The following is a 140,900-nucleotide window of genomic DNA, read 5'->3' on the forward strand; positions in this document are numbered from 1 at the left end:
GGGCTGCATCAGGACGAAGTCAAAACTCAGGAAAATTGTCCTGGAACACCTTCCATAAGGATGCTAGAATGGAATTGAAGAAGCAGGCGAGCGGCCACCACGGTCCACTAGCAGTCCTTAGGGTGCGCGCAGAAGCCCGGTGTTCTGCGGCTTCGTTCTTCGCCCTCGTACAAGCTACCGCTCTGTCCGGCTCCCGGAGCAGGAGAAGCGGCTGCTTCGCGCACACAACAGCGGAGCGGCAGCCGTACGCTCCGAAGCGCTGCTTCAGCCGAAAGATGCCGGCCACCGGCGCTTGGCTTCGGCAGCAGCCGAGAGCCGTAGTGTGCGTCTGCACTAAACTGCATCCTAGCGAAAAGCTTTGGCAGTGTGTGTCGCAGGGAGATAGCTTAGGAGCGCAGCGCACTTATGCCTCCGTTGTCCAGAAACACGATTTTACTGCACACTCCAAAACAGTGCTCTGTTTAGGGCAATATATAAGCTGCTTTCTGACAGCCGTGATCTTTCGATTACTCTTGCCCAGCTCGTTGTTTTAACGTGCACATGCCGTCCTGGCATTGAGTGCACAGTGAAAGCAATCGCAAAAGTCCAGCAGCTGCTGACTCCCAAACACAAGGCGCTGGCTATGTTCTTGCTTCTTGACACCTCAACGCAGTCCTTCATTTCTGCAGTTGCCATCGAATTCTCTGCACTCGGTGCCTCAGAGGACGAGCACGAGTTTCCCAGGAAGGGCTGCATCAGGACGAATTCAAAACTCAGGAAAATTGTTCTGAAACACCTTCCATAAGGATGCTAGAATGGAATTGAAGAAGCAGGCGAGCGGCCACCACGGTCCACTAGCAGTCCTTAGGGTGCGCGCAGAAGCCGGGTGTTCTGCGGCTTCGTTCTTCGCCCTCGTACAAGCTACCGCTCTGTCCGGCTCCCGGAACAGGAGAAGCGGCTGCTTCGCGCACACAACAGCGGAGCGGCAGCCGTACGCTCCGAAGCGCAGCTTCTGCCGAAAGTCGCCGGCCACCGGCGCTTGGCTTCGGACAGTAGCCGAGAGCCGTAGTGTGCGTCTGCACTAAACTGCATCATAGCGAAAAGCTTTAGCAGTGTGTCTCGCAGGGAGATAGCTTAGGAGCGCAGCGCACTTATGCCTCCCTTGTCCAGAAACACGATTTTACTGCACACTCCAAAACAGTGCTCTGTTTAGGGCAATATATAAGCTGCTTTCTGACAGCCGTGATCTTTCGATTACTCTTGCCCAGCTCGTTGTTTTAACGTGCACATGCCGTCCTGGCATTCAGTGCACAGTGAAAGCAATCGCAAAAGTCCAGCAGCTGCTGACTCCCAGACACAAGGCGCTGGCTATGTTCTTGCTTCTTGACACCTCAACGCAGTCCTTCATTTCTGCAGTTGCCATCGAGTTCTCTGCATCTCGAGCCTTCGGGGACGAGCACGAAATTCCCAGGAGTGGCTGCATCAGAACGAAGTCAAAAACCAGGAAAGTTTCTCGGAACACTTTCAATAAAGCATGCCAGCAGTGCATTGAAAAGGCAGGGAGCTTTAGTCACCGTCCTCTAGCATTGCCAAGGCTGTGCACACAATGTCGTCTCCCTGCGGCTTCGTTCTTCGCCCTCATACAAGCTACCGCTCTGTCCGGCTCCCGGAGCAGGAGAAGCGGCTGCTTCGCGCACACAACAGCGGAGCGGCAGCCGTACGCTACGAAGCGCTGCTTCAGCCGAAAGACGCCGGCCACCGGCGCTTGGCTTCGGACAGCTCCGGAGAGCCCTAGTGTGCGTCTGCACTAGACTGCATCATAGCGAAAAGCTTTGGCAGTGTGTCTCGCAGGGAGATAGCTTAGGAGCGCAGCGCACTTATGCCTCCCTTGTCCAGAAACACGATTTTACTGCACACTCCAAAACAGTGCTCTTTTTAGGGCAATATATAAGCTGCTTTCTGACAGCCGTGATCTTTCGATTACTCTTGCCCAGCTCGTTGTTTTAACGTGCACATGCCGTCCTGGCATTGAGTGCACAGTGAAAGCAATCGCAAAAGTCCAGCAGCTGCTGACTCCCAAACACAAGGCGCTGGCTATGTTCTTCCTTCTTGACACCTCAACGCAGTCCTTCATTTCTGCAGTTGCCATCGAATTCTCTGCACTCGGTGCCTCAGAGGACGAGCACGAGTTTCCCAGGAAGGGCTGCATCAGGACGAATTCAAAACTCAGGAAAATTGTTCTGAAACACCTTCCATAAGGATGCTAGAATGGAATTGAAGAAGCAGGCGAGCGGCCACCACGGTCCACTAGCAGTCCTTAGGGTGCGCGCAGAAGCCGGGTGTTCTGCGGCTTCGTTCTTCGCCCTCGTACAAGCTACCGCTCTCTCCGGCTCCCGGAGCAGGAGAAGCGGCTGCTTCGCGCACACAACAGCGGAGCGGCAGCCGTACGCTCCGAAGCGCTGCTTCTGCCGAAAGTCGCCGGCCACCGGCGCTTGGCTTCGGCAGCAGCCGAGAGCCGTAGTGTGCGTCTGCACTAAACTGCATCATAGCGAAAAGCTTTAGCAGTGTGTCTCGCAGGGAGATAGCTTAGGAGCGCAGCGCACTTATGCCTCCCTTGTCCAGAAACACGATTTTACTGCACACTCCAAAAACACTGCTCTTTCCAGGGCAAGATGCCAGATGCTCTTTGATGGCCGTGCTCCCTTCCTGCTCTTGCCCAGCTCGTTGTTTTAACGTGCACATGCCGTCCTGGCATTGAGTGCACAGTGAAAGCAATCGCAAAAGTCCAGCAGCTGCTGACTCCCAAACACAAAGGCTCTTGTCTACGTTCTTGCTTCTCGACACTTCAACGGAGTCCTTCATTTCTGCAGCTGCCATCGAGTTCTCTGCATCTCGAGCCTTCGGGGACGAGCACGAAATTCCCAGGAGCGGCTGCATCAGAACGAAGTCAAAAACCAGGAAAGTTTCTCGGAACACTTTCAATAAAGCATGCCAGCAGTGCATTGAAAAGGCAGGGAGCTTTAGTCACCGTCCTCTAGCATTGCCAAGGCTGTGCACACAATGTCGTCTCCCTGCGGCTTCGTTCTTCGCCCTCGTACAAGCTACCGCTCTGTCCGGCTCCCGGAGCAGGAGAAGCGGCTGCTTCGCGCACACAACAGCGGAGCGGCAGCCGTACGCTCCGAAGCGCTGCTTCCGCCGAAAGACGCCGGCCACCGGCGCTTGGCTTCGGACAGCTCCGGAGAGCCGTAGTGTGCGTCTGCACTAGACTGCATCCTAGCGAAAAGCTTTGGCAGTGTGTCTCGCAGGGAGATAGCTTAGGAGCGCAGCGCACTTATGCCTCCCTTGTCCAGAAACACGATTTTACTGCACACTCCAAAACAGTGCTCTTTTTAGGGCAATATATAAGCTGCTTTCTGACAGCCGTGATCTTTCGATTACTCTTGCCCAGCTCGTTGTTTTAACGTGCACATGCCGTCCTGGCATTGAGTGCACAGTGAAAGCAATCGCAAAAGTCCAGCAGCTGCTGACTCCCAAACACAAGGCGCTGGATATATGCTTGCTTCTCGACTACTCAACGCAGTCCTTCATTTCTGCAGTTGCCATCGAATTCTCTGCACTCGGTGCCTCAGCGGACGAGCACGAGTTTCCCAGGAAGGGCTGCATCAGGACGAAGTCAAAACTCAGGAAAATTGTCCTGGAACACCTTCCATAAGGATGCTAGAATGGAATTGAAGAAGCAGGCGAGCGGCCACCACGGTCCACTAGCAGTCCTTAGGGTGCGCGCAGAAGCCCGGTGTTCTGCGGCTTCGTTCTTCGCCCTCGTACAAGCTACCGCTCTGTCCGGCTCCCGGAGCAGGAGAAGCGGCTGCTTCGCGCACACAACAGCGGAGCGGCAGCCGTACGCTCCGAAGCGCTGCTTCCGCCGAAAGATGCGGGCCACCGGCGCTTGGCTTCGGCAGCAGCCGAGAGCCGTAGTGTGCGTCTGCACTAAACTGCATCATAGCGAAAAGCTTTGGCAGTGTGTCTCGCAGGGAGATAGCTTAGGAGCGCAGCGCACTTATGCCTCCGTTGTCCAGAAACACGATTTTACTGCACACTCCAAAACAATGCTCTGTTTAGGGCAATATATAAGCTGCTTTCTGACAGCCGTGATCTTTCGATTACTCTTGCCCAGCTCGTTGTTTTAACGTGCACATGCCGTCCTGGCATTCAGTGCACAGTGAAAGCAATCGCAAAAGTCCAGCAGCTGCTGACTCCCAGACACAAGGCGCTGGCTATGTTCTTGCTTCTTGACACCTCAACGCAGTCCTTCATTTCTGCAGTTGCCATCGAGTTCTCTGCATCTCGAGCCTTCGGGGACGAGCACGAAATTCCCAGGAGCGGCTGCATCAGAACGAAGTCAAAAACCAGGAAAGTTTCTCGGAACACTTTCAATAAAGCATGCCAGCCGTGCATTGAAAAGGCAGGGAGCTTTAGTCACCGTCCTCTAGCAGTCGCAAGGCTGTGCACACAAATTCGTCTCGCTGCGGCTTCGTTCTTCGCCCTTGTACAAGCTACCGCTCTGTCCGGCTCCCGGAGCAGGAGAAGCGGCTGCTTCGCGCACACAACAGCGGAGCGGCAGCCGTACGCTACGAAGCGCTGCTTCAGCCGAAAGACGCCGGCCACCGGCGCTTGGCTTCGGACAGCTCCGGAGAGCCCTAGTGTGCGTCTGCACTAGACTGCATCATAGCGAAAAGCTTTGGCAGTGTGTCTCGCAGGGAGATAGCTTAGGAGCGCAGCGCACTTATGCCTCCCTTGTCCAGAAACACGATTTTACTGCACACTCCAAAACAGTGCTCTTTTTAGGGCAATATATAAGCTGCTTTCTGACAGCCGTGATCTTTCGATTACTCTTGCCCAGCTCGTTGTTTTAACGTGCACATGCCGTCCTGGCATTGAGTGCACAGTGAAAGCAATCGCAAAAGTCCAGCAGCTGCTGACTCCCAAACACAAGGCGCTGGCTATGTTCTTCCTTCTTGACACCTCAACGCAGTCCTTCATTTCTGCAGTTGCCATCGAATTCTCTGCACTCGGTGCCTCAGAGGACGAGCACGAGTTTCCCAGGAAGGGCTGCATCAGGACGAATTCAAAACTCAGGAAAATTGTTCTGAAACACCTTCCATAAGGATGCTAGAATGGAATTGAAGAAGCAGGCGAGCGGCCACCACGGTCCACTAGCAGTCCTTAGGGTGCGCGCAGAAGCCGGGTGTTCTGCGGCTTCGTTCTTCGCCCTCGTACAAGCTACCGCTCTCTCCGGCTCCCGGAGCAGGAGAAGCGGCTGCTTCGCGCACACAACAGCGGAGCGGCAGCCGTACGCTCCGAAGCGCTGCTTCTGCCGAAAGTCGCCGGCCACCGGCGCTTGGCTTCGGACAGTAGCCGAGAGCCGTAGTGTGCGTCTGCACTAAACTGCATCATAGCGAAAAGCTTTAGCAGTGTGTCTCGCAGGGAGATAGCTTAGGAGCGCAGCGCACTTATGCCTCCCTTGTCCAGAAACACGATTTTACTGCACACTCCAAAAACACTGCTCTTTCCAGGGCAAGATGCCAGATGCTCTTTGATGGCCGTGCTCCCTTCCTGCTCTTGCCCAGCGCGTTGTTTTAACGTGCACATGCCGTCCTGGCATTGAGTGCACAGTGAAAGCAATCGCAAAAGTCCAGCAGCTGCTGACTCCCAAACACAAAGGCTCTTGTCTACGTTCTTGCTTCTCGACACTTCAACGGAGTCCTTCATTTCTGCAGCTGCCATCGAGTTCTCTGCATCTCGAGCCTTCGGGGACGAGCACGAAATTCCCAGGAGCGGCTGCATCAGAACGAAGTCAAAAACCAGGAAAGTTTCTCGGAACACTTTCAATAAAGCATGCCAGCAGTGCATTGAAAAGGCAGGGAGCTTTAGTCACCGTCCTCTAGCATTGCCAAGGCTGTGCACACAATGTCGTCTCCCTGAGGCTTCGTTCTTCGCCCTCGTACAAGCTACCGCTCTGTCCGGCTCCCGGAGCAGGAGAAGCGGCTGCTTCGCGCACACAACAGCGGAGCGGCAGCCGTACGCTCCGAAGCGCTGCTTCCGCCGAAAGACGCCGGCCACCGGCGCTTGGCTTCGGACAGCTCCGGAGAGCCGTAGTGTGCGTCTGCACTAGACTGCATCCTAGCGAAAAGCTTTGGCAGTGTGTCTCGCAGGGAGATAGCTTAGGAGCGCAGCGCACTTATGCCTCCCTTGTCCAGAAACACGATTTTACTGCACACTCCAAAACAGTGCTCTTTTTAGGGCAATATATAAGCTGCTTTCTGACAGCCGTGATCTTTCGATTACTCTTGCCCAGCTCGTTGTTTTAACGTGCACATGCCGTCCTGGCATTGAGTGCACAGTGAAAGCAATCGCAAAAGTCCAGCAGCTGCTGACTCCCAAACACAAGGCGCTGGCTATGTTCTTCCTTCTTGACACCTCAACGCAGTCCTTCATTTCTGCAGTTGCCATCGAATTCTCTGCACTCGGTGCCTCAGAGGACGAGCACGAGTTTCCCAGGAAGGGCTGCATCAGGACGAATTCAAAACTCAGGAAAATTGTCCTGGAACACCTTCCATAAGGATGCTAGAATGGAATTGAAGAAGCAGGCGAGCGGCCACCACGGTCCACTAGCAGTCCTTAGGGTGCGCGCAGAAGCCCGGTGTTCTGCGGCTTCGTTCTTCGCCCTCGTACAAGCTACCGCTCTGTCCGGCTCCCGGAGCAGGAGAAGCGGCTGCTTCGCGCACACAACAGCGGAGCGGCAGCCGTACGCTCCGAAGCGCTGCTTCAGCCGAAAGATGCCGGCCACCGGCGCTTGGCTTCGGCAGCAGCCGAGAGCCGTAGTGTGCGTCTGCACTAAACTGCATCATAGCGAAAAGCTTTGGCAGTGTGTCTCGCAGGGAGATAGCTTAGGAGCGCAGCGCACTTATGCCTCCGTTGTCCAGAAACACGATTTTACTGCACACTCCAAAACAGTGCTCTGTTTAGGGCAATATATAAGCTGCTTTCTGACAGCCGTGATCTTTCGATTACTCTTGCCCAGCTCGTTGTTTTAACGTGCACATGCCGTCCTGGCATTGAGTGCACAGTGAAAGCAATCGCAAAAGTCCAGCAGCTGCTGACTCCCAGACACAAGGCGCTGGCTATGTTCTTGCTTCTTGACACCTCAACGCAGTCCTTCATTTCTGCAGTTGCCATCGAGTTCTCTGCACTCGGTGCCTCAGAGGACGAGCACGAGTTTCCCAGGAAGGGCTGCATCAGGACGAATTCAAAACTCAGGAAAATTGTCCTGGAACACCTTCCATAAGGATGCTAGAAGGGAATTGAAGAGGAGGGCGAGCGGCCACCACGGTCCACTAGCAGTCCTTAGGGTTCGCGCAGAAGCCCGGTGCTCTGCGGCTTCGTTCTTCGCCCTCGTACAAGCTACCGCTCTGTCCGGCTCCCGGAGCAGGAGAAGCGGCTGCTTCGCGCACACAACAGCGGAGCGGCAGCCGTACGCTCCGAAGCGCTGCTTCCGCCGAAAGACGCCGGCCACCGGCGCTTGGCTTCGGACAGTAGCCGAGAGCCGTAGTGTGCGTCTGCACTAAACTGCATCATAGCGAAAAGCTTTGGCAGTGTGTCTCGCAGGGAGATAGCTTAGGAGCGCAGCGCACTTATGCCTCCCTTGTCCAGAAACACGATTTTACTCTACACTCCAAAAACACTGCTCTTTCCAGGGCAAGATGCCAGATGCTCTTTGATGGCCGTGCTCCCTTCCTGCTCTTGCCCAGCTCGTTGTTTTAACGTGCACATGCCGTCCTGGCATTGAGTGCACAGTGAAAGCAATCGCAAAAGTCCAGCAGCTGCTGACTCCCAAACACAAAGGCTCTTGTCTACGTTCTTGCTTCTCGACACTTCAACGGAGTCCTTCATTTCTGCAGCTGCCATCGAGTTCTCTGCATCTCGAGCCTTCGGGGACGAGCACGAAATTCCCAGGAGCGGCTGCATCAGAACGAAGTCAAAAACCAGGAAAGTTTCTCGGAACACTTTCAATAAAGCATGCCAGCCGTGCATTGAAAAGGCAGGGAGCTTTAGTCACCGTCCTCTAGCAGTCGCAAGGCTGTGCACACAAATTCGTCTCGCTGCGGCTTCGTTCTTCGCCCTCGTACAAGCTACCGCTCTGTCCGGCTCCCGGAGCAGGAGAAGCGGCTGCTTCGCGCACACAACAGCGGAGCGGCAGCCGTACGCTCCGAAGCGCTGCTTCAGCCGAAAGACGCCGGCCACCGGCGCTTGGCTTCGGACAGCTCCGGAGAGCCGTAGTGTGCGTCTGCACTAGACTGCATCCTAGCGAAAAGCTTTGGCAGTGTGTCTCGCAGGGAGATAGCTTAGGAGCGCAGCGCACTTATGCCTCCCTTGTCCAGAAACACGATTTTACTGCACACTCCAAAACAGTGCTCTTTTTAGGGCAATATATAAGCTGCTTTCTGACAGCCGTGATCTTTCGATTACTCTTGCCCAGCTCGTTGTTTTAACGTGCACGTGCCGTCCTGGCATTGAGTGCACAGTGAAAGCAATCGCAAAAGTCCAGCAGCTGCTGACTCCCAAACACAAGGCGCTGGATATATGCTTGCTTCTCGACTACTCAACGCAGTCCTTCATTTCTGCAGTTGCCATCGAATTCTCTGCACTCGGTGCCTCAGCGGACGAGCACGAGTTTCCCAGGAAGGGCTGCATCAGGACGAAGTCAAAACTCAGGAAAATTGTCCTGGAACACCTTCCATAAGGATGCTAGAATGGAATTGAAGAAGCAGGCGAGCGGCCACCACGGTCCACTAGCAGTCCTTAGGGTGCGCGCAGAAGCCCGGTGTTCTGCGGCTTCGTTCTTCGCCCTCGTACAAGCTACCGCTCTGTCCGGCTCCCGGAGCAGGAGAAGCGGCTGCTTCGCGCACACAACAGCGGAGCGGCAGCCGTACGCTCCGAAGCGCTGCTTCAGCCGAAAGATGCCGGCCACCGGCGCTTGGCTTCGGCAGCAGCCGAGAGCCATAGTGTGCGTCTGCACTAAACTGCATCATAGCGAAAAGCTTTGGCAGTGTGTGTCGCAGGGAGATAGCTTAGGAGCGCAGCGCACTTATGCCTCCGTTGTCCAGAAACACGATTTTACTGCACACTCCAAAACAGTGCTCTGTTTAGGGCAATATATAAGCTGCTTTCTGACAGCCGTGATCTTTCGATTACTCTTGCCCAGCTCGTTGTTTTAACGTGCACATGCCGTCCTGGCATTGAGTGCACAGTGAAAGCAATCGCAAAAGTCCAGCAGCTGCTGACTCCCAAACACAAGGCGCTGGCTATGTTCTTGCTTCTTGACACCTCAACGCAGTCCTTCATTTCTGCAGTTGCCATCGAGTTCTCTGCACTCGGTGCCTCAGAGGACGAGCACGAGTTTCCCAGGAAGGGCTGCATCAGGACGAATTCAAAACTCAGGAAAATTGTCCTGGAACACCTTCCATAAGGATGCTAGAAGGGAATTGAAGAGGAGGGCGAGCGGCCACCACGGTCCACTAGCAGTCCTTAGGGTTCGCGCAGAAGCCCGGTGCTCTGCGGCTTCGTTCTTCGCCCTCGTACAAGCTACCGCTCTGTCCGGCTCCCGGAGCAGGAGAAGCGGCTGCTTCGCGCACACAAGAGCGGAGCGGCAGCCGTACGCTCCGAAGCGCTGCTTCAGCCGAAAGACGCCGGCCACCGGCGCTTGGCTTCGGACAGCTCCGGAGAGCCGTAGTGTGCGTCTGCACTAGACTGCATCCTATCGAAAAGCTTTGGCAGTGTGTCTCGCAGGGAGATAGCTTAGGAGCGCAGCGCACTTATGCCTCCCTTGTCCAGAAACACGATTTTACTGCACACTCCAAAACAGTGCTCTTTTTAGGGCAATATATAAGCTGCTTTCTGACAGCCGTGATCTTTCGATTACTCTTGCCCAGCTCGTTGTTTTAACGTGCACGTGCCGTCCTGGCATTGAGTGCACAGTGAAAGCAATCGCAAAAGTCCAGCAGCTGCTGACTCCCAAACACAAGGCGCTGGATATATGCTTGCTTCTCGACTACTCAACGCAGTCCTTCATTTCTGCAGTTGCCATCGAATTCTCTGCACTCGGTGCCTCAGCGGACGAGCACGAGTTTCCCAGGAAGGGCTGCATCAGGACGAAGTCAAAACTCAGGAAAATTGTCCTGGAACACCTTCCATAAGGATGCTAGAATGGAATTGAAGAAGCAGGCGAGCGGCCACCACGGTCCACTAGCAGTCCTTAGGGTGCGCGCAGAAGCCCGGTGTTCTGCGGCTTCGTTCTTCGCCCTCGTACAAGCTACCGCTCTGTCCGGCTCCCGGAGCAGGAGAAGCGGCTGCTTCGCGCACACAACAGCGGAGCGGCAGCCGTACGCTCCGAAGCGCTGCTTCTGCCGAAAGTCGCCGGCCACCGGCGCTTGGCTTCGGCAGCAGCCGAGAGCCGTAGTGTGCGTCTGCACTAAACTGCATCATAGCGAAAAGCTTTGGCAGTGTGTCTCGCAGGGAGATAGCTTAGGAGCGCAGCGCACTTATGCCTCCGTTGTCCAGAAACACGATTTTACTGCACACTCCAAAACAGTGCTCTGTTTAGGGCAATATATAAGCTGCTTTCTGACAGCCGTGATCTTTCGATTACTCTTGCCCAGCTCGTTGTTTTAACGTGCACATGCCGTCCTGGCATTCAGTGCACAGTGAAAGCAATCGCAAAAGTCCAGCAGCTGCTGACTCCCAGACACAAGGCGCTGGCTATGTTCTTGCTTCTTGACACCTCAACGCAGTCCTTCATTTCTGCAGTTGCCATCGAGTTCTCTGCATCTCGAGCCTTCGGGGACGAGCACGAAATTCCCAGGAGCGGCTGCATCAGAACGAAGTCAAAAACCAGGAAAGTTTCTCGGAACACTTTCAATAAAGCATGCCAGCCGTGCATTGAAAAGGCAGGGAGCTTTAGTCACCGTCCTCTAGCAGTCGCAAGGCTGTGCACACAAATTCGTCTCGCTGCGGCTTCGTTCTTCGCCCTCGTACAAGCTACCGCTCTGTCCGGCTCCCGGAGCAGGAGAAGCGGCTGCTTCGCGCACACAACAGCGGAGCGGCAGCCGTACGCTACGAAGCGCTGCTTCAGCCGAAAGACGCCGGCCACCGGCGCTTGGCTTCGGACAGCTCCGGAGAGCCCTAGTGTGCGTCTGCACTAGACTGCATCATAGCGAAAAGCTTTGGCAGTGTGTCTCGCAGGGAGATAGCTTAGGAGCGCAGCGCACTTATGCCTCCCTTGTCCAGAAACACGATTTTACTGCACACTCCAAAACAGTGCTCTTTTTAGGGCAATATATAAGCTGCTTTCTGACAGCCGTGATCTTTCGATTACTCTTGCCCAGCTCGTTGTTTTAACGTGCACATGCCGTCCTGGCATTGAGTGCACAGTGAAAGCAATCGCAAAAGTCCAGCAGCTGCTGACTCCCAAACACAAGGCGCTGGCTATGTTCTTGCTTCTTGACACCTCAACGCAGTCCTTCATTTCTGCAGTTGCCATCGAATTCTCTGCACTCGGTGCCTCAGAGGACGAGCACGAGTTTCCCAGGAAGGGCTGCATCAGGACGAATTCAAAACTCAGGAAAATTGTTCTGAAACACCTTCCATAAGGATGCTAGAATGGAATTGAAGAAGCAGGCGAGCGGCCACCACGGTCCACTAGCAGTCCTTAGGGTGCGCGCAGAAGCCGGGTGTTCTGCGGCTTCGTTCTTCGCCCTCGTACAAGCTACCGCTCTCTCCGGCTCCCGGAGCAGGAGAAGCGGCTGCTTCGCGCACACAACAGCGGAGCGGCAGCCGTACGCTCCGAAGCGCTGCTTCTGCCGAAAGTCGCCGGCCACCGGCGCTTGGCTTCGGACAGTAGCCGAGAGCCGTAGTGTGCGTCTGCACTAAACTGCATCATAGCGAAAAGCTTTAGCAGTGTGTCTCGCAGGGAGATAGCTTAGGAGCGCAGCGCACTTATGCCTCCCTTGTCCAGAAACACGATTTTACTGCACACTCCAAAAACACTGCTCTTTCCAGGGCAAGATGCCAGATGCTCTTTGATGGCCGTGCTCCCTTCCTGCTCTTGCCCAGCTCGTTGTTTTAACGTGCACATGCCGTCCTGGCATTGAGTGCACAGTGAAAGCAATCGCAAAAGTCCAGCAGCTGCTGACTCCCAAACACAAAGGCTCTTGTCTACGTTCTTGCTTCTCGACACTTCAACGGAGTCCTTCATTTCTGCAGCTGCCATCGAGTTCTCTGCATCTCGAGCCTTCGGGGACGAGCACGAAATTCCCAGGAGCGGCTGCATCAGAACGAAGTCAAAAACCAGGAAAGTTTCTCGGAACACTTTCAATAAAGCATGCCAGCAGTGCATTGAAAAGGCAGGGAGCTTTAGTCACCGTCCTCTAGCATTGCCAAGGCTGTGCACACAATGTCGTCTCCCTGCGGCTTCGTTCTTCGCCCTCGTACAAGCTACCGCTCTGTCCGGCTCCCGGAGCAGGAGAAGCGGCTGCTTCGCGCACACAACAGCGGAGCGGCAGCCGTACGCTCCGAAGCGCTGCTTCCGCCGAAAGACGCCGGCCACCGGCGCTTGGCTTCGGACAGCTCCGGAGAGCCCTAGTGTGCGTCTGCACTAGACTGCATCCTAGCGAAAAGCTTTGGCAGTGTGTCTCGCAGGGAGATAGCTTAGGAGCGCAGCGCACTTATGCCTCCCTTGTCCAGAAACACGATTTTACTGCACACTCCAAAACAGTGCTCTTTTTAGGGCAATATATAAGCTGCTTTCTGACAGCCGTGATCTTTCGATTACTCTTGCCCAGCTCGTTGTTTTAACGTGCACATGCCGTCCTGGCATTGAGTGCACAGTGAAAGCAATCGCAAAAGTCCAGCAGCTGCTGACTCCCAAACACAAGGCGCTGGCTATGTTCTTCCTTCTTGACACCTCAACGCAGTCCTTCATTTCTGCAGTTGCCATCGAATTCTCTGCACTCGGTGCCTCAGAGGACGAGCACGAGTTTCCCAGGAAGGGCTGCATCAGGACTCATTCAAAACTCAGGAAAATTGTCCTGGAACACCTTCCATAAGGATGCTAGAATGGAATTGAAGAAGCAGGCGAGCGGCCACCACGGTCCACTAGCAGTCCTTAGGGTGCGCGCAGAAGCCGGGTGTTCTGCGGCTTCGTTCTTCGCCCTCGTACAAGCTACCGCTCTGTCCGGCTCCCGGAGCAGGAGAAGCGGCTGCTTCGCGCACACAACAGCGGAGCGGCAGCCGTACGCTCCGAAGCGCTGCTTCTGCCGAAAGTCGCCGGCCACCGGCGCTTGGCTTCGGACAGTAGCCGAGAGCCGTAGTGTGCGTCTGCACTAAACTGCATCATAGCGAAAAGCTTTAGCAGTGTGTCTCGCAGGGAGATAGCTTAGGAGCGCAGCGCACTTATGCCTCCCTTGTCCAGAAACACGATTTTACTGCACACTCCAAAAACACTGCTCTTTCCAGGGCAAGATGCCAGATGCTCTTTGATGGCCGTGCTCCCTTCCTGCTCTTGCCCAGCTCGTTGTTTTAACGTGCACATGCCGTCCTGGCATTGAGTGCACAGTGAAAGCAATCGCAAAAGTCCAGCAGCTGCTGACTCCCAAACACAAAGGCTCTTGTCTACGTTCTTGCTTCTCGACACTTCAACGGAGTCCTTCATTTCTGCAGCTGCCATCGAGTTCTCTGCATCTCGAGCCTTCGGGGACGAGCACGAAATTCCCAGGAGCGGCTGCATCAGAACGAAGTCAAAAACCAGGAAAGTTTCTCGGAACACTTTCAATAAAGCATGCCAGCAGTGCATTGAAAAGGCAGGGAGCTTTAGTCACCGTCCTCTAGCATTGCCAAGGCTGTGCACACAATGTCGTCTCCCTGCGGCTTCGTTCTTCGCCCTCGTACAAGCTACCGCTCTGTCCGGCTCCCGGAGCAGGAGAAGCGGCTGCTTCGCGCACACAACAGCGGAGCGGCAGCCGTACGCTCCGAAGCGCTGCTTCCGCCGAAAGACGCCGGCCACCGGCGCTTGGCTTCGGACAGCTCCGGAGAGCCCTAGTGTGCGTCTGCACTAGACTGCATCCTAGCGAAAAGCTTTGGCAGTGTGTCTCGCAGGGAGATAGCTTAGGAGCGCAGCGCACTTATGCCTCCCTTGTCCAGAAACACGATTTTACTGCACACTCCAAAACAGTGCTCTTTTTAGGGCAATATATAAGCTGCTTTCTGACAGCCGTGATCTTTCGATTACTCTTGCCCAGCTCGTTGTTTTAACGTGCACGTGCCGTCCTGGCATTGAGTGCACAGTGAAAGCAATCGCAAAAGTCCAGCAGCTGCTGACTCCCAAACACAAGGCGCTGGATATATGCTTGCTTCTCGACTACTCAACGCAGTCCTTCATTTCTGCAGTTGCCATCGAATTCTCTGCACTCGGTGCCTCAGCGGACGAGCACGAGTTTCCCAGGAAGGGCTGCATCAGGACGAAGTCAAAACTCAGGAAAATTGTCCTGGAACACCTTCCATAAGGATGCTAGAATGGAATTGAAGAAGCAGGCGAGTGGCCACCACGGTCCACTAGCAGTCCTTAGGGTGCGCGCAGAAGCCCGGTGTTCTGCGGCTTCGTTCTTCGCCCTCGTACAAGCTACCGCTCTGTCCGGCTCCCGGAGCAGGAGAAGCGGCTGCTTCGCGCACACAACAGCGGAGCGGCAGCCGTACGCTACGAAGCGCTGCTTCAGCCGAAAGACGCCGGCCACCGGCGCTTGGCTTCGGACAGCTCCGGAGAGCCGTAGTGTGCGTCTGCACTAGACTGCATCATAGCGAAAAGCTTTGGCAGTGTGTCTCGCAGGGAGATAGCTTAGGAGCGCAGCGCACTTATGCCTCCCTTGTCCAGAAACACGATTTTACTGCACACTCCAAAACAGTGCTCTTTTTTCGGGCAATATATAAGCTGCTTTCTGACAGCCGTGATCTTTCGATTACTCTTGCCCAGCTCGTTGTTTTAACGTGCACGTGCCGTCCTGGCATTGAGTGCACAGTGAAAGCAATCGCAAAAGTCCAGCAGCTGCTGACTCCCAAACACAAGGCGCTGGATATATGCTTGCTTCTCGACTACTCAACGCAGTCCTTCATTTCTGCAGTTGCCATCGAATTCTCTGCACTCGGTGCCTCAGAGGACGAGCACGAGTTTCCCAGGAAGGGCTGCATCAGGACTCATTCAAAACTCAGGAAAATTGTCCTGGAACACCTTCCATAAGGATGCTAGAATGGAATTGAAGAAGCAGGCGAGCGGCCACCACGGTCCACTAGCAGTCCTTAGGGTGCGCGCAGAAGCCGGGTGTTCTGCGGCTTCGTTCTTCGCCCTCGTACAAGCTACCGCTCTCTCCGGCTCCCGGAGCAGGAGAAGCGGCTGTTTCGCGCACACAACAGCGGAGCTGCAGCCGTACGCTCCGAAGCGCTGCTTCCGCCGAAAGACGCCGGCCACCGGCGCTTGGCTTCGGACAGTAGCCGAGAGCCGTAGTGTGCGTCTGCACTAAACTGCATCATAGCGAAAAGCTTTGGCAGTGTGTCTCGCAGGGAGATAGCTTAGGAGCGCAGCGCACTTATGCCTCCCTTGTCCAGAAACACGATTTTACTGCACACTCCAAAACAGTGCTCTTTTTAGGGCAATATATAAGCTGCTTTCTGACAGCCGTGATCTTTCGATTACTCTTGCCCAGCTCGTTGTTTTAACGTGCACATGCCGTCCTGGCATTGAGTGCACAGTGAAAGCAATCGCAAAAGTCCAGCAGCTGCTGACTCCCAAACACAAGGCGCTGGCTATGTTCTTCCTTCTTGACACCTCAACGCAGTCCTTCATTTCTGCAGTTGCCATCGAATTCTCTGCACTCGGTGCCTCAGAGGACGAGCACGAGTTTCCCAGGAAGGGCTGCATCAGGACTCATTCAAAACTCAGGAAAATTGTCCTGGAACACCTTCCATAAGGATGCTAGAATGGAATTGAAGAAGCAGGCGAGCGGCCACCACGGTCCACTAGCAGTCCTTAGGGTGCGCGCAGAAGCCGGGTGTTCTGCGGCTTCGTTCTTCGCCCTCGTACAAGCTACCGCTCTCTCCGGCTCCCGGAGCAGGAGAAGCGGCTGCTTCGCGCACACAACAGCGGAGCGGCAGCCGTACGCTCCGAAGCGCTGCTTCTGCCGAAAGTCGCCGGCCACCGGCGCTTGGCTTCGGACAGTAGCCGAGAGCCGTAGTGTGCGTCTGCACTAAACTGCATCATAGCGAAAAGCTTTAGCAGTGTGTCTCGCAGGGAGATAGCTTAGGAGCGCAGCGCACTTATGCCTCCCTTGTCCAGAAACACGATTTTACTGCACACTCCAAAAACACTGCTCTTTCCAGGGCAAGATGCCAGATGCTCTTTGATGGCCGTGCTCCCTTCCTGCTCTTGCCCAGCTCGTTGTTTTAACGTGCACATGCCGTCCTGGCATTGAGTGCACAGTGAAAGCAATCGCAAAAGTCCAGCAGCTGCTGACTCCCAAACACAAAGGCTCTTGTCTACGTTCTTGCTTCTCGACACTTCAACGGAGTCCTTCATTTCTGCAGCTGCCATCGAGTTCTCTGCATCTCGAGCCTTCGGGGACGAGCACGAAATTCCCAGGAGCGGCTGCATCAGAACGAAGTCAAAAACCAGGAAAGTTTCTCGGAACACTTTCAATAAAGCATGCCAGCAGTGCATTGAAAAGGCAGGGAGCTTTAGTCACCGTCCTCTAGCATTGCCAAGGCTGTGCACACAATGTCGTCTCCCTGCGGCTTCGTTCTTCGCCCTCGTACAAGCTACCGCTCTGTCCGGCTCCCGGAGCAGGAGAAGCGGCTGCTTCGCGCACACAACAGCGGAGCGGCAGCCGTACGCTACGAAGCGCTGCTTCCGCCGAAAGACGCCGGCCACCGGCGCTTGGCTTCGGACAGCTCCGGAGAGCCGTAGTGTGCGTCTGCACTAGACTGCATCCTAGCGAAAAGCTTTGGCAGTGTGTCTCGCAGGGAGATAGCTTAGGAGCGCAGCGCACTTATGCCTCCCTTGTCCAGAAACACGATTTTACTGCACACTCCAAAACAGTGCTCTTTTTAGGGCAATATATAAGCTGCTTTCTGACAGCCGTGATCTTTCGATTACTCTTGCCCAGCTCGTTGTTTTAACGTGCACGTGCCGTCCTGGCATTGAGTGCACAGTGAAAGCAATCGCAAAAGTCCAGCAGCTGCTGACTCCCAAACACAAGGCGCTGGATATATGCTTGCTTCTCGACTACTCAACGCAGTCCTTCATTTCTGCAGTTGCCATCGAATTCTCTGCACTCGGTGCCTCAGAGGACGAGCACGAGTTTCCCAGGAAGGGCTGCATCAGGACGAATTCAAAACTCAGGAAAATTGTTCTGAAACACCTTCCATAAGGATGCTAGAATGGAATTGAAGAAGCAGGCGAGCGGCCACCACGGTCCACTAGCAGTCCTTAGGGTGCGCGCAGAAGCCGGGTGTTCTGCGGCTTCGTTCTTCGCCCTCGTACAAGCTACCGCTCTGTCCGGCTCCCGGAACAGGAGAAGCGGCTGCTTCGCGCACACAACAGCGGAGCGGCAGCCGTACGCTCCGAAGCGCAGCTTCTGCCGAAAGTCGCCGGCCACCGGCGCTTGGCTTCGGACAGTAGCCGAGAGCCGTAGTGTGCGTCTGCACTAAACTGCATCATAGCGAAAAGCTTTGGCAGTGTGTCTCGCAGGGAGATAGCTTAGGAGCGCAGCGCACTTATGCCTCCCTTGTCCAGAAACACGATTTTACTGCACACTCCAAAACAGTGCTCTGTTTAGGGCAATATATAAGCTGCTTTCTGACAGCCGTGATCTTTCGATTACTCTTGCCCAGCTCGTTGTTTTAACGTGCACATGCCGTCCTGGCATTCAGTGCACAGTGAAAGCAATCGCAAAAGTCCAGCAGCTGCTGACTCCCAGACACAAGGCGCTGGCTATGTTCTTGCTTCTTGACACCTCAACGCAGTCCTTCATTTCTGCAGTTGCCATCGAGTTCTCTGCATCTCGAGCCTTCGGGGACGAGCACGAAATTCCCAGGAGCGGCTGCATCAGAACGAAGTCAAAAACCAGGAAAGTTTCTCGGAACACTTTCAATAAAGCATGCCAGCAGTGCATTGAAAAGGCAGGGAGCTTTAGTCACCGTCCTCTAGCATTGCCAAGGCTGTGCACACAATGTCGTCTCCCTGCGGCTTCGTTCTTCGCCCTCGTACAAGCTACCGCTCTGTCCGGCTCCCGGAGCAGGAGAAGCGGCTGCTTCGCGCACACAACAGCGGAGCGGCAGCCGTACGCTACGAAGCGCTGCTTCAGCCGAAAGACGCCGGCCACCGGCGCTTGGCTTCGGACAGCTCCGGAGAGCCCTAGTGTGCGTCTGCACTAGACTGCATCATAGCGAAAAGCTTTGGCAGTGTGTCTCGCAGGGAGATAGCTTAGGAGCGCAGCGCACTTATGCCTCCCTTGTCCAGAAACACGATTTTACTGCACACTCCAAATCAGTGCTCTTTTTAGGGCAATATATAAGCTGCTTTCTGACAGCCGTGATCTTTCGATTACTCTTGCCCAGCTCGTTGTTTTAACGTGCACATGCCGTCCTGGCATTGAGTGCACAGTGAAAGCAATCGCAAAAGTCCAGCAGCTGCTGACTCCCAAACACAAGGCGCTGGCTATGTTCTTCCTTCTTGACACCTCAACGCAGTCCTTCATTTCTGCAGTTGCCATCGAATTCTCTGCACTCGGTGCCTCAGAGGACGAGCACGAGTTTCCCAGGAAGGGCTGCATCAGGACGAATTCAAAACTCAGGAAAATTGTTCTGAAACACCTTCCATAAGGATGCTAGAATGGAATTGAAGAAGCAGGCGAGCGGCCACCACGGTCCACTAGCAGTCCTTAGGGTGCGCGCAGAAGCCGGGTGTTCTGCGGCTTCGTTCTTCGCCCTCATACAAGCTACCGCTCTCTCCGGCTCCCGGAGCAGGAGAAGCGGCTGCTTCGCGCACACAACAGCGGAGCGGCAGCCGTACGCTCCGAAGCGCAGCTTCTGCCGAAAGTCGCCGGCCACCGGCGCTTGGCTTCGGACAGTAGCCGAGAGCCGTAGTGTGCGTCTGCACTAAACTGCATCATAGCGAAAAGCTTTAGCAGTGTGTCTCGCAGGGAGATAGCTTAGGAGCGCAGCGCACTTATGCCTCCCTTGTCCAGAAACACGATTTTACTGCACACTCCAAAAACACTGCTCTTTCCAGGGCAAGATGCCAGATGCTCTTTGATGGCCGTGCTCCCTTCCTGCTCTTGCCCAGCTCGTTGTTTTAACGTGCACATGCCGTCCTGGCATTGAGTGCACAGTGAAAGCAATCGCAAAAGTCCAGCAGCTGCTGACTCCCAAACACAAAGGCTCTTGTCTACGTTCTTGCTTCTCGACACTTCAACGGAGTCCTTCATTTCTGCAGCTGCCATCGAGTTCTCTGCATCTCGAGCCTTCGGGGACGAGCACGAAATTCCCAGGAGCGGCTGCATCAGAACGAAGTCAAAAACCAGGAAAGTTTCTCGGAACACTTTCAATAAAGCATGCCAGCAGTGCATTGAAAAGGCAGGGAGCTTTAGTCACCGTCCTCTAGCATTGCCAAGGCTGTGCACACAATGTCGTCTCCCTGCGGCTTCGTTCTTCGCCCTCGTACAAGCTACCGCTCTGTCCGGCTCCCGGAGCAGGAGAAGCGGCTGCTTCGCGCACACAACAGCGGAGCGGCAGCCGTACGCTCCGAAGCGCTGCTTCCGCCGAAAGACGCCGGCCACCGGCGCTTGGCTTCGGACAGCTCCGGAGAGCCGTAGTGTGCGTCTGCACTAGACTGCATCCTAGCGAAAAGCTTTGGCAGTGTGTCTCGCAGGGAGATAGCTTAGGAGCGCAGCGCACTTATGCCTCCCTTGTCCAGAAACACGATTTTACTGCACACTCCAAAACAGTGCTTTTTTAGGGCAATATATAAGCTGCTTTCTGACAGCCGTGATCTTTCGATTACTCTTGCCCAGCTCGTTGTTTTAACGTGCACGTGCCGTCCTGGCATTGAGTGCACAGTGAAAGCAATCACAAAAGTCCAGCAGCTGCTGACTCCCAAACACAAGGCGCTGGATATATGCTTGCTTCTCGACTACTCAACGCAGTCCTTCATTTCTGCAGTTGCCATCGAATTCTCTGCACTCGGTGCCTCAGCGGACGAGCACGAGTTTCCCAGGAAGGGCTGCATCAGGACGAAGTCAAAACTCAGGAAAATTGTCCTGGAACACCTTCCATAAGGATGCTAGAATGGAATTGAAGAAGCAGGCGAGCGGCCACCACGGTCCACTAGCAGTCCTTAGGGTGCGCGCAGAAGCCCGGTGTTCTGCGGCTTCGTTCTTCGCCCTCGTACAAGCTACCGCTCTGTCCGGCTCCCGGAGCAGGAGAAGCGGCTGCTTCGCGCACACAACAGCGGAGCGGCAGCCGTACGCTACGAAGCGCTGCTTCAGCCGAAAGACGCCGGCCACCGGCGCTTGGCTTCGGACAGCTCCGGAGAGCCGTAGTGTGCGTCTGCACTAGACTGCATCATAGCGAAAAGCTTTGGCAGTGTGTCTCGCAGGGAGATAGCTTAGGAGCGCAGCGCACTTATGCCTCCCTTGTCCAGAAACACGATTTTACTGCACACTCCAAAACAGTGCTCTTTTTTCGGGCAATATATAAGCTGCTTTCTGACAGCCGTGATCTTTCGATTACTCTTGCCCAGCTCGTTGTTTTAACGTGCACGTGCCGTCCTGGCATTGAGTGCACAGTGAAAGCAATCGCAAAAGTCCAGCAGCTGCTGACTCCCAAACACAAGGCGCTGGATATATGCTTGCTTCTCGACTACTCAACGCAGTCCTTCATTTCTGCAGTTGCCATCGAATTCTCTGCACTCGGTGCCTCAGAGGACGAGCACGAGTTTCCCAGGAAGGGCTGCATCAGGACTCATTCAAAACTCAGGAAAATTGTCCTGGAACACCTTCCATAAGGATGCTAGAATGGAATTGAAGAAGCAGGCGAGCGGCCACCACGGTCCACTAGCAGTCCTTAGGGTGCGCGCAGAAGCCGGGTGTTCTGCGGCTTCGTTCTTCGCCCTCGTACAAGCTACCGCTCTCTCCGGCTCCCGGAGCAGGAGAAGCGGCTGTTTCGCGCACACAACAGCGGAGCTGCAGCCGTACGCTCCGAAGCGCTGCTTCCGCCGAAAGACGCCGGCCACCGGCGCTTGGCTTCGGACAGTAGCCGAGAGCCGTAGTGTGCGTCTGCACTAAACTGCATCATAGCGAAAAGCTTTGGCAGTGTGTCTCGCAGGGAGATAGCTTAGGAGCGCAGCGCACTTATGCCTCCCTTGTCCAGAAACACGATTTTACTGCACACTCCAAAACAGTGCTCTTTTTAGGGCAATATATAAGCTGCTTTCTGACAGCCGTGATCTTTCGATTACTCTTGCCCAGCTCGTTGTTTTAACGTGCACATGCCGTCCTGGCATTGAGTGCACAGTGAAAGCAATCGCAAAAGTCCAGCAGCTGCTGACTCCCAAACACAAGGCGCTGGCTATGTTCTTCCTTCTTGACACCTCAACGCAGTCCTTCATTTCTGCAGTTGCCATCGAATTCTCTGCACTCGGTGCCTCAGAGGACGAGCACGAGTTTCCCAGGAAGGGCTGCATCAGGACTCATTCAAAACTCAGGAAAATTGTCCTGGAACACCTTCCATAAGGATGCTAGAATGGAATTGAAGAAGCAGGCGAGCGGCCACCACGGTCCACTAGCAGTCCTTAGGGTGCGCGCAGAAGCCGGGTGTTCTGCGGCTTCGTTCTTCGCCCTCGTACAAGCTACCGCTCTGTCCGGCTCCCGGAGCAGGAGAAGCGGCTGCTTCGCGCACACAACAGCGGAGCGGCAGCCGTACGCTCCGAAGCGCTGCTTCTGCCGAAAGTCGCCGGCCACCGGCGCTTGGCTTCGGACAGTAGCCGAGAGCCGTAGTGTGCGTCTGCACTAAACTGCATCATAGCGAAAAGCTTTAGCAGTGTGTCTCGCAGGGAGATAGCTTAGGAGCGCAGCGCACTTATGCCTCCCTTGTCCAGAAACACGATTTTACTGCACACTCCAAAAACACTGCTCTTTCCAGGGCAAGATGCCAGATGCTCTTTGATGGCCGTGCTCCCTTCCTGCTCTTGCCCAGCTCGTTGTTTTAACGTGCACATGCCGTCCTGGCATTGAGTGCACAGTGAAAGCAATCGCAAAAGTCCAGCAGCTGCTGACTCCCAAACACAAAGGCTCTTGTCTACGTTCTTGCTTCTCGACACTTCAACGGAGTCCTTCATTTCTGCAGCTGCCATCGAGTTCTCTGCATCTCGAGCCTTCGGGGACGAGCACGAAATTCCCAGGAGCGGCTGCATCAGAACGAAGTCAAAAACCAGGAAAGTTTCTCGGAACACTTTCAATAAAGCATGCCAGCAGTGCATTGAAAAGGCAGGGAGCTTTAGTCACCGTCCTCTAGCATTGCCAAGGCTGTGCACACAATGTCGTCTCCCTGCGGCTTCGTTCTTCGCCCTCGTACAAGCTACCGCTCTGTCCGGCTCCCGGAGCAGGAGAAGCGGCTGCTTCGCGCACACAACAGCGGAGCGGCAGCCGTACGCTACGAAGCGCTGCTTCCGCCGAAAGACGCCGGCCACCGGCGCTTGGCTTCGGACAGCTCCGGAGAGCCGTAGTGTGCGTCTGCACTAGACTGCATCCTAGCGAAAAGCTTTGGCAGTGTGTCTCGCAGGGAGATAGCTTAGGAGCGCAGCGCACTTATGCCTCCCTTGTCCAGAAACACGATTTTACTGCACACTCCAAAACAGTGCTCTTTTTAGGGCAATATATAAGCTGCTTTCTGACAGCCGTGATCTTTCGATTACTCTTGCCCAGCTCGTTGTTTTAACGTGCACGTGCCGTCCTGGCATTGAGTGCACAGTGAAAGCAATCGCAAAAGTCCAGCAGCTGCTGACTCCCAAACACAAGGCGCTGGATATATGCTTGCTTCTCGACTACTCAACGCAGTCCTTCATTTCTGCAGTTGCCATCGAATTCTCTGCACTCGGTGCCTCAGCGGACGAGCACGAGTTTCCCAGGAAGGGCTGCATCAGGACGAAGTCAAAACTCAGGAAAATTGTCCTGGAACACCTTCCATAAGGATGCTAGAATGGAATTGAAGAAGCAGGCGAGCGGCCACCACGGTCCACTAGCAGTCCTTAGGGTGCGCGCAGAAGCCCGGTGTTCTGCGGCTTCGTTCTTCGCCCTCGTACAAGCTACCGCTCTGTCCGGCTCCCGGAGCAGGAGAAGCGGCTGCTTCGCGCACACAACAGCGGAGCGGCAGCCGTACGCTCCGAAGCGCTGCTTCAGCCGAAAGATGCCGGCCACCGGCGCTTGGCTTCGGCAGCAGCCGAGAGCCGTAGTGTGCGTCTGCACTAAACTGCATCCTAGCGAAAAGCTTTGGCAGTGTGTGTCGCAGGGAGATAGCTTAGGAGCGCAGCGCACTTATGCCTCCGTTGTCCAGAAACACGATTTTACTGCACACTCCAAAACAGTGCTCTGTTTAGGGCAATATATAAGCTGCTTTCTGACAGCCGTGATCTTTCGATTACTCTTGCCCAGCTCGTTGTTTTAACGTGCACATGCCGTCCTGGCATTGAGTGCACAGTGAAAGCAATCGCAAAAGTCCAGCAGCTGCTGACTCCCAAACACAAGGCGCTGGCTATGTTCTTGCTTCTTGACACCTCAACGCAGTCCTTCATTTCTGCAGTTGCCATCGAATTCTCTGCACTCGGTGCCTCAGAGGACGAGCACGAGTTTCCCAGGAAGGGCTGCATCAGGACGAATTCAAAACTCAGGAAAATTGTTCTGAAACACCTTCCATAAGGATGCTAGAATGGAATTGAAGAAGCAGGCGAGCGGCCACCACGGTCCACTAGCAGTCCTTAGGGTGCGCGCAGAAGCCGGGTGTTCTGCGGCTTCGTTCTTCGCCCTCGTACAAGCTACCGCTCTGTCCGGCTCCCGGAACAGGAGAAGCGGCTGCTTCGCGCACACAACAGCGGAGCGGCAGCCGTACGCTCCGAAGCGCAGCTTCTGCCGAAAGTCGCCGGCCACCGGCGCTTGGCTTCGGACAGTAGCCGAGAGCCGTAGTGTGCGTCTGCACTAAACTGCATCATAGCGAAAAGCTTTAGCAGTGTGTCTCGCAGGGAGATAGCTTAGGAGCGCAGCGCACTTATGCCTCCCTTGTCCAGAAACACGATTTTACTGCACACTCCAAAAACACTGCTCTTTCCAGGGCAAGATGCCAGATGCTCTTTGATGGCCGTGCTCCCTTCCTGCTCTTGCCCAGCTCGTTGTTTTAACGTGCACATGCCGTCCTGGCATTGAGTGCACAGTGAAAGCAATCGCAAAAGTCCAGCAGCTGCTGACTCCCAAACACAAAGGCTCTTGTCTACGTTCTTGCTTCTCGACACTTCAACGGAGTCCTTCATTTCTGCAGCTGCCATCGAGTTCTCTGCATCTCGAGCCTTCGGGGACGAGCACGAAATTCCCAGGAGCGGCTGCATCAGAACGAAGTCAAAAACCAGGAAAGTTTCTCGGAACACTTTCAATAAAGCATGCCAGCAGTGCATTGAAAAGGCAGGGAGCTTTAGTCACCGTCCTCTAGCATTGCCAAGGCTGTGCACACAATGTCGTCTCCCTGCGGCTTCGTTCTTCGCCCTCGTACAAGCTACCGCTCTGTCCGGCTCCCGGAGCAGGAGAAGCGGCTGCTTCGCGCACACAACAGCGGAGCGGCAGCCGTACGCTCCGAAGCGCTGCTTCCGCCGAAAGACGCCGGCCACCGGCGCTTGGCTTCGGACAGCTCCGGAGAGCCGTAGTGTGCGTCTGCACTAGACTGCATCCTAGCGAAAAGCTTTGGCAGTGTGTCTCGCAGGGAGATAGCTTAGGAGCGCAGCGCACTTATGCCTCCCTTGTCCAGAAACACGATTTTACTGCACACTCCAAAACAGTGCTCTTTTTAGGGCAATATATAAGCTGCTTTCTGACAGCCGTGATCTTTCGATTACTCTTGCCCAGCTCGTTGTTTTAACGTGCACGTGCCGTCCTGGCATTGAGTGCACAGTGAAAGCAATCGCAAAAGTCCAGCAGCTGCTGACTCCCAAACACAAGGCGCTGGATATATGCTTGCTTCTCGACTACTCAACGCAGTCCTTCATTTCTGCAGTTGCCATCGAATTCTCTGCACTCGGTGCCTCAGCGGACGAGCACGAGTTTCCCAGGAAGGGCTGCATCAGGACTCATTCAAAACTCAGGAAAATTGTCCTGGAACACCTTCCATAAGCATGCTAGAATGGAATTGAAGAAGCAGGCGAGCGGCCACCACGGTCCACTAGCAGTCCTTAGGGTGCGCGCAGAAGCCCGGTGTTCTGCGGCTTCGTTCTTCGCCCTCGTACAAGCTACCGCTCTGTCCGGCTCCCGGAGCAGGAGAAGCGGCTGCTTCGCGCACACAACAGCGGAGCGGCAGCCGTACGCTCCGAAGCGCTGCTTCCGCCGAAAGATGCGGGCCACCGGCGCTTGGCTTCGGCAGCAGCCGAGAGCCGTAGTGTGCGTCTGCACTAAACTGCATCATAGCGAAAAGCTTTGGCAGTGTGTCTCGCAGGGAGATAGCTTAGGAGCGCAGCGCACTTATGCCTCCGTTGTCCAGAAACACGATTTTACTGCACACTCCAAAACAGTGCTCTGTTTAGGGCAATATATAAGCTGCTTTCTGACAGCCGTGATCTTTCGATTACTCTTGCCCAGCTCGTTGTTTTAACGTGCACATGCCGTCCTGGCATTCAGTGCACAGTGAAAGCAATCGCAAAAGTCCAGCAGCTGCTGACTCCCAGACACAAGGCGCTGGCTATGTTCTTGCTTCTTGACACCTCAACGCAGTCCTTCATTTCTGCAGTTGCCATCGAGTTCTCTGCATCTCGAGCCTTCGGGGACGAGCACGAAATTCCCAGGAGCGGCTGCATCAGAACGAAGTCAAAAACCAGGAAAGTTTCTCGAAACACTTTCAATAAAGCATGCCAGCCGTGCATTGAAAAGGCAGGGAGCTTTAGTCACCGTCCTCTAGCAGTCGCAAGGCTGTGCACACAAATTCGTCTCGCTGCGGCTTCGTTCTTCGCCCTCGTACAAGCTACCGCTCTGTCCGGCTCCCGGAGCAGGAGAAGCGGCTGCTTCGCGCACACAACAGCGGAGCGGCAGCCGTACGCTACGAAGCGCTGCTTCAGCCGAAAGACGCCGGCCACCGGCGCTTGGCTTCGGACAGCTCCGGAGAGCCCTAGTGTGCGTCTGCACTAGACTGCATCCTAGCGAAAAGCTTTGGCAGTGTGTCTCGCAGGGAGATAGCTTAGGAGCGCAGCGCACTTATGCCTCCCTTGTCCAGAAACACGATTTTACTGCACACTCCAAAACAGTGCTCTTTTTAGGGCAATATATAAGCTGCTTTCTGACAGCCGTGATCTTTCGATTACTCTTGCCCAGCTCGTTGTTTTAACGTGCACATGCCGTCCTGGCATTGAGTGCACAGTGAAAGCAATCGCAAAAGTCCAGCAGCTGCTGACTCCCAAACACAAGGCGCTGGATATATGCTTGCTTCTCGACTACTCAACGCAGTCCTTCATTTCTGCAGTTGCCATCGAATTCTCTGCACTCGGTGCCTCAGCGGACGAGCACGAGTTTCCCAGGAAGGGCTGCATCAGGACGAAGTCAAAACTCAGGAAAATTGTCCTGGAACACCTTCCATAAGGATGCTAGAATGGAATTGAAGAAGCAGGCGAGCGGCCACCACGGTCCACTAGCAGTCCTTAGGGTGCGCGCAGAAGCCCGGTGTTCTGCGGCTTCGTTCTTCGCCCTCGTACAAGCTACCGCTCTGTCCGGCTCCCGGAGCAGGAGAAGCGGCTGCTTCGCGCACACAACAGCGGAGCGGCAGCCGTACGCTACGAAGCGCTGCTTCAGCCGAAAGACGCCGGCCACCGGCGCTTCGCTTCGGACAGCTCCGGAGAGCCCTAGTGTGCGTCTGCACTAGACTGCATCATAGCGAAAAGCTTTGGCAGTGTGTCTCGCAGGGAGATAGCTTAGGAGCGCAGCGCACTTATGCCTCCGTTGTCCAGAAACACGATTTTACTGCACACTCCAAAACAGTGCTCTGTTTAGGGCAATATATAAGCTGCTTTCTGACAGCCGTGATCTTTCGATTACTCTTGCCCAGCTCGTTGTTTTAACGTGCACATGCCGTCCTGGCATTGAGTGCACAGGGAAAGCAATCGCAAAAGTCCAGCAGCTGCTGACTCCCAGACACAAGGCGCTGGCTATGTTCTTGCTTCTTGACACCTCAACGCAGTCCTTCATTTCTGCAGTTGCCATCGAGTTCTCTGCACTCGGTGCCTCAGAGGACGAGCACGAGTTTCCCAGGAAGGGCTGCATCAGGAGGAATTCAAAACTCAGGAAAATTGTCCTGGAACACCTTCCATAAGGATGCTAGAAGGGAATTGAAGAGGAGGGCGAGCGGCCACCACGGTCCACTAGCAGTCCTTAGGGTTCGCGCAGAAGCCGGGTGTTCTGCGGCTTCGTTCTTCGCCCTCGTACAAGCTACCGCTCTGTCCGGCTCCCGGAGCAGGAGAAGCGGCTGTTTCGCGCACACAACAGCGGAGCTGCAGCCGTACGCTCCGAAGCGCTGCTTCCGCCGAAAGACGCCGGCCACCGGCGCTTGGCTTCGGACAGTAGCCGAGAGCCGTAGTGTGCGTCTGCACTAAACTGCATCATAGCGAAAAGCTTTGGCAGTGTGTCTCGCAGGGAGATAGCTTAGGAGCGCAGCGCACTTATGCCTCCCTTGTCCAGAAACACGATTTTACTGCACACTCCAAAAACACTGCTCTTTCCAGGGCAAGATGCCAGATGCTCTTTGATGGCCGTGCTCCCTTCCTGCTCTTGCCCAGCTCGTTGTTTTAACGTGCACATGCCGTCCTGGCATTGAGTGCACAGTGAAAGCAATCGCAAAAGTCCAGCAGCTGCTGACTCCCAAACACAAAGGCTCTTGTCTACGTTCTTGCTTCTCGACACTTCAACGGAGTCCTTCATTTCTGCAGCTGCCATCGAGTTCTCTGCATCTCGAGCCTTCGGGGACGAGCACGAAATTCCCAGGAGCGGCTGCATCAGAACGAAGTCAAAAACCAGGAAAGTTTCTCGGAACACTTTCAATAAAGCATGCCAGCAGTGCATTGAAAAGGCAGGGAGCTTTAGTCACCGTCCTCTAGCATTGCCAAGGCTGTGCACACAATGTCGTCTCCCTGCGGCTTCGTTCTTCGCCCTCGTACAAGCTACCGCTCTGTCCGGCTCCCGGAGCAGGAGAAGCGGCTGCTTCGCGCACACAACAGCGGAGCGGCAGCCGTACGCTACGAAGCGCTGCTTCCGCCGAAAGACGCCGGCCACCGGCGCTTGGCTTCGGACAGCTCCGGAGAGCCGTAGTGTGCGTCTGCACTAGACTGCATCCTAGCGAAAAGCTTTGGCAGTGTGTCTCGCAGGGAGATAGCTTAGGAGCGCAGCGCACTTATGCCTCCCTTGTCCAGAAACACGATTTTACTGCACACTCCAAAACAGTGCTCTTTTTAGGGCAATATATAAGCTGCTTTCTGACAGCCGTGATCTTTCGATTACTCTTGCCCAGCTCGTTGTTTTAACGTGCACGTGCCGTCCTGGCATTGAGTGCACAGTGAAAGCAATCGCAAAAGTCCAGCAGCTGCTGACTCCCAAACACAAGGCGCTGGATATATGCTTGCTTCTCGACTACTCAACGCAGTCCTTCATTTCTGCAGTTGCCATCGAATTCTCTGCACTCGGTGCCTCAGCGGACGAGCACGAGTTTCCCAGGAAGGGCTGCATCAGGACGAAGTCAAAACTCAGGAAAATTGTCCTGGAACACCTTCCATAAGGATGCTAGAATGGAATTGAAGAAGCAGGCGAGCGGCCACCACGGTCCACTAGCAGTCCTTAGGGTGCGCGCAGAAGCCCGGTGTTCTGCGGCTTCGTTCTTCGCCCTCGTACAAGCTACCGCTCTGTCCGGCTCCCGGAGCAGGAGAAGCGGCTGCTTCGCGCACACAACAGCGGAGCGGCAGCCGTACGCTCCGAAGCGCTGCTTCAGCCGAAAGATGCCGGCCACCGGCGCTTGGCTTCGGCAGCAGCCGAGAGCCGTAGTGTGCGTCTGCACTAAACTGCATCCTAGCGAAAAGCTTTGGCAGTGTGTGTCGCAGGGAGATAGCTTAGGAGCGCAGCGCACTTATGCCTCCGTTGTCCAGAAACACGATTTTACTGCACACTCCAAAACAGTGCTCTGTTTAGGGCAATATATAAGCTGCTTTCTGACAGCCGTGATCTTTCGATTACTCTTGCCCAGCTCGTTGTTTTAACGTGCACATGCCGTCCTGGCATTGAGTGCACAGTGAAAGCAATCGCAAAAGTCCAGCAGCTGCTGACTCCCAAACACAAGGCGCTGGCTATGTTCTTGCTTCTTGACACCTCAACGCAGTCCTTCATTTCTGCAGTTGCCATCGAATTCTCTGCACTCGGTGCCTCAGAGGACGAGCACGAGTTTCCCAGGAAGGGCTGCATCAGGACGAATTCAAAACTCAGGAAAATTGTTCTGAAACACCTTCCATAAGGATGCTAGAATGGAATTGAAGAAGCAGGCGAGCGGCCACCACGGTCCACTAGCAGTCCTTAGGGTGCGCGCAGAAGCCGGGTGTTCTGCGGCTTCGTTCTTCGCCCTCGTACAAGCTACCGCTCTGTCCGGCTCCCGGAACAGGAGAAGCGGCTGCTTCGCGCACACAACAGCGGAGCGGCAGCCGTACGCTCCGAAGCGCTGCTTCTGCCGAAAGTCGCCGGCCACCGGCGCTTGGCTTCGGACAGTAGCCGAGAGCCGTAGTGTGCGTCTGCACTAAACTGCATCATAGCGAAAAGCTTTAGCAGTGTGTCTCGCAGGGAGATAGCTTAGGAGCGCAGCGCACTTATGCCTCCCTTGTCCAGAAACACGATTTTACTGCACACTCCAAAAACACTGCTCTTTCCAGGGCAAGATGCCAGATGCTCTTTGATGGCCGTGCTCCCTTCCTGCTCTTGCCCAGCTCGTTGTTTTAACGTGCACATGCCGTCCTGGCATTGTTTGCACAGTGAAAGCAATCGCAAAAGTCCAGCAGCTGCTGACTCCCAAACACAAAGGCTCTTGTCTACGTTCTTGCTTCTCGACACTTCAACGGAGTCCTTCATTTCTGCAGCTGCCATCGAGTTCTCTGCATCTCGAGCCTTCGGGGACGAGCACGAAATTCCCAGGAGCGGCTGCATCAGAACGAAGTCAAAAACCAGGAAAGTTTCTCGGAACACTTTCAATAAAGCATGCCAGCAGTGCATTGAAAAGGCAGGGAGCTTTAGTCACCGTCCTCTAGCATTGCCAAGGCTGTGCACACAATGTCGTCTCCCTGCGGCTTCGTTCTTCGCCCTCGTACAAGCTACCGCTCTGTCCGGCTCCCGGAGCAGGAGAAGCGGCTGCTTCGCGCACACAACAGCGGAGCGGCAGCCGTACGCTCCGAAGCGCTGCTTCCGCCGAAAGACGCCGGCCACCGGCGCTTGGCTTCGGACAGCTCCGGAGAGCCGTAGTGTGCGTCTGCACTAGACTGCATCCTAGCGAAAAGCTTTGGCAGTGTGTCTCGCAGGGAGATAGCTTAGGAGCGCAGCGCACTTATGCCTCCCTTGTCCAGAAACACGATTTTACTGCACACTCCAAAACAGTGCTCTTTTTAGGGCAATATATAAGCTGCTTTCTGACAGCCGTGATCTTTCGATTACTCTTGCCCAGCTCGTTGTTTTAACGTGCACGTGCCGTCCTGGCATTGAGTGCACAGTGAAAGCAATCGCAAAAGTCCAGCAGCTGCTGACTCCCAAACACAAGGCGCTGGATATATGCTTGCTTCTCGACTACTCAACGCAGTCCTTCATTTCTGCAGTTGCCATCGAATTCTCTGCACTCGGTGCCTCAGCGGACGAGCACGAGTTTCCCAGGAAGGGCTGCATCAGGACTCATTCAAAACTCAGGAAAATTGTCCTGGAACACCTTCCATAAGCATGCTAGAATGGAATTGAAGAAGCAGGCGAGCGGCCACCACGGTCCACTAGCAGTCCTTAGGGTGCGCGCAGAAGCCCGGTGTTCTGCGGCTTCGTTCTTCGCCCTCGTACAAGCTACCGCTCTGTCCGGCTCCCGGAGCAGGAGAAGCGGCTGCTTCGCGCACACAACAGCGGAGCGGCAGCCGTACGCTCCGAAGCGCTGCTTCCGCCGAAAGATGCGGGCCACCGGCGCTTGGCTTCGGCAGCAGCCGAGAGCCGTAGTGTGCGTCTGCACTAAACTGCATCATAGCGAAAAGCTTTGGCAGTGTGTCTCGCAGGGAGATAGCTTAGGAGCGCAGCGCACTTATGCCTCCGTTGTCCAGAAACACGATTTTACTGCACACTCCAAAACAGTGCTCTGTTTAGGGCAATATATAAGCTGCTTTCTGACAGCCGTGATCTTTCGATTACTCTTGCCCAGCTCGTTGTTTTAACGTGCACATGCCGTCCTGGCATTCAGTGCACAGTGAAAGCAATCGCAAAAGTCCAGCAGCTGCTGACTCCCAGACACAAGGCGCTGGCTATGTTCTTGCTTCTTGACACCTCAACGCAGTCCTTCATTTCTGCAGTTGCCATCGAGTTCTCTGCATCTCGAGCCTTCGGGGACGAGCACGAAATTCCCAGGAGCGGCTGCATCAGAACGAAGTCAAAAACCAGGAAAGTTTCTCGAAACACTTTCAATAAAGCATGCCAGCCGTGCATTGAAAAGGCAGGGAGCTTTAGTCACCGTCCTCTAGCAGTCGCAAGGCTGTGCACACAAATTCGTCTCGCTGCGGCTTCGTTCTTCGCCCTCGTACAAGCTACCGCTCTGTCCGGCTCCCGGAGCAGGAGAAGCGGCTGCTTCGCGCACACAACAGCGGAGCGGCAGCCGTACGCTACGAAGCGCTGCTTCAGCCGAAAGACGCCGGCCACCGGCGCTTGGCTTCGGACAGCTCCGGAGAGCCCTAGTGTGCGTCTGCACTAGACTGCATCCTAGCGAAAAGCTTTGGCAGTGTGTCTCGCAGGGAGATAGCTTAGGAGCGCAGCGCACTTATGCCTCCCTTGTCCAGAAACACGATTTTACTGCACACTCCAAAACAGTGCTCTTTTTAGGGCAATATATAAGCTGCTTTCTGACAGCCGTGATCTTTCGATTACTCTTGCCCAGCTCGTTGTTTTAACGTGCACATGCCGTCCTGGCATTGAGTGCACAGTGAAAGCAATCGCAAAAGTCCAGCAGCTGCTGACTCCCAAACACAAGGCGCTGGATATATGCTTGCTTCTCGACTACTCAACGCAGTCCTTCATTTCTGCAGTTGCCATCGAATTCTCTGCACTCGGTGCCTCAGCGGACGAGCACGAGTTTCCCAGGAAGGGCTGCATCAGGACGAAGTCAAAACTCAGGAAAATTGTCCTGGAACACCTTCCATAAGGATGCTAGAATGGAATTGAAGAAGCAGGCGAGCGGCCACCACGGTCCACTAGCAGTCCTTAGGGTGCGCGCAGAAGCCCGGTGTTCTGCGGCTTCGTTCTTCGCCCTCGTACAAGCTACCGCTCTGTCCGGCTCCCGGAGCAGGAGAAGCGGCTGCTTCGCGCACACAACAGCGGAGCGGCAGCCGTACGCTACGAAGCGCTGCTTCAGCCGAAAGACGCCGGCCACCGGCGCTTCGCTTCGGACAGCTCCGGAGAGCCCTAGTGTGCGTCTGCACTAGACTGCATCATAGCGAAAAGCTTTGGCAGTGTGTCTCGCAGGGAGATAGCTTAGGAGCGCAGCGCACTTATGCCTCCGTTGTCCAGAAACACGATTTTACTGCACACTCCAAAACAGTGCTCTGTTTAGGGCAATATATAAGCTGCTTTCTGACAGCCGTGATCTTTCGATTACTCTTGCCCAGCTCGTTGTTTTAACGTGCACATGCCGTCCTGGCATTGAGTGCACAGGGAAAGCAATCGCAAAAGTCCAGCAGCTGCTGACTCCCAGACACAAGGCGCTGGCTATGTTCTTGCTTCTTGACACCTCAACGCAGTCCTTCATTTCTGCAGTTGCCATCGAGTTCTCTGCACTCGGTGCCTCAGAGGACGAGCACGAGTTTCCCAGGAAGGGCTGCATCAGGAGGAATTCAAAACTCAGGAAAATTGTCCTGGAACACCTTCCATAAGGATGCTAGAAGGGAATTGAAGAGGAGGGCGAGCGGCCACCACGGTCCACTAGCAGTCCTTAGGGTTCGCGCAGAAGCCGGGTGTTCTGCGGCTTCGTTCTTCGCCCTCGTACAAGCTACCGCTCTGTCCGGCTCCCGGAGCAGGAGAAGCGGCTGTTTCGCGCACACAACAGCGGAGCTGCAGCCGTACGCTCCGAAGCGCTGCTTCCGCCGAAAGACGCCGGCCACCGGCGCTTGGCTTCGGACAGTAGCCGAGAGCCGTAGTGTGCGTCTGCACTAAACTGCATCATAGCGAAAAGCTTTGGCAGTGTGTCTCGCAGGGAGATAGCTTAGGAGCGCAGCGCACTTATGCCTCCCTTGTCCAGAAACACGATTTTACTGCACACTCCAAAACAGTGCTCTTTTTAGGGCAATATATAAGCTGCTTTCTGACAGCCGTGATCTTTCGATTACTCTTGCCCAGCTCGTTGTTTTAACGTGCACATGCCGTCCTGGCATTGAGTGCACAGTGAAAGCAATCGCAAAAGTCCAGCAGCTGCTGACTCCCAAACACAAGGCGCTGGCTATGTTCTTCCTTCTTGACACCTCAACGCAGTCCTTCATTTCTGCAGTTGCCATCGAATTCTCTGCACTCGGTGCCTCAGAGGACGAGCACGAGTTTCCCAGGAAGGGCTGCATCAGGACGAATTCAAAACTCAGGAAAATTGTTCTGAAACACCTTCCATAAGGATGCTAGAATGGAATTGAAGAAGCAGGCGAGCGGCCACCACGGTCCACTAGCAGTCCTTAGGGTGCGCGCAGAAGCCGGGTGTTCTGCGGCTTCGTTCTTCGCCCTCGTACAAGCTACCGCTCTGTCCGGCTCCCGGAGCAGGAGAAGCGGCTGCTTCGCGCACACAACAGCGGAGCGGCAGCCGTACGCTCCGAAGCGCAGCTTCTGCCGAAAGTCGCCGGCCACCGGCGCTTGGCTTCGGACAGTAGCCGAGAGCCGTAGTGTGCGTCTGCACTAAACTGCATCATAGCGAAAAGCTTTAGCAGTGTGTCTCGCAGGGAGATAGCTTAGGAGCGCAGCGCACTTATGCCTCCCTTGTCCAGAAACACGATTTTACTGCACACTCCAAAAACACTGCTCTTTCCAGGGCAAGATGCCAGATGCTCTTTGATGGCCGTGCTCCCTTCCTGCTCTTGCCCAGCTCGTTGTTTTAACGTGCACATGCCGTCCTGGCATTGAGTGCACAGTGAAAGCAATCGCAAAAGTCCAGCAGCTGCTGACTCCCAAACACAAAGGCTCTTGTCTACGTTCTTGCTTCTCGACACTTCAACGGAGTCCTTCATTTCTGCAGCTGCCATCGAGTTCTCTGCATCTCGAGCCTTCGGGGACGAGCACGAAATTCCCAGGAGCGGCTGCATCAGAACGAAGTCAAAAACCAGGAAAGTTTCTCGGAACACTTTCAATAAAGCATGCCAGCAGTGCATTGAAAAGGCAGGGAGCTTTAGTCACCGTCCTCTAGCATTGCCAAGGCTGTGCACACAATGTCGTCTCCCTGCGGCTTCGTTCTTCGCCCTCGTACAAGCTACCGCTCTGTCCGGCTCCCGGAGCAGGAGAAGCGGCTTCTTCGCGCACACAACAGCGGAGCGGCAGCCGTACGCTCCGAAGCGCTGCTTCAGCCGAAAGACGCCGGCCACCGGCGCTTGGCTTCGGACAGCTCCGGAGAGCCGTAGTGTGCGTCTGCACTAGACTGCATCCTAGCGAAAAGCTTTGGCAGTGTGTCTCGCAGGGAGATAGCTTAGGAGCGCAGCGCACTTATGCCTCCGTTGTCCAGAAACACGATTTTACTGCACACTCCAAAACAGTGCTCTTTTTAGGGCAATATATAAGCTGCTTTCTGACAGCCGTGATCTTTCGATTACTCTTGCCCAGCTCGTTGTTTTAACGTGCACGTGCCGTCCTGGCATTGAGTGCACAGTGAAAGCAATCGCAAAAGTCCAGCAGCTGCTGACTCCCAAACACAAGGCGCTGGATATATGCTTGCTTCTCGACTACTCAACGCAGTCCTTCATTTCTGCAGTTGCCATCGAATCCTCTGCACTCGGTGCCTCAGCGGACGAGCACGAGTTTCCCAGGAAGGGCTGCATCAGGACGAAGTCAAAACTCAGGAAAATTGTCCTGGAACACCTTCCATAAGGATGCTAGAATGGAATTGAAGAAGCAGGCGAGCGGCCACCACGGTCCACTAGCAGTCCTTAGGGTGCGCGCAGAAGCCCGGTGTTCTGCGGTTTCGTTCTTCGCCCTCGTACAAGCTACCGCTCTGTCCGGCTCCCGGAGCAGGAGAAGCGGCTGCTTCGCGCACACAACAGCGGAGCGGCAGCCGTACGCTCCGAAGCGCTGCTTCTGCCGAAAGTCGCCGGCCACCGGCGCTTGGCTTCGGACAGTAGCCGAGAGCCGTAGTGTGCGTCTGCACTAAACTGCATCATAGCGAAAAGCTTTGGCAGTGTGTCTCGCAGGGAGATAGCTTAGGAGCGCAGCGCACTTATGCCTCCGTTGTCCAGAAACACGATTTTACTGCACACTCCAAAACAGTGCTCTGTTTAGGGCAATATATAAGCTGCTTTCTGACAGCCGTGATCTTTCGATTACTCTTGCCCAGCTCGTTGTTTTAACGTGCACATGCCGTCCTGGCATTCAGTGCACAGTGAAAGCAATCGCAAAAGTCCAGCAGCTGCTGACTCCCAGACACAAGGCGCTGGCTATGTTCTTGCTTCTTGACACCTCAACGCAGTCCTTCATTTCTGCAGTTGCCATCGAGTTCTCTGCATCTCGAGCCTTCGGGGACGAGCACGAAATTCCCAGGAGCGGCTGCATCAGAACGAAGTCAAAAACCAGGAAAGTTTCTCGGAACACTTTCAATAAAGCATGCCAGCCGTGCATTGAAAAGGCAGGGAGCTTTAGTCACCGTCCTCTAGCAGTCGCAAGGCTGTGCACACAAATTCGTCTCGCTGCGGCTTCGTTCTTCGCCCTCGTACAAGCTACCGCTCTGTCCGGCTCCCGGAGCAGGAGAAGCGGCTGCTTCGCGCACACAACAGCGGAGCGGCAGCCGTACGCTACGAAGCGCTGCTTCAGCCGAAAGACGCCGGCCACCGGCGCTTGGCTTCGGACAGCTCCGGAGAGCCCTAGTGTGCGTCTGCACTAGACTGCATCCTAGCGAAAAGCTTTGGCAGTGTGTCTCGCAGGGAGATAGCTTAGGAGCGCAGCGCACTTATGCCTCCCTTGTCCAGAAACACGATTTTACTGCACACTCCAAAACAGTGCTCTTTTTAGGGCAATATATAAGCTGCTTTCTGACAGCCGTGATCTTTCGATTACTCTTGCCCAGCTCGTTGTTTTAACGTGCACATGCCGTCCTGGCATTGAGTGCACAGTGAAAGCAATCGCAAAAGTCCAGCAGCTGCTGACTCCCAAACACAAGGCGCTGGCTATGTTCTTCCTTCTTGACACCTCAACGCAGTCCTTCATTTCTGCAGTTGCCATCGAATTCTCTGCACTCGGTGCCTCAGAGGACGAGCACGAGTTTCCCAGGAAGGGCTGCATCAGGACGAATTCAAAACTCAGGAAAATTGTTCTGAAACACCTTCCATAAGGATGCTAGAATGGAATTGAAGAAGCAGGCGAGCGGCCACCACGGTCCACTAGCAGTCCTTAGGGTGCGCGCAGAAGCCGGGTGTTCTGCGGCTTCGTTCTTCGCCCTCGTACAAGCTACCGCTCTCTCCGGCTCCCGGAGCAGGAGAAGCGGCTGCTTCGCGCACACAACAGCGGAGCGGCAGCCGTACGCTCCGAAGCGCAGCTTCTGCCGAAAGTCGCCGGCCACCGGCGCTTGGCTTCGGACAGTAGCCGAGAGCCGTAGTGTGCGTCTGCACTAAACTGCATCATAGCGAAAAGCTTTAGCAGTGTGTCTCGCAGGGAGATAGCTTAGGAGCGCAGCGCACTTATGCCTCCCTTGTCCAGAAACACGATTTTACTGCACACTCCAAAAACACTGCTCTTTCCAGGGCAAGATGCCAGATGCTCTTTGATGGCCGTGCTCCCTTCCTGCTCTTGCCCAGCTCGTTGTTTTAACGTGCACATGCCGTCCTGGCATTGAGTGCACAGTGAAAGCAATCGCAAAAGTCCAGCAGCTGCTGACTCCCAAACACAAAGGCTCTTGTCTACGTTCTTGCTTCTCGACACTTCAACGGAGTCCTTCATTTCTGCAGCTGCCATCGAGTTCTCTGCATCTCGAGCCTTCGGGGACGAGCACGAAATTCCCAGGAGCGGCTGCATCAGAACGAAGTCAAAAACCAGGAAAGTTTCTCGGAACACTTTCAATAAAGCATGCCAGCAGTGCATTGAAAAGGCAGGGAGCTTTAGTCACCGTCCTCTAGCATTGCCAAGGCTGTGCACACAATGTCGTCTCCCTGCGGCTTCGTTCTTCGCCCTCGTACAAGCTACCGCTCTGTCCGGCTCCCGGAGCAGGAGAAGCGGCTGCTTCGCGCACACAACAGCGGAGCGGCAGCCGTACGCTCCGAAGCGCTGCTTCCGCCGAAAGACGCCGGCCACCGGCGCTTGGCTTCGGACAGCTCCGGAGAGCCGTAGTGTGCGTCTGCACTAGACTGCATCCTAGCGAAAAGCTTTGGCAGTGTGTCTCGCAGGGAGATAGCTTAGGAGCGCAGCGCACTTATGCCTCCCTTGTCCAGAAACACGATTTTACTGCACACTCCAAAACAGTGCTCTTTTTAGGGCAATATATAAGCTGCTTTCTGACAGCCGTGATCTTTCGATTACTCTTGCCCAGCTCGTTGTTTTAACGTGCACGTGCCGTCCTGGCATTGAGTGCACAGTGAAAGCAATCGCAAAAGTCCAGCAGCTGCTGACTCCCAAACACAAGGCGCTGGATATATGCTTGCTTCTCGACTACTCAACGCAGTCCTTCATTTCTGCAGTTGCCATCGAATTCTCTGCACTCGGTGCCTCAGCGGACGAGCACGAGTTTCCCAGGAAGGGCTGCATCAGGACGAAGTCAAAACTCAGGAAAATTGTCCTGGAACACCTTCCATAAGGATGTTAGAATGGAATTGAAGAAGCAGGCGAGCGGCCACCACGGTCCACTAGCAGTCCTTAGGGTGCGCGCAGAAGCCCGGTGTTCTGCGGCTTCGTTCTTCGCCCTCGTACAAGCTACCGCTCTGTCCGGCTCCCGGAGCAGGAGAAGCGGCTGCTTCGCGCACACAACAGCGGAGCGGCAGCCGTACTCTCCGAAGCGCTGCTTCGGCCGAAAGACGCCGGCCACCGGCGCTTGGCTTCGGACAGCTCCGGAGAGCCGTAGTGTGCGTCTGCACTAGACTGCATCATAGCGAAAAGCTTTGGCAGTGTGTCTCGCAGGGAGATAGCTTAGGAGCGCAGCGCACTTATGCCTCCCTTGTCCAGAAACACGATTTTACTGCACACTCCAAAACAGTGCTCTTTTTTCGGGCAATATATAAGCTGCTTTCTGACAGCCGTGATCTTTCGATTACTCTTGCCCAGCTCGTTGTTTTAACGTGCACGTGCCGTCCTGGCATTGAGTGCACAGTGAAAGCAATCGCAAAAGTCCAGCAGCTGCTGACTCCCAAACACAAGGCGCTGGATATATGCTTGCTTCTCGACTACTCAACGCAGTCCTTCATTTCTGCAGTTGCCATCGAATTCTCTGCACTCGGTGCCTCAGAGGACGAGCACGAGTTTCCCAGGAAGGGCTGCATCAGGACTCATTCAAAACTCAGGAAAATTGTCCTGGAACACCTTCCATAAGGATGCTAGAATGGAATTGAAGAAGCAGGCGAGCGGCCACCACGGTCCACTAGCAGTCCTTAGGGTGCGCGCAGAAGCCGGGTGTTCTGCGGCTTCGTTCTTCGCCCTCGTACAAGCTACCGCTCTGTCCGGCTCCCGGAGCAGGAGAAGCGGCTGTTTCGCGCACACAACAGCGGAGCTGCAGCCGTACGCTCCGAAGCGCTGCTTCCGCCGAAAGACGCCGGCCACCGGCGCTTGGCTTCGGACAGTAGCCGAGAGCCGTAGTGTGCGTCTGCACTAAACTGCATCATAGCGAAAAGCTTTGGCAGTGTGTCTCGCAGGGAGATAGCTTAGGAGCGCAGCGCACTTATGCCTCCCTTGTCCAGAAACACGATTTTACTGCACACTCCAAAACAGTGCTCTTTTTAGGGCAATATATAAGCTGCTTTCTGACAGCCGTGATCTTTCGATTACTCTTGCCCAGCTCGTTGTTTTAACGTGCACATGCCGTCCTGGCATTGAGTGCACAGTGAAAGCAATCGCAAAAGTCCAGCAGCTGCTGACTCCCAAACACAAGGCGCTGGCTATGTTCTTCCTTCTTGACACCTCAACGCAGTCCTTCATTTCTGCAGTTGCCATCGAATTCTCTGCACTCGGTGCCTCAGAGGACGAGCACGAGTTTCCCAGGAAGGGCTGCATCAGGACGAATTCAAAACTCAGGAAAATTGTTCTGAAACACCTTCCATAAGGATGCTAGAATGGAATTGAAGAAGCAGGCGAGCGGCCACCACGGTCCACTAGCAGTCCTTAGGGTGCGCGCAGAAGCCGGGTGTTCTGCGGCTTCGTTCTTCGCCCTCGTACAAGCTACCGCTCTCTCCGGCTCCCGGAGCAGGAGAAGCGGCTGCTTCGCGCACACAACAGCGGAGCGGCAGCCGTACGCTCCGAAGCGCTGCTTCTGCCGAAAGTCGCCGGCCACCGGCGCTTGGCTTCGGACAGTAGCCGAGAGCCGTAGTGTGCGTCTGCACTAAACTGCATCATAGCGAAAAGCTTTAGCAGTGTGTCTCGCAGGGAGATAGCTTAGGAGCGCAGCGCACTTATGCCTCCCTTGTCCAGAAACACGATTTTACTGCACACTCCAAAAACACTGCTCTTTCCAGGGCAAGATGCCAGATGCTCTTTGATGGCCGTGCTCCCTTCCTGCTCTTGCCCAGCTCGTTGTTTTAACGTGCACATGCCGTCCTGGCATTGAGTGCACAGTGAAAGCAATCGCAAAAGTCCAGCAGCTGCTGACTCCCAAACACAAAGGCTCTTGTCTACGTTCTTGCTTCTCGACACTTCAACGGAGTCCTTCATTTCTGCAGCTGCCATCGAGTTCTCTGCATCTCGAGCCTTCGGGGACGAGCACGAAATTCCCAGGAGCGGCTGCATCAGAACGAAGTCAAAAACCAGGAAAGTTTCTCGGAACACTTTCAATAAAGCATGCCAGCAGTGCATTGAAAAGGCAGGGAGCTTTAGTCACCGTCCTCTAGCATTGCCAAGGCTGTGCACACAATGTCGTCTCCCTGCGGCTTCGTTCTTCGCCCTCGTACAAGCTACCGCTCTGTCCGGCTCCCGGAGCAGGAGAAGCGGCTGCTTCGCGCACACAACAGCGGAGCGGCAGCCGTACGCTCCGAAGCGCTGCTTCCGCCGAAAGATGCGGGCCACCGGCGCTTGGCTTCGGCAGCAGCCGAGAGCCGTAGTGTGCGTCTGCACTAAACTGCATCATAGCGAAAAGCTTTGGCAGTGTGTCTCGCAGGGAGATAGCTTAGGAGCGCAGCGCACTTATGCCTCCGTTGTCCAGAAACACGATTTTACTGCACACTCCAAAACAGTGCTCTGTTTAGGGCAATATATAAGCTGCTTTCTGACAGCCGTGATCTTTCGATTACTCTTGCCCAGCTCGTTGTTTTAACGTGCACATGCCGTCCTGGCATTCAGTGCACAGTGAAAGCAATCGCAAAAGTCCAGCAGCTGCTGACTCCCAGACACAAGGCGCTGGCTATGTTCTTGCTTCTTGACACCTCAACGCAGTCCTTCATTTCTGCAGTTGCCATCGAGTTCTCTGCATCTCGAGCCTTCGGGGACGAGCACGAAATTCCCAGGAGCGGCTGCATCAGAACGAAGTCAAAAACCAGGAAAGTTTCTCGGAACACTTTCAATAAAGCATGCCAGCCGTGCATTGAAAAGGCAGGGAGCTTTAGTCACCGTCCTCTAGCAGTCGCAAGGCTGTGCACACAAATTCGTCTCGCTGCGGCTTCGTTCTTCGCCCTCGTACAAGCTACCGCTCTGTCCGGCTCCCGGAGCAGGAGAAGCGGCTGCTTCGCGCACACAACAGCGGAGCGGCAGCCGTACGCTACGAAGCGCTGCTTCAGCCGAAAGACGCCGGCCACCGGCGCTTGGCTTCGGACAGCTCCGGAGAGCCCTAGTGTGCGTCTGCACTAGACTGCATCATAGCGAAAAGCTTTGGCAGTGTGTCTCGCAGGGAGATAGCTTAGGAGCGCAGCGCACTTATGCCTCCCTTGTCCAGAAACACGATTTTACTGCACACTCCAAAACAGTGCTCTTTTTAGGGCAATATATAAGCTGCTTTCTGACAGCCGTGATCTTTCGATTACTCTTGCCCAGCTCGTTGTTTTAACGTGCACATGCCGTCCTGGCATTGAGTGCACAGTGAAAGCAATCGCAAAAGTCCAGCAGCTGCTGACTCCCAAACACAAGGCGCTGGATATATGCTTGCTTCTCGACTACTCAACGCAGTCCTTCATTTCTGCAGTTGCCATCGAATTCTCTGCACTCGGTGCCTCAGCGGACGAGCACGAGTTTCCCAGGAAGGGCTGCATCAGGACGAAGTCAAAACTCAGGAAAATTGTCCTGGAACACCTTCCATAAGGATGCTAGAATGGAATTGAAGAAGCAGGCGAGCGGCCACCACGGTCCACTAGCAGTCCTTAGGGTGCGCGCAGAAGCCCGGTGTTCTGCGGCTTCGTTCTTCGCCCTCGTACAAGCTACCGCTCTGTCCGGCTCCCGGAGCAGGAGAAGCGGCTGCTTCGCGCACACAACAGCGGAGCGGCAGCCGTACGCTACGAAGCGCTGCTTCAGCCGAAAGACGCCGGCCACCGGCGCTTCGCTTCGGACAGCTCCGGAGAGCCCTAGTGTGCGTCTGCACTAGACTGCATCCTAGCGAAAAGCTTTGGCAGTGTGTCTCGCAGGGAGATAGCTTAGGAGCGCAGCGCACTTATGCCTCCGTTGTCCAGAAACACGATTTTACTGCACACTCCAAAACAGTGCTCTGTTTAGGGCAATATATAAGCTGCTTTCTGACAGCCGTGATCTTTCGATTACTCTTGCCCAGCTCGTTGTTTTAACGTGCACATGCCGTCCTGGCATTGAGTGCACAGTGAAAGCAATCGCAAAAGTCCAGCAGCTGCTGACTCCCAAACACAAGGCGCTGGCTATGTTCTTCCTTCTTGACACCTCAACGCAGTCCTTCATTTCTGCAGTTGCCATCGAATTCTCTGCACTCGGTGCCTCAGAGGACGAGCACGAGTTTCCCAGGAAGGGCTGCATCAGGACGAATTCAAAACTCAGGAAAATTGTCCTGGAACACCTTCCATAAGGATGCTAGAATGGAATTGAAGAAGCAGGCGAGCGGCCACCACGGTCCACTAGCAGTCCTTAGGGTGCGCGCAGAAGCCCGGTGTTCTGCGGCTTCGTTCTTCGCCCTCGTACAAGCTACCGCTCTGTCCGGCTCCCGGAGCAGGAGAAGCGGCTGCTTCGCGCACACAACAGCGGAGCGGCAGCCGTACGCTCCGAAGCGCTGCTTCAGCCGAAAGACGCCGGCCACCGGCGCTTGGCTTCGGCAGCAGCCGAGAGCCGTAGTGTGCGTCTGCACTAAACTGCATCATAGCGAAAAGCTTTGGCAGTGTGTCTCGCAGGGAGATAGCTTAGGAGCGCAGCGCACTTATGCCTCCCTTGTCCAGAAACACGATTTTACTGCACACTCCAAAACAGTGCTCTGTTTAGGGCAATATATAAGCTGCTTTCTGACAGCCGTGATCTTTCGATTACTCTTGCCCAGCTCGTTGTTTTAACGTGCACATGCCGTCCTGGCATTGAGTGCACAGGGAAAGCAATCGCAAAAGTCCAGCAGCTGCTGACTCCCAGACACAAGGCGCTGGCTATGTTCTTGCTTCTTGACACCTCAACGCAGTCCTTCATTTCTGCAGTTGCCATCGAGTTCTCTGCACTCGGTGCCTCAGAGGACGAGCACGAGTTTCCCAGGAAGGGCTGCATCAGGAGGAATTCAAAACTCAGGAAAATTGTCCTGGAACACCTTCCATAAGGATGCTAGAAGGGAATTGAAGAGGAGGGCGAGCGGCCACCACGGTCCACTAGCAGTCCTTAGGGTGCGCGCAGAAGCCCGGTGCTCTGCGGCTTCGTTCTTCGCCCTCGTACAAGCTACCGCTCTGTCCGGCTCCTGGAGCAGGAGAAGCGGCTGCTTCGCGCACACAACAGCGGAGCGGCAGCCGTACGCTACGAAGCGCTGCTTCCGCCGAAAGACGCCGGCCACCGGCGCTTGGCTTCGGACAGTAGCCGAGAGCCGTAGTGTGCGTCTGCACTAAACTGCATCATAGCGAAAAACTTTGGCAGTGTGTCTCGCAGGGAGATAGCTTAGGAGCGCAGCGCACTTATGCCTCCCTTGTCCAGAAACACGATTTTACTCTACACTCCAAAAACACTGCTCTTTCCAGGGCAAGATGCCAGATGCTCTTTGATGGCCGTGCTCCCTTCCTGCTCTTGCCCAGCTCGTTGTTTTAACGTGCACATGCCGTCCTGGCATTGAGTGCACAGTGAAAGCAATCGCAAAAGTCCAGCAGCTGCTGACTCCCAAACACAAAGGCTCTTGTCTACGTTCTTGCTTCTCGACACTTCAACGGAGTCCTTCATTTCTGCAGCTGCCATCGAGTTCTCTGCATCTCGAGCCTTCGGGGACGAGCACGAAATTCCCAGGAGCGGCTGCATCAGAACGAAGTCAAAAACCAGGAAAGTTTCTCGGAACACTTTCAATAAAGCATGCCAGCAGTGCATTGAAAAGGCAGGGAGCTTTAGTCACCGTCCTCTAGCATTGCCAAGGCTGTGCACACAAATTCGTCTCGCTGCGGCTTCGTTCTTCGCCCTCGTACAAGCTACCGCTCTGTCCGGCTCCCGGAGCAGAAGAAGCGGCTGTTTCGCGCACACAACAGCGGAGCTGCAGCCGTACGCTCCGAAGCGCTGCTTCCTCCGAAAGACGCCGGCCACCGGCGCTTGGCTTCGGACAGTAGCCGAGAGCCGTAGTGTGCGTCTGCACTAAACTGCATCATAGCGAAAAGCTTTGGCAGTGTGTCTCGCAGGGAGATAGCTTAGGAGCGCAGCGCACTTATGCCTCCCTTGTCCAGAAACACGATTTTACTGCACACTCCAAAACAGTGCTCTTTTTAGGGCAATATATAAGCTGCTTTCTGACAGCCGTGATCTTTCGATTACTCTTGCCCAGCTCGTTGTTTTAACGTGCACATGCCGTCCTGGCATTGAGTGCACAGTGAAAGCAATCGCAAAAGTCCAGCAGCTGCTGACTCCCAAACACAAGGCGCTGGCTATGTTCTTCCTTCTTGACACCTCAACGCAGTCCTTCATTTCTGCAGTTGCCATCGAATTCTCTGCACTCGGTGCCTCAGAGGACGAGCACGAGTTTCCCAGGAAGGGCTGCATCAGGACGAATTCAAAACTCAGGAAAATTGTTCTGAAACACCTTCCATAAGGATGCTAGAATGGAATTGAAGAAGCAGGCGAGCGGCCACCACGGTCCACTAGCAGTCCTTAGGGTGCGCGCAGAAGCCGGGTGTTCTGCGGCTTCGTTCTTCGCCCTCGTACAAGCTACCGCTCTGTCCGGCTCCCGGAGCAGGAGAAGCGGCTGCTTCGCGCACACAACAGCGGAGCGGCAGCCGTACGCTCCGAAGCGCTGCTTCTGCCGAAAGTCGCCGGCCACCGGCGCTTGGCTTCGGACAGTAGCCGAGAGCCGTAGTGTGCGTCTGCACTAAACTGCATCATAGCGAAAAGCTTTAGCAGTGTGTCTCGCAGGGAGATAGCTTAGGAGCGCAGCGCACTTATGCCTCCCTTGTCCAGAAACACGATTTTACTCTACACTCCAAAAACACTGCTCTTTCCAGGGCAAGATGCCAGATGCTCTTTGATGGCCGTGCTCCCTTCCTGCTCTTGCCCAGCTCGTTGTTTTAACGTGCACATGCCGTCCTGGCATTGAGTGCACAGTGAAAGCAATCGCAAAAGTCCAGCAGCTGCTGACTCCCAAACACAAAGGCTCTTGTCTACGTTCTTGCTTCTCGACACTTCAACGGAGTCCTTCATTTCTGCAGCTGCCATCGAGTTCTCTGCATCTCGAGCCTTCGGGGACGAGCACGAAATTCCCAGGACCGGCTGCATCAGAACGAAGTCAAAAACCAGGAAAGTTTCTCGGAACACTTTCAATAAAGCATGCCAGCCGTGCATTGAAAAGGCAGGGAGCTTTAGTCACCGTCCTCTAGCAGTCGCAAAGCTGTGCACACAAATTCGTCTCGCTGCGGCTTCGTTCTTCGCCCTCGTACAAGCTACCGCTCTGTCCGGCTCCCGGAGCAGAAGAAGCGGCTGTTTCGCGCACACAACAGCGGAGCTGCAGCCGTACGCTCCGAAGCGCTGCTTCCTCCGAAAGACGCCGGCCACCGGCGCTTGGCTTCGGACAGTAGCCGAGAGCCGTAGTGTGCGTCTGCACTAAACTGCATCATAGCGAAAAGCTTTGGCAGTGTGTCTCGCAGGGAGATAGCTTAGGAGCGCAGCGCACTTATGCCTCCCTTGTCCAGAAACACGATTTTACTGCACACTCCAAAACAGTGCTCTTTTTAGGGCAATATATAAGCTGCTTTCTGACAGCCGTGATCTTTCGATTACTCTTGCCCAGCTCGTTGTTTTAACGTGCACATGCCGTCCTGGCATTGAGTGCACAGTGAAAGCAATCGCAAAAGTCCAGCAGCTGCTGACTCCCAAACACAAGGCGCTGGCTATGTTCTTCCTTCTTGACACCTCAACGCAGTCCTTCATTTCTGCAGTTGCCATCGAATTCTCTGCACTCGGTGCCTCAGAGGACGAGCACGAGTTTCCCAGGAAGGGCTGCATCAGGACGAAGTCAAAACTCAGGAAAATTGTCCTGGAACACCTTCCATAAGGATGCTAGAATGGAATTGAAGAAGCAGGCGAGCGGCCACCACGGTCCACTAGCAGTCCTTAGGGTGCGCGCAGAAGCCCGGTGTTCTGCGGCTTCGTTCTTCGCCCTCGTACAAGCTACCGCTCTGTCCAGCTCCCGGAGCAGGAGAAGCGGCTGCTTCGCGCACACAACAGCGGAGCGGCAGCCGTACGCTACGAAGCGCTGCTTCAGCCGAAAGACGCCGGCCACCGGCGCTTGGCTTCGGACAGCTCCGGAGAGCCGTAGTGTGCGTCTGCACTAGACTGCATCATAGCGAAAAGCTTTGGCAGTGTGTCTCGCAGGGAGATAGCTTAGGAGCGCAGCGCACTTATGCCTCCCTTGTCCAGAAACACGATTTTACTGCACACTCCAAAAACACTGCTCTTTCCAGGGCAAGATGCCAGATGCTCTTTGATGGCCGTGCTCCCTTCCTGCTCTTGCCCAGCTCGTTGTTTTAACGTGCACATGCCGTCCTGGCATTGAGTGCACAGTGAAAGCAATCGCAAAAGTCCAGCAGCTGCTGACTCCCAAACACAAAGGCTCTTGTCTACGTTCTTGCTTCTCGACACTTCAACGGAGTCCTTCATTTCTGCAGCTGCCATCGAGTTCTCTGCATCTCGAGCCTTCGGGGACGAGCACGAAATTCCCAGGAGCGGCTGCATCAGAACGAAGTCAAAAACCAGGAAAGTTTCTCGGAACACTTTCAATAAAGCATGCCAGCAGTGCATTGAAAAGGCAGGGAGCTTTAGTCACCGTCCTCTAGCATTGCCAAGGCTGTGCACACAATGTCGTCTCCCTGCGGCTTCGTTCTTCGCCCTCGTACAAGCTACCGCTCTGTCCGGCTCCCGGAGCAGGAGAAGCGGCTGCTTCGCGCACACAACAGCGGAGCGGCAGCCGTACGCTCCGAAGCGCTGCTTCCGCCGAAAGACGCCGGCCACCGGCGCTTGGCTTCGGACAGCTCCGGAGAGCCCTAGTGTGCGTCTGCACTAGACTGCATCCTAGCGAAAAGCTTTGGCAGTGTGTCTCGCAGGGAGATAGCTTAGGAGCGCAGCGCACTTATGCCTCCCTTGTCCAGAAACACGATTTTACTGCACACTCCAAAACAGTGCTCTTTTTAGGGCAATATATAAGCTGCTTTCTGACAGCCGTGATCTTTCGATTACTCTTGCCCAGCTCGTTGTTTTAACGTGCACGTGCCGTCCTGGCATTGAGTGCACAGTGAAAGCAATCGCAAAAGTCCAGCAGCTGCTGACTCCCAAACACAAGGCGCTGGATATATGCTTGCTTCTCGACTACTCAACGCAGTCCTTCATTTCTGCAGTTGCCATCGAATTCTCTGCACTCGGTGCCTCAGCGGACGAGCACGAGTTTCCCAGGAAGGGCTGCATCAGGACGAAGTCAAAACTCAGGAAAATTGTCCTGGAACACCTTCCATAAGGATGCTAGAATGGAATTGAAGAAGCAGGCGAGCGGCCACCACGGTCCACTAGCAGTCCTTAGGGTGCGCGCAGAAGCCCGGTGTTCTGCGGCTTCGTTCTTCGCCCTCGTACAAGCTACCGCTCTGTCCGGCTCCCGGAGCAGGAGAAGCGGCTGCTTCGCGCACACAACAGCGGAGCGGCAGCCGTACGCTCCGAAGCGCTGCTTCAGCCGAAAGACGCCGGCCACCGGCGCTTGGCTTCGGACAGCTCCGGAGAGCCGTAGTGTGCGTCTGCACTAGACTGCATCATAGCGAAAAGCTTTGGCAGTGTGTCTCGCAGGGAGATAGCTTAGGAGCGCAGCGCACTTATGCCTCCCTTGTCCAGAAACACGATTTTACTGCACACTCCAAAACAGTGCTCTTTTTTCGGGCAATATATAAGCTGCTTTCTGACAGCCGTGATCTTTCGATTACTCTTGCCCAGCTCGTTGTTTTAACGTGCACGTGCCGTCCTGGCATTGAGTGCACAGTGAAAGCAATCGCAAAAGTCCAGCAGCTGCTGACTCCCAAACACAAGGCGCTGGATATATGCTTGCTTCTCGACTACTCAACGCAGTCCTTCATTTCTGCAGTTGCCATCGAATTCTCTGCACTCGGTGCCTCAGAGGACGAGCACGAGTTTCCCATGAAGGGCTGCATCAGGACTCATTCAAAACTCAGGAAAATTGTCCTGGAACACCTTCCATAAGGATGCTAGAATGGAATTGAAGAAGCAGGCGAGCGGCCACCACGGTCCACTAGCAGTCCTTAGGGTGCGCGCAGAAGCCGGGTGTTCTGCGGCTTCGTTCTTCGCCCTCGTACAAGCTACCGCTCTGTCCGGCTCCCGGAGCAGGAGAAGCAGCTGTTTCGCGCACACAACAGCGGAGCTGCAGCCGTACGCTCCGAAGCGCTGCTACCGCCGAAAGACGCCGGCCACCGGCGCTTGGCTTCGGACAGTAGCCGAGAGCCGTAGTGTGCGTCTGCACTAAACTGCATCATAGCGAAAAGCTTTGGCAGTGTGTCTCGCAGGGAGATAGCTTAGGAGCGCAGCGCACTTATGCCTCCCTTGTCCAGAAACACGATTTTACTGCACACTCCAAAACAGTGCTCTTTTTAGGGCAATATATAAGCTGCTTTCTGACAGCCGTGATCTTTCGATTACTCTTGCCCAGCTCGTTGTTTTAACGTGCACATGCCGTCCTGGCATTGAGTGCACAGTGAAAGCAATCGCAAAAGTCCAGCAGCTGCTGACTCCCAAACACAAGGCGCTGGCTATGTTCTTCCTTCTTGACACCTCAACGCAGTCCTTCATTTCTGCAGTTGCCATCGAATTCTCTGCACTCGGTGCCTCAGAGGACGAGCACGAGTTTCCCAGGAAGGGCTGCATCAGGACGAATTCAAAACTCAGGAAAATTGTTCTGAAACACCTTCCATAAGGATGCTAGAATGGAATTGAAGAAGCAGGCGAGCGGCCACCACGGTCCACTAGCAGTCCTTAGGGTGCGCGCAGAAGCCCGGTGTTCTGCGGCTTCGTTCTTCGCCCTCGTACAAGCTACCGCTCTCTCCGGCTCCCGGAGCAGGAGAAGCGGCTGCTTCGCGCACACAACAGCGGAGCGGCAGCCGTACGCTCCGAAGCGCTGCTTCTGCCGAAAGTCGCCGGCCACCGGCGCTTGGCTTCGGACAGTAGCCGAGAGCCGTAGTGTGCGTCTGCACTAAACTGCATCATAGCGAAAAGCTTTAGCAGTGTGTCTCGCAGGGAGATAGCTTAGGAGCGCAGCGCACTTATGCCTCCCTTGTCCAGAAACACGATTTTACTGCACACTCCAAAAACACTGCTCTTTCCAGGGCAAGATGCCAGATGCTCTTTGATGGCCGTGCTCCCTTCCTGCTCTTGCCCAGCTCGTTGTTTTAACGTGCACATGCCGTCCTGGCATTGAGTGCACAGTGAAAGCAATCGCAAAAGTCCAGCAGCTGCTGACTCCCAAACACAAAGGCTCTTGTCTACGTTCTTGCTTCTCGACACTTCAACGGAGTCCTTCATTTCTGCAGCTGCCATCGAGTTCTCTGCATCTCGAGCCTTCGGGGACGAGCACGAAATTCCCAGGAGCGGCTGCATCAGAACGAAGTCAAAAACCAGGAAAGTTTCTCGGAACACTTTCAATAAAGCATGCCAGCAGTGCATTGAAAAGGCAGGGAGCTTTAGTCACCGTCCTCTAGCATTGCCAAGGCTGTGCACACAATGTCGTCTCCCTGCGGCTTCGTTCTTCGCCCTCGTACAAGCTACCGCTCTGTCCGGCTCCCGGAGCAGGAGAAGCGGCTGCTTCGCGCACACAACAGCGGAGCGGCAGCCGTACGCTCCGAAGCGCTGCTTCCGCCGAAAGATGCGGGCCACCGGCGCTTGGCTTCGGCAGCAGCCGAGAGCCGTAGTGTGCGTCTGCACTAAACTGCATCATAGCGAAAAGCTTTGGCAGTGTGTCTCGCAGGGAGATAGCTTAGGAGCGCAGCGCACTTATGCCTCCGTTGTCCAGAAACACGATTTTACTGCACACTCCAAAACAGTGCTCTGTTTAGGGCAATATATAAGCTGCTTTCTGACAGCCGTGATCTTTCGATTACTCTTGCCCAGCTCGTTGTTTTAACGTGCACATGCCGTCCTGGCATTCAGTGCACAGTGAAAGCAATCGCAAAAGTCCAGCAGCTGCTGACTCCCAGACACAAGGCGCTGGCTATGTTCTTGCTTCTTGACACCTCAACGCAGTCCTTCATTTCTGCAGTTGCCATCGAGTTCTCTGCATCTCGAGCCTTCGGGGACGAGCACGAAATTCCCAGGAGCGGCTGCATCAGAACGAAGTCAAAAACCAGGAAAGTTTCTCGGAACACTTTCAATAAAGCATGCCAGCCGTGCATTGAAAAGGCAGGGAGCTTTAGTCACCGTCCTCTAGCAGTCGCAAGGCTGTGCACACAAATTCGTCTCGCTGCGGCTTCGTTCTTCGCCCTCGTACAAGCTACCGCTCTGTCCGGCTCCCGGAGCAGGAGAAGCGGCTGCTTCGCGCACACAACAGCGGAGCGGCAGCCGTACGCTACGAAGCGCTGCTTCAGCCGAAAGACGCCGGCCACCGGCGCTTGGCTTCGGACAGCTCCGGAGAGCCCTAGTGTGCGTCTGCACTAGACTGCATCATAGCGAAAAGCTTTGGCAGTGTGTCTCGCAGGGAGATAGCTTAGGAGCGCAGCGCACTTATGCCTCCCTTGTCCAGAAACACGATTTTACTGCACACTCCAAAACAGTGCTCTTTTTAGGGCAATATATAAGCTGCTTTCTGACAGCCGTGATCTTTCGATTACTCTTGCCCAGCTCGTTGTTTTAACGTGCACATGCCGTCCTGGCATTGAGTGCACAGTGAAAGCAATCGCAAAAGTCCAGCAGCTGCTGACTCCCAAACACAAGGCGCTGGATATATGCTTGCTTCTCGACTACTCAACGCAGTCCTTCATTTCTGCAGTTGCCATCGAATTCTCTGCACTCGGTGCCTCAGCGGACGAGCACGAGTTTCCCAGGAAGGGCTGCATCAGGACGAAGTCAAAACTCAGGAAAATTGTCCTGGAACACCTTCCATAAGGATGCTAGAATGGAATTGAAGAAGCAGGCGAGCGGCCACCACGGTCCACTAGCAGTCCTTAGGGTGCGCGCAGAAGCCCGGTGTTCTGCGGCTTCGTTCTTCGCCCTCGTACAAGCTACCGCTCTGTCCGGCTCCCGGAGCAGGAGAAGCGGCTGCTTCGCGCACACAACAGCGGAGCGGCAGCCGTACGCTACGAAGCGCTGCTTCAGCCGAAAGACGCCGGCCACCGGCGCTTCGCTTCGGACAGCTCCGGAGAGCCCTAGTGTGCGTCTGCACTAGACTGCATCCTAGCGAAAAGCTTTGGCAGTGTGTCTCGCAGGGAGATAGCTTAGGAGCGCAGCGCACTTATGCCTCCCTTGTCCAGAAACACGATTTTACTGCACACTCCAAAACAGTGCTCTTTTTAGGGCAATATATAAGCTGCTTTCTGACAGCCGTGATCTTTCGATTACTCTTGCCCAGCTCGTTGTTTTAACGTGCACATGCCGTCCTGGCATTGAGTGCACAGTGAAAGCAATCGCAAAAGTCCAGCAGCTGCTGACTCCCAAACACAAGGCGCTGGCTATGTTCTTCCTTCTTGACACCTCAACGCAGTCCTTCATTTCTGCAGTTGCCATCGAATTCTCTGCACTCGGTGCCTCAGAGGACGAGCACGAGTTTCCCAGGAAGGGCTGCATCAGGACGAATTCAAAACTCAGGAAAATTGTCCTGGAACACCTTCCATAAGGATGCTAGAATGGAATTGAAGAAGCAGGCGAGCGGCCACCACGGTCCACTAGCAGTCCTTAGGGTGCGCGCAGAAGCCCGGTGTTCTGCGGCTTCGTTCTTCGCCCTCGTACAAGCTACCGCTCTGTCCGGCTCCCGGAGCAGGAGAAGCGGCTGCTTCGCGCACACAACAGCGGAGCGGCAGCCGTACGCTCCGAAGCGCTGCTTCAGCCGAAAGACGCCGGCCACCGGCGCTTGGCTTCGGCAGCAGCCGAGAGCCGTAGTGTGCGTCTGCACTAAACTGCATCATAGCGAAAAGCTTTGGCAGTGTGTCTCGCAGGGAGATAGCTTAGGAGCGCAGCGCACTTATGCCTCCCTTGTCCAGAAACACGATTTTACTGCACACTCCAAAACAGTGCTCTGTTTAGGGCAATATATAAGCTGCTTTCTGACAGCCGTGATCTTTCGATTACTCTTGCCCAGCTCGTTGTTTTAACGTGCACATGCCGTCCTGGCATTGAGTGCACAGGGAAAGCAATCGCAAAAGTCCAGCAGCTGCTGACTCCCAGACACAAGGCGCTGGCTATGTTCTTGCTTCTTGACACCTCAACGCAGTCCTTCATTTCTGCAGTTGCCATCGAGTTCTCTGCACTCGGTGCCTCAGAGGACGAGCACGAGTTTCCCAGGAAGGGCTGCATCAGGAGGAATTCAAAACTCAGGAAAATTGTCCTGGAACACCTTCCATAAGGATGCTAGAAGGGAATTGAAGAGGAGGGCGAGCGGCCACCACGGTCCACTAGCAGTCCTTAGGGTGCGCGCAGAAGCCCGGTGCTCTGCGGCTTCGTTCTTCGCCCTCGTACAAGCTACCGCTCTCTCCGGCTCCCGGAGCAGGAGAAGCGGCTGCTTCGCGCACACAACAGCGGAGCGGCAGCCGTACGCTACGAAGCGCTGCTTCCGCCGAAAGACGCCGGCCACCGGCGCTTGGCTTCGGACAGTAGCCGAGAGCCGTAGTGTGCGTCTGCACTAAACTGCATCATAGCGAAAAACTTTGGCAGTGTGTCTCGCAGGGAGATAGCTTAGGAGCGCAGCGCACTTATGCCTCCCTTGTCCAGAAACACGATTTTACTCTACACTCCAAAAACACTGCTCTTTCCAGGGCAAGATGCCAGATGCTCTTTGATGGCCGTGCTCCCTTCCTGCTCTTGCCCAGCTCGTTGTTTTAACGTGCACATGCCGTCCTGGCATTGAGTGCACAGTGAAAGCAATCGCAAAAGTCCAGCAGCTGCTGACTCCCAAACACAAAGGCTCTTGTCTACGTTCTTGCTTCTCGACACTTCAACGGAGTCCTTCATTTCTGCAGCTGCCATCGAGTTCTCTGCATCTCGAGCCTTCGGGGACGAGCACGAAATTCCCAGGAGCGGCTGCATCAGAACGAAGTCAAAAACCAGGAAAGTTTCTCGGAACACTTTCAATAAAGCATGCCAGCAGTGCATTGAAAAGGCAGGGAGCTTTAGTCACCGTCCTCTAGCATTGCCAAGGCTGTGCACACAAATTCGTCTCGCTGCGGCTTCGTTCTTCGCCCTCGTACAAGCTACCGCTCTGTCCGGCTCCCGGAGCAGAAGAAGCGGCTGTTTCGCGCACACAACAGCGGAGCTGCAGCCGTACGCTCCGAAGCGCTGCTTCCTCCGAAAGACGCCGGCCACCGGCGCTTGGCTTCGGACAGTAGCCGAGAGCCGTAGTGTGCGTCTGCACTAAACTGCATCATAGCGAAAAGCTTTGGCAGTGTGTCTCGCAGGGAGATAGCTTAGGAGCGCAGCGCACTTATGCCTCCCTTGTCCAGAAACACGATTTTACTGCACACTCCAAAACAGTGCTCTTTTTAGGGCAATATATAAGCTGCTTTCTGACAGCCGTGATCTTTCGATTACTCTTGCCCAGCTCGTTGTTTTAACGTGCACATGCCGTCCTGGCATTGAGTGCACAGTGAAAGCAATCGCAAAAGTCCAGCAGCTGCTGACTCCCAAACACAAGGCGCTGGCTATGTTCTTCCTTCTTGACACCTCAACGCAGTCCTTCATTTCTGCAGTTGCCATCGAATTCTCTGCACTCGGTGCCTCAGAGGACGAGCACGAGTTTCCCAGGAAGGGCTGCATCAGGACGAATTCAAAACTCAGGAAAATTGTTCTGAAACACCTTCCATAAGGATGCTAGAATGGAATTGAAGAAGCAGGCGAGCGGCCACCACGGTCCACTAGCAGTCCTTAGGGTGCGCGCAGAAGCCGGGTGTTCTGCGGCTTCGTTCTTCGCCCTCGTACAAGCTACCGCTCTCTCCGGCTCCCGGAGCAGGAGAAGCGGCTGCTTCGCGCACACAACAGCGGAGCGGCAGCCGTACGCTCCGAAGCGCTGCTTCTGCCGAAAGTCGCCGGCCACCGGCGCTTGGCTTCGGACAGTAGCCGAGAGCCGTAGTGTGCGTCTGCACTAAACTGCATCATAGCGAAAAGCTTTAGCAGTGTGTCTCGCAGGGAGATAGCTTAGGAGCGCAGCGCACTTATGCCTCCCTTGTCCAGAAACACGATTTTACTGCACACTCCAAAAACACTGCTCTTTCCAGGGCAAGATGCCAGATGCTCTTTGATGGCCGTGCTCCCTTCCTGCTCTTGCCCAGCTCGTTGTTTTAACGTGCACATGCCGTCCTGGCATTGAGTGCACAGTGAAAGCAATCGCAAAAGTCCAGCAGCTGCTGACTCCCAAACACAAAGGCTCTTGTCTACGTTCTTGCTTCTCGACACTTCAACGGAGTCCTTCATTTCTGCAGCTGCCATCGAGTTCTCTGCATCTCGAGCCTTCGGGGACGAGCACGAAATTCCCAGGACCGGCTGCATCAGAACGAAGTCAAAAACCAGGAAAGTTTCTCGGAACACTTTCAATAAAGCATGCCAGCCGTGCATTGAAAAGGCAGGGAGCTTTAGTCACCGTCCTCTAGCATTGCCAAGGCTGTGCACACAATGTCGTCTCCCTGCGGCTTCGTTCTTCGCCCTCGTACAAGCTACCGCTCTGTCCGGCTCCCGGAGCAGGAGAAGCGGCTGCTTCGCGCACACAACAGCGGAGCGGCAGCCGTACGCTCCGAAGCGCTGCTTCCGCCGAAAGACGCCGGCCACCGGCGCTTGGCTTCGGACAGCTCCGGAGAGCCGTAGTGTGCGTCTGCACTAGACTGCATCCTAGCGAAAAGCTTTGGCAGTGTGTCTCGCAGGGAGATAGCTTAGGAGCGCAGCGCACTTATGCCTCCCTTGTCCAGAAACACGATTTTACTGCACACTCCAAAACAGTGCTCTTTTTAGGGCAATATATAAGCTGCTTTCTGACAGCCGTGATCTTTCGATTACTCTTGCCCAGCTCGTTGTTTTAACGTGCACGTGCCGTCCTGGCATTGAGTGCACAGTGAAAGCAATCGCAAAAGTCCAGCAGCTGCTGACTCCCAAACACAAGGCGCTGGATATATGCTTGCTTCTCGACTACTCAACGCAGTCCTTCATTTCTGCAGTTGCCATCGAATTCTCTGCACTCGGTGCCTCAGCGGACGAGCACGAGTTTCCCAGGAAGGGCTGCATCAGGACGAAGTCAAAACTCAGGAAAATTGTCCTGGAACACCTTCCATAAGGATGCTAGAATGGAATTGAAGAAGCAGGCGAGCGGCCACCACGGTCCACTAGCAGTCCTTAGGGTGCGCGCAGAAGCCCGGTGTTCTGCGGCTTCGTTCTTCGCCCTCGTACAAGCTACCGCTCTGTCCGGCTCCCGGAGCAGGAGAAGCGGCTGCTTCGCGCACACAACAGCGGAGCGGCAGCCGTACGCTACGAAGCGCTGCTTCAGCCGAAAGACGCCGGCCACCGGCGCTTGGCTTCGGACAGCTCCGGAGAGCCGTAGTGTGCGTCTGCACTAGACTGCATCATAGCGAAAAGCTTTGGCAGTGTGTCTCGCAGGGAGATAGCTTAGGAGCGCAGCGCACTTATGCCTCCCTTGTCCAGAAACACGATTTTACTGCACACTCCAAAACAGTGCTCTTTTTTCGGGCAATATATAAGCTGCTTTCTGACAGCCGTGATCTTTCGATTACTCTTGCCCAGCTCGTTGTTTTAACGTGCACGTGCCGTCCTGGCATTGAGTGCACAGTGAAAGCAATCGCAAAAGTCCAGCAGCTGCTGACTCCCAAACACAAGGCGCTGGATATATGCTTGCTTCTCGACTACTCAACGCAGTCCTTCATTTCTGCAGTTGCCATCGAGTTCTCTGCACTCGGTGCCTCAGAGGACGAGCACGAGTTTCCCAGGAAGGGCTGCATCAGGAGGAATTCAAAACTCAGGAAAATTGTCCTGGAACACCTTCCATAAGGATGCTAGAAGGGAATTGAAGAGGAGGGCGAGCGGCCACCACGGTCCACTAGCAGTCCTTAGGGTTCGCGCAGAAGCCGGGTGTTCTGCGGCTTCGTTCTTCGCCCTCGTACAAGCTACCGCTCTGTCCGGCTCCCGGAGCAGGAGAAGCGGCTGTTTCGCGCACACAACAGCGGAGCTGCAGCCGTACGCTCCGAAGCGCTGCTTCCGCCGAAAGACGCCGGCCACCGGCGCTTGGCTTCGGACAGTAGCCGAGAGCCGTAGTGTGCGTCTGCACTAAACTGCATCATAGCGAAAAGCTTTGGCAGTGTGTCTCGCAGGGAGATAGCTTAGGAGCGCAGCGCACTTATGCCTCCCTTGTCCAGAAACACGATTTTACTGCACACTCCAAAACAGTGCTCTTTTTAGGGCAATATATAAGCTGCTTTCTGACAGCCGTGATCTTTCGATTACTCTTGCCCAGCTCGTTGTTTTAACGTGCACATGCCGTCCTGGCATTGAGTGCACAGTGAAAGCAATCGCAAAAGTCCAGCAGCTGCTGACTCCCAAACACAAGGCGCTGGCTATGTTCTTCCTTCTTGACACCTCAACGCAGTCCTTCATTTCTGCAGTTGCCATCGAATTCTCTGCACTCGGTGCCTCAGAGGACGAGCACGAGTTTCCCAGGAAGGGCTGCATCAGGACGAATTCAAAACTCAGGAAAATTGTTCTGAAACACCTTCCATAAGGATGCTAGAATGGAATTGAAGAAGCAGGCGAGCGGCCACCACGGTCCACTAGCAGTCCTTAGGGTGCGCGCAGAAGCCGGGTGTTCTGCGGCTTCGTTCTTCGCCCTCGTACAAGCTACCGCTCTGTCCGGCTCCCGGAGCAGGAGAAGCGGCTGCTTCGCGCACACAACAGCGGAGCGGCAGCCGTACGCTCCGAAGCGCAGCTTCTGCCGAAAGTCGCCGGCCACCGGCGCTTGGCTTCGGACAGTAGCCGAGAGCCGTAGTGTGCGTCTGCACTAAACTGCATCATAGCGAAAAGCTTTAGCAGTGTGTCTCGCAGGGAGATAGCTTAGGAGCGCAGCGCACTTATGCCTCCCTTGTCCAGAAACACGATTTTACTGCACACTCCAAAAACACTGCTCTTTCCAGGGCAAGATGCCAGATGCTCTTTGATGGCCGTGCTCCCTTCCTGCTCTTGCCCAGCTCGTTGTTTTAACGTGCACATGCCGTCCTGGCATTCAGTGCACAGTGAAAGCAATCGCAAAAGTCCAGCAGCTGCTGACTCCCAAACACAAAGGCTCTTGTCTACGTTCTTGCTTCTCGACACTTCAACGGAGTCCTTCATTTCTGCAGCTGCCATCGAGTTCTCTGCATCTCGAGCCTTCGGGGACGAGCACGAAATTCCCAGGAGCGGCTGCATCAGAACGAAGTCAAAAACCAGGAAAGTTTCTCGGAACACTTTCAATAAAGCATGCCAGCAGTGCATTGAAAAGGCAGGGAGCTTTAGTCACCGTCCTCTAGCATTGCCAAGGCTGTGCACACAAATTCGTCTCGCTGCGGCTTCGTTCTTCGCCCTCGTACAAGCTACCGCTCTGTCCGGCTCCCGGAGCAGGAGAAGCGGCTTCTTCGCGCACACAACAGCGGAGCGGCAGCCGTACGCTCCGAAGCGCTGCTTCAGCCGAAAGACGCCGGCCACCGGCGCTTGGCTTCGGACAGCTCCGGAGAGCCGTAGTGTGCGTCTGCACTAGACTGCATCCTAGCGAAAAGCTTTGGCAGTGTGTCTCGCAGGGAGATAGCTTAGGAGCGCAGCGCACTTATGCCTCCGTTGTCCAGAAACACGATTTTACTGCACACTCCAAAACAGTGCTCTTTTTAGGGCAATATATAAGCTGCTTTCTGACAGCCGTGATCTTTCGATTACTCTTGCCCAGCTCGTTGTTTTAACGTGCACGTGCCGTCCTGGCATTGAGTGCACAGTGAAAGCAATCGCAAAAGTCCAGCAGCTGCTGACTCCCAAACACAAGGCGCTGGATATATGCTTGCTTCTCGACTACTCAACGCAGTCCTTCATTTCTGCAGTTGCCATCGAATTCTCTGCACTCGGTGCCTCAGCGGACGAGCACGAGTTTCCCAGGAAGGGCTGCATCAGGACGAAGTCAAAACTCAGGAAAATTGTCCTGGAACACCTTCCATAAGGATGCTAGAATGGAATTGAAGAAGCAGGCGAGCGGCCACCACGGTCCACTAGCAGTCCTTAGGGTGCGCGCAGAAGCCCGGTGTTCTGCGGTTTCGTTCTTCGCCCTCGTACAAGCTACCGCTCTGTCCGGCTCCCGGAGCAGGAGAAGCGGCTGTTTCGCGCACACAACAGCGGAGCGGCAGCCGTACGCTCCGAAGCGCTGCTTCTGCCGAAAGTCGCCGGCCACCGGCGCTTGGCTTCGGCAGCAGCCGAGAGCCGTAGTGTGCGTCTGCACTAAACTGCATCATAGCGAAAAGCTTTGGCAGTGTGTCTCGCAGGGAGATAGCTTAGGAGCGCAGCGCACTTATGCCTCCGTTGTCCAGAAACACGATTTTACTGCACACTCCAAAACAGTGCTCTGTTTAGGGCAATATATAAGCTGCTTTCTGACAGCCGTGATCTTTCGATTACTCTTGCCCAGCTCGTTGTTTTAACGTGCACATGCCGTCCTGGCATTCAGTGCACAGTGAAAGCAATCGCAAAAGTCCAGCAGCTGCTGACTCCCAGACACAAGGCGCTGGCTATGTTCTTGCTTCTTGACACCTCAACGCAGTCCTTCATTTCTGCAGTTGCCATCGAGTTCTCTGCATCTCGAGCCTTCGGGGACGAGCACGAAATTCCCAGGAGCGGCTGCATCAGAACGAAGTCAAAAACCAGGAAAGTTTCTCGGAACACTTTCAATAAAGCATGCCAGCCGTGCATTGAAAAGGCAGGGAGCTTTAGTCACCGTCCTCTAGCAGTCGCAAGGCTGTGCACACAAATTCGTCTCGCTGCGGCTTCGTTCTTCGCCCTCGTACAAGCTACCGCTCTGTCCGGCTCCCGGAGCAGAAGAAGCGGCTGCTTCGCGCACACAACAGCGGAGCGGCAGCCGTACGCTACGAAGCGCTGCTTCAGCCGAAAGACGCCGGCCACCGGCGCTTGGCTTCGGACAGCTCCGGAGAGCCCTAGTGTGCGTCTGCACTAGACTGCATCATAGCGAAAAGCTTTGGCAGTGTGTCTCGCAGGGAGATAGCTTAGGAGCGCAGCGCACTTATGCCTCCCTTGTCCAGAAACACGATTTTACTGCACACTCCAAAACAGTGCTCTTTTTAGGGCAATATATAAGCTGCTTTCTGACAGCCGTGATCTTTCGATTACTCTTGCCCAGCTCGTTGTTTTAACGTGCACATGCCGTCCTGGCATTGAGTGCACAGTGAAAGCAATCGCAAAAGTCCAGCAGCTGCTGACTCCCAAACACAAGGCGCTGGCTATGTTCTTCCTTCTTGACACCTCAACGCAGTCCTTCATTTCTGCAGTTGCCATCGAATTCTCTGCACTCGGTGCCTCAGAGGACGAGCACGAGTTTCCCAGGAAGGGCTGCATCAGGACGAATTCAAAACTCAGGAAAATTGTTCTGAAACACCTTCCATAAGGATGCTAGAATGGAATTGAAGAAGCAGGCGAGCGGCCACCACGGTCCACTAGCAGTCCTTAGGGTTCGCGCAGAAGCCCGGTGTTCTGCGGCTTCGTTCTTCGCCCTCGTACAAGCTACCGCTCTCTCCGGCTCCCGGAGCAGGAGAAGCGGCTGCTTCGCGCACACAACAGCGGAGCGGCAGCCGTACGCTCCGAAGCGCAGCTTCTGCCGAAAGTCGCCGGCCACCGGCGCTTGGCTTCGGACAGTAGCCGAGAGCCGTAGTGTGCGTCTGCACTAAACTGCATCATAGCGAAAAGCTTTAGCAGTGTGTCTCGCAGGGAGATAGCTTAGGAGCGCAGCGCACTTATGCCTCCCTTGTCCAGAAACACGATTTTACTGCACACTCCAAAAACACTGCTCTTTCCAGGGCAAGATGCCAGATGCTCTTTGATGGCCGTGCTCCCTTCCTGCTCTTGCCCAGCTCGTTGTTTTAACGTGCACATGCCGTCCTGGCATTGAGTGCACAGTGAAAGCAATCGCAAAAGTCCAGCAGCTGCTGACTCCCAAACACAAAGGCTCTTGTCTACGTTCTTGCTTCTCGACACTTCAACGGAGTCCTTCATTTCTGCAGCTGCCATCGAGTTCTCTGCATCTCGAGCCTTCGGGGACGAGCACGAAATTCCCAGGAGCGGCTGCATCAGAACGAAGTCAAAAACCAGGAAAGTTTCTCGGAACACTTTCAATAAAGCATGCCAGCAGTGCATTGAAAAGGCAGGGAGCTTTAGTCACCGTCCTCTAGCATTGCCAAGGCTGTGCACACAATGTCGTCTCCCTGCGGCTTCGTTCTTCGCCCTCGTACAAGCTACCGCTCTGTCCGGCTCCCGGAGCAGGAGAAGCGGCTGCTTCGCGCACACAACAGCGGAGCGGCAGCCGTACGCTCCGAAGCGCTGCTTCCGCCGAAAGACGCCGGCCACCGGCGCTTGGCTTCGGACAGCTCCGGAGAGCCGTAGTGTGCGTCTGCACTAGACTGCATCCTAGCGAAAAGCTTTGGCAGTGTGTCTCGCAGGGAGATAGCTTAGGAGCGCAGCGCACTTATGCCTCCCTTGTCCAGAAACACGATTTTACTGCACACTCCAAAACAGTGCTCTTTTTAGGGCAATATATAAGCTGCTTTCTGACAGCCGTGATCTTTCGATTACTCTTGCCCAGCTCGTTGTTTTAACGTGCACGTGCCGTCCTGGCATTGAGTGCACAGTGAAAGCAATCGCAAAAGTCCAGCAGCTGCTGACTCCCAAACACAAGGCGCTGGATATATGCTTGCTTCTCGACTACTCAACGCAGTCCTTCATTTCTGCAGTTGCCATCGAATTCTCTGCACTCGGTGCCTCAGCGGACGAGCACGAGTTTCCCAGGAAGGGCTGCATCAGGACGAAGTCAAAACTCAGGAAAATTGTCCTGGAACACCTTCCATAAGGATGCTAGAATGGAATTGAAGAAGCAGGCGAGCGGCCACCACGGTCCACTAGCAGTCCTTAGGGTGCGCGCAGAAGCCCGGTGTTCTGCGGCTTCGTTCTTCGCCCTCGTACAAGCTACCGCTCTGTCCGGCTCCCGGAGCAGGAGAAGCGGCTGCTTCGCGCACACAACAGCGGAGCGGCAGCCGTACGCTCCGAAGCGCTGCTTCAGCCGAAAGACGCCGGCCACCGGCGCTTGGCTTCGGACAGCTCCGGAGAGCCGTAGTGTGCGTCTGCACTAGACTGCATCATAGCGAAAAGCTTTGGCAGTGTGTCTCGCAGGGAGATAGCTTAGGAGCGCAGCGCACTTATGCCTCCCTTGTCCAGAAACACGATTTTACTGCACACTCCAAAACAGTGCTCTTTTTTCGGGCAATATATAAGCTGCTTTCTGACAGCCGTGATCTTTCGATTACTCTTGCCCAGCTCGTTGTTTTAACGTGCACGTGCCGTCCTGGCATTGAGTGCACAGTGAAAGCAATCGCAAAAGTCCAGCAGCTGCTGACTCCCAAACACAAGGCGCTGGATATATGCTTGCTTCTCGACTACTCAACGCAGTCCTTCATTTCTGCAGTTGCCATCGAATTCTCTGCACTCGGTGCCTCAGAGGACGAGCACGAGTTTCCCATGAAGGGCTGCATCAGGACTCATTCAAAACTCAGGAAAATTGTCCTGGAACACCTTCCATAAGGATGCTAGAATGGAATTGAAGAAGCAGGCGAGCGGCCACCACGGTCCACTAGCAGTCCTTAGGGTGCGCGCAGAAGCCGGGTGTTCTGCGGCTTCGTTCTTCGCCCTCGTACAAGCTACCGCTCTGTCCGGCTCCCGGAGCAGGAGAAGCGGCTGTTTCGCGCACACAACAGCGGAGCTGCAGCCGTACGCTCCGAAGCGCTGCTTCCGCCGAAAGACGCCGGCCACCGGCGCTTGGCTTCGGACAGTAGCCGAGAGCCGTAGTGTGCGTCTGCACTAAACTGCATCATAGCGAAAAGCTTTGGCAGTGTGTCTCGCAGGGAGATAGCTTAGGAGCGCAGCGCACTTATGCCTCCCTTGTCCAGAAACACGATTTTACTGCACACTCCAAAACAGTGCTCTTTTTAGGGCAATATATAAGCTGCTTTCTGACAGCCGTGATCTTTCGATTACTCTTGCCCAGCTCGTTGTTTTAACGTGCACATGCCGTCCTGGCATTGAGTGCACAGTGAAAGCAATCGCAAAAGTCCAGCAGCTGCTGACTCCCAAACACAAGGCGCTGGCTATGTTCTTCCTTCTTGACACCTCAACGCAGTCCTTCATTTCTGCAGTTGCCATCGAATTCTCTGCACTCGGTGCCTCAGAGGACGAGCACGAGTTTCCCAGGAAGGGCTGCATCAGGACGAATTCAAAACTCAGGAAAATTGTTCTGAAACACCTTCCATAAGGATGCTAGAATGGAATTGAAGAAGCAGGCGAGCGGCCACCACGGTCCACTAGCAGTCCTTAGGGTGCGCGCAGAAGCCGGGTGTTCTGCGGCTTCGTTCTTCGCCCTCGTACAAGCTACCGCTCTCTCCGGCTCCCGGAGCAGGAGAAGCGGCTGCTTCGCGCACACAACAGCGGAGCGGCAGCCGTACGCTCCGAAGCGCTGCTTCTGCCGAAAGTCGCCGGCCACCGGCGCTTGGCTTCGGACAGTAGCCGAGAGCCGTAGTGTGCGTCTGCACTAAACTGCATCATAGCGAAAAGCTTTAGCAGTGTGTCTCGCAGGGAGATAGCTTAGGAGCGCAGCGCACTTATGCCTCCCTTGTCCAGAAACACGATTTTACTGCACACTCCAAAAACACTGCTCTTTCCAGGGCAAGATGCCAGATGCTCTTTGATGGCCGTGCTCCCTTCCTGCTCTTGCCCAGCTCGTTGTTTTAACGTGCACATGCCGTCCTGGCATTGAGTGCACAGTGAAAGCAATCGCAAAAGTCCAGCAGCTGCTGACTCCCAAACACAAAGGCTCTTGTCTACGTTCTTGCTTCTCGACACTTCAACGGAGTCCTTCATTTCTGCAGCTGCCATCGAGTTCTCTGCATCTCGAGCCTTCGGGGACGAGCACGAAATTCCCAGGAGCGGCTGCATCAGAACGAAGTCAAAAACCAGGAAAGTTTCTCGGAACACTTTCAATAAAGCATGCCAGCAGTGCATTGAAAAGGCAGGGAGCTTTAGTCACCGTCCTCTAGCATTGCCAAGGCTGTGCACACAAATTCGTCTCGCTGCGGCTTCGTTCTTCGCCCTCGTACAAGCTACCGCTCTGTCCGGCTCCCGGAGCAGGAGAAGCGGCTTCTTCGCGCACACAACAGCGGAGCGGCAGCCGTACGCTCCGAAGCGCTGCTTCAGCCGAAAGACGCCGGCCACCGGCGCTTGGCTTCGGACAGCTCCGGAGAGCCGTAGTGTGCGTCTGCACTAGACTGCATCCTAGCGAAAAGCTTTGGCAGTGTGTCTCGCAGGGAGATAGCTTAGGAGCGCAGCGCACTTATGCCTCCCTTGTCCAGAAACACGATTTTACTGCACACTCCAAAACAGTGCTCTTTTTAGGGCAATATATAAGCTGCTTTCTGACAGCCGTGATCTTTCGATTACTCTTGCCCAGCTCGTTGTTTTAACGTGCACGTGCCGTCCTGGCATTGAGTGCACAGTGAAAGCAATCGCAAAAGTCCAGCAGCTGCTGACTCCCAAACACAAGGCGCTGGATATATGCTTGCTTCTCGACTACTCAACGCAGTCCTTCATTTCTGCAGTTGCCATCGAATTCTCTGCACTCGGTGCCTCAGCGGACGAGCACGAGTTTCCCAGGAAGGGCTGCATCAGGACGAAGTCAAAACTCAGGAAAATTGTCCTGGAACACCTTCCATAAGGATGCTAGAATGGAATTGAAGAAGCAGGCGAGCGGCCACCACGGTCCACTAGCAGTCCTTAGGGTGCGCGCAGAAGCCCGGTGTTCTGCGGCTTCGTTCTTCGCCCTCGTACAAGCTACCGCTCTGTCCGGCTCCCAAAGCAGGAGAAGCGGCTGCTTCGCGCACACAACAGCGGAGCGGCAGCCGTACGCTCCGAAGCGCTGCTTCTGCCGAAAGTCGCCGGCCACCGGCGCTTGGCTTCGGCAGCAGCCGAGAGCCGTAGTGTGCGTCTGCACTAAACTGCATCATAGCGAAAAGCTTTGGCAGTGTGTCTCGCAGGGAGATAGCTTAGGAGCGCAGCGCACTTATGCCTCCGTTGTCCAGAAACACGATTTTACTGCACACTCCAAAACAGTGCTCTGCTTAGGGCAATATATAAGCTGCTTTCTGACAGCCGTGATCTTTCGATTACTCTTGCCCAGCTCGTTGTTTTAACGTGCACATGCCGTCCTGGCATTCAGTGCACAGTGAAAGCAATCGCAAAAGTCCAGCAGCTGCTGACTCCCAGACACAAGGCGCTGGCTATGTTCTTGCTTCTTGACACCTCAACGCAGTCCTTCATTTCTGCAGTTGCCATCGAGTTCTCTGCATCTCGAGCCTTCGGGGACGAGCACGAAATTCCCAGGAGCGGCTGCATCAGAACGAAGTCAAAAACCAGGAAAGTTTCTCGGAACACTTTCAATAAAGCATGCCAGCCGTGCATTGAAAAGGCAGGGAGCTTTAGTCACCGTCCTCTAGCAGTCGCAAGGCTGTGCACACAAATTCGTCTCGCTGCGGCTTCGTTCTTCGCCCTCGTACAAGCTACCGCTCTGTCCGGCTCCCGGAGCAGGAGAAGCGGCTGCTTCGCGCACACAACAGCGGAGCGGCAGCCGTACGCTACGAAGCGCTGCTTCAGCCGAAAGACGCCGGCCACCGGCGCTTGGCTTCGGACAGCTCCGGAGAGCCGTAGTGTGCGTCTGCACTAGACTGCATCATAGCGAAAAGCTTTGGCAGTGTGTCTCGCAGGGAGATAGCTTAGGAGCGCAGCGCACTTATGCCTCCCTTGTCCAGAAACACGATTTTACTGCACACTCCAAAACAGTGCTCTTTTTAGGGCAATATATAAGCTGCTTTCTGACAGCCGTGATCTTTCGATTACTCTTGCCCAGCTCGTTGTTTTAACGTGCACATGCCGTCCTGGCATTGAGTGCACAGTGAAAGCAATCGCAAAAGTCCAGCAGCTGCTGACTCCCAAACACAAGGCGCTGGCTATGTTCTTCCTTCTTGACACCTCAACGCAGTCCTTCATTTCTGCAGTTGCCATCGAATTCTCTGCACTCGGTGCCTCAGAGGACGAGCACGAGTTTCCCAGGAAGGGCTGCATCAGGACGAATTCAAAACTCAGGAAAATTGTTCTGAAACACCTTCCATAAGGATGCTAGAATGGAATTGAAGAAGCAGGCGAGCGGCCACCACGGTCCACTAGCAGTCCTTAGGGTGCGCGCAGAAGCCGGGTGTTCTGCGGCTTCGTTCTTCGCCCTCGTACAAGCTACCGTTCTGACCGGCTCCCGGAGCAGGAGAAGCGGCTGCTTCGCGCACACAACAGCGGAGCGGCAGCCGTACGCTCCGAAGCGCAGCTTCTGCCGAAAGTCGCCGGCCACCGGCGCTTGGCTTCGGACAGTAGCCGAGAGCCGTAGTGTGCGTCTGCACTAAACTGCATCATAGCGAAAAGCTTTAGCAGTGTGTCTCGCAGGGAGATAGCTTAGGAGCGCAGCGCACTTATGCCTCCCTTGTCCAGAAACACGATTTTACTGCACACTCCAAAAACACTGCTCTTTCCAGGGCAAGATGCCAGATGCTCTTTGATGGCCGTGCTCCCTTCCTGCTCTTGCCCAGCTCGTTGTTTTAACGTGCACATGCCGTCCTGGCATTGAGTGCACAGTGAAAGCAATCGCAAAAGTCCAGCAGCTGCTGACTCCCAAACACAAAGGCTCTTGTCTACGTTCTTGCTTCTCGACACTTCAACGGAGTCCTTCATTTCTGCAGCTGCCATCGAGTTCTCTGCATCTCGAGCCTTCGGGGACGAGCACGAAATTCCCAGGAGCGGCTGCATCAGAACGAAGTCAAAAACCAGGAAAGTTTCTCGGAACACTTTCAATAAAGCATGCCAGCAGTGCATTGAAAAGGCAGGGAGCTTTAGTCACCGTCCTCTAGCATTGCCAAGGCTGTGCACACAATGTCGTCTCCCTGCGGCTTCGTTCTTCGCCCTCGTACAAGCTACCGCTCTGTCCGGCTCCCGGAGCAGGAGAAGCGGCTGCTTCGCGCACACAACAGCGGAGCGGCAGCCGTACGCTCCGAAGCGCTGCTTCCGCCGAAAGACGCCGGCCACCGGCGCTTGGCTTCGGACAGCTCCGGAGAGCCGTAGTGTGCGTCTGCACTAGACTGCATCCTAGCGAAAAGCTTTGGCAGTGTGTCTCGCAGGGAGATAGCTTAGGAGCGCAGCGCACTTATGCCTCCCTTGTCCAGAAACACGATTTTACTGCACACTCCAAAACAGTGCTCTTTTTAGGGCAATATATAAGCTGCTTTCTGACAGCCGTGATCTTTCGATTACTCTTGCCCAGCTCGTTGTTTTAACGTGCACGTGCCGTCCTGGCATTGAGTGCACAGTGAAAGCAATCGCAAAAGTCCAGCAGCTGCTGACTCCCAAACACAAGGCGCTGGATATATGCTTGCTTCTCGACTACTCAACGCAGTCCTTCATTTCTGCAGTTGCCATCGAATTCTCTGCACTCGGTGCCTCAGCGGACGAGCACGAGTTTCCCAGGAAGGGCTGCATCAGGACGAAGTCAAAACTCAGGAAAATTGTCCTGGAACACCTTCCATAAGGATGCTAGAATGGAATTGAAGAAGCAGGCGAGCGGCCACCACGGTCCACTAGCAGTCCTTAGGGTGCGCGCAGAAGCCCGGTGTTCTGCGGCTTCGTTCTTCGCCCTCGTACAAGCTACCGCTCTGTCCGGCTCCCGGAGCAGGAGAAGCGGCTGCTTCGCGCACACAACAGCGGAGCGGCAGCCGTACGCTACGAAGCGCTGCTTCAGCCGAAAGACGCCGGCCACCGGCGCTTCGCTTCGGACAGCTCCGGAGAGCCGTAGTGTGCGTCTGCACTAGACTGCATCATAGCGAAAAGCTTTGGCAGTGTGTCTCGCAGGGAGATAGCTTAGGAGCGCAGCGCACTTATGCCTCCGTTGTCCAGAAACACGATTTTACTGCACACTCCAAAACAGTGCTCTTTTTAGGGCAATATATAAGCTGCTTTCTGACAGCCGTGATCTTTCGATTACTCTTGCCCAGCTCGTTGTTTTAACGTGCACATGCCGTCCTGGCATTGAGTGCACAGTGAAAGCAATCGCAAAAGTCCAGCAGCTGCTGACTCCCAAACACAAGGCGCTGGCTATGTTCTTCCTTCTTGACACCTCAACGCAGTCCTTCATTTCTGCAGTTGCCATCGAATTCTCTGCACTCGGTGCCTCAGAGGACGAGCACGAGTTTCCCAGGAAGGGCTGCATCAGGACGAATTCAAAACTCAGGAAAATTGTCCTGGAACACCTTCCATAAGGATGCTAGAATGGAATTGAAGAAGCAGGCGAGCGGCCACCACGGTCCACTAGCAGTCCTTAGGGTGCGCGCAGAAGCCCGGTGTTCTGCGGCTTCGTTCTTCGCCCTCGTACAAGCTACCGCTCTGTCCGGCTCCCGGAGCAGGAGAAGCGGCTGCTTCGCGCACACAACAGCGGAGCGGCAGCCGTACGCTCCGAAGCGCTGCTTCAGCCGAAAGATGCCGGCCACCGGCGCTTGGCTTCGGCAGCAGCCGAGAGCCGTAGTGTGCGTCTGCACTAAACTGCATCATAGCGAAAAGCTTTGGCAGTGTGTCTCGCAGGGAGATAGCTTAGGAGCGCAGCGCACTTATGCCTCCGTTGTCCAGAAACACGATTTTACTGCACACTCCAAAACAGTGCTCTGTTTAGGGCAATATATAAGCTGCTTTCTGACAGCCGTGATCTTTCGATTACTCTTGCCCAGCTCGTTGTTTTAACGTGCACATGCCGTCCTGGCATTGAGTGCACAGTGAAAGCAATCGCAAAAGTCCAGCAGCTGCTGACTCCCAGACACAAGGCGCTGGCTATGTTCTTGCTTCTTGACACCTCAACGCAGTCCTTCATTTCTGCAGTTGCCATCGAGTTCTCTGCACTCGGTGCCTCAGAGGACGAGCACGAGTTTCCCAGGAAGGGCTGCATCAGGACGAAGTCAAAACTCAGGAAAATTGTCCTGGAACACCTTCCATAAGGATGCTAGAAGGGAATTGAAGAGGAGGGCGAGCGGCCACCACGGTCCACTAGCAGTCCTTAGGGTTCGCGCAGAAGCCCGGTGCTCTGCGGCTTCGTTCTTCGCCCTCGTACAAGCTACCGCTCTGTCCGGCTCCCGGAGCAGGAGAAGCGGCTGCTTCGCGCACACAACAGCGGAGCGGCAGCCGTACGCTCCGAAGCGCTGCTTCCGCCGAAAGACGCCGGCCACCGGCGCTTGGCTTCGGACAGTAGCCGAGAGCCGTAGTGTGCGTCTGCACTAAACTGCATCATAGCGAAAAGCTTTGGCAGTGTGTCTCGCAGGGAGATAGCTTAGGAGCGCAGCGCACTTATGCCTCCCTTGTCCAGAAACACGATTTTACTCTACACTCCAAAAACACTGCTCTTTCCAGGGCAAGATGCCAGATGCTCTTTGATGGCCGTGCTCCCTTCCTGCTCTTGCCCAGCTCGTTGTTTTAACGTGCACATGCCGTCCTGGCATTCAGTGCACAGTGAAAGCAATCGCAAAAGTCCAGCAGCTGCTGACTCCCAAACACAAAGGCTCTTGTCTACGTTCTTGCTTCTCGACACTTCAACGGAGTCCTTCATTTCTGCAGCTGCCATCGAGTTCTCTGCATCTCGAGCCTTCGGGGACGAGCACGAAATTCCCAGGAGCGGCTGCATCAGAACGAAGTCAAAAACCAGGAAAGTTTCTCGGAACACTTTCAATAAAGCATGCCAGCCGTGCATTGAAAAGGCAGGGAGCTTTAGTCACCGTCCTCTAGCAGTCGCAAAGCTGTGCACACAAATTCGTCTCGCTGCGGCTTCGTTCTTCGCCCTCGTACAAGCTACCGCTCTGTCCGGCTCCCGGAGCAGGAGAAGCGGCTGCTTCGCGCACACAAGAGCGGAGCGGCAGCCGTACGCTCCGAAGCGCTGCTTCAGCCGAAAGACGCCGGCCACCGGCGCTTGGCTTCGGACAGCTCCGGAGAGCCGTAGTGTGCGTCTGCACTAGACTGCATCCTAGCGAAAAGCTTTGGCAGTGTGTCTCGCAGGGAGATAGCTTAGGAGCGCAGCGCACTTATGCCTCCCTTGTCCAGAAACACGATTTTACTGCACACTCCAAAACAGTGCTCTTTTTAGGGCAATATATAAGCTGCTTTCTGACAGCCGTGATCTTTCGATTACTCTTGCCCAGCTCGTTGTTTTAACGTGCACGTGCCGTCCTGGCATTGAGTGCACAGTGAAAGCAATCGCAAAAGTCCAGCAGCTGCTGACTCCCAAACACAAGGCGCTGGATATATGCTTGCTTCTCGACTACTCAACGCAGTCCTTCATTTCTGCAGTTGCCATCGAATTCTCTGCACTCGGTGCCTCAGAGGACGAGCACGAGTTTCCCAGGAAGGGCTGCATCAGGACGAAGTCAAAACTCAGGAAAATTGTCCTGGAACACCTTCCATAAGGATGCTAGAATGGAATTGAAGAAGCAGGCGAGCGGCCACCACGGTCCACTAGCAGTCCTTAGGGTGCGCGCAGAAGCCCGGTGTTCTGCGGCTTCGTTCTTCGCCCTCGTACAAGCTACCGCTCTGTCCGGCTCCCGGAGCAGGAGAAGCGGCTGCTTCGCGCACACAACAGCGGAGCGGCAGCCGTACGCTCCGAAGCGCTGCTTCAGCCGAAAGATGCCGGCCACCGGCGCTTGGCTTCGGCAGCAGCCGAGAGCCGTAGTGTGCGTCTGCACTAAACTGCATCATAGCGAAAAGCTTTGGCAGTGTGTGTCGCAGGGAGATAGCTTAGGAGCGCAGCGCACTTATGCCTCCGTTGTCCAGAAACACGATTTTACTGCACACTCCAAAACAGTGCTCTGTTTAGGGCAATATATAAGCTGCTTTCTGACAGCCGTGATCTTTCGATTACTCTTGCCCAGCTCGTTGTTTTAACGTGCACATGCCGTCCTGGCATTGAGTGCACAGTGAAAGCAATCGCAAAAGTCCAGCAGCTGCTGACTCCCAGACACAAGGCGCTGGCTATGTTCTTGCTTCTTGACACCTCAACGCAGTCCTTCATTTCTGCAGTTGCCATCGAGTTCTCTGCACTCGGTGCCTCAGAGGACGAGCACGAGTTTCCCAGGAAGGGCTGCATCAGGAGGAATTCAAAACTCAGGAAAATTGTCCTGGAACACCTTCCATAAGGATGCTAGAAGGGAATTGAAGAGGAGGGCGAGCGGCCACCACGGTCCACTAGCAGTCCTTAGGGTTCGCGCGGAAGCCCGGTGCTCTGCGGCTTCGTTCTTCGCCCTCGTACAAGCTACCGCTCTGTCCGGCTCCTGGAGCAGGAGAAGCGGCTGCTTCGCGCACACAACAGCGGAGCGGCAGCCGTACGCTCCGAAGCGCTGCTTCCGCCGAAAGACGCCGGCCACCGGCGCTTGGCTTCGGACAGTAGCCGAGAGCCGTAGTGTGCGTCTGCACTAAACTGCATCATAGCGAAAAGCTTTGGCAGTGTGTCTCGCAGGGAGATAGCTTAGGAGCGCAGCGCACTTATGCCTCCCTTGTCCAGAAACACGATTTTACTCTACACTCCAAAAACACTGCTCTTTCCAGGGCAAGATGCCAGATGCTCTTTGATGGCCGTGCTCCCTTCCTGCTCTTGCCCAGCTCGTTGTTTTAACGTGCACATGCCGTCCTGGCATTCAGTGCACAGTGAAAGCAATCGCAAAAGTCCAGCAGCTGCTGACTCCCAAACACAAAGGCTCTTGTCTACGTTCTTGCTTCTCGACACTTCAACGGAGTCCTTCATTTCTGCAGCTGCCATCGAGTTCTCTGCATCTCGAGCCTTCGGGGACGAGCACGAAATTCCCAGGAGCGGCTGCATCAGAACGAAGTCAAAAACCAGGAAAGTTTCTCGGAACACTTTCAATAAAGCATGCCAGCCGTGCATTGAAAAGGCAGGGAGCTTTAGTCACCGTCCTCTAGCAGTCGCAAAGCTGTGCACACAAATTCGTCTCGCTGCGGCTTCGTTCTTCGCCCTCGTACAAGCTACCGCTCTGTCCGGCTCCCGGAGCAGGAGAAGCGGCTGCTTCGCGCACACAAGAGCGGAGCGGCAGCCGTACGCTCCGAAGCGCTGCTTCAGCCGAAAGACGCCGGCCACCGGCGCTTGGCTTCGGACAGCTCCGGAGAGCCGTAGTGTGCGTCTGCACTAGACTGCATCCTAGCGAAAAGCTTTGGCAGTGTGTCTCGCAGGGAGATAGCTTAGGAGCGCAGCGCACTTATGCCTCCCTTGTCCAGAAACACGATTTTACTCTACACTCCAAAAACACTGCTCTTTTTAGGGCAATATATAAGCTGCTTTCTGACAGCCGTGATCTTTCGATTACTCTTGCCCAGCTCGTTGTTTTAACGTGCACGTGCCGTCCTGGCATTGAGTGCACAGTGAAAGCAATCGCAAAAGTCCAGCAGCTGCTGACTCCCAAACACAAGGCGCTGGATATATGCTTGCTTCTCGACTACTCAACGCAGTCCTTCATTTCTGCAGTTGCCATCGAATTCTCTGCACTCGGTGCCTCAGCGGACGAGCACGAGTTTCCCAGGAAGGGCTGCATCAGGACGAAGTCAAAACTCAGGAAAATTGTCCTGGAACACCTTCCATAAGGATGCTAGAATGGAATTGAAGAAGCAGGCGAGCGGCCACCACGGTCCACTAGCAGTCCTTAGGGTGCGCGCAGAAGCCCGGTGTTCTGCGGCTTCGTTCTTCGCCCTCGTACAAGCTACCGCTCTGTCCGGCTCCCGGAGCAGGAGAAGCGGCTGCTTCGCGCACACAACAGCGGAGCGGCAGCCGTACGCTCCGAAGCGCTGCTTCAGCCGAAAGATGCCGGCCACCGGCGCTTGGCTTCGGCAGCAGCCGAGAGCCGTAGTGTGCGTCTGCACTAAACTGCATCATAGCGAAAAGCTTTGGCAGTGTGTCTCGCAGGGAGATAGCTTAGGAGCGCAGCGCACTTATGCCTCCGTTGTCCAGAAACACGATTTTACTGCACACTCCAAAACAGTGCTCTGTTTAGGGCAATATATAAGCTGCTTTCTGACAGCCGTGATCTTTCGATTACTCTTGCCCAGCTCGTTGTTTTAACGTGCACATGCCGTCCTGGCATTGAGTGCACAGTGAAAGCAATCGCAAAAGTCCAGCAGCTGCTGACTCCCAGACACAAGGCGCTGGCTATGTTCTTGCTTCTTGACACCTCAACGCAGTCCTTCATTTCTGCAGTTGCCATCGAGTTCTCTGCACTCGGTGCCTCAGAGGACGAGCACGAGTTTCCCAGGAAGGGCTGCATCAGGAGGAATTCAAAACTCAGGAAAATTGTCCTGGAACACCTTCCATAAGGATGCTAGAAGGGAATTGAAGAGGAGGGCGAGCGGCCACCACGGTCCACTAGCAGTCCTTAGGGTTCGCGCGGAAGCCCGGTGCTCTGCGGCTTCGTTCTTCGCCCTCGTACAAGCTACCGCTCTGTCCGGCTCCCGGAGCAGGAGAAGCGGCTGCTTCGCGCACACAACAGCGGAGCGGCAGCCGTACGCTCCGAAGCGCTGCTTCCGCCGAAAGACGCCGGCCACCGGCGCTTGGCTTCGGACAGTAGCCGAGAGCCGTAGTGTGCGTCTGCACTAAACTGCATCATAGCGAAAAGCTTTGGCAGTGTGTCTCGCAGGGAGATAGCTTAGGAGCGCAGCGCACTTATGCCTCCCTTGTCCAGAAACACGATTTTACTCTACACTCCAAAAACACTGCTCTTTCCAGGGCAAGATGCCAGATGCTCTTTGATGGCCGTGCTCCCTTCCTGCTCTTGCCCAGCTCGTTGTTTTAACGTGCACATGCCGTCCTGGCATTGAGTGCACAGTGAAAGCAATCGCAAAAGTCCAGCAGCTGCTGACTCCCAAACACAAAGGCTCTTGTCTACGTTCTTGCTTCTCGACACTTCAACGGAGTCCTTCATTTCTGCAGCTGCCATCGAGTTCTCTGCATCTCGAGCCTTCGGGGACGAGCACGAAATTCCCAGGAGCGGCTGCATCAGAACGAAGTCAAAAACCAGGAAAGTTTCTCGGAACACTTTCAATAAAGCATGCCAGCCGTGCATTGAAAAGGCAGGGAGCTTTAGTCACCGTCCTCTAGCAGTCGCAAAGCTGTGCACACAAATTCGTCTCGCTGCGGCTTCGTTCTTCGCCCTCGTACAAGCTACCGCTCTGTCCGGCTCCCGGAGCAGGAGAAGCGGCTGCTTCGCGCACACAAGAGCGGAGCGGCAGCCGTACGCTCCGAAGCGCTGCTTCAGCCGAAAGACGCCGGCCACCGGCGCTTGGCTTCGGACAGCTCCGGAGAGCCGTAGTGTGCGTCTGCACTAGACTGCATCCTAGCGAAAAGCTTTGGCAGTGTGTCTCGCAGGGAGATAGCTTAGGAGCGCAGCGCACTTATGCCTCCCTTGTCCAGAAACACGATTTTACTCTACACTCCAAAAACACTGCTCTTTTTAGGGCAATATATAAGCTGCTTTCTGACAGCCGTGATCTTTCGATTACTCTTGCCCAGCTCGTTGTTTTAACGTGCACGTGCCGTCCTGGCATTGAGTGCACAGTGAAAGCAATCGCAAAAGTCCAGCAGCTGCTGACTCCCAAACACAAGGCGCTGGATATATGCTTGCTTCTCGACTACTCAACGCAGTCCTTCATTTCTGCAGTTGCCATCGAATTCTCTGCACTCGGTGCCTCAGAGGACGAGCACGAGTTTCCCAGGAAGGGCTGCATCAGGACGAAGTCAAAACTCAGGAAAATTGTCCTGGAACACCTTCCATAAGGATGCTAGAATGGAATTGAAGAAGCAGGCGAGCGGCCACCACGGTCCACTAGCAGTCCTTAGGGTGCGCGCAGAAGCCCGGTGTTCTGCGGCTTCGTTCTTCGCCCTCGTACAAGCTACCGCTCTGTCCGGCTCCCGGAGCAGGAGAAGCGGCTGCTTCGCGCACACAACAGCGGAGCGGCAGCCGTACGCTCCGAAGCGCTGCTTCAGCCGAAAGATGCCGGCCACCGGCGCTTGGCTTCGGCAGCAGCCGAGAGCCGTAGTGTGCGTCTGCACTAAACTGCATCATAGCGAAAAGCTTTGGCAGTGTGTCTCGCAGGGAGATAGCTTAGGAGCGCAGCGCACTTATGCCTCCGTTGTCCAGAAACACGATTTTACTGCACACTCCAAAACAGTGCTCTGTTTAGGGCAATATATAAGCTGCTTTCTGACAGCCGTGATCTTTCGATTACTCTTGCCCAGCTCGTTGTTTTAACGTGCACATGCCGTCCTGGCATTGAGTGCACAGTGAAAGCAATCGCAAAAGTCCAGCAGCTGCTGACTCCCAGACACAAGGCGCTGGCTATGTTCTTGCTTCTTGACACCTCAACGCAGTCCTTCATTTCTGCAGTTGCCATCGAGTTCTCTGCACTCGGTGCCTCAGAGGACGAGCACGAGTTTCCCAGGAAGGGCTGCATCAGGAGGAATTCAAAACTCAGGAAAATTGTCCTGGAACACCTTCCATAAGGATGCTAGAAGGGAATTGAAGAGGAGGGCGAGCGGCCACCACGGTCCACTAGCAGTCCTTAGGGTTCGCGCAGAAGCCCGGTGCTCTGCGGCTTCGTTCTTCGCCCTCGTACAAGCTACCGCTCTGTCCGGCTCCCGGAGCAGGAGAAGCGGCTGCTTCGCGCACACAACAGCGGAGCGGCAGCCGTACGCTCCGAAGCGCTGCTTCCGCCGAAAGACGCCGGCCACCGGCGCTTGGCTTCGGACAGTAGCCGAGAGCCGTAGTGTGCGTCTGCACTAAACTGCATCATAGCGAAAAGCTTTGGCAGTGTGTCTCGCAGGGAGATAGCTTAGGAGCGCAGCGCACTTATGCCTCCCTTGTCCAGAAACACGATTTTACTCTACACTCCAAAAACACTGCTCTTTCCAGGGCAAGATGCCAGATGCTCTTTGATGGCCGTGCTCCCTTCCTGCTCTTGCCCAGCTCGTTGTTTTAACGTGCACATGCCGTCCTGGCATTCAGTGCACAGTGAAAGCAATCGCAAAAGTCCAGCAGCTGCTGACTCCCAAACACAAAGGCTCTTGTCTACGTTCTTGCTTCTCGACACTTCAACGGAGTCCTTCATTTCTGCAGCTGCCATCGAGTTCTCTGCATCTCGAGCCTTCGGGGACGAGCACGAAATTCCCAGGAGCGGCTGCATCAGAACGAAGTCAAAAACCAGGAAAGTTTCTCGGAACACTTTCAATAAAGCATGCCAGCCGTGCATTGAAAAGGCAGGGAGCTTTAGTCACCGTCCTCTAGCAGTCGCAAGGCTGTGCACACAAATTCGTCTCGCTGCGGCTTCGTTCTTCGCCCTCGTACAAGCTACCGCTCTGTCCGGCTCCCGGAGCAGGAGAAGCGGCTGCTTCGCGCACACAAGAGCGGAGCGGCAGCCGTACGCTCCGAAGCGCTGCTTCAGCCGAAAGACGCCGGCCACCGGCGCTTGGCTTCGGACAGCTCCGGAGAGCCGTAGTGTGCGTCTGCACTAGACTGCATCCTAGCGAAAAGCTTTGGCAGTGTGTCTCGCAGGGAGATAGCTTAGGAGCGCAGCGCACTTATGCCTCCGTTGTCCAGAAACACGATTTTACTGCACACTCCAAAACAGTGCTCTGTTTAGGGCAATATATAAGCTGCTTTCTGACAGCCGTGATCTTTCGATTACTCTTGCCCAGCTCGTTGTTTTAACGTGCACATGCCGTCCTGGCATTGAGTGCACAGTGAAAGCAATCGCAAAAGTCCAGCAGCTGCTGACTCCCAGACACAAGGCGCTGGCTATGTTCTTGCTTCTTGACACCTCAACGCAGTCCTTCATTTCTGCAGTTGCCATCGAGTTCTCTGCACTCGGTGCCTCAGAGGACGAGCACGAGTTTCCCAGGAAGGGCTGCATCAGGAGGAATTCAAAACTCAGGAAAATTGTCCTGGAACACCTTCCATAAGGATGCTAGAAGGGAATTGAAGAGGAGGGCGAGCGGCCACCACGGTCCACTAGCAGTCCTTAGGGTTCGCGCAGAAGCCCGGTGCTCTGCGGCTTCGTTCTTCGCCCTCGTACAAGCTACCGCTCTGTCCGGCTCCCGGAGCAGGAGAAGCGGCTGCTTCGCGCACACAACAGCGGAGCGGCAGCCGTACGCTCCGAAGCGCTGCTTCCGCCGAAAGACGCCGGCCACCGGCTCTTGGCTTCGGACAGTAGGCGAGAGCCGTAGTGTGCGTCTGCACTAAACTGCATCATAGCGAAAAGCTTTGGCAGTGTGTCTCGCAGGGAGATAGCTTAGGAGCGCAGCGCACTTATGCCTCCCTTGTCCAGAAACACGATTTTACTCTACACTCCAAAAACACTGCTCTTTCCAGGGCAAGATGCCAGATGCTCTTTGATGGCCGTGCTCCCTTCCTGCTCTTGCCCAGCTCGTTGTTTTAACGTGCACATGCCGTCCTGGCATTCAGTGCACAGTGAAAGCAATCGCAAAAGTCCAGCAGCTGCTGACTCCCAAACACAAAGGCTCTTGTCTACGTTCTTGCTTCTCGACACTTCAACGGAGTCCTTCATTTCTGCAGCTGCCATCGAGTTCTCTGCATCTCGAGCCTTCGGGGACGAGCACGAAATTCCCAGGAGCGGCTGCATCAGAACGAAGTCAAAAACCAGGAAAGTTTCTCGGAACACTTTCAATAAAGCATGCCAGCCGTGCATTGAAAAGGCAGGGAGCTTTAGTCACCGTCCTCTAGCAGTCGCAAAGCTGTGCACACAAATTCGTCTCGCTGCGGCTTCGTTCTTCGCCCTCGTACAAGCTACCGCTCTGTCCGGCTCCCGGAGCAGGAGAAGCGGCTGCTTCGCGCACACAACAGCGGAGCGGCAGCCGTACGCTCCGAAGCGCTGCTTCAGCCGAAAGACGCCGGCCACCGGCGCTTGGCTTCGGACAGCTCCGGAGAGCCGTAGTGTGCGTCTGCACTAGACTGCATCCTAGCGAAAAGCTTTGGCAGTGTGTCTCGCAGGGAGATAGCTTAGGAGCGCAGCGCACTTATGCCTCCCTTGTCCAGAAACACGATTTTACTGCACACTCCAAAACAGTGCTCTTTTTAGGGCAATATATAAGCTGCTTTCTGACAGCCGTGATCTTTCGATTACTCTTGCCCAGCTCGTTGTTTTAACGTGCACGTGCCGTCCTGGCATTGAGTGCACAGTGAAAGCAATCGCAAAAGTCCAGCAGCTGCTGACTCCCAAACACAAGGCGCTGGATATATGCTTGCTTCTCGACTACTCAACGCAGTCCTTCATTTCTGCAGTTGCCATCGAATTCTCTGCACTCGGTGCCTCAGCGGACGAGCACGAGTTTCCCAGGAAGGGCTGCATCAGGACGAAGTCAAAACTCAGGAAAATTGTCCTGGAACACCTTCCATAAGGATGCTAGAATGGAATTGAAGAAGCAGGCGAGCGGCCACCACGGTCCACTAGCAGTCCTTAGGGTGCGCGCAGAAGCCCGGTGTTCTGCGGCTTCGTTCTTCGCCCTCGTACAAGCTACCGCTCTGTCCGGCTCCCGGAGCAGGAGAAGCGGCTGCTTCGCGCACACAACAGCGGAGCGGCAGCCGTACGCTCCGAAGCGCTGCTTCAGCCGAAAGATGCCGGCCACCGGCGCTTGGCTTCGGCAGCAGCCGAGAGCCGTAGTGTGCGTCTGCACTAAACTGCATCATAGCGAAAAGCTTTGGCAGTGTGTCTCGCAGGGAGATAGCTTAGGAGCGCAGCGCACTTATGCCTCCGTTGTCCAGAAACACGATTTTACTGCACACTCCAAAACAGTGCTCTGTTTAGGGCAATATATAAGCTGCTTTCTGACAGCCGTGATCTTTCGATTACTCTTGCCCAGCTCGTTGTTTTAACGTGCACATGCCGTCCTGGCATTGAGTGCACAGTGAAAGCAATCGCAAAAGTCCAGCAGCTGCTGACTCCCAGACACAAGGCGCTGGCTATGTTCTTGCTTCTTGACACCTCAACGCAGTCCTTCATTTCTGCAGTTGCCATCGAGTTCTCTGCACTCGGTGCCTCAGAGGACGAGCACGAGTTTCCCAGGAAGGGCTGCATCAGGAGGAATTCAAAACTCAGGAAAATTGTCCTGGAACACCTTCCATAAGGATGCTAGAAGGGAATTGAAGAGGAGGGCGAGCGGCCACCACGGTCCACTAGCAGTCCTTAGGGTTCGCGCGGAAGCCCGGTGCTCTGCGGCTTCGTTCTTCGCCCTCGTACAAGCTACCGCTCTGTCCGGCTCCCGGAGCAGGAGAAGCGGCTGCTTCGCGCACACAACAGCGGAGCGGCAGCCGTACGCTCCGAAGCGCTGCTTCCGCCGAAAGACGCCGGCCACCGGCGCTTGGCTTCGGACAGTAGCCGAGAGCCGTAGTGTGCGTCTGCACTAAACTGCATCATAGCGAAAAGCTTTGGCAGTGTGTCTCGCAGGGAGATAGCTTAGGAGCGCAGCGCACTTATGCCTCCCTTGTCCAGAAACACGATTTTACTCTACACTCCAAAAACACTGCTCTTTCCAGGGCAAGATGCCAGATGCTCTTTGATGGCCGTGCTCCCTTCCTGCTCTTGCCCAGCTCGTTGTTTTAACGTGCACATGCCGTCCTGGCATTCAGTGCACAGTGAAAGCAATCGCAAAAGTCCAGCAGCTGCTGACTCCCAAACACAAAGGCTCTTGTCTACGTTCTTGCTTCTCGACACTTCAACGGAGTCCTTCATTTCTGCAGCTGCCATCGAGTTCTCTGCATCTCGAGCCTTCGGGGACGAGCACGAAATTCCCAGGAGCGGCTGCATCAGAACGAAGTCAAAAACCAGGAAAGTTTCTCGGAACACTTTCAATAAAGCATGCCAGCCGTGCATTGAAAAGGCAGGGAGCTTTAGTCACCGTCCTCTAGCAGTCGCAAGGCTGTGCACACAAATTCGTCTCGCTGCGGCTTCGTTCTTCGCCCTCGTACAACCTACCGCTCTGTCCGGCTCCCGGAGCAGGAGAAGCGGCTGCTTCGCGCACACAACAGCGGAGCGGCAGCCTTACGCTCCGAAGCGCTGCTTCAGCCGAAAGATGCCGGCCACCGGCGCTTGGCTTCGGCAGCAGCCGAGAGCCGTAGTGTGCGTCTGCACTAAACAGCATCATAGCGAAAAGCTTTGGCAGTGTGTCTCGCAGGGAGATAGCTTAGGAGCGCAGCGCACTTATGCCTCCGTTGTCCAGAAACACGATTTTACTGCACACTCCAAAACAGTGCTCTGTTTAGGGCAATATATAAGCTGCTTTCTGACAGCCGTGATCTTTCGATTACTCTTGCCCAGCTCGTTGTTTTAACGTGCACATGCCGTCCTGGCATTGAGTGCACAGTGAAAGCAATCGCAAAAGTCCAGCAGCTGCTGACTCCCAGACACAAGGCGCTGGCTATGTTCTTGCTTCTTGACACCTCAACGCAGTCCTTCATTTCTGCAGTTGCCATCGAGTTCTCTGCACTCGGTGCCTCAGAGGACGAGCACGAGTTTCCCAGGAAGGGCTGCATCAGGAGGAATTCAAAACTCAGGAAAATTGTCCTGGAACACCTTCCATAAGGATGCTAGAAGGGAATTGAAGAGGAGGGCGAGCGGCCACCACGGTCCACTAGCAGTCCTTAGGGTGCGCGCAGAAGCCGGGTGTTCTGCGGCTTCGTTCTTCGCCCTCGTACAAGCTACCGCTCTGTCCGGCTCCCGGAGCAGGAGAAGCGGCTGCTTCGCGCACACAACAGCGGAGCGGCAGCCGTACGCTCCGAAGCGCTGCTTCCGCCGAAAGACGCCGGCCACCGGCGCTTGGCTTCGGACAGTAGCCGAGAGCCGTAGTGTGCGTCTGCACTAAACTGCATCATAGCGAAAAGCTTTGGCAGTGTGTCTCGCAGGGAGATAGCTTAGGAGCGCAGCGCACTTATGCCTCCCTTGTCCAGAAACACGATTTTACTCTACACTCCAAAAACACTGCTCTTTCCAGGGCAAGATGCCAGATGCTCTTTGATGGCCGTGCTCCCTTCCTGCTCTTGCCCAGCTCGTTGTTTTAACGTGCACATGCCGTCCTGGCATTCAGTGCACAGTGAAAGCAATCGCAAAAGTCCAGCAGCTGCTGACTCCCAAACACAAAGGCTCTTGTCTACGTTCTTGCTTCTCGACACTTCAACGGAGTCCTTCATTTCTGCAGCTGCCATCGAGTTCTCTGCATCTCGAGCCTTCGGGGACGAGCACGAAATTCCCAGGAGCGGCTGCATCAGAACGAAGTCAAAAACCAGGAAAGTTTCTCGGAACACTTTCAATAAAGCATGCCAGCCGTGCATTGAAAAGGCAGGGAGCTTTAGTCACCGTCCTCTAGCAGTCGCAAGGCTGTGCACACAAATTCGTCTCGCTGCGGCTTCGTTCTTCGCCCTCGTACAAGCTACCGCTCTGTCCGGCTCCCGGAGCAGGAGAAGCGGCTGCTTCGCGCACACAACAGCGGAGCGGCAGCCGTACGCTCCGAAGCGCTGCTTCAGCCGAAAGACGCCGGCCACCGGCGCTTGGCTTCGGACAGCTCCGGAGAGCCGTAGTGTGCGTCTGCACTAGACTGCATCCTAGCGAAAAGCTTTGGCAGTGTGTCTCGCAGGGAGATAGCTTAGGAGCGCAGCGCACTTATGCCTCCCTTGTCCAGAAACACGATTTTACTCTACACTCCAAAAACACTGCTCTTTTTAGGGCAATATATAAGCTGCTTTCTGACAGCCGTGATCTTTCGATTACTCTTGCCCAGCTCGTTGTTTTAACGTGCACGTGCCGTCCTGGCATTGAGTGCACAGTGAAAGCAATCGCAAAAGTCCAGCAGCTGCTGACTCCCAAACACAAGGCGCTGGATATATGCTTGCTTCTCGACTACTCAACGCAGTCCTTCATTTCTGCAGTTGCCATCGAATTCTCTGCACTCGGTGCCTCAGCGGACGAGCACGAGTTTCCCAGGAAGGGCTGCATCAGGACGAAGTCAAAACTCAGGAAAATTGTCCTGGAACACCTTCCATAAGGATGCTAGAATGGAATTGAAGAAGCAGGCGAGCGGCCACCACGGTCCACTAGCAGTCCTTAGGGTGCGCGCAGAAGCCCGGTGTTCTGCGGCTTCGTTCTTCGCCCTCGTACAAGCTACCGCTCTGTCCGGCTCCCGGAGCAGGAGAAGCGGCTGGTTCGCGCACACAACAGCGGAGCGGCAGCCGTACGCTCCGAAGCGCTGCTTCAGCCGAAAGATGCCGGCCACCGGCGCTTGGCTTCGGCAGCAGCCGAGAGCCGTAGTGTGCGTCTGCACTAAACTGCATCATAGCGAAAAGCTTTGGCAGTGTGTCTCGCAGGGAGATAGCTTAGGAGCGCAGCGCACTTATGCCTCCGTTGTCCAGAAACACGATTTTACTGCACACTCCAAAACAGTGCTCTGTTTAGGGCAATATATAAGCTGCTTTCTGACAGCCGTGATCTTTCGATTACTCTTGCCCAGCTCGTTGTTTTAACGTGCACATGCCGTCCTGGCATTGAGTGCACAGTGAAAGCAATCGCAAAAGTCCAGCAGCTGCTGACTCCCAGACACAAGGCGCTGGCTATGTTCTTGCTTCTTGACACCTCAACGCAGTCCTTCATTTCTGCAGTTGCCATCGAGTTCTCTGCACTCGGTGCCTCAGAGTACGAGCACGAGTTTCCCAGGAAGGGCTGCATCAGGAGGAATTCAAAACTCAGGAAAATTGTCCTGGAACACCTTCCATAAGGATGCTAGAAGGGAATTGAAGAGGAGGGCGAGCGGCCACCACGGTCCACTAGCAGTCCTTAGGGTTCGCGCGGAAGCCCGGTGCTCTGCGGCTTCGTTCTTCGCCCTCGTACAAGCTACCGCTCTGTCCGGCTCCCGGAGCAGGAGAAGCGGCTGCTTCGCGCACACAACAGCGGAGCGGCAGCCGTACGCTCCGAAGCGCTGCTTCCGCCGAAAGACGCCGGCCACCGGCGCTTGGCTTCGGACAGTAGCCGAGAGCCGTAGTGTGCGTCTGCACTAAACTGCATCATAGCGAAAAGCTTTGGCAGTGTGTCTCGCAGGGAGATAGCTTAGGAGCGCAGCGCACTTATGCCTCCCTTGTCCAGAAACACGATTTTACTCTACACTCCAAAAACACTGCTCTTTCCAGGGCAAGATGCCAGATGCTCTTTGATGGCCGTGCTCCCTTCCTGCTCTTGCCCAGCTCGTTGTTTTAACGTGCACATGCCGTCCTGGCATTGAGTGCACAGTGAAAGCAATCGCAAAAGTCCAGCAGCTGCTGACTCCCAAACACAAAGGCTCTTGTCTACGTTCTTGCTTCTCGACACTTCAACGGAGTCCTTCATTTCTGCAGCTGCCATCGAGTTCTCTGCATCTCGAGCCTTCGGGGACGAGCACGAAATTCCCAGGAGCGGCTGCATCAGAACGAAGTCAAAAACCAGGAAAGTTTCTCGGAACACTTTCAATAAAGCATGCCAGCCGTGCATTGAAAAGGCAGGGAGCTTTAGTCACCGTCCTCTAGCAGTCGCAAAGCTGTGCACACAAATTCGTCTCGCTGCGGCTTCGTTCTTCGCCCTCGTACAAGCTACCGCTCTGTCCGGCTCCCGGAGCAGGAGAAGCGGCTGCTTCGCGCACACAAGAGCGGAGCGGCAGCCGTACGCTCCGAAGCGCTGCTTCAGCCGAAAGACGCCGGCCACCGGCGCTTGGCTTCGGACAGCTCCGGAGAGCCGTAGTGTGCGTCTGCACTAGACTGCATCCTAGCGAAAAGCTTTGGCAGTGTGTCTTGCAGGGAGATAGCTTAGGAGCGCAGCGCACTTATGCCTCCCTTGTCCAGAAACACGATTTTACTCTACACTCCAAAACAGTGCTCTTTTTAGGGCAATATATAAGCTGCTTTCTGACAGCCGTGATCTTTCGATTACTCTTGCCCAGCTCGTTGTTTTAACGTGCACGTGCCGTCCTGGCATTGAGTGCACAGTGAAAGCAATCGCAAAAGTCCAGCAGCTGCTGACTCCCAAACACAAGGCGCTGGATATATGCTTGCTTCTCGACTACTCAACGCAGTCCTTCATTTCTGCAGTTGCCATCGAATTCTCTGCACTCGGTGCCTCAGCGGACGAGCACGAGTTTCCCAGGAAGGGCTGCATCAGGACGAAGTCAAAACTCAGGAAAATTGTCCTGGAACACCTTCCATAAGGATGCTAGAATGGAATTGAAGAAGCAGGCGAGCGGCCACCACGGTCCACTAGCAGTCCTTAGGGTGCGCGCAGAAGCCCGGTGTTCTGCGGCTTCGTTCTTCGCCCTCGTACAAGCTACCGCTCTGTCCGGCTCCCGGAGCAGGAGAAGCGGCTGCTTCGCGCACACAACAGCGGAGCGGCAGCCGTACGCTCCGAAGCGCTGCTTCAGCCGAAAGATGCCGGCCACCGGCGCTTGGCTTCGGCAGCAGCCGAGAGCCGTAGTGTGCGTCTGCACTAAACTGCATCATAGCGAAAAGCTTTGGCAGTGTGTCTCGCAGGGAGATAGCTTAGGAGCGCAGCGCACTTATGCCTCCGTTGTCCAGAAACACGATTTTACTGCACACTCCAAAACAGTGCTCTGTTTAGGGCAATATATAAGCTGCTTTCTGACAGCCGTGATCTTTCGATTACTCTTGCCCAGCTCGTTGTTTTAACGTGCACATGCCGTCCTGGCATTGAGTGCACAGTGAAAGCAATCGCAAAAGTCCAGCAGCTGCTGACTCCCAGACACAAGGCGCTGGCTATGTTCTTGCTTCTTGACACCTCAACGCAGTCCTTCATTTCTGCAGTTGCCATCGAGTTCTCTGCACTCGGTGCCTCAGAGGACGAGCACGAGTTTCCCAGGAAGGGCTGCATCAGGAGGAATTCAAAACTCAGGAAAATTGTCCTGGAACACCTTCCATAAGGATGCTAGAAGGGAATTGAAGAGGAGGGCGAGCGGCCACCACGGTCCACTAGCAGTCCTTAGGGTTCGCGCAGAAGCCCGGTGCTCTGCGGCTTCGTTCTTCGCCCTCGTACAAGCTACCGCTCTGTCCGGCTCCCGGAGCAGGAGAAGCGGCTGCTTCGCGCACACAACAGCGGAGCGGCAGCCGTACGCTCCGAAGCGCTGCTTCCGCCGAAAGACGCCGGCCACCGGCGCTTGGCTTCGGACAGTAGCCGAGAGCCGTAGTGTGCGTCTGCACTAAACTGCATCATAGCGAAAAGCTTTGGCAGTGTGTCTCGCAGGGAGATAGCTTAGGAGCGCAGCGCACTTATGCCTCCCTTGTCCAGAAACACGATTTTACTCTACACTCCAAAAACACTGCTCTTTCCAGGGCAAGATGCCAGATGCTCTTTGATGGCCGTGCTCCCTTCCTGCTCTTGCCCAGCTCGTTGTTTTAACGTGCACATGCCGTCCTGGCATTCAGTGCACAGTGAAAGCAATCGCAAAAGTCCAGCAGCTGCTGACTCCCAAACACAAAGGCTCTTGTCTACGTTCTTGCTTCTCGACACTTCAACGGAGTCCTTCATTTCTGCAGCTGCCATCGAGTTCTCTGCATCTCGAGCCTTCGGGGACGAGCACGAAATTCCCAGGAGCGGCTGCATCAGAACGAAGTCAAAAACCAGGAAAGTTTCTCGGAACACTTTCAATAAAGCATGCCAGCCGTGCATTGAAAAGGCAGGGAGCTTTAGTCACCGTCCTCTAGCAGTCGCAAGGCTGTGCACACAAATTCGTCTCGCTGCGGCTTCGTTCTTCGCCCTCGTACAAGCTACCGCTCTGTCCGGCTCCCGGAGCAGGAGAAGCGGCTGCTTCGCGCACACAACAGCGGAGCGGCAGCCGTACGCTCCGAAGCGCTGCTTCAGCCGAAAGACGCCGGCCACCGGCGCTTGGCTTCGGACAGCTCCGGAGAGCCGTAGTGTGCGTCTGCACTAGACTGCATCCTAGCGAAAAGCTTTGGCAGTGTGTCTCGCAGGGAGATAGCTTAGGAGCGCAGCGCACTTATGCCTCCCTTGTCCAGAAACACGATTTTACTCTACACTCCAAAAACACTGCTCTTTTTAGGGCAATATATAAGCTGCTTTCTGACAGCCGTGATCTTTCGATTACTCTTGCCCAGCTCGTTGTTTTAACGTGCACGTGCCGTCCTGGCATTGAGTGCACAGTGAAAGCAATCGCAAAAGTCCAGCAGCTGCTGACTCCCAAACACAAGGCGCTGGATATATGCTTGCTTCTCGACTACTCAACGCAGTCCTTCATTTCTGCAGTTGCCATCGAATTCTCTGCACTCGGTGCCTCAGCGGACGAGCACGAGTTTCCCAGGAAGGGCTGCATCAGGACGAAGTCAAAACTCAGGAAAATTGTCCTGGAACACCTTCCATAAGGATGCTAGAATGGAATTGAAGAAGCAGGCGAGCGGCCACCACGGTCCACTAGCAGTCCTTAGGGTGCGCGCAGAAGCCCGGTGTTCTGCGGCTTCGTTCTTCGCCCTCGTACAAGCTACCGCTCTGTCCGGCTCCCGGAGCAGGAGAAGCGGCTGGTTCGCGCACACAACAGCGGAGCGGCAGCCGTACGCTCCGAAGCGCTGCTTCAGCCGAAAGATGCCGGCCACCGGCGCTTGGCTTCGGCAGCAGCCGAGAGCCGTAGTGTGCGTCTGCACTAAACTGCATCATAGCGAAAAGCTTTGGCAGTGTGTCTCGCAGGGAGATAGCTTAGGAGCGCAGCGCACTTATGCCTCCGTTGTCCAGAAACACGATTTTACTGCACACTCCAAAACAGTGCTCTGTTTAGGGCAATATATAAGCTGCTTTCTGACAGCCGTGATCTTTCGATTACTCTTGCCCAGCTCGTTGTTTTAACGTGCACATGCCGTCCTGGCATTGAGTGCACAGTGAAAGCAATCGCAAAAGTCCAGCAGCTGCTGACTCCCAGACACAAGGCGCTGGCTATGTTCTTGCTTCTTGACACCTCAACGCAGTCCTTCATTTCTGCAGTTGCCATCGAGTTCTCTGCACTCGGTGCCTCAGAGTACGAGCACGAGTTTCCCAGGAAGGGCTGCATCAGGAGGAATTCAAAACTCAGGAAAATTGTCCTGGAACACCTTCCATAAGGATGCTAGAAGGGAATTGAAGAGGAGGGCGAGCGGCCACCACGGTCCACTAGCAGTCCTTAGGGTTCGCGCGGAAGCCCGGTGCTCTGCGGCTTCGTTCTTCGCCCTCGTACAAGCTACCGCTCTGTCCGGCTCCCGGAGCAGGAGAAGCGGCTGCTTCGCGCACACAACAGCGGAGCGGCAGCCGTACGCTCCGAAGCGCTGCTTCCGCCGAAAGACGCCGGCCACCGGCGCTTGGCTTCGGACAGTAGCCGAGAGCCGTAGTGTGCGTCTGCACTAAACTGCATCATAGCGAAAAGCTTTGGCAGTGTGTCTCGCAGGGAGATAGCTTAGGAGCGCAGCGCACTTATGCCTCCCTTGTCCAGAAACACGATTTTACTCTACACTCCAAAAACACTGCTCTTTCCAGGGCAAGATGCCAGATGCTCTTTGATGGCCGTGCTCCCTTCCTGCTCTTGCCCAGCTCGTTGTTTTAACGTGCACATGCCGTCCTGGCATTGAGTGCACAGTGAAAGCAATCGCAAAAGTCCAGCAGCTGCTGACTCCCAAACACAAAGGCTCTTGTCTACGTTCTTGCTTCTCGACACTTCAACGGAGTCCTTCATTTCTGCAGCTGCCATCGAGTTCTCTGCATCTCGAGCCTTCGGGGACGAGCACGAAATTCCCAGGAGCGGCTGCATCAGAACGAAGTCAAAAACCAGGAAAGTTTCTCGGAACACTTTCAATAAAGCATGCCAGCCGTGCATTGAAAAGGCAGGGAGCTTTAGTCACCGTCCTCTAGCAGTCGCAAAGCTGTGCACACAAATTCGTCTCGCTGCGGCTTCGTTCTTCGCCCTCGTACAAGCTACCGCTCTGTCCGGCTCCCGGAGCAGGAGAAGCGGCTGCTTCGCGCACACAAGAGCGGAGCGGCAGCCGTACGCTCCGAAGCGCTGCTTCAGCCGAAAGACGCCGGCCACCGGCGCTTGGCTTCGGACAGCTCCGGAGAGCCGTAGTGTGCGTCTGCACTAGACTGCATCCTAGCGAAAAGCTTTGGCAGTGTGTCTTGCAGGGAGATAGCTTAGGAGCGCAGCGCACTTATGCCTCCCTTGTCCAGAAACACGATTTTACTCTACACTCCAAAAACACTGCTCTTTTTAGGGCAATATATAAGCTGCTTTCTGACAGCCGTGATCTTTCGATTACTCTTGCCCAGCTCGTTGTTTTAACGTGCACGTGCCGTCCTGGCATTGAGTGCACAGTGAAAGCAATCGCAAAAGTCCAGCAGCTGCTGACTCCCAAACACAAGGCGCTGGATATATGCTTGCTTCTCGACTACTCAACGCAGTCCTTCATTTCTGCAGTTGCCATCGAATTCTCTGCACTCGGTGCCTCAGCGGACGAGCACGAGTTTCCCAGGAAGGGCTGCATCAGGACGAAGTCAAAACTCAGGAAAATTGTCCTGGAACACCTTCCATAAGGATGCTAGAATGGAATTGAAGAAGCAGGCGAGCGGCCACCACGGTCCACTAGCAGTCCTTAGGGTGCGCGCAGAAGCCCGGTGTTCTGCGGCTTCGTTCTTCGCCCTCGTACAAGCTACCGCTCTGTCCGGCTCCCGGAGCAGGAGAAGCGGCTGCTTCGCGCACACAACAGCGGAGCGGCAGCCGTACGCTCCGAAGCGCTGCTTCAGCCGAAAGATGCCGGCCACCGGCGCTTGGCTTCGGCAGCAGCCGAGAGCCGTAGTGTGCGTCTGCACTAAACTGCATCATAGCGAAAAGCTTTGGCAGTGTGTCTCGCAGGGAGATAGCTTAGGAGCGCAGCGCACTTATGCCTCCGTTGTCCAGAAACACGATTTTACTGCACACTCCAAAACAGTGCTCTGTTTAGGGCAATATATAAGCTGCTTTCTGACAGCCGTGATCTTTCGATTACTCTTGCCCAGCTCGTTGTTTTAACGTGCACATGCCGTCCTGGCATTGAGTGCACAGTGAAAGCAATCGCAAAAGTCCAGCAGCTGCTGACTCCCAGACACAAGGCGCTGGCTATGTTCTTGCTTCTTGACACCTCAACGCAGTCCTTCATTTCTGCAGTTGCCATCGAGTTCTCTGCACTCGGTGCCTCAGAGGACGAGCACGAGTTTCCCAGGAAGGGCTGCATCAGGAGGAATTCAAAACTCAGGAAAATTGTCCTGGAACACCTTCCATAAGGATGCTAGAAGGGAATTGAAGAGGAGGGCGAGCGGCCACCACGGTCCACTAGCAGTCCTTAGGGTTCGCGCAGAAGCCCGGTGCTCTGCGGCTTCGTTCTTCGCCCTCGTACAAGCTACCGCTCTGTCCGGCTCCCGGAGCAGGAGAAGCGGCTGCTTCGCGCACACAACAGCGGAGCGGCAGCCGTACGCTCCGAAGCGCTGCTTCCGCCGAAAGACGCCGGCCACCGGCGCTTGGCTTCGGACAGTAGCCGAGAGCCGTAGTGTGCGTCTGCACTAAACTGCATCATAGCGAAAAGCTTTGGCAGTGTGTCTCGCAGGGAGATAGCTTAGGAGCGCAGCGCACTTATGCCTCCCTTGTCCAGAAACACGATTTTACTCTACACTCCAAAAACACTGCTCTTTCCAGGGCAAGATGCCAGATGCTCTTTGATGGCCGTGCTCCCTTCCTGCTCTTGCCCAGCTCGTTGTTTTAACGTGCACATGCCGTCCTGGCATTCAGTGCACAGTGAAAGCAATCGCAAAAGTCCAGCAGCTGCTGACTCCCAAACACAAAGGCTCTTGTCTACGTTCTTGCTTCTCGACACTTCAACGGAGTCCTTCATTTCTGCAGCTGCCATCGAGTTCTCTGCATCTCGAGCCTTCGGGGACGAGCACGAAATTCCCAGGAGCGGCTGCATCAGAACGAAGTCAAAAACCAGGAAAGTTTCTCGGAACACTTTCAATAAAGCATGCCAGCCGTGCATTGAAAAGGCAGGGAGCTTTAGTCACCGTCCTCTAGCAGTCGCAAGGCTGTGCACACAAATTCGTCTCGCTGCGGCTTCGTTCTTCGCCCTCGTACAAGCTACCGCTCTGTCCGGCTCCCGGAGCAGGAGAAGCGGCTGCTTCGCGCACACAACAGCGGAGCGGCAGCCGTACGCTCCGAAGCGCTGCTTCAGCCGAAAGACGCCGGCCACCGGCGCTTGGCTTCGGACAGCTCCGGAGAGCCGTAGTGTGCGTCTGCACTAGACTGCATCCTAGCGAAAAGCTTTGGCAGTGTGTCTCGCAGGGAGATAGCTTAGGAGCGCAGCGCACTTATGCCTCCCTTGTCCAGAAACACGATTTTACTGCACACTCCAAAACAGTGCTCTTTTTAGGGCAATATATAAGCTGCTTTCTGACAGCCGTGATCTTTCGATTACTCTTGCCCAGCTCGTTGTTTTAACGTGCACGTGCCGTCCTGGCATTGAGTGCACAGTGAAAGCAATCGCAAAAGTCCAGCAGCTGCTGACTCCCAAACACAAGGCGCTGGATATATGCTTGCTTCTCGACTACTCAACGCAGTCCTTCATTTCTGCAGTTGCCATCGAATTCTCTGCACTCGGTGCCTCAGCGGACGAGCACGAGTTTCCCAGGAAGGGCTGCATCAGGACGAAGTCAAAACTCAGGAAAATTGTCCTGGAACACCTTCCATAAGGATGCTAGAATGGAATTGAAGAAGCAGGCGAGCGGCCACCACGGTCCACTAGCAGTCCTTAGGGTGCGCGCAGAAGCCCGGTGTTCTGCGGCTTCGTTCTTCGCCCTCGTACAAGCTACCGCTCTGTCCGGCTCCCGGAGCAGGAGAAGCGGCTGCTTCGCGCACACAACAGCGGAGCGGCAGCCGTACGCTCCGAAGCGCTGCTTCAGCCGAAAGATGCCGGCCACCGGCGCTTGGCTTCGGCAGCAGCCGAGAGCCGTAGTGTGCGTCTGCACTAAACTGCATCATAGCGAAAAGCTTTGGCAGTGTGTGTCGCAGGGAGATAGCTTAGGAGCGCAGCGCACTTATGCCTCCGTTGTCCAGAAACACGATTTTACTGCACACTCCAAAACAGTGCTCTGTTTAGGGCAATATATAAGCTGCTTTCTGACAGCCGTGATCTTTCGATTACTCTTGCCCAGCTCGTTGTTTTAACGTGCACATGCCGTCCTGGCATTGAGTGCACAGTGAAAGCAATCGCAAAAGTCCAGCAGCTGCTGACTCCCAGACACAAGGCGCTGGCTATGTTCTTGCTTCTTGACACCTCAACGCAGTCCTTCATTTCTGCAGTTGCCATCGAGTTCTCTGCACTCGGTGCCTCAGAGGACGAGCACGAGTTTCCCAGGAAGGGCTGCATCAGGAGGAATTCAAAACTCAGGAAAATTGTCCTGGAACACCTTCCATAAGGATGCTAGAAGGGAATTGAAGAGGAGGGCGAGCGGCCACCACGGTCCACTAGCAGTCCTTAGGGTTCGCGCGGAAGCCCGGTGCTCTGCGGCTTCGTTCTTCGCCCTCGTACAAGCTACCGCTCTGTCCGGCTCCCGGAGCAGGAGAAGCGGCTGCTTCGCGCACACAACAGCGGAGCGGCAGCCGTACGCTCCGAAGCGCTGCTTCCGCCGAAAGACGCCGGCCACCGGCGCTTGGCTTCGGACAGTAGCCGAGAGCCGTAGTGTGCGTCTGCACTAAACTGCATCATAGCGAAAAGCTTTGGCAGTGTGTCTCGCAGGGAGATAGCTTAGGAGCGCAGCGCACTTATGCCTCCCTTGTCCAGAAACACGATTTTACTCTACACTCCAAAAACACTGCTCTTTCCAGGGCAAGATGCCAGATGCTCTTTGATGGCCGTGCTCCCTTCCTGCTCTTGCCCAGCTCGTTGTTTTAACGTGCACATGCCGTCCTGGCATTCAGTGCACAGTGAAAGCAATCGCAAAAGTCCAGCAGCTGCTGACTCCCAAACACAAAGGCTCTTGTCTACGTTCTTGCTTCTCGACACTTCAACGGAGTCCTTCATTTCTGCAGCTGCCATCGAGTTCTCTGCATCTCGAGCCTTCGGGGACGAGCACGAAATTCCCAGGAGCGGCTGCATCAGAACGAAGTCAAAAACCAGGAAAGTTTCTCGGAACACTTTCAATAAAGCATGCCAGCCGTGCATTGAAAAGGCAGGGAGCTTTAGTCACCGTCCTCTAGCAGTCGCAAAGCTGTGCACACAAATTCGTCTCGCTGCGGCTTCGTTCTTCGCCCTCGTACAAGCTACCGCTCTGTCCGGCTCCCGGAGCAGGAGAAGCGGCTGCTTCGCGCACACAAGAGCGGAGCGGCAGCCGTACGCTCCGAAGCGCTGCTTCAGCCGAAAGACGCCGGCCACCGGCGCTTGGCTTCGGACAGCTCCGGAGAGCCGTAGTGTGCGTCTGCACTAGACTGCATCCTAGCGAAAAGCTTTGGCAGTGTGTCTCGCAGGGAGATAGCTTAGGAGCGCAGCGCACTTATGCCTCCCTTGTCCAGAAACACGATTTTACTCTACACTCCAAAAACACTGCTCTTTTTAGGGCAATATATAAGCTGCTTTCTGACAGCCGTGATCTTTCGATTACTCTTGCCCAGCTCGTTGTTTTAACGTGCACGTGCCGTCCTGGCATTGAGTGCACAGTGAAAGCAATCGCAAAAGTCCAGCAGCTGCTGACTCCCAAACACAAGGCGCTGGATATATGCTTGCTTCTCGACTACTCAACGCAGTCCTTCATTTCTGCAGTTGCCATCGAATTCTCTGCACTCGGTGCCTCAGCGGACGAGCACGAGTTTCCCAGGAAGGGCTGCATCAGGACGAAGTCAAAACTCAGGAAAATTGTCCTGGAACACCTTCCATAAGGATGCTAGAATGGAATTGAAGAAGCAGGCGAGCGGCCACCACGGTCCACTAGCAGTCCTTAGGGTGCGCGCAGAAGCCCGGTGTTCTGCGGCTTCGTTCTTCGCCCTCGTACAAGCTACCGCTCTGTCCGGCTCCCGGAGCAGGAGAAGCGGCTGCTTCGCGCACACAACAGCGGAGCGGCAGCCGTACGCTCCGAAGCGCTGCTTCAGCCGAAAGATGCCGGCCACCGGCGCTTGGCTTCGGCAGCAGCCGAGAGCCGTAGTGTGCGTCTGCACTAAACTGCATCATAGCGAAAAGCTTTGGCAGTGTGTCTCGCAGGGAGATAGCTTAGGAGCGCAGCGCACTTATGCCTCCGTTGTCCAGAAACACGATTTTACTGCACACTCCAAAACAGTGCTCTGTTTAGGGCAATATATAAGCTGCTTTCTGACAGCCGTGATCTTTCGATTACTCTTGCCCAGCTCGTTGTTTTAACGTGCACATGCCGTCCTGGCATTGAGTGCACAGTGAAAGCAATCGCAAAAGTCCAGCAGCTGCTGACTCCCAGACACAAGGCGCTGGCTATGTTCTTGCTTCTTGACACCTCAACGCAGTCCTTCATTTCTGCAGTTGCCATCGAGTTCTCTGCACTCGGTGCCTCAGAGGACGAGCACGAGTTTCCCAGGAAGGGCTGCATCAGGAGGAATTCAAAACTCAGGAAAATTGTCCTGGAACACCTTCCATAAGGATGCTAGAAGGGAATTGAAGAGGAGGGCGAGCGGCCACCACGGTCCACTAGCAGTCCTTAGGGTTCGCGCGGAAGCCCGGTGCTCTGCGGCTTCGTTCTTCGCCCTCGTACAAGCTACCGCTCTGTCCGGCTCCCGGAGCAGGAGAAGCGGCTGCTTCGCGCACACAACAGCGGAGCGGCAGCCGTACGCTCCGAAGCGCTGCTTCCGCCGAAAGACGCCGGCCACCGGCGCTTGGCTTCGGACAGTAGCCGAGAGCCGTAGTGTGCGTCTGCACTAAACTGCATCATAGCGAAAAGCTTTGGCAGTGTGTCTCGCAGGGAGATAGCTTAGGAGCGCAGCGCACTTATGCCTCCCTTGTCCAGAAACACGATTTTACTCTACACTCCAAAAACACTGCTCTTTCCAGGGCAAGATGCCAGATGCTCTTTGATGGCCGTGCTCCCTTCCTGCTCTTGCCCAGCTCGTTGTTTTAACGTGCACATGCCGTCCTGGCATTGAGTGCACAGTGAAAGCAATCGCAAAAGTCCAGCAGCTGCTGACTCCCAAACACAAAGGCTCTTGTCTACGTTCTTGCTTCTCGACACTTCAACGGAGTCCTTCATTTCTGCAGCTGCCATCGAGTTCTCTGCATCTCGAGCCTTCGGGGACGAGCACGAAATTCCCAGGAGCGGCTGAATCAGAACGAAGTCAAAAACCAGGAAAGTTTCTCGGAACACTTTCAATAAAGCATGCCAGCCGTGCATTGAAAAGGCAGGGAGCTTTAGTCACCGTCCTCTAGCAGTCGCAAGGCTGTGCACACAAATTCGTCTCGCTGCGGCTTCGTTCTTCGCCCTCGTACAACCTACCGCTCTGTCCGGCTCCCGGAGCAGGAGAAGCGGCTGCTTCGCGCACACAACAGCGGAGCGGCAGCCGTACGCTCCGAAGCGCTGCTTCAGCCGAAAGATGCCGGCCACCGGCGCTTGGCTTCGGCAGCAGCCGAGAGCCGTAGTGTGCGTCTGCACTAAACAGCATCATAGCGAAAAGCTTTGGCAGTGTGTCTCGCAGGGAGATAGCTTAGGAGCGCAGCGCACTTATGCCTCCGTTGTCCAGAAACACGATTTTACTGCACACTCCAAAACAGTGCTCTGTTTAGGGCAATATATAAGCTGCTTTCTGACAGCCGTGATCTTTCGATTACTCTTGCCCAGCTCGTTGTTTTAACGTGCACATGCCGTCCTGGCATTGAGTGCACAGTGAAAGCAATCGCAAAAGTCCAGCAGCTGCTGACTCCCAGACACAAGGCGCTGGCTATGTTCTTGCTTCTTGACACCTCAACGCAGTCCTTCATTTCTGCAGTTGCCATCGAGTTCTCTGCACTCGGTGCCTCAGAGGACGAGCACGAGTTTCCCAGGAAGGGCTGCATCAGGAGGAATTCAAAACTCAGGAAAATTGTCCTGGAACACCTTCCATAAGGATGCTAGAAGGGAATTGAAGAGGAGGGCGAGCGGCCACCACGGTCCACTAGCAGTCCTTAGGGTGCGCGCAGAAGCCCGGTGCTCTGCGGCTTCGTTCTTCGCCCTCGTACAAGCTACCGCTCTGTCCGGCTCCCGGAGCAGGAGAAGCGGCTGCTTCGCGCACACAACAGCGGAGCGGCAGCCGTACGCTCCGAAGCGCTGCTTCCGCCGAAAGACGCCGGCCACCGGCGCTTGGCTTCGGACAGTAGCCGAGAGCCGTAGTGTGCGTCTGCACTAAACTGCATCATAGCGAAAAGCTTTGGCAGTGTGTCTCGCAGGGAGATAGCTTAGGAGCGCAGCGCACTTATGCCTCCCTTGTCCAGAAACACGATTTTACTCTACACTCCAAAAACACTGCTCTTTCCAGGGCAAGATGCCAGATGCTCTTTGATGGCCGTGCTCCCTTCCTGCTCTTGCCCAGCTCGTTGTTTTAACGTGCACATGCCGTCCTGGCATTCAGTGCACAGTGAAAGCAATCGCAAAAGTCCAGCAGCTGCTGACTCCCAAACACAAAGGCTCTTGTCTACGTTCTTGCTTCTCGACACTTCAACGGAGTCCTTCATTTCTGCAGCTGCCATCGAGTTCTCTGCATCTCGAGCCTTCGGGGACGAGCACGAAATTCCCAGGAGCGGCTGCATCAGAACGAAGTCAAAAACCAGGAAAGTTTCTCGGAACACTTTCAATAAAGCATGCCAGCCGTGCATTGAAAAGGCAGGGAGCTTTAGTCACCGTCCTCTAGCAGTCGCAAGGCTGTGCACACAAATTCGTCTCGCTGCGGCTTCGTTCTTCGCCCTCGTACAAGCTACCGCTCTGTCCGGCTCCCGGAGCAGGAGAAGCGGCTGCTTCGCGCACACAACAGCGGAGCGGCAGCCGTACGCTCCGAAGCGCTGCTTCAGCCGAAAGACGCCGGCCACCGGCGCTTGGCTTCGGACAGCTCCGGAGAGCCGTAGTGTGCGTCTGCACTAGACTGCATCCTAGCGAAAAGCTTTGGCAGTGTGTCTCGCAGGGAGATAGCTTAGGAGCGCAGCGCACTTATGCCTCCCTTGTCCAGAAACACGATTTTACTCTACACTCCAAAAACACTGCTCTTTTTAGGGCAATATATAAGCTGCTTTCTGACAGCCGTGATCTTTCGATTACTCTTGCCCAGCTCGTTGTTTTAACGTGCACGTGCCGTCCTGGCATTGAGTGCACAGTGAAAGCAATCGCAAAAGTCCAGCAGCTGCTGACTCCCAAACACAAGGCGCTGGATATATGCTTGCTTCTCGACTATTCAACGCAGTCCTTCATTTCTGCAGTTGCCATCGAATTCTCTGCACTCGGTGCCTCAGCGGACGAGCACGAGTTTCCCAGGAAGGGCTGCATCAGGACGAAGTCAAAACTCAGGAAAATTGTCCTGGAACACCTTCCATAAGGATGCTAGAATGGAATTGAAGAAGCAGGCGAGCGGCCACCACGGTCCACTAGCAGTCCTTAGGGTGCGCGCAGAAGCCCGGTGTTCTGCGGCTTCGTTCTTCGCCCTCGTACAAGCTACCGCTCTGTCCGGCTCCCGGAGCAGGAGAAGCGGCTGCTTCGCGCACACAACAGCGGAGCGGCAGCCGTACGCTCCGAAGCGCTGCTTCAGCCGAAAGATGCCGGCCACCGGCGCTTGGCTTCGGCAGCAGCCGAGAGCCGTAGTGTGCGTCTGCACTAAACTGCATCATAGCGAAAAGCTTTGGCAGTGTGTGTCGCAGGGAGATAGCTTAGGAGCGCAGCGCACTTATGCCTCCCTTGTCCAGAAACACGATTTTACTGCACACTCCAAAACAGTGCTCTGTTTAGGGCAATATATAAGCTGCTTTCTGACAGCCGTGATCTTTCGATTACTCTTGCCCAGCTCGTTGTTTTAACGTGCACATGCCGTCCTGGCATTGAGTGCACAGTGAAAGCAATCGCAAAAGTCCAGCAGCTGCTGACTCCCAGACACAAGGCGCTGGCTATGTTCTTGCTTCTTGACACCTCAACGCAGTCCTTCATTTCTGCAGTTGCCATCGAGTTCTCTGCACTCGGTGCCTCAGAGGACGAGCACGAGTTTCCCAGGAAGGGCTGCATCAGGAGGAATTCAAAACTCAGGAAAATTGTCCTGGAACACCTTCCATAAGGATGCTAGAAGGGAATTGAAGAGGAGGGCGAGCGGCCACCACGGTCCACTAGCAGTCCTTAGGGTGCGCGCAGAAGCCCGGTGCTCTGCGGCTTCGTTCTTCGCCCTCGTACAAGCTACCGCTCTGTCCGGCTCCCGGAGCAGGAGAAGCGGCTGCTTCGCGCACACAACAGCAGAGCGGCAGCCGTACGCTCCGAAGCGCTGCTTCCGCCGAAAGACGCCGGCCACCGGCGCTTGGCTTCGGACAGCTCCGGAGAGCCGTAGTGTGCGTCTGCACTAAACTGCATCATAGCGAAAAGCTTTGGCAGTGTGTCTCGCAGGGAGATAGCTTAGGAGCGCAGCGCACTTATGCCTCCCTTGTCCAGAAACACGATTTTACTCTACACTCCAAAAACACTGCTCTTTCCAGGGCAAGATGCCAGATGCTCTTTGATGGCCGTGCTCCCTTCCTGCTCTTGCCCAGCTCGTTGTTTTAACGTGCACATGCCGTCCTGGCATTGAGTGCACAGTGAAAGCAATCGCAAAAGTCCAGCAGCTGCTGACTCCCAAACACAAAGGCTCTTGTCTACGTTCTTGCTTCTCGACACTTCAACGGAGTCCTTCATTTCTGCAGCTGCCATCGAGTTCTCTGCATCTCGAGCCTTCGGGGACGAGCACGAAATTCCCAGGAGCGGCTGCATCAGAACGAAGTCAAAAACCAGGAAAGTTTCTCGGAACACTTTCAATAAAGCATGCCAGCCGTGCATTGAAAAGGCAGGGAGCTTTAGTCACCGTCCTCTAGCAGTCGCAAAGCTGTGCACACAAATTCGTCTCGCTGCGGCTTCGTTCTTCGCCCTCGTACAAGCTACCGCTCTGTCCGGCTCCCGGAGCAGGAGAAGCGGCTGCTTCGCGCACACAAGAGCGGAGCGGCAGCCGTACGCTCCGAAGCGCTGCTTCAGCCGAAAGACGCCGGCCACCGGCGCTTGGCTTCGGACAGCTCCGGAGAGCCGTAGTGTGCGTCTGCACTAGACTGCATCCTAGCGAAAAGCTTTGGCAGTGTGTCTCGCAGGGAGATAGCTTAGGAGCGCAGCGCACTTATGCCTCCCTTGTCCAGAAACACGATTTTACTCTACACTCCAAAAACACTGCTCTTTTTAGGGCAATATATAAGCTGCTTTCTGACAGCCGTGATCTTTCGATTACTCTTGCCCAGCTCGTTGTTTTAACGTGCACGTGCCGTCCTGGCATTGAGTGCACAGTGAAAGCAATCGCAAAAGTCCAGCAGCTGCTGACTCCCAAACACAAGGCGCTGGATATATGCTTGCTTCTCGACTACTCAACGCAGTCCTTCATTTCTGCAGTTGCCATCGAATTCTCTGCACTCGGTGCCTCAGCGGACGAGCACGAGTTTCCCAGGAAGGGCTGCATCAGGACGAAGTCAAAACTCAGGAAAATTGTCCTGGAACACCTTCCATAAGGATGCTAGAATGGAATTGAAGAAGCAGGCGAGCGGCCACCACGGTCCACTAGCAGTCCTTAGGGTGCGCGCAGAAGCCCGGTGTTCTGCGGCTTCGTTCTTCGCCCTCGTACAAGCTACCGCTCTGTCCGGCTCCCGGAGCAGGAGAAGCGGCTGCTTCGCGCACACAACAGCGGAGCGGCAGCCGTACGCTCCGAAGCGCTGCTTCAGCCGAAAGATGCCGGCCACCGGCGCTTGGCTTCGGCAGCAGCCGAGAGCCGTAGTGTGCGTCTGCACTAAACTGCATCATAGCGAAAAGCTTTGGCAGTGTGTCTCGCAGGGAGATAGCTTAGGAGCGCAGCGCACTTATGCCTCCGTTATCCAGAAACACGATTTTACTGCACACTCCAAAACAGTGCTCTGTTTAGGGCAATATATAAGCTGCTTTCTGACAGCCGTGATCTTTCGATTACTCTTGCCCAGCTCGTTGTTTTAACGTGCACATGCCGTCCTGGCATTGAGTGCACAGTGAAAGCAATCGCAAAAGTCCAGCAGCTGCTGACTCCCAGACACAAGGCGCTGGCTATGTTCTTGCTTCTTGACACCTCAACGCAGTCCTTCATTTCTGCAGTTGCCATCGAGTTCTCTGCACTCGGTGCCTCAGAGGACGAGCACGAGTTTCCCAGGAAGGGCTGCATCAGGAGGAATTCAAAACTCAGGAAAATTGTCCTGGAACACCTTCCATAAGGATGCTAGAAGGGAATTGAAGAGGAGGGCGAGCGGCCACCACGGTCCACTAGCAGTCCTTAGGGTTCGCGCAGAAGCCCGGTGCTCTGCGGCTTCGTTCTTCGCCCTCGTACAAGCTACCGCTCTGTCCGGCTCCCGGAGCAGGAGAAGCGGCTGCTTCGCGCACACAACAGCGGAGCGGCAGCCGTACGCTCCGAAGCGCTGCTTCCGCCGAAAGACGCCGGCCACCGGCGCTTGGCTTCGGACAGTAGCCGAGAGCCGTAGTGTGCGTCTGCACTAAACTGCATCATAGCGAAAAGCTTTGGCAGTGTGTCTCGCAGGGAGATAGCTTAGGAGCGCAGCGCACTTATGCCTCCCTTGTCCAGAAACACGATTTTACTCTACACTCCAAAAACACTGCTCTTTCCAGGGCAAGATGCCAGATGCTCTTTGATGGCCGTGCTCCCTTCCTGCTCTTGCCCAGCTCGTTGTTTTAACGTGCACATGCCGTCCTGGCATTCAGTGCACAGTGAAAGCAATCGCAAAAGTCCAGCAGCTGCTGACTCCCAAACACAAAGGCTCTTGTCTACGTTCTTGCTTCTCGACACTTCAACGGAGTCCTTCATTTCTGCAGCTGCCATCGAGTTCTCTGCATCTCGAGCCTTCGGGGACGAGCACGAAATTCCCAGGAGCGGCTGCATCAGAACGAAGTCAAAAACCAGGAAAGTTTCTCAGAACACTTTCAATAAAGCATGCCAGCCGTGCATTGAAAAGGCAGGGAGCTTTAGTCACCGTCCTCTAGCAGTCGCAAGGCTGTGCACACAAATTCGTCTCGCTGCGGCTTCGTTCTTCGCCCTCGTACAAGCTACCGCTCTGTCCGGCTCCCGGAGCAGGAGAAGCGGCTGCTTCGCGCACACAACAGCGGAGCGGCAGCCGTACGCTCCGAAGCGCTGCTTCAGCCGAAAGACGCCGGCCACCGGCGCTTGGCTTCGGACAGCTCCGGAGAGCCGTAGTGTGCGTCTGCACTAGACTGCATCCTAGCGAAAAGCTTTGGCAGTGTGTCTCGCAGGGAGATAGCTTAGGAGCGCAGCGCACTTATGCCTCCCTTGTCCAGAAACACGATTTTACTGCACACTCCAAAACAGTGCTCTTTTTAGGGCAATATATAAGCTGCTTTCTGACAGCCGTGATCTTTCGATTACTCTTGCCCAGCTCGTTGTTTTAACGTGCACGTGCCGTCCTGGCATTGAGTGCACAGTGAAAGCAATCGCAAAAGTCCAGCAGCTGCTGACTCCCAAACACAAGGCGCTGGATATATGCTTGCTTCTCGACTACTCAACGCAGTCCTTCATTTCTGCAGTTGCCATCGAATTCTCTGCACTCGGTGCCTCAGCGGACGAGCACGAGTTTCCCAGGAAGGGCTGCATCAGGACGAAGTCAAAACTCAGGAAAATTGTCCTGGAACACCTTCCATAAGGATGCTAGAATGGAATTGAAGAAGCAGGCGAGCGGCCACCACGGTCCACTAGCAGTCCTTAGGGTGCGCGCAGAAGCCCGGTGTTCTGCGGCTTCGTTCTTCGCCCTCGTACAAGCTACCGCTCTGTCCGGCTCCCGGAGCAGGAGAAGCGGCTGCTTCGCGCACACAACAGCGGAGCGGCAGCCGTACGCTCCGAAGCGCTGCTTCAGCCGAAAGATGCCGGCCACCGGCGCTTGGCTTCGGCAGCAGCCGAGAGCCGTAGTGTGCGTCTGCACTAAACTGCATCATAGCGAAAAGCTTTGGCAGTGTGTCTCGCAGGGAGATAGCTTAGGAGCGCAGCGCACTTATGCCTCCGTTATCCAGAAACACGATTTTACTGCACACTCCAAAACAGTGCTCTGTTTAGGGCAATATATAAGCTGCTTTCTGACAGCCGTGATCTTTCGATTACTCTTGCCCAGCTCGTTGTTTTAACGTGCACATGCCGTCCTGGCATTGAGTGCACAGTGAAAGCAATCGCAAAAGTCCAGCAGCTGCTGACTCCCAGACACAAGGCGCTGGCTATGTTCTTGCTTCTTGACACCTCAACGCAGTCCTTCATTTCTGCAGTTGCCATCGAGTTCTCTGCACTCGGTGCCTCAGAGGACGAGCACGAGTTTCCCAGGAAGGGCTGCATCAGGAGGAATTCAAAACTCAGGAAAATTGTCCTGGAACACCTTCCATAAGGATGCTAGAAGGGAATTGAAGAGGAGGGCGAGCGGCCACCACGGTCCACTAGCAGTCCTTAGGGTTCGCGCAGAAGCCCGGTGCTCTGCGGCTTCGTTCTTCGCCCTCGTACAAGCTACCGCTCTGTCCGGCTCCCGGAGCAGGAGAAGCGGCTGCTTCGCGCACACAACAGCGGAGCGGCAGCCGTACGCTCCGAAGCGCTGCTTCCGCCGAAAGACGCCGGCCACCGGCGCTTGGCTTCGGACAGTAGCCGAGAGCCGTAGTGTGCGTCTGCACTAAACTGCATCATAGCGAAAAGCTTTGGCAGTGTGTCTCGCAGGGAGATAGCTTAGGAGCGCAGCGCACTTATGCCTCCCTTGTCCAGAAACACGATTTTACTCTACACTCCAAAAACACTGCTCTTTCCAGGGCAAGATGCCAGATGCTCTTTGATGGCCGTGCTCCCTTCCTGCTCTTGCCCAGCTCGTTGTTTTAACGTGCACATGCCGTCCTGGCATTGAGTGCACAGTGAAAGCAATCGCAAAAGTCCAGCAGCTGCTGACTCCCAAACACAAAGGCTCTTGTCTACGTTCTTGCTTCTCGACACTTCAACGGAGTCCTTCATTTCTGCAGCTGCCATCGAGTTCTCTGCATCTCGAGCCTTCGGGGACGAGCACGAAATTCCCAGGAGCGGCTGCATCAGAACGAAGTCAAAAACCAGGAAAGTTTCTCGGAACACTTTCAATAAAGCATGCCAGCCGTGCATTGAAAAGGCAGGGAGCTTTAGTCACCGTCCTCTAGCAGTCGCAAGGCTGTGCACACAAATTCGTCTCGCTGCGGCTTCGTTCTTCGCCCTCGTACAAGCTACCGCTCTGTCCGGCTCCCGGAGCAGGAGAAGCGGCTGCTTCGCGCACACAACAGCGGAGCGGCAGCCGTACGCTCCGAAGCGCTGCTTCAGCCGAAAGACGCCGGCCACCGGCGCTTGGCTTCGGACAGCTCCGGAGAGCCGTAGTGTGCGTCTGCACTAGACTGCATCCTAGCGAAAAGCTTTGGCAGTGTGTCTCGCAGGGAGATAGCTTAGGAGCGCAGCGCACTTATGCCTCCCTTGTCCAGAAACACGATTTTACTCTACACTCCAAAAACACTGCTCTTTTTAGGGCAATATATAAGCTGCTTTCTGACAGCCGTGATCTTTCGATTACTCTTGCCCAGCTCGTTGTTTTAACGTGCACGTGCCGTCCTGGCATTGAGTGCACAGTGAAAGCAATCGCAAAAGTCCAGCAGCTGCTGACTCCCAAACACAAGGCGCTGGATATATGCTTGCTTCTCGACTACTCAACGCAGTCCTTCATTTCTGCAGTTGCCATCGAATTCTCTGCACTCGGTGCCTCAGCGGACGAGCACGAGTTTCCCAGGAAGGGCTGCATCAGGACGAAGTCAAAACTCAGGAAAATTGTCCTGGAACACCTTCCATAAGGATGCTAGAATGGAATTGAAGAAGCAGGCGAGCGGCCACCACGGTCCACTAGCAGTCCTTAGGGTGCGCGCAGAAGCCCGGTGTTCTGCGGCTTCGTTCTTCGCCCTCGTACAAGCTACCGCTCTGTCCGGCTCCCGGAGCAGGAGAAGCGGCTGCTTCGCGCACACAACAGCGGAGCGGCAGCCGTACGCTCCGAAGCGCTGCTTCAGCCGAAAGATGCCGGCCACCGGCGCTTGGCTTCGGCAGCAGCCGAGAGCCGTAGTGTGCGTCTGCACTAAACTGCATCATAGCGAAAAGCTTTGGCAGTGTGTCTCGCAGGGAGATAGCTTAGGAGCGCAGCGCACTTATGCCTCCCTTGTCCAGAAACACGATTTTACTGCACACTCCAAAACAGTGCTCTGTTTAGGGCAATATATAAGCTGCTTTCTGACAGCCGTGATCTTTCGATTACTCTTGCCCAGCTCGTTGTTTTAACGTGCACATGCCGTCCTGGCATTGAGTGCACAGTGAAAGCAATCGCAAAAGTCCAGCAGCTGCTGACTCCCAGACACAAGGCGCTGGCTATGTTCTTGCTTCTTGACACCTCAACGCAGTCCTTCATTTCTGCAGTTGCCATCGAGTTCTCTGCACTCGGTGCCTCAGAGGACGAGCACGAGTTTCCCAGGAAGGGCTGCATCAGGAGGAATTCAAAACTCAGGAAAATTGTCCTGGAACACCTTCCATAAGGATGCTAGAAGGGAATTGAAGAGGAGGGCGAGCGGCCACCACGGTCCACTAGCAGTCCTTAGGGTTCGCGCGGAAGCCCGGTGCTCTGCGGCTTCGTTCTTCGCCCTCGTACAAGCTACCGCTCTGTCCGGCTCCCGGAGCAGGAGAAGCGGCTGCTTCGCGCACACAACAGCGGAGCGGCAGCCGTACGCTCCGAAGCGCTGCTTCCGCCGAAAGACGCCGGCCACCGGCGCTTGGCTTCGGACAGTAGCCGAGAGCCGTAGTGTGCGTCTGCACTAAACTGCATCATAGCGAAAAGCTTTGGCAGTGTGTCTCGCAGGGAGATAGCTTAGGAGCGCAGCGCACTTATGCCTCCCTTGTCCAGAAACACGATTTTACTCTACACTCCAAAAACACTGCTCTTTCCAGGGCAAGATGCCAGATGCTCTTTGATGGCCGTGCTCCCTTCCTGCTCTTGCCCAGCTCGTTGTTTTAACGTGCACATGCCGTCCTGGCATTCAGTGCACAGTGAAAGCAATCGCAAAAGTCCAGCAGCTGCTGACTCCCAAACACAAAGGCTCTTGTCTACGTTCTTGCTTCTCGACACTTCAACGGAGTCCTTCATTTCTGCAGCTGCCATCGAGTTCTCTGCATCTCGAGCCTTCGGGGACGAGCACGAAATTCCCAGGAGCGGCTGAATCAGAACGAAGTCAAAAACCAGGAAAGTTTCTCGGAACACTTTCAATAAAGCATGCCAGCCGTGCATTGAAAAGGCAGGGAGCTTTAGTCACCGTCCTCTAGCAGTCGCAAGGCTGTGCACACAAATTCGTCTCGCTGCGGCTTCGTTCTTCGCCCTCGTACAACCTACCGCTCTGTCCGGCTCCCGGAGCAGGAGAAGCGGCTGCTTCGCGCACACAACAGCGGAGCGGCAGCCGTACGCTCCGAAGCGCTGCTTCAGCCGAAAGATGCCGGCCACCGGCGCTTGGCTTCGGCAGCAGCCGAGAGCCGTAGTGTGCGTCTGCACTAAACAGCATCATAGCGAAAAGCTTTGGCAGTGTGTCTCGCAGGGAGATAGCTTAGGAGCGCAGCGCACTTATGCCTCCCTTGTCCAGAAACACGATTTTACTGCACACTCCAAAACAGTGCTCTGTTTAGGGCAATATATAAGCTGCTTTCTGACAGCCGTGATCTTTCGATTACTCTTGCCCAGCTCGTTGTTTTAACGTGCACATGCCGTCCTGGCATTGAGTGCACAGTGAAAGCAATCGCAAAAGTCCAGCAGCTGCTGACTCCCAGACACAAGGCGCTGGCTATGTTCTTGCTTCTTGACACCTCAACGCAGTCCTTCATTTCTGCAGTTGCCATCGAGTTCTCTGCACTCGGTGCCTCAGAGGACGAGCACGAGTTTCCCAGGAAGGGCTGCATCAGGACGAAGTCAAAACTCAGGAAAATTGTCCTGGAACACCTTCCATAAGGATGCTAGAATGGAATTGAAGAAGCAGGCGAGCGGCCACCACGGTCCACTAGCAGTCCTTAGGGTGCGCGCAGAAGCCCGGTGTTCTGCGGCTTCGTTCTTCGCCCTCGTACAAGCTACCGCTCTGTCCGGCTCCCGGAGCAGGAGAAGCGGCTGCTTCGCGCACACAACAGCGGAGCGGCAGCCGTACGCTCCGAAGCGCTGCTTCAGCCGAAAGATGCCGGCCACCGGCGCTTGGCTTCGGCAGCAGCCGAGAGCCGTAGTGTGCGTCTGCACTAAACTGCATCATAGCGAAAAGCTTTGGCAGTGTGTGTCGCAGGGAGATAGCTTAGGAGCGCAGCGCACTTATGCCTCCGTTGTCCAGAAACACGATTTTACTGCACACTCCAAAACAGTGCTCTGTTTAGGGCAATATATAAGCTGCTTTCTGACAGCCGTGATCTTTCGATTACTCTTGCCCAGCTCGTTGTTTTAACGTGCACATGCCGTCCTGGCATTCAGTGCACAGTGAAAGCAATCGCAAAAGTCCAGCAGCTGCTGACTCCCAGACACAAGGCGCTGGCTATGTTCTTGCTTCTTGACACCTCAACGCAGTCCTTCATTTCTGCAGTTGCCATCGAGTTCTCTGCACTCGGTGCCTCAGAGGACGAGCACGAGTTTCCCAGGAAGGGCTGCATCAGGACGAAGTCAAAACTCAGGAAAATTGTCCTGGAACACCTTCCATAAGGATGCTAGAAGGGAATTGAAGAGGAGGGCGAGCGGCCACCACGGTCCACTAGCAGTCCTTAGGGTTCGCGCAGAAGCCCGGTGCTCTGCGGCTTCGTTCTTCGCCCTCGTACAAGCTACCGCTCTGTCCGGCTCCCGGAGCAGGAGAAGCGGCTGCTTCGCGCACACAACAGCGGAGCGGCAGCCGTACGCTCCGAAGCGCTGCTTCCGCCGAAAGACGCCGGCCACCGGCGCTTGGCTTCGGACAGTAGCCGAGAGCCGTAGTGTGCGTCTGCACTAAACTGCATCATAGCGAAAAGCTTTGGCAGTGTGTCTCGCAGGGAGATAGCTTAGGAGCGCAGCGCACTTATGCCTCCCTTGTCCAGAAACACGATTTTACTCTACACTCCAAAAACACTGCTCTTTCCAGGGCAAGATGCCAGATGCTCTTTGATGGCCGTGCTCCCTTCCTGCTCTTGCCCAGCTCGTTGTTTTAACGTGCACATGCCGTCCTGGCATTCAGTGCACAGTGAAAGCAATCGCAAAAGTCCAGCAGCTGCTGACTCCCAAACACAAAGGCTCTTGTCTACGTTCTTGCTTCTCGACACTTCAACGGAGTCCTTCATTTCTGCAGCTGCCATCGAGTTCTCTGCATCTCGAGCCTTCGGGGACGAGCACGAAATTCCCAGGAGCGGCTGCATCAGAACGAAGTCAAAAACCAGGAAAGTTTCTCAGAACACTTTCAATAAAGCATGCCAGCCGTGCATTGAAAAGGCAGGGAGCTTTAGTCACCGTCCTCTAGCAGTCGCAAGGCTGTGCACACAAATTCGTCTCGCTGCGGCTTCGTTCTTCGCCCTCGTACAAGCTACCGCTCTGTCCGGCTCCCGGAGCAGGAGAAGCGGCTGCTTCGCGCACACAACAGCGGAGCGGCAGCCGTACGCTCCGAAGCGCTGCTTCAGCCGAAAGACGCCGGCCACCGGCGCTTGGCTTCGGACAGCTCCGGAGAGCCGTAGTGTGCGTCTGCACTAGACTGCATCCTAGCGAAAAGCTTTGGCAGTGTGTCTCGCAGGGAGATAGCTTAGGAGCGCAGCGCACTTATGCCTCCCTTGTCCAGAAACACGATTTTACTGCACACTCCAAAACAGTGCTCTTTTTAGGGCAATATATAAGCTGCTTTCTGACAGCCGTGATCTTTCGATTACTCTTGCCCAGCTCGTTGTTTTAACGTGCACGTGCCGTCCTGGCATTGAGTGCACAGTGAAAGCAATCGCAAAAGTCCAGCAGCTGCTGACTCCCAAACACAAGGCGCTGGATATATGCTTGCTTCTCGACTACTCAACGCAGTCCTTCATTTCTGCAGTTGCCATCGAATTCTCTGCACTCGGTGCCTCAGCGGACGAGCACGAGTTTCCCAGGAAGGGCTGCATCAGGACGAAGTCAAAACTCAGGAAAATTGTCCTGGAACACCTTCCATAAGGATGCTAGAATGGAATTGAAGAAGCAGGCGAGCGGCCACCACGGTCCACTAGCAGTCCTTAGGGTGCGCGCAGAAGCCCGGTGTTCTGCGGCTTCGTTCTTCGCCCTCGTACAAGCTACCGCTCTGTCCGGCTCCCGGAGCAGGAGAAGCGGCTGCTTCGCGCACACAACAGCGGAGCGGCAGCCGTACGCTCCGAAGCGCTGCTTCAGCCGAAAGATGCCGGCCACCGGCGCTTGGCTTCGGCAGCAGCCGAGAGCCGTAGTGTGCGTCTGCACTAAACTGCATCATAGCGAAAAGCTTTGGCAGTGTGTCTCGCAGGGAGATAGCTTAGGAGCGCAGCGCACTTATGCCTCCGTTATCCAGAAACACGATTTTACTGCACACTCCAAAACAGTGCTCTGTTTAGGGCAATATATAAGCTGCTTTCTGACAGCCGTGATCTTTCGATTACTCTTGCCCAGCTCGTTGTTTTAACGTGCACATGCCGTCCTGGCATTGAGTGCACAGTGAAAGCAATCGCAAAAGTCCAGCAGCTGCTGACTCCCAGACACAAGGCGCTGGCTATGTTCTTGCTTCTTGACACCTCAACGCAGTCCTTCATTTCTGCAGTTGCCATCGAGTTCTCTGCACTCGGTGCCTCAGAGGACGAGCACGAGTTTCCCAGGAAGGGCTGCATCAGGAGGAATTCAAAACTCAGGAAAATTGTCCTGGAACACCTTCCATAAGGATGCTAGAAGGGAATTGAAGAGGAGGGCGAGCGGCCACCACGGTCCACTAGCAGTCCTTAGGGTTCGCGCAGAAGCCCGGTGCTCTGCGGCTTCGTTCTTCGCCCTCGTACAAGCTACCGCTCTGTCCGGCTCCCGGAGCAGGAGAAGCGGCTGCTTCGCGCACACAACAGCGGAGCGGCAGCCGTACGCTCCGAAGCGCTGCTTCCGCCGAAAGACGCCGGCCACCGGCGCTTGGCTTCGGACAGTAGCCGAGAGCCGTAGTGTGCGTCTGCACTAAACTGCATCATAGCGAAAAGCTTTGGCAGTGTGTCTCGCAGGGAGATAGCTTAGGAGCGCAGCGCACTTATGCCTCCCTTGTCCAGAAACACGATTTTACTCTACACTCCAAAAACACTGCTCTTTCCAGGGCAAGATGCCAGATGCTCTTTGATGGCCGTGCTCCCTTCCTGCTCTTGCCCAGCTCGTTGTTTTAACGTGCACATGCCGTCCTGGCATTGAGTGCACAGTGAAAGCAATCGCAAAAGTCCAGCAGCTGCTGACTCCCAAACACAAAGGCTCTTGTCTACGTTCTTGCTTCTCGACACTTCAACGGAGTCCTTCATTTCTGCAGCTGCCATCGAGTTCTCTGCATCTCGAGCCTTCGGGGACGAGCACGAAATTCCCAGGAGCGGCTGCATCAGAACGAAGTCAAAAACCAGGAAAGTTTCTCGGAACACTTTCAATAAAGCATGCCAGCCGTGCATTGAAAAGGCAGGGAGCTTTAGTCACCGTCCTCTAGCAGTCGCAAGGCTGTGCACACAAATTCGTCTCGCTGCGGCTTCGTTCTTCGCCCTCGTACAAGCTACCGCTCTGTCCGGCTCCCGGAGCAGGAGAAGCGGCTGCTTCGCGCACACAACAGCGGAGCGGCAGCCGTACGCTCCGAAGCGCTGCTTCAGCCGAAAGACGCCGGCCACCGGCGCTTGGCTTCGGACAGCTCCGGAGAGCCGTAGTGTGCGTCTGCACTAGACTGCATCCTAGCGAAAAGCTTTGGCAGTGTGTCTCGCAGGGAGATAGCTTAGGAGCGCAGCGCACTTATGCCTCCCTTGTCCAGAAACACGATTTTACTCTACACTCCAAAAACACTGCTCTTTTTAGGGCAATATATAAGCTGCTTTCTGACAGCCGTGATCTTTCGATTACTCTTGCCCAGCTCGTTGTTTTAACGTGCACGTGCCGTCCTGGCATTGAGTGCACAGTGAAAGCAATCGCAAAAGTCCAGCAGCTGCTGACTCCCAAACACAAGGCGCTGGATATATGCTTGCTTCTCGACTACTCAACGCAGTCCTTCATTTCTGCAGTTGCCATCGAATTCTCTGCACTCGGTGCCTCAGCGGACGAGCACGAGTTTCCCAGGAAGGGCTGCATCAGGACGAAGTCAAAACTCAGGAAAATTGTCCTGGAACACCTTCCATAAGGATGCTAGAATGGAATTGAAGAAGCAGGCGAGCGGCCACCACGGTCCACTAGCAGTCCTTAGGGTGCGCGCAGAAGCCCGGTGTTCTGCGGCTTCGTTCTTCGCCCTCGTACAAGCTACCGCTCTGTCCGGCTCCCGGAGCAGGAGAAGCGGCTGCTTCGCGCACACAACAGCGGAGCGGCAGCCGTACGCTCCGAAGCGCTGCTTCAGCCGAAAGATGCCGGCCACCGGCGCTTGGCTTCGGCAGCAGCCGAGAGCCGTAGTGTGCGTCTGCACTAAACTGCATCATAGCGAAAAGCTTTGGCAGTGTGTCTCGCAGGGAGATAGCTTAGGAGCGCAGCGCACTTATGCCTCCCTTGTCCAGAAACACGATTTTACTGCACACTCCAAAACAGTGCTCTGTTTAGGGCAATATATAAGCTGCTTTCTGACAGCCGTGATCTTTCGATTACTCTTGCCCAGCTCGTTGTTTTAACGTGCACATGCCGTCCTGGCATTGAGTGCACAGTGAAAGCAATCGCAAAAGTCCAGCAGCTGCTGACTCCCAGACACAAGGCGCTGGCTATGTTCTTGCTTCTTGACACCTCAACGCAGTCCTTCATTTCTGCAGTTGCCATCGAGTTCTCTGCACTCGGTGCCTCAGAGGACGAGCACGAGTTTCCCAGGAAGGGCTGCATCAGGAGGAATTCAAAACTCAGGAAAATTGTCCTGGAACACCTTCCATAAGGATGCTAGAAGGGAATTGAAGAGGAGGGCGAGCGGCCACCACGGTCCACTAGCAGTCCTTAGGGTTCGCGCGGAAGCCCGGTGCTCTGCGGCTTCGTTCTTCGCCCTCGTACAAGCTACCGCTCTGTCCGGCTCCCGGAGCAGGAGAAGCGGCTGCTTCGCGCACACAACAGCGGAGCGGCAGCCGTACGCTCCGAAGCGCTGCTTCCGCCGAAAGACGCCGGCCACCGGCGCTTGGCTTCGGACAGTAGCCGAGAGCCGTAGTGTGCGTCTGCACTAAACTGCATCATAGCGAAAAGCTTTGGCAGTGTGTCTCGCAGGGAGATAGCTTAGGAGCGCAGCGCACTTATGCCTCCCTTGTCCAGAAACACGATTTTACTCTACACTCCAAAAACACTGCTCTTTCCAGGGCAAGATGCCAGATGCTCTTTGATGGCCGTGCTCCCTTCCTGCTCTTGCCCAGCTCGTTGTTTTAACGTGCACATGCCGTCCTGGCATTCAGTGCACAGTGAAAGCAATCGCAAAAGTCCAGCAGCTGCTGACTCCCAAACACAAAGGCTCTTGTCTACGTTCTTGCTTCTCGACACTTCAACGGAGTCCTTCATTTCTGCAGCTGCCATCGAGTTCTCTGCATCTCGAGCCTTCGGGGACGAGCACGAAATTCCCAGGAGCGGCTGAATCAGAACGAAGTCAAAAACCAGGAAAGTTTCTCGGAACACTTTCAATAAAGCATGCCAGCCGTGCATTGAAAAGGCAGGGAGCTTTAGTCACCGTCCTCTAGCAGTCGCAAGGCTGTGCACACAAATTCGTCTCGCTGCGGCTTCGTTCTTCGCCCTCGTACAACCTACCGCTCTGTCCGGCTCCCGGAGCAGGAGAAGCGGCTGCTTCGCGCACACAACAGCGGAGCGGCAGCCGTACGCTCCGAAGCGCTGCTTCAGCCGAAAGATGCCGGCCACCGGCGCTTGGCTTCGGCAGCAGCCGAGAGCCGTAGTGTGCGTCTGCACTAAACAGCATCATAGCGAAAAGCTTTGGCAGTGTGTCTCGCAGGGAGATAGCTTAGGAGCGCAGCGCACTTATGCCTCCCTTGTCCAGAAACACGATTTTACTGCACACTCCAAAACAGTGCTCTGTTTAGGGCAATATATAAGCTGCTTTCTGACAGCCGTGATCTTTCGATTACTCTTGCCCAGCTCGTTGTTTTAACGTGCACATGCCGTCCTGGCATTGAGTGCACAGTGAAAGCAATCGCAAAAGTCCAGCAGCTGCTGACTCCCAGACACAAGGCGCTGGCTATGTTCTTGCTTCTTGACACCTCAACGCAGTCCTTCATTTCTGCAGTTGCCATCGAGTTCTCTGCACTCGGTGCCTCAGAGGACGAGCACGAGTTTCCCAGGAAGGGCTGCATCAGGACGAAGTCAAAACTCAGGAAAATTGTCCTGGAACACCTTCCATAAGGATGCTAGAATGGAATTGAAGAAGCAGGCGAGCGGCCACCACGGTCCACTAGCAGTCCTTAGGGTGCGCGCAGAAGCCCGGTGTTCTGCGGCTTCGTTCTTCGCCCTCGTACAAGCTACCGCTCTGTCCGGCTCCCGGAGCAGGAGAAGCGGCTGCTTCGCGCACACAACAGCGGAGCGGCAGCCGTACGCTCCGAAGCGCTGCTTCAGCCGAAAGATGCCGGCCACCGGCGCTTGGCTTCGGCAGCAGCCGAGAGCCGTAGTGTGCGTCTGCACTAAACTGCATCATAGCGAAAAGCTTTGGCAGTGTGTGTCGCAGGGAGATAGCTTAGGAGCGCAGCGCACTTATGCCTCCGTTGTCCAGAAACACGATTTTACTGCACACTCCAAAACAGTGCTCTGTTTAGGGCAATATATAAGCTGCTTTCTGACAGCCGTGATCTTTCGATTACTCTTGCCCAGCTCGTTGTTTTAACGTGCACATGCCGTCCTGGCATTCAGTGCACAGTGAAAGCAATCGCAAAAGTCCAGCAGCTGCTGACTCCCAGACACAAGGCGCTGGCTATGTTCTTGCTTCTTGACACCTCAACGCAGTCCTTCATTTCTGCAGTTGCCATCGAGTTCTCTGCACTCGGTGCCTCAGAGGACGAGCACGAGTTTCCCAGGAAGGGCTGCATCAGGACGAAGTCAAAACTCAGGAAAATTGTCCTGGAACACCTTCCATAAGGATGCTAGAAGGGAATTGAAGAGGAGGGCGAGCGGCCACCACGGTCCACTAGCAGTCCTTAGGGTTCGCGCGGAAGCCCGGTGCTCTGCGGCTTCGTTCTTCGCCCTCGTACAAGCTACCGCTCTGTCCGGCTCCCGGAGCAGGAGAAGCGGCTGCTTCGCGCACACAACAGCGGAGCGGCAGCCGTACGCTCCGAAGCGCTGCTTCCGCCGAAAGACGCCGGCCACCGGCGCTTGGCTTCGGACAGTAGCCGAGAGCCGTAGTGTGCGTCTGCACTAAACTGCATCATAGCGAAAAGCTTTGGCAGTGTGTCTCGCAGGGAGATAGCTTAGGAGCGCAGCGCACTTATGCCTCCCTTGTCCAGAAACACGATTTTACTCTACACTCCAAAAACACTGCTCTTTCCAGGGCAAGATGCCAGATGCTCTTTGATGGCCGTGCTCCCTTCCTGCTCTTGCCCAGCTCGTTGTTTTAACGTGCACATGCCGTCCTGGCATTCAGTGCACAGTGAAAGCAATCGCAAAAGTCCAGCAGCTGCTGACTCCCAAACACAAAGGCTCTTGTCTACGTTCTTGCTTCTCGACACTTCAACGGAGTCCTTCATTTCTGCAGCTGCCATCGAGTTCTCTGCATCTCGAGCCTTCGGGGACGAGCACGAAATTCCCAGGAGCGGCTGAATCAGAACGAAGTCAAAAACCAGGAAAGTTTCTCGGAACACTTTCAATAAAGCATGCCAGCCGTGCATTGAAAAGGCAGGGAGCTTTAGTCACCGTCCTCTAGCAGTCGCAAGGCTGTGCACACAAATTCGTCTCGCTGCGGCTTCGTTCTTCGCCCTCGTACAACCTACCGCTCTGTCCGGCTCCCGGAGCAGGAGAAGCGGCTGCTTCGCGCACACAACAGCGGAGCGGCAGCCGTACGCTCCGAAGCGCTGCTTCAGCCGAAAGATGCCGGCCACCGGCGCTTGGCTTCGGCAGCAGCCGAGAGCCGTAGTGTGCGTCTGCACTAAACTGCATCATAGCGAAAAGCTTTGGCAGTGTGTGTCGCAGGGAGATAGCTTAGGAGCGCAGCGCACTTATGCCTCCGTTGTCCAGAAACACGATTTTACTGCACACTCCAAAACAGTGCTCTGTTTAGGGCAATATATAAGCTGCTTTCTGACAGCCGTGATCTTTCGATTACTCTTGCCCAGCTCGTTGTTTTAACGTGCACATGCCGTCCTGGCATTGAGTGCACAGTGAAAGCAATCGCAAAAGTCCAGCAGCTGCTGACTCCCAGACACAAGGCGCTGGCTATGTTCTTGCTTCTTGACACCTCAACGCAGTCCTTCATTTCTGCAGTTGCCATCGAGTTCTCTGCACTCGGTGCCTCAGAGGACGAGCACGAGTTTCCCAGGAAGGGCTGCATCAGGACGAAGTCAAAACTCAGGAAAATTGTCCTGGAACACCTTCCATAAGGATGCTAGAAGGGAATTGAAGAGGAGGGCGAGCGGCCACCACGGTCCACTAGCAGTCCTTAGGGTTCGCGCAGAAGCCCGGTGCTCTGCGGCTTCGTTCTTCGCCCTCGTACAAGCTACCGCTCTGTCCGGCTCCCGGAGCAGGAGAAGCGGCTGCTTCGCGCACACAACAGCGGAGCGGCAGCCGTACGCTCCGAAGCGCTGCTTCCGCCGAAAGACGCCGGCCACCGGCGCTTGGCTTCGGACAGTAGCCGAGAGCCGTAGTGTGCGTCTGCACTAAACTGCATCATAGCGAAAAGCTTTGGCAGTGTGTCTCGCAGGGAGATAGCTTAGGAGCGCAGCGCACTTATGCCTCCCTTGTCCAGAAACACGATTTTACTCTACACTCCAAAAACACTGCTCTTTCCAGGGCAAGATGCCAGATGCTCTTTGATGGCCGTGCTCCCTTCCTGCTCTTGCCCAGCTCGTTGTTTTAACGTGCACATGCCGTCCTGGCATTGAGTGCACAGTGAAAGCAATCGCAAAAGTCCAGCAGCTGCTGACTCCCAAACACAAAGGCTCTTGTCTACGTTCTTGCTTCTCGACACTTCAACGGAGTCCTTCATTTCTGCAGCTGCCATCGAGTTCTCTGCATCTCGAGCCTTCGGGGACGAGCACGAAATTCCCAGGAGCGGCTGCATCAGAACGAAGTCAAAAACCAGGAAAGTTTCTCGGAACACTTTCAATAAAGCATGCCAGCCGTGCATTGAAAAGGCAGGGAGCTTTAGTCACCGTCCTCTAGCAGTCGCAAGGCTGTGCACACAAATTCGTCTCGCTGCGGCTTCGTTCTTCGCCCTCGTACAAGCTACCGCTCTGTCCGGCTCCCGGAGCAGGAGAAGCGGCTGCTTCGCGCACACAACAGCGGAGCGGCAGCCGTACGCTCCGAAGCGCTGCTTCAGCCGAAAGACGCCGGCCACCGGCGCTTGGCTTCGGACAGCTCCGGAGAGCCGTAGTGTGCGTCTGCACTAGACTGCATCCTAGCGAAAAGCTTTGGCAGTGTGTCTCGCAGGGAGATAGCTTAGGAGCGCAGCGCACTTATGCCTCCCTTGTCCAGAAACACGATTTTACTCTACACTCCAAAAACACTGCTCTTTTTAGGGCAATATATAAGCTGCTTTCTGACAGCCGTGATCTTTCGATTACTCTTGCCCAGCTCGTTGTTTTAACGTGCACGTGCCGTCCTGGCATTGAGTGCACAGTGAAAGCAATCGCAAAAGTCCAGCAGCTGCTGACTCCCAAACACAAGGCGCTGGATATATGCTTGCTTCTCGACTACTCAACGCAGTCCTTCATTTCTGCAGTTGCCATCGAATTCTCTGCACTCGGTGCCTCAGCGGACGAGCACGAGTTTCCCAGGAAGGGCTGCATCAGGACGAAGTCAAAACTCAGGAAAATTGTCCTGGAACACCTTCCATAAGGATGCTAGAATGGAATTGAAGAAGCAGGCGAGCGGCCACCACGGTCCACTAGCAGTCCTTAGGGTGCGCGCAGAAGCCCGGTGTTCTGCGGCTTCGTTCTTCGCCCTCGTACAAGCTACCGCTCTGTCCGGCTCCCGGAGCAGGAGAAGCGGCTGCTTCGCGCACACAACAGCGGAGCGGCAGCCGTACGCTCCGAAGCGCTGCTTCAGCCGAAAGATGCCGGCCACCGGCGCTTGGCTTCGGCAGCAGCCGAGAGCCGTAGTGTGCGTCTGCACTAAACTGCATCATAGCGAAAAGCTTTGGCAGTGTGTCTCGCAGGGAGATAGCTTAGGAGCGCAGCGCACTTATGCCTCCGTTGTCCAGAAACACGATTTTACTGCACACTCCAAAACAGTGCTCTGTTTAGGGCAATATATAAGCTGCTTTCTGACAGCCGTGATCTTTCGATTACTCTTGCCCAGCTCGTTGTTTTAACGTGCACATGCCGTCCTGGCATTGAGTGCACAGTGAAAGCAATCGCAAAAGTCCAGCAGCTGCTGACTCCCAGACACAAGGCGCTGGCTATGTTCTTGCTTCTTGACACCTCAACGCAGTCCTTCATTTCTGCAGTTGCCATCGAGTTCTCTGCACTCGGTGCCTCAGAGGACGAGCACGAGTTTCCCAGGAAGGGCTGCATCAGGAGGAATTCAAAACTCAGGAAAATTGTCCTGGAACACCTTCCATAAGGATGCTAGAAGGGAATTGAAGAGGAGGGCGAGCGGCCACCACGGTCCACTAGCAGTCCTTAGGGTTCGCGCGGAAGCCCGGTGCTCTGCGGCTTCGTTCTTCGCCCTCGTACAAGCTACCGCTCTGTCCGGCTCCCGGAGCAGGAGAAGCGGCTGCTTCGCGCACACAACAGCGGAGCGGCAGCCGTACGCTCCGAAGCGCTGCTTCCGCCGAAAGACGCCGGCCACCGGCGCTTGGCTTCGGACAGTAGCCGAGAGCCGTAGTGTGCGTCTGCACTAAACTGCATCATAGCGAAAAGCTTTGGCAGTGTGTCTCGCAGGGAGATAGCTTAGGAGCGCAGCGCACTTATGCCTCCCTTGTCCAGAAACACGATTTTACTCTACACTCCAAAAACACTGCTCTTTCCAGGGCAAGATGCCAGATGCTCTTTGATGGCCGTGCTCCCTTCCTGCTCTTGCCCAGCTCGTTGTTTTAACGTGCACATGCCGTCCTGGCATTGAGTGCACAGTGAAAGCAATCGCAAAAGTCCAGCAGCTGCTGACTCCCAAACACAAAGGCTCTTGTCTACGTTCTTGCTTCTCGACACTTCAACGGAGTCCTTCATTTCTGCAGCTGCCATCGAGTTCTCTGCATCTCGAGCCTTCGGGGACGAGCACGAAATTCCCAGGAGCGGCTGAATCAGAACGAAGTCAAAAACCAGGAAAGTTTCTCGGAACACTTTCAATAAAGCATGCCAGCCGTGCATTGAAAAGGCAGGGAGCTTTAGTCACCGTCCTCTAGCAGTCGCAAGGCTGTGCACACAAATTCGTCTCGCTGCGGCTTCGTTCTTCGCCCTCGTACAACCTACCGCTCTGTCCGGCTCCCGGAGCAGGAGAAGCGGCTGCTTCGCGCACACAACAGCGGAGCGGCAGCCGTACGCTCCGAAGCGCTGCTTCAGCCGAAAGATGCCGGCCACCGGCGCTTGGCTTCGGCAGCAGCCGAGAGCCGTAGTGTGCGTCTGCACTAAACTGCATCATAGCGAAAAGCTTTGGCAGTGTGTCTCGCAGGGAGATAGCTTAGGAGCGCAGCGCACTTATGCCTCCGTTGTCCAGAAACACGATTTTACTGCACACTCCAAAACAGTGCTCTGTTTAGGGCAATATATAAGCTGCTTTCTGACAGCCGTGATCTTTCGATTACTCTTGCCCAGCTCGTTGTTTTAACGTGCACATGCCGTCCTGGCATTGAGTGCACAGTGAAAGCAATCGCAAAAGTCCAGCAGCTGCTGACTCCCAGACACAAGGCGCTGGCTATGTTCTTGCTTCTTGACACCTCAACGCAGTCCTTCATTTCTGCAGTTGCCATCGAGTTCTCTGCACTCGGTGCCTCAGAGGACGAGCACGAGTTTCCCAGGAAGGGCTGCATCAGGAGGAATTCAAAACTCAGGAAAATTGTCCTGGAACACCTTCCATAAGGATGCTAGAAGGGAATTGAAGAGGAGGGCGAGCGGCCACCACGGTCCACTAGCAGTCCTTAGGGTTCGCGCAGAAGCCCGGTGCTCTGCGGCTTCGTTCTTCGCCCTCGTACAAGCTACCGCTCTGTCCGGCTCCCGGAGCAGGAGAAGCGGCTGCTTCGCGCACACAACAGCGGAGCGGCAGCCGTACGCTCCGAAGCGCTGCTTCAGCCGAAAGACGCCGGCCACCGGCGCTTGGCTTCGGACAGTAGCCGAGAGCCGTAGTGTGCGTCTGCACTAAACTGCATCATAGCGAAAAGCTTTGGCAGTGTGTCTCGCAGGGAGATAGCTTAGGAGCGCAGCGCACTTATGCCTCCCTTGTCCAGAAACACGATTTTACTCTACACTCCAAAAACACTGCTCTTTCCAGGGCAAGATGCCAGATGCTCTTTGATGGCCGTGCTCCCTTCCTGCTCTTGCCCAGCTCGTTGTTTTAACGTGCACATGCCGTCCTGGCATTGAGTGCACAGTGAAAGCAATCGCAAAAGTCCAGCAGCTGCTGACTCCCAAACACAAAGGCTCTTGTCTACGTTCTTGCTTCTCGACACTTCAACGGAGTCCTTCATTTCTGCAGCTGCCATCGAGTTCTCTGCATCTCGAGCCTTCGGGGACGAGCACGAAATTCCCAGGAGCGGCTGCATCAGAACGAAGTCAAAAACCAGGAAAGTTTCTCGGAACACTTTCAATAAAGCATGCCAGCCGTGCATTGAAAAGGCAGGGAGCTTTAGTCACCGTCCTCTAGCAGTCGCAAGGCTGTGCACACAAATTCGTCTCGCTGCGGCTTCGTTCTTCGCCCTCGTACAAGCTACCGCTCTGTCCGGCTCCCGGAGCAGGAGAAGCGGCTGCTTCGCGCACACAACAGCGGAGCGGCAGCCGTACGCTCCGAAGCGCTGCTTCAGCCGAAAGATGCCGGCCACCGGCGCTTGGCTTCGGCAGCAGCCGAGAGCCGTAGTGTGCGTCTGCACTAAACTGCATCATAGCGAAAAGCTTTGGCAGTGTGTCTCGCAGGGAGATAGCTTAGGAGCGCAGCGCACTTATGCCTCCGTTGTCCAGAAACACGATTTTACTGCACACTCCAAAACAGTGCTCTGTTTAGGGCAATATATAAGCTGCTTTCTGACAGCCGTGATCTTTCGATTACTCTTGCCCAGCTCGTTGTTTTAACGTGCACATGCCGTCCTGGCATTGAGTGCACAGTGAAAGCAATCGCAAAAGTCCAGCAGCTGCTGACTCCCAGACACAAGGCGCTGGCTATGTTCTTGCTTCTTGACACCTCAACGCAGTCCTTCATTTCTGCAGTTGCCATCGAGTTCTCTGCACTCGGTGCCTCAGAGGACGAGCACGAGTTTCCCAGGAAGGGCTGCATCAGGAGGAATTCAAAACTCAGGAAAATTGTCCTGGAACACCTTCCATAAGGATGCTAGAAGGGAATTGAAGAGGAGGGCGAGCGGCCACCACGGTCCACTAGCAGTCCTTAGGGTTCGCGCGGAAGCCCGGTGCTCTGCGGCTTCGTTCTTCGCCCTCGTACAAGCTACCGCTCTGTCCGGCTCCCGGAGCAGGAGAAGCGGCTGCTTCGCGCACACAACAGCGGAGCGGCAGCCGTACGCTCCGAAGCGCTGCTTCCGCCGAAAGACGCCGGCCACCGGCGCTTGGCTTCGGACAGTAGCCGAGAGCCGTAGTGTGCGTCTGCACTAAACTGCATCATAGCGAAAAGCTTTGGCAGTGTGTCTCGCAGGGAGATAGCTTAGGAGCGCAGCGCACTTATGCCTCCCTTTTCCAGAAACACGATTTTACTCTACACTCCAAAAACACTGCTCTTTCCAGGGCAAGATGCCAGATGCTCTTTGATGGCCGTGCTCCCTTCCTGCTCTTGCCCAGCTCGTTGTTTTAACGTGCACATGCCGTCCTGGCATTCAGTGCACAGTGAAAGCAATCGCAAAAGTCCAGCAGCTGCTGACTCCCAAACACAAAGGCTCTTGTCTACGTTCTTGCTTCTCGACACTTCAACGGAGTCCTTCATTTCTGCAGCTGCCATCGAGTTCTCTGCATCTCGAGCCTTCGGGGACGAGCACGAAATTCCCAGGAGCGGCTGAATCAGAACGAAGTCAAAAACCAGGAAAGTTTCTCGGAACACTTTCAATAAAGCATGCCAGCCGTGCATTGAAAAGGCAGGGAGCTTTAGTCACCGTCCTCTAGCAGTCGCAAGGCTGTGCACACAAATTCGTCTCGCTGCGGCTTCGTTCTTCGCCCTCGTACAACCTACCGCTCTGTCCGGCTCCCGGAGCAGGAGAAGCGGCTGCTTCGCGCACACAACAGCGGAGCGGCAGCCGTACGCTCCGAAGCGCTGCTTCAGCCGAAAGATGCCGGCCACCGGCGCTTGGCTTCGGCAGCAGCCGAGAGCCGTAGTGTGCGTCTGCACTAAACTGCATCATAGCGAAAAGCTTTGGCAGTGTGTCTCGCAGGGAGATAGCTTAGGAGCGCAGCGCACTTATGCCTCCGTTGTCCAGAAACACGATTTTACTGCACACTCCAAAACAGTGCTCTGTTTAGGGCAATATATAAGCTGCTTTCTGACAGCCGTGATCTTTCGATTACTCTTGCCCAGCTCGTTGTTTTAACGTGCACATGCCGTCCTGGCATTGAGTGCACAGTGAAAGCAATCGCAAAAGTCCAGCAGCTGCTGACTCCCAGACACAAGGCGCTGGCTATGTTCTTGCTTCTTGACACCTCAACGCAGTCCTTCATTTCTGCAGTTGCCATCGAGTTCTCTGCACTCGGTGCCTCAGAGGACGAGCACGAGTTTCCCAGGAAGGGCTGCATCAGGAGGAATTCAAAACTCAGGAAAATTGTCCTGGAACACCTTCCATAAGGATGCTAGAAGGGAATTGAAGAGGAGGGCGAGCGGCCACCACGGTCCACTAGCAGTCCTTAGGGTTCGCGCAGAAGCCCGGTGCTCTGCGGCTTCGTTCTTCGCCCTCGTACAAGCTACCGCTCTGTCCGGCTCCCGGAGCAGGAGAAGCGGCTGCTTCGCGCACACAACAGCGGAGCGGCAGCCGTACGCTCCGAAGCGCTGCTTCAGCCGAAAGACGCCGGCCACCGGCGCTTGGCTTCGGACAGTAGCCGAGAGCCGTAGTGTGCGTCTGCACTAAACTGCATCATAGCGAAAAGCTTTGGCAGTGTGTCTCGCAGGGAGATAGCTTAGGAGCGCAGCGCACTTATGCCTCCCTTGTCCAGAAACACGATTTTACTGCACACTCCAAAAACACTGCTCTTTCCAGGGCAAGATGCCAGATGCTCTTTGATGGCCGTGCTCCCTTCCTGCTCTTGCCCAGCTCGTTGTTTTAACGTGCACATGCCGTCCTGGCATTGAGTGCACAGTGAAAGCAATCGCAAAAGTCCAGCAGCTGCTGACTCCCAAACACAAAGGCTCTTGTCTACGTTCTTGCTTCTCGACACTTCAACGGAGTCCTTCATTTCTGCAGCTGCCATCGAGTTCTCTGCATCTCGAGCCTTCGGGGACGAGCACGAAATTCCCAGGAGCGGCTGCATCAGAACGAAGTCAAAAACCAGGAAAGTTTCTCGGAACACTTTCAATAAAGCATGCCAGCCGTGCATTGAAAAGGCAGGGAGCTTTAGTCACCGTCCTCTAGCAGTCGCAAGGCTGTGCACACAAATTCGTCTCGCTGCGGCTTCGTTCTTCGCCCTCGTACAAGCTACCGCTCTGTCCGGCTCCCGGAGCAGGAGAAGCGGCTGCTTCGCGCACACAACAGCGGAGCGGCAGCCGTACGCTCCGAAGCGCTGCTTCAGCCGAAAGACGCCGGCCACCGGCGCTTGGCTTCGGACAGCTCCGGAGAGCCGTAGTGTGCGTCTGCACTAGACTGCATCCTAGCGAAAAGCTTTGGCAGTGTGTCTCGCAGGGAGATAGCTTAGGAGCGCAGCGCACTTATGCCTCCCTTGTCCAGAAACACGATTTTACTCTACACTCCAAAAACACTGCTCTTTTTAGGGCAATATATAAGCTGCTTTCTGACAGCCGTGATCTTTCGATTACTCTTGCCCAGCTCGTTGTTTTAACGTGCACGTGCCGTCCTGGCATTGAGTGCACAGTGAAAGCAATCGCAAAAGTCCAGCAGCTGCTGACTCCCAAACACAAGGCGCTGGATATATGCTTGCTTCTCGACTACTCAACGCAGTCCTTCATTTCTGCAGTTGCCATCGAATTCTCTGCACTCGGTGCCTCAGCGGACGAGCACGAGTTTCCCAGGAAGGGCTGCATCAGGACGAAGTCAAAACTCAGGAAAATTGTCCTGGAACACCTTCCATAAGGATGCTAGAATGGAATTGAAGAAGCAGGCGAGCGGCCACCACGGTCCACTAGCAGTCCTTAGGGTGCGCGCAGAAGCCCGGTGTTCTGCGGCTTCGTTCTTCGCCCTCGTACAAGCTACCGCTCTGTCCGGCTCCCGGAGCAGGAGAAGCGGCTGCTTCGCGCACACAACAGCGGAGCGGCAGCCGTACGCTCCGAGACGCTGCTTCAGCCGAAAGATGCCGGCCACCGGCGCTTGGCTTCGGCAGCAGCCGAGAGCCGTAGTGTGCGTCTGCACTAAACTGCATCATAGCGAAAAGCTTTGGCAGTGTGTGTCGCAGGGAGATAGCTTAGGAGCGCAGCGCACTTATGCCTCCGTTGTCCAGAAACACGATTTTACTGCACACTCCAAAACAGTGCTCTGTTTAGGGCAATATATAAGCTGCTTTCTGACAGCCGTGATCTTTCGATTACTCTTGCCCAGCTCGTTGTTTTAACGTGCACATGCCGTCCTGGCATTGAGTGCACAGTGAAAGCAATCGCAAAAGTCCAGCAGCTGCTGACTCCCAGACACAAGGCGCTGGCTATGTTCTTGCTTCTTGACACCTCAACGCAGTCCTTCATTTCTGCAGCTGCCATCGAGTTCTCTGCACTCGGTGCCTCAGAGGACGAGCACGAGTTTCCCAGGAAGGGCTGCATCAGGAGGAATTCAAAACTCAGGAAAATTGTCCTGGAACACCTTCCATAAGGATGCTAGAAGGGAATTGAAGAGGAGGGCGAGCGGCCACCACGGTCCACTAGCAGTCCTTAGGGTTCGCGCGGAAGCCCGGTGCTCTGCGGCTTCGTTCTTCGCCCTCGTACAAGCTACCGCTCTGTCCGGCTCCCGGAGCAGGAGAAGCGGCTGCTTCGCGCACACAACAGCGGAGCGGCAGCCGTACGCTCCGAAGCGCTGCTTCCGCCGAAAGACGCCGGCCACCGGCGCTTGGCTTCGGACAGTAGCCGAGAGCCGTAGTGTGCGTCTGCACTAAACTGCATCATAGCGAAAAGCTTTGGCAGTGTGTCTCGCAGGGAGATAGCTTAGGAGCGCAGCGCACTTATGCCTCCCTTGTCCAGAAACACGATTTTACTCTACACTCCAAAAACACTGCTCTTTCCAGGGCAAGATGCCAGATGCTCTTTGATGGCCGTGCTCCCTTCCTGCTCTTGCCCAGCTCGTTGTTTTAACGTGCACATGCCGTCCTGGCATTCAGTGCACAGTGAAAGCAATCGCAAAAGTCCAGCAGCTGCTGACTCCCAAACACAAAGGCTCTTGTCTACGTTCTTGCTTCTCGACACTTCAACGGAGTCCTTCATTTCTGCAGCTGCCATCGAGTTCTCTGCATCTCGAGCCTTCGGGGACGAGCACGAAATTCCCAGGAGCGGCTGCATCAGAACGAAGTCAAAAACCAGGAAAGTTTCTCGGAACACTTTCAATAAAGCATGCCAGCCGTGCATTGAAAAGGCAGGGAGCTTTAGTCACCGTCCTCTAGCAGTCGCAAGGCTGTGCACACAAATTCGTCTCGCTGCGGCTTCGTTCTTCGCCCTCGTACAAGCTACCGCTCTGTCCGGCTCCCGGAGCAGGAGAAGCGGCTGCTTCGCGCACACAACAGCGGAGCGGCAGCCGTACGCTCCGAAGCGCTGCTTCAGCCGAAAGACGCCGGCCACCGGCGCTTGGCTTCGGACAGCTCCGGAGAGCCGTAGTGTGCGTCTGCACTAGACTGCATCATAGCGAAAAGCTTTGGCAGTGTGTCTCGCAGGGAGATAGCTTAGGAGCGCAGCGCACTTATGCCTCCCTTGTCCAGAAACACGATTTTACTCTACACTCCAAAAACACTGCTCTTTTTAGGGCAATATATAAGCTGCTTTCTGACAGCCGTGATCTTTCGATTACTCTTGCCCAGCTCGTTGTTTTAACGTGCACGTGCCGTCCTGGCATTGAGTGCACAGTGAAAGCAATCGCAAAAGTCCAGCAGCTGCTGACTCCCAAACACAAGGCGCTGGATATATGCTTGCTTCTCGACTACTCAACGCAGTCCTTAATTTCTGCAGTTGCCATCGAATTCTCTGCACTCGGTGCCTCAGCGGACGAGCACGAGTTTCCCAGGAAGGGCTGCATCAGGACGAAGTCAAAACTCAGGAAAATTGTCCTGGAACACCTTCCATAAGGATGCTAGAATGGAATTGAAGAAGCAGGCGAGCGGCCACCACGGTCCACTAGCAGTCCTTAGGGTGCGCGCAGAAGCCCGGTGTTCTGCGGCTTCGTTCTTCGCCCTCGTACAAGCTACCGCTCTGTCCGGCTCCCGGAGCAGGAGAAGCGGCTGCTTCGCGCACACAACAGCGGAGCGGCAGCCGTACGCTCCGAAGCGCTGCTTCAGCCGAAAGATGCCGGCCACCGGCGCTTGGCTTCGGCAGCAGCCGAGAGCCGTAGTGTGCGTCTGCACTAAACTGCATCATAGCGAAAAGCTTTGGCAGTGTGTGTCGCAGGGAGATAGCTTAGGAGCGCAGCGCACTTATGCCTCCGTTGTCCAGAAACACGATTTTACTGCACACTCCAAAACAGTGCTCTGTTTAGGGCAATATATAAGCAGCTTTCTGACAGCCGTGATCTTTCGATTACTCTTGCCCAGCTCGTTGTTTTAACGTGCACATGCCGTCCTGGCATTCAGTGCACAGTGAAAGCAATCGCAAAAGTCCAGCAGCTGCTGACTCCCAGACACAAGGCGCTGGCTATGTTCTTGCTTCTTGACACCTCAACGCAGTCCTTCATTTCTGCAGTTGCCATCGAGTTCTCTGCACTCGGTGCCTCAGAGGACGAGCACGAGTTTCCCAGGAAGGGCTGCATCAGGACGAAGTCAAAACTCAGGAAAATTGTCCTGGAACACCTTCCATAAGGATGCTAGAAGGGAATTGAAGAGGAGGGCGAGCGGCCACCACGGTCCACTAGCAGTCCTTAGGGTTCGCGCAGAAGCCCGGTGCTCTGCGGCTTCGTTCTTCGCCCTCGTACAAGCTACCGCTCTGTCCGGCTCCCGGAGCAGGAGAAGCGGCTGCTTCGCGCACACAACAGCGGAGCGGCAGCCGTACGCTCCGAAGCGCTGCTTCCGCCGAAAGACGCCGGCCACCGGCGCTTGGCTTCGGACAGTAGCCGAGAGCCGTAGTGTGCGTCTGCACTAAACTGCATCATAGCGAAAAGCTTTGGCAGTGTGTCTCGCAGGGAGATAGCTTAGGAGCGCAGCGCACTTATGCCTCCCTTGTCCAGAAACACGATTTTACTCTACACTCCAAAAACACTGCTCTTTCCAGGGCAAGATGCCAGATGCTCTTTGATGGCCGTGCTCCCTTCCTGCTCTTGCCCAGCTCGTTGTTTTAACGTGCACATGCCGTCCTGGCATTCAGTGCACAGTGAAAGCAATCGCAAAAGTCCAGCAGCTGCTGACTCCCAAACACAAAGGCTCTTGTCTACGTTCTTGCTTCTCGACACTTCAACGGAGTCCTTCATTTCTGCAGCTGCCATCGAGTTCTCTGCATCTCGAGCCTTCGGGGACGAGCACGAAATTCCCAGGAGCGGCTGCATCAGAACGAAGTCAAAAACCAGGAAAGTTTCTCGGAACACTTTCAATAAAGCATGCCAGCCGTGCATTGAAAAGGCAGGGAGCTTTAGTCACCGTCCTCTAGCAGTCGCAAGGCTGTGCACACAAATTCGTCTCGCTGCGGCTTCGTTCTTCGCCCTCGTACAAGCTACCGCTCTGTCCGGCTCCCGGAGCAGGAGAAGCGGCTGCTTCGCGCACACAACAGCGGAGCGGCAGCCGTACGCTACGAAGCGCTGCTTCAGCCGAAAGACGCCGGCCACCGGCGCTTGGCTTCGGACAGCTCCGGAGAGCCGTAGTGTGCGTCTGCACTAGACTGCATCCTAGCGAAAAGCTTTGGCAGTGTGTCTCGCAGGGAGATAGCTTAGGAGCGCAGCGCACTTATGCCTCCCTTGTCCAGAAACACGATTTTACTCTACACTCCAAAAACACTGCTCTTTTTAGGGCAATATATAAGCTGCTTTCTGACAGCCGTGATCTTTCGATTACTCTTGCCCAGCTCGTTGTTTTAACGTGCACGTGCCGTCCTGGCATTGAGTGCACAGTGAAAGCAATCGCAAAAGTCCAGCAGCTGCTGACTCCCAAACACAAGGCGCTGGATATATGCTTGCTTCTCGACTACTCAACGCAGTCCTTCATTTCTGCAGTTGCCATCGAATTCTCTGCACTCGGTGCCTCAGCGGACGAGCACGAGTTTCCCAGGAAGGGCTGCATCAGGACGAAGTCAAAACTCAGGAAAATTGTCCTGGAACACCTTCCATAAGGATGCTAGAATGGAATTGAAGAAGCAGGCGAGCGGCCACCACGGTCCACTAGCAGTCCTTAGGGTGCGCGCAGAAGCCCGGTGTTCTGCGGCTTCGTTCTTCGCCCTCGTACAAGCTACCGCTCTGTCCGGCTCCCGGAGCAGGAGAAGCGGCTGCTTCGCGCACACAACAGCGGAGCGGCAGCCGTACGCTCCGAAGCGCTGCTTCAGCCGAAAGATGCCGGCCACCGGCGCTTGGCTTCGGCAGCAGCCGAGAGCCGTAGTGTGCGTCTGCACTAAACTGCATCATAGCGAAAAGCTTTGGCAGTGTGTCTCGCAGGGAGATAGCTTAGGAGCGCAGCGCACTTATGCCTCCGTTGTCCAGAAACACGATTTTACTGCACACTCCAAAACAGTGCTCTGTTTAGGGCAATATATAAGCTGCTTTCTGACAGCCGTGATCTTTCGATTACTCTTGCCCAGCTCGTTGTTTTAACGTGCACATGCCGTCCTGGCATTGAGTGCACAGTGAAAGCAATCGCAAAAGTCCAGCAGCTGCTGACTCCCAGACACAAGGCGCTGGCTATGTTCTTGCTTCTTGACACCTCAACGCAGTCCTTCATTTCTGCAGTTGCCATCGAGTTCTCTGCACTCGGTGCCTCAGAGGACGAGCACGAGTTTCCCAGGAAGGGCTGCATCAGGAGGAATTCAAAACTCAGGAAAATTGTCCTGGAACACCTTCCATAAGGATGCTAGAAGGGAATTGAAGAGGAGGGCGAGCGGCCACCACGGTCCACTAGCAGTCCTTAGGGTTCGCGCGGAAGCCCGGTGCTCTGCGGCTTCGTTCTTCGCCCTCGTACAAGCTACCGCTCTGTCCGGCTCCCGGAGCAGGAGAAGCGGCTGCTTCGCGCACACAACAGCGGAGCGGCAGCCGTACGCTCCGAAGCGCTGCTTCCGCCGAAAGACGCCGGCCACCGGCGCTTGGCTTCGGACAGTAGCCGAGAGCCGTAGTGTGCGTCTGCACTAAACTGCATCATAGCGAAAAGCTTTGGCAGTGTGTCTCGCAGGGAGATAGCTTAGGAGCGCAGCGCACTTATGCCTCCCTTGTCCAGAAACACGATTTTACTCTACACTCCAAAAACACTGCTCTTTCCAGGGCAAGATGCCAGATGCTCTTTGATGGCCGTGCTCCCTTCCTGCTCTTGCCCAGCTCGTTGTTTTAACGTGCACATGCCGTCCTGGCATTCAGTGCACAGTGAAAGCAATCGCAAAAGTCCAGCAGCTGCTGACTCCCAAACACAAAGGCTCTTGTCTACGTTCTTGCTTCTCGACACTTCAACGGAGTCCTTCATTTCTGCAGCTGCCATCGAGTTCTCTGCATCTCGAGCCTTCGGGGACGAGCACGAAATTCCCAGGAGCGGCTGCATCAGAACGAAGTCAAAAACCAGGAAAGTTTCTCGGAACACTTTCAATAAAGCATGCCAGCCGTGCATTGAAAAGGCAGGGAGCTTTAGTCACCGTCCTCTAGCAGTCGCAAGGCTGTGCACACAAATTCGTCTCGCTGCGGCTTCGTTCTTCGCCCTCGTACAAGCTACCGCTCTGTCCGGCTCCCGGAGCAGGAGAAGCGGCTGCTTCGCGCACACAACAGCGGAGCGGCAGCCGTACGCTCCGAAGCGCTGCTTCAGCCGAAAGACGCCGGCCACCGGCGCTTGGCTTCGGACAGCTCCGGAGAGCCGTAGTGTGCGTCTGCACTAGACTGCATCCTAGCGAAAAGCTTTGGCAGTGTGTCTCGCAGGGAGATAGCTTAGGAGCGCAGCGCACTTATGCCTCCCTTGTCCAGAAACACGATTTTACTCTACACTCCAAAAACACTGCTCTTTTTAGGGCAATATATAAGCTGCTTTCTGACAGCCGTGATCTTTCGATTACTCTTGCCCAGCTCGTTGTTTTAACGTGCACGTGCCGTCCTGGCATTGAGTGCACAGTGAAAGCAATCGCAAAAGTCCAGCAGCTGCTGACTCCCAAACACAAGGCGCTGGATATATGCTTGCTTCTCGACTACTCAACGCAGTCCTTCATTTCTGCAGTTGCCATCGAATTCTCTGCACTCGGTGCCTCAGCGGACGAGCACGAGTTTCCCAGGAAGGGCTGCATCAGGACGAAGTCAAAACTCAGGAAAATTGTCCTGGAACACCTTCCATAAGGATGCTAGAATGGAATTGAAGAAGCAGGCGAGCGGCCACCACGGTCCACTAGCAGTCCTTAGGGTGCGCGCAGAAGCCCGGTGTTCTGCGGCTTCGTTCTTCGCCCTCGTACAAGCTACCGCTCTGTCCGGCTCCCGGAGCAGGAGAAGCGGCTGCTTCGCGCACACAACAGCGGAGCGGCAGCCGTACGCTCCGAAGCGCTGCTTCAGCCGAAAGATGCCGGCCACCGGCGCTTGGCTTCGGCAGCAGCCGAGAGCCGTAGTGTGCGTCTGCACTAAACTGCATCATAGCGAAAAGCTTTGGCAGTGTGTCTCGCAGGGAGATAGCTTAGGAGCGCAGCGCACTTATGCCTCCGTTGTCCAGAAACACGATTTTACTGCACACTCCAAAACAGTGCTCTGTTTAGGGCAATATATAAGCTGCTTTCTGACAGCCGTGATCTTTCGATTACTCTTGCCCAGCTCGTTGTTTTAACGTGCACATGCCGTCCTGGCATTGAGTGCACAGTGAAAGCAATCGCAAAAGTCCAGCAGCTGCTGACTCCCAGACACAAGGCGCTGGCTATGTTCTTGCTTCTTGACACCTCAACGCAGTCCTTCATTTCTGCAGTTGCCATCGAGTTCTCTGCACTCGGTGCCTCAGAGGACGAGCACGAGTTTCCCAGGAAGGGCTGCATCAGGAGGAATTCAAAACTCAGGAAAATTGTCCTGGAACACCTTCCATAAGGATGCTAGAAGGGAATTGAAGAGGAGGGCGAGCGGCCACCACGGTCCACTAGCAGTCCTTAGGGTTCGCGCGGAAGCCCGGTGCTCTGCGGCTTCGTTCTTCGCCCTCGTACAAGCTACCGCTCTGTCCGGCTCCCGGAGCAGGAGAAGCGGCTGCTTCGCGCACACAACAGCGGAGCGGCAGCCGTACGCTCCGAAGCGCTGCTTCCGCCGAAAGACGCCGGCCACCGGCGCTTGGCTTCGGACAGTAGCCGAGAGCCGTAGTGTGCGTCTGCACTAAACTGCATCATAGCGAAAAGCTTTGGCAGTGTGTCTCGCAGGGAGATAGCTTAGGAGCGCAGCGCACTTATGCCTCCCTTGTCCAGAAACACGATTTTACTCTACACTCCAAAAACACTGCTCTTTCCAGGGCAAGATGCCAGATGCTCTTTGATGGCCGTGCTCCCTTCCTGCTCTTGCCCAGCTCGTTGTTTTAACGTGCACATGCCGTCCTGGCATTCAGTGCACAGTGAAAGCAATCGCAAAAGTCCAGCAGCTGCTGACTCCCAAACACAAAGGCTCTTGTCTACGTTCTTGCTTCTCGACACTTCAACGGAGTCCTTCATTTCTGCAGCTGCCATCGAGTTCTCTGCATCTCGAGCCTTCGGGGACGAGCATGAAATTCCCAGGAGCGGCTGAATCAGAACGAAGTCAAAAACCAGGAAAGTTTCTCGGAACACTTTCAATAAAGCATGCCAGCCGTGCATTGAAAAGGCAGGGAGCTTTAGTCACCGTCCTCTAGCAGTCGCAAGGCTGTGCACACAAATTCGTCTCGCTGCGGCTTCGTTCTTCGCCCTCGTACAACCTACCGCTCTGTCCGGCTCCCGGAGCAGGAGAAGCGGCTGCTTCGCGCACACAACAGCGGAGCGGCAGCCGTACGCTCCGAAGCGCTGCTTCAGCCGAAAGATGCCGGCCACCGGCGCTTGGCTTCGGCAGCAGCCGAGAGCCGTAGTGTGCGTCTGCACTAAACAGCATCATAGCGAAAAGCTTTGGCAGTGTGTCTCGCAGGGAGATAGCTTAGGAGCGCAGCGCACTTATGCCTCCGTTGTCCAGAAACACGATTTTACTGCACACTCCAAAACAGTGCTCTGTTTAGGGCAATATATAAGCTGCTTTCTGACAGCCGTGATCTTTCGATTACTCTTGCCCAGCTCGTTGTTTTAACGTGCACATGCCGTCCTGGCATTGAGTGCACAGTGAAAGCAATCGCAAAAGTCCAGCAGCTGCTGACTCCCAGACACAAGGCGCTGGCTATGTTCTTGCTTCTTGACACCTCAACGCAGTCCTTCATTTCTGCAGTTGCCATCGAGTTCTCTGCACTCGGTGCCTCAGAGGACGAGCACGAGTTTCCCAGGAAGGGCTGCATCAGGAGGAATTCAAAACTCAGGAAAATTGTCCTGGAACACCTTCCATAAGGATGCTAGAAGGGAATTGAAGAGGAGGGCGAGCGGCCACCACGGTCCACTAGCAGTCCTTAGGGTTCGCGCAGAAGCCCGGTGCTCTGCGGCTTCGTTCTTCGCCCTCGTACAAGCTACCGCTCTGTCCGGCTCCCGGAGCAGGAGAAGCGGCTGCTTCGCGCACACAACAGCGGAGCGGCAGCCGTACGCTCCGAAGCGCTGCTTCCGCCGAAAGACGCCGGCCACCGGCGCTTGGCTTCGGACAGTAGCCGAGAGCCGTAGTGTGCGTCTGCACTAAACTGCATCATAGCGAAAAGCTTTGGCAGTGTGTCTCGCAGGGAGATAGCTTAGGAGCGCAGCGCACTTATGCCTCCCTTGTCCAGAAACACGATTTTACTCTACACTCCAAAAACACTGCTCTTTCCAGGGCAAGATGCCAGATGCTCTTTGATGGCCGTGCTCCCTTCCTGCTCTTGCCCAGCTCGTTGTTTTAACGTGCACATGCCGTCCTGGCATTGAGTGCACAGTGAAAGCAATCGCAAAAGTCCAGCAGCTGCTGACTCCCAAACACAAAGGCTCTTGTCTACGTTCTTGCTTCTCGACACTTCAACGGAGTCCTTCATTTCTGCAGCTGCCATCGAGTTCTCTGCATCTCGAGCCTTCGGGGACGAGCACGAAATTCCCAGGAGCGGCTGCATCAGAACGAAGTCAAAAACCAGGAAAGTTTCTCGGAACACTTTCAATAAAGCATGCCAGCCGTGCATTGAAAAGGCAGGGAGCTTTAGTCACCGTCCTCTAGCAGTCGCAAGGCTGTGCACACAAATTCGTCTCGCTGCGGCTTCGTTCTTCGCCCTCGTACAAGCTACCGCTCTGTCCGGCTCCCGGAGCAGGAGAAGCGGCTGCTTCGCGCACACAACAGCGGAGCGGCAGCCGTACGCTCCGAAGCGCTGCTTCAGCCGAAAGACGCCGGCCACCGGCGCTTGGCTTCGGACAGCTCCGGAGAGCCGTAGTGTGCGTCTGCACTAGACTGCATCCTAGCGAAAAGCTTTGGCAGTGTGTCTCGCAGGGAGATAGCTTAGGAGCGCAGCGCACTTATGCCTCCCTTGTCCAGAAACACGATTTTACTGCACACTCCAAAACAGTGCTCTTTTTAGGGCAATATATAAGCTGCTTTCTGACAGCCGTGATCTTTCGATTACTCTTGCCCAGCTCGTTGTTTTAACGTGCACGTGCCGTCCTGGCATTGAGTGCACAGTGAAAGCAATCGCAAAAGTCCAGCAGCTGCTGACTCCCAAACACAAGGCGCTGGATATATGCTTGCTTCTCGACTACTCAACGCAGTCCTTCATTTCTGCAGTTGCCATCGAATTCTCTGCACTCGGTGCCTCAGCGGACGAGCACGAGTTTCCCAGGAAGGGCTGCATCAGGACGAAGTCAAAACTCAGGAAAATTGTCCTGGAACACCTTCCATAAGGATGCTAGAATGGAATTGAAGAAGCAGGCGAGCGGCCACCACGGTCCACTAGCAGTCCTTAGGGTGCGCGCAGAAGCCCGGTGTTCTGCGGCTTCGTTCTTCGCCCTCGTACAAGCTACCGCTCTGTCCGGCTCCCGGAGCAGGAGAAGCGGCTGCTTCGCGCACACAACAGCGGAGCGGCAGCCGTACGCTCCGAAGCGCTGCTTCAGCCGAAAGATGCCGGCCACCGGCGCTTGGCTTCGGCAGCAGCCGAGAGCCGTAGTGTGCGTCTGCACTAAACTGCATCATAGCGAAAAGCTTTGGCAGTGTGTGTCGCAGGGAGATAGCTTAGGAGCGCAGCGCACTTATGCCTCCGTTGTCCAGAAACACGATTTTACTGCACACTCCAAAACAGTGCTCTGTTTAGGGCAATATATAAGCTGCTTTCTGACAGCCGTGATCTTTCGATTACTCTTGCCCAGCTCGTTGTTTTAACGTGCACATGCCGTCCTGGCATTGAGTGCACAGTGAAAGCAATCGCAAAAGTCCAGCAGCTGCTGACTCCCAGACACAAGGCGCTGGCTATGTTCTTGCTTCTTGACACCTCAACGCAGTCCTTCATTTCTGCAGTTGCCATCGAGTTCTCTGCACTCGGTGCCTCAGAGGACGAGCACGAGTTTCCCAGGAAGGGCTGCATCAGGACGAAGTCAAAACTCAGGAAAATTGTCCTGGAACACCTTCCATAAGGATGCTAGAAGGGAATTGAAGAGGAGGGCGAGCGGCCACCACGGTCCACTAGCAGTCCTTAGGGTTCGCGCAGAAGCCCGGTGCTCTGCGGCTTCGTTCTTCGCCCTCGTACAAGCTACCGCTCTGTCCGGCTCCCGGAGCAGGAGAAGCGGCTGCTTCGCGCACACAACAGCGGAGCGGCAGCCGTACGCTCCGAAGCGCTGCTTCCGCCGAAAGACGCCGGCCACCGGCGCTTGGCTTCGGACAGTAGCCGAGAGCCGTAGTGTGCGTCTGCACTAAACTGCATCATAGCGAAAAGCTTTGGCAGTGTGTCTCGCAGGGAGATAGCTTAGGAGCGCAGCGCACTTATGCCTCCCTTGTCCAGAAACACGATTTTACTCTACACTCCAAAAACACTGCTCTTTCCAGGGCAAGATGCCAGATGCTCTTTGATGGCCGTGCTCCCTTCCTGCTCTTGCCCAGCTCGTTGTTTTAACGTGCACATGCCGTCCTGGCATTCAGTGCACAGTGAAAGCAATCGCAAAAGTCCAGCAGCTGCTGACTCCCAAACACAAAGGCTCTTGTCTACGTTCTTGCTTCTCGACACTTCAACGGAGTCCTTCATTTCTGCAGCTGCCATCGAGTTCTCTGCATCTCGAGCCTTCGGGGACGAGCACGAAATTCCCAGGAGCGGCTGCATCAGAACGAAGTCAAAAACCAGGAAAGTTTCTCGGAACACTTTCAATAAAGCATGCCAGCCGTGCATTGAAAAGGCAGGGAGCTTTAGTCACCGTCCTCTAGCAGTCGCAAGGCTGTGCACACAAATTCGTCTCGCTGCGGCTTCGTTCTTCGCCCTCGTACAAGCTACCGCTCTGTCCGGCTCCCGGAGCAGGAGAAGCGGCTGCTTCGCGCACACAACAGCGGAGCGGCAGCCGTACGCTACGAAGCGCTGCTTCAGCCGAAAGACGCCGGCCACCGGCGCTTGGCTTCGGACAGCTCCGGAGAGCCCTAGTGTGCGTCTGCACTAGACTGCATCCTAGCGAAAAGCTTTGGCAGTGTGTCTCGCAGGGAGATAGCTTAGGAGCGCAGCGCACTTATGCCTCCCTTGTCCAGAAACACGATTTTACTCTACACTCCAAAAACACTGCTCTTTTTAGGGCAATATATAAGCTGCTTTCTGACAGCCGTGATCTTTCGATTACTCTTGCCCAGCTCGTTGTTTTAACGTGCACGTGCCGTCCTGGCATTGAGTGCACAGTGAAAGCAATCGCAAAAGTCCAGCAGCTGCTGACTCCCAAACACAAGGCGCTGGATATATGCTTGCTTCTCGACTACTCAACGCAGTCCTTCATTTCTGCAGTTGCCATCGAATTCTCTGCACTCGGTGCCTCAGCGGACGAGCACGAGTTTCCCAGGAAGGGCTGCATCAGGACGAAGTCAAAACTCAGGAAAATTGTCCTGGAACACCTTCCATAAGGATGCTAGAATGGAATTGAAGAAGCAGGCGAGCGGCCACCACGGTCCACTAGCAGTCCTTAGGGTGCGCGCAGAAGCCCGGTGTTCTGCGGCTTCGTTCTTCGCCCTCGTACAAGCTACCGCTCTGTCCGGCTCCCGGAGCAGGAGAAGCGGCTGCTTCGCGCACACAACAGCGGAGCGGCAGCCGTACGCTCCGAAGCGCTGCTTCAGCCGAAAGATGCCGGCCACCGGCGCTTGGCTTCGGCAGCAGCCGAGAGCCGTAGTGTGCGTCTGCACTAAACTGCATCATAGCGAAAAGCTTTGGCAGTGTGTGTCGCAGGGAGATAGCTTAGGAGCGCAGCGCACTTATGCCTCCGTTGTCCAGAAACACGATTTTACTGCACACTCCAAAACAGTGCTCTGTTTAGGGCAATATATAAGCTGCTTTCTGACAGCCGTGATCTTTCGATTACTCTTGCCCAGCTCGTTGTTTTAACGTGCACATGCCGTCCTGGCATTGAGTGCACAGTGAAAGCAATCGCAAAAGTCCAGCAGCTGCTGACTCCCAGACACAAGGCGCTGGCTATGTTCTTGCTTCTTGACACCTCAACGCAGTCCTTCATTTCTGCAGTTGCCATCGAGTTCTCTGCACTCGGTGCCTCAGAGGACGAGCACGAGTTTCCCAGGAAGGGCTGCATCAGGAGGAATTCAAAACTCAGGAAAATTGTCCTGGAACACCTTCCATAAGGATGCTAGAAGGGAATTGAAGAGGAGGGCGAGCGGCCACCACGGTCCACTAGCAGTCCTTAGGGTTCGCGCGGAAGCCCGGTGCTCTGCGGCTTCGTTCTTCGCCCTCGTACAAGCTACCGCTCTGTCCGGCTCCCGGAGCAGGAGAAGCGGCTGCTTCGCGCACACAACAGCGGAGCGGCAGCCGTACGCTCCGAAGCGCTGCTTCCGCCGAAAGACGCCGGCCACCGGCGCTTGGCTTCGGACAGTAGCCGAGAGCCGTAGTGTGCGTCTGCACTAAACTGCATCATAGCGAAAAGCTTTGGCAGTGTGTCTCGCAGGGAGATAGCTTAGGAGCGCAGCGCACTTATGCCTCCCTTGTCCAGAAACACGATTTTACTCTACACTCCAAAAACACTGCTCTTTCCAGGGCAAGATGCCAGATGCTCTTTGATGGCCGTGCTCCCTTCCTGCTCTTGCCCAGCTCGTTGTTTTAACGTGCACATGCCGTCCTGGCATTGAGTGCACAGTGAAAGCAATCGCAAAAGTCCAGCAGCTGCTGACTCCCAAACACAAAGGCTCTTGTCTACGTTCTTGCTTCTCGACACTTCAACGGAGTCCTTCATTTCTGCAGCTGCCATCGAGTTCTCTGCATCTCGAGCCTTCGGGGACGAGCACGAAATTCCCAGGAGCGGCTGAATCAGAACGAAGTCAAAAACCAGGAAAGTTTCTCGGAACACTTTCAATAAAGCATGCCAGCCGTGCATTGAAAAGGCAGGGAGCTTTAGTCACCGTCCTCTAGCAGTCGCAAGGCTGTGCACACAAATTCGTCTCGCTGCGGCTTCGTTCTTCGCCCTCGTACAACCTACCGCTCTGTCCGGCTCCCGGAGCAGGAGAAGCGGCTGCTTCGCGCACACAACAGCGGAGCGGCAGCCGTACGCTCCGAAGCGCTGCTTCAGCCGAAAGATGCCGGCCACCGGCGCTTGGCTTCGGCAGCAGCCGAGAGCCGTAGTGTGCGTCTGCACTAAACAGCATCATAGCGAAAAGCTTTGGCAGTGTGTCTCGCAGGGAGATAGCTTAGGAGCGCAGCGCACTTATGCCTCCGTTGTCCAGAAACACGATTTTACTGCACACTCCAAAACAGTGCTCTGTTTAGGGCAATATATAAGCTGCTTTCTGACAGCCGTGATCTTTCGATTACTCTTGCCCAGCTCGTTGTTTTAACGTGCACATGCCGTCCTGGCATTGAGTGCACAGTGAAAGCAATCGCAAAAGTCCAGCAGCTGCTGACTCCCAGACACAAGGCGCTGGCTATGTTCTTGCTTCTTGACACCTCAACGCAGTCCTTCATTTCTGCAGTTGCCATCGAGTTCTCTGCACTCGGTGCCTCAGAGGACGAGCACGAGTTTCCCAGGAAGGGCTGCATCAGGAGGAATTCAAAACTCAGGAAAATTGTCCTGGAACACCTTCCATAAGGATGCTAGAAGGGAATTGAAGAGGAGGGCGAGCGGCCACCACGGTCCACTAGCAGTCCTTAGGGTTCGCGCAGAAGCCCGGTGCTCTGCGGCTTCGTTCTTCGCCCTCGTACAAGCTACCGCTCTGTCCGGCTCCCGGAGCAGGAGAAGCGGCTGCTTCGCGCACACAACAGCGGAGCGGCAGCCGTACGCTCCGAAGCGCTGCTTCCGCCGAAAGACGCCGGCCACCGGCGCTTGGCTTCGGACAGTAGCCGAGAGCCGTAGTGTGCGTCTGCACTAAACTGCATCATAGCGAAAAGCTTTGGCAGTGTGTCTCGCAGGGAGATAGCTTAGGAGCGCAGCGCACTTATGCCTCCCTTGTCCAGAAACACGATTTTACTCTACACTCCAAAAACACTGCTCTTTCCAGGGCAAGATGCCAGATGCTCTTTGATGGCCGTGCTCCCTTCCTGCTCTTGCCCAGCTCGTTGTTTTAACGTGCACATGCCGTCCTGGCATTCAGTGCACAGTGAAAGCAATCGCAAAAGTCCAGCAGCTGCTGACTCCCAAACACAAAGGCTCTTGTCTACGTTCTTGCTTCTCGACACTTCAACGGAGTCCTTCATTTCTGCAGCTGCCATCGAGTTCTCTGCATCTCGAGCCTTCGGGGACGAGCACGAAATTCCCAGGAGCGGCTGCATCAGAACGAAGTCAAAAACCAGGAAAGTTTCTCGGAACACTTTCAATAAAGCATGCCAGCCGTGCATTGAAAAGGCAGGGAGCTTTAGTCACCGTCCTCTAGCAGTCGCAAGGCTGTGCACACAAATTCGTCTCGCTGCGGCTTCGTTCTTCGCCCTCGTACAAGCTACCGCTCTGTCCGGCTCCCGGAGCAGGAGAAGCGGCTGCTTCGCGCACACAACAGCGGAGCGGCAGCCGTACGCTCCGAAGCGCTGCTTCAGCCGAAAGACGCCGGCCACCGGCGCTTGGCTTCGGACAGCTCCGGAGAGCCGTAGTGTGCGTCTGCACTAGACTGCATCCTAGCGAAAAGCTTTGGCAGTGTGTCTCGCAGGGAGATAGCTTAGGAGCGCAGCGCACTTATGCCTCCCTTGTCCAGAAACACGATTTTACTCTACACTCCAAAAACACTGCTCTTTTTAGGGCAATATATAAGCTGCTTTCTGACAGCCGTGATCTTTCGATTACTCTTGCCCAGCTCGTTGTTTTAACGTGCACGTGCCGTCCTGGCATTGAGTGCACAGTGAAAGCAATCGCAAAAGTCCAGCAGCTGCTGACTCCCAAACACAAGGCGCTGGATATATGCTTGCTTCTCGACTACTCAACGCAGTCCTTCATTTCTGCAGTTGCCATCGAATTCTCTGCACTCGGTGCCTCAGCGGACGAGCACGAGTTTCCCAGGAAGGGCTGCATCAGGACGAAGTCAAAACTCAGGAAAATTGTCCTGGAACACCTTCCATAAGGATGCTAGAATGGAATTGAAGAAGCAGGCGAGCGGCCACCACGGTCCACTAGCAGTCCTTAGGGTGCGCGCAGAAGCCCGGTGTTCTGCGGCTTCGTTCTTCGCCCTCGTACAAGCTACCGCTCTGTCCGGCTCCCGGAGCAGGAGAAGCGGCTGCTTCGCGCACACAACAGCGGAGCGGCAGCCGTACGCTCCGAAGCGCTGCTTCAGCCGAAAGATGCCGGCCACCGGCGCTTGGCTTCGGCAGCAGCCGAGAGCCGTAGTGTGCGTCTGCACTAAACTGCATCATAGCGAAAAGCTTTGGCAGTGTGTGTCGCAGGGAGATAGCTTAGGAGCGCAGCGCACTTATGCCTCCGTTGTCCAGAAACACGATTTTACTGCACACTCCAAAACAGTGCTCTGTTTAGGGCAATATATAAGCTGCTTTCTGACAGCCGTGATCTTTCGATTACTCTTGCCCAGCTCGTTGTTTTAACGTGCACATGCCGTCCTGGCATTGAGTGCACAGTGAAAGCAATCGCAAAAGTCCAGCAGCTGCTGACTCCCAGACACAAGGCGCTGGCTATGTTCTTGCTTCTTGACACCTCAACGCAGTCCTTCATTTCTGCAGTTGCCATCGAGTTCTCTGCACTCGGTGCCTCAGAGGACGAGCACGAGTTTCCCAGGAAGGGCTGCATCAGGAGGAATTCAAAACTCAGGAAAATTGTCCTGGAACACCTTCCATAAGGATGCTAGAAGGGAATTGAAGAGGAGGGCGAGCGGCCACCACGGTCCACTAGCAGTCCTTAGGGTTCGCGCGGAAGCCCGGTGCTCTGCGGCTTCGTTCTTCGCCCTCGTACAAGCTACCGCTCTGTCCGGCTCCCGGAGCAGGAGAAGCGGCTGCTTCGCGCACACAACAGCGGAGCGGCAGCCGTACGCTCCGAAGCGCTGCTTCCGCCGAAAGACGCCGGCCACCGGCGCTTGGCTTCGGACAGTAGCCGAGAGCCGTAGTGTGCGTCTGCACTAAACTGCATCCTAGCGAAAAGCTTTGGCAGTGTGTCTCGCAGGGAGATAGCTTAGGAGCGCAGCGCACTTATGCCTCCCTTGTCCAGAAACACGATTTTACTCTACACTCCAAAAACACTGCTCTTTCCAGGGCAAGATGCCAGATGCTCTTTGATGGCCGTGCTCCCTTCCTGCTCTTGCCCAGCTCGTTGTTTTAACGTGCACATGCCGTCCTGGCATTGAGTGCACAGTGAAAGCAATCGCAAAAGTCCAGCAGCTGCTGACTCCCAAACACAAAGGCTCTTGTCTACGTTCTTGCTTCTCGACACTTCAACGGAGTCCTTCATTTCTGCAGCTGCCATCGAGTTCTCTGCATCTCGAGCCTTCGGGGACGAGCACGAAATTCCCAGGAGCGGCTGCATCAGAACGAAGTCAAAAACCAGGAAAGTTTCTCGGAACACTTTCAATAAAGCATGCCAGCCGTGCATTGAAAAGGCAGGGAGCTTTAGTCACCGTCCTCTAGCAGTCGCAAGGCTGTGCACACAAATTAGTCTCGCTGCGGCTTCGTTCTTCGCCCTCGTACAAGCTACCGCTCTGTCCGGCTCCCGGAGCAGGAGAAGCGGCTGCTTCGCGCACACAACAGCGGAGCGGCAGCCGTACGCTCCGAAGCGCTGCTTCAGCCGAAAGATGCCGGCCACCGGCGCTTGGCTTCGGCAGCAGCCGAGAGCCGTAGTGTGCGTCTGCACTAAACTGCATCATAGCGAAAAGCTTTGGCAGTGTGTCTCGCAGGGAGATAGCTTAGGAGCGCAGCGCACTTATGCCTCCGTTGTCCAGAAACACGATTTTACTGCACACTCCAAAACAGTGCTCTGTTTAGGGCAATATATAAGCTGCTTTCTGACAGCCGTGATCTTTCGATTACTCTTGCCCAGCTCGTTGTTTTAACGTGCACATGCCGTCCTGGCATTGAGTGCACAGTGAAAGCAATCGCAAAAGTCCAGCAGCTGCTGACTCCCAGACACAAGGCGCTGGCTATGTTCTTGCTTCTTGACACCTCAACGCAGTCCTTCATTTCTGCAGTTGCCATCGAGTTCTCTGCACTCGGTGCCTCAGAGGACGAGCACGAGTTTCCCAGGAAGGGCTGCATCAGGAGGAATTCAAAACTCAGGAAAATTGTCCTGGAACACCTTCCATAAGGATGCTAGAAGGGAATTGAAGAGGAGGGCGAGCGGCCACCACGGTCCACTAGCAGTCCTTAGGGTTCGCGCAGAAGCCCGGTGCTCTGCGGCTTCGTTCTTCGCCCTCGTACAAGCTACCGCTCTGTCCGGCTCCCGGAGCAGGAGAAGCGGCTGCTTCGCGCACACAACAGCGGAGCGGCAGCCGTACGCTCCGAAGCGCTGCTTCCGCCGAAAGACGCCGGCCACCGGCGCTTGGCTTCGGACAGTAGCCGAGAGCCGTAGTGTGCGTCTGCACTAAACTGCATCATAGCGAAAAGCTTTGGCAGTGTGTCTCGCAGGGAGATAGCTTAGGAGCGCAGCGCACTTATGCCTCCCTTGTCCAGAAACACGATTTTACTCTACACTCCAAAAACACTGCTCTTTCCAGGGCAAGATGCCAGATGCTCTTTGATGGCCGTGCTCCCTTCCTGCTCTTGCCCAGCTCGTTGTTTTAACGTGCACATGCCGTCCTGGCATTGAGTGCACAGTGAAA

Source organism: Lonchura striata, chromosome 1A (assembly GCF_050655825.1).
Source record: "Lonchura striata isolate lonStrDom1 chromosome 1A, ASM5065582v1, whole genome shotgun sequence".
Taxonomy (NCBI): domain Eukaryota; kingdom Metazoa; phylum Chordata; class Aves; order Passeriformes; family Estrildidae; genus Lonchura; species Lonchura striata.